This window comes from Meriones unguiculatus, chromosome 20, assembly GCF_030254825.1.
Source record: "Meriones unguiculatus strain TT.TT164.6M chromosome 20, Bangor_MerUng_6.1, whole genome shotgun sequence".
NCBI classification, from domain to species: Eukaryota; Metazoa; Chordata; class Mammalia; order Rodentia; family Muridae; genus Meriones; species Meriones unguiculatus.
Window position 1 is genome coordinate 30,599,065 of NC_083367.1, and position 144,179 is coordinate 30,743,243.

The window sequence follows — 144,179 nt, forward strand, 5'->3', positions numbered from 1 at the left end:
CACCTATTTCCCGTAGCTAGGATATACCTTTAAGGTATATCCACTTACAAGCTGTCCCATCGGATTACAAATCCATCAAGGAATTAAGACACTGGTAGGCAACCCCACCACACCCCAGTCTAATTGCCTCTCAGTGATTAGATTAGCCATCTATTGGACCAAGTTTCAACACCTGAACTTTGGGACTATTTTATGAACAAGCCCCACGTTTCTCTTCTAGATGAGCCGTTCTTTATGATCTGATGTACACTGAACATTTCAGGCAAGAGCATCTTGTAGATGAAGGGAATACCTCTCAGCACCCTCCACCAGGGTGTGTATAGTTCTAACCTATTCAGTTATTGGCAAATATAAAATTGACTGGTTTGGGGGGCCAGGAAATACCTACATTTTAAAGGCACATTTTGCTACTAGTGAATAAAAGGGATATTTCTCGCTATAGAAGTACCTTTAAGCTCTACTAAGTATAAAGAGTTATTGCAGAGATTTCAACTGTATGAAAAAAAAATTTGTTCTAAGGCATTCACGGTGGTTAAATCAAAATTGTGTGAGTATAGGTGGTTTTATTGTTCTCTATTTCATTTGTTTTCTCTAGTATTTTGTGACAATAACCGTGTAGACTGCATACCTGGAAAAGTTAATAAAATGGATTGGATGTAGCTGATATTTTACAGCCGGAATTTCACACACTCTTTTTTTTTTCCTCCCTTCTTTCCTCTTTCCTTTGTTTGTTTGTTTTTAAATTTACTTTTGAGATAGGCCATCCACGTGTGGCTCAGGCTGGCCGAGAACTTTGATCCGGCTGCTTCAGTCAGCTTCCTGAGTGCTGTGATTACCAGTGAACGCCCACTGACTGTGCCTGGCTCAATCTGACAATTGTAAGGACGTGAAGAGGTACAATTGTTTTATGGTTGCAGCCTCCCTCCTTGCTCTGATGACACTGGTCTAAGACAGTGTCTGCTCATTTGAAACCACTTAAAAGAATAATACCAGCTTGTACTTTTTATATATCCCTAAAGGGGAACAGATAAATTAATTCAAAAGTGGAATTCCCTGGTCTTTCCCCAGAATTTAAAAACATCTATTTTAATAAGCAGTGCACCAGTAATATAATTCAAAATAAAGCCATCGCAGAGTTTAAAACATTTGCTTGATTCTTGCTTCAGAGTTGTATTTTTAAAAAATGTCGTAATTTAGTTCGTTGTTTATGTATCACTCCCAGCAAATGCTATAGTATGCTATGGTTGGAGAGGCTTTGATCCTTTTGCAGATACTTCTTAACTATAGCAGTAAAGTAGGCTTTATTTGCATAGTCACCAGGGCCCTGTTAAGTGAAGGAGTGAACAACCTAGGCTCATGTTATCTGTTGACAGCAAATGCCAGGTGGCACACCCCCTGAAAACCAACAGCTCTGGGTCTAGGGTAAGGCTTGGAAAAGCATGTTGGCTACATGACAGACTTGAATAAAGCCAAATCGCAGGCTCATGCTGCCTCTGTTATGGATACCAAACCTGTTGTTGCTGGAAGCAGAGGCTGCCACAGGCGTTCCATGGAAGCTGACCAGGCGGGAGGCTACGGTGTTGGGCTCTCTCCTTGGGGAAGGCTTCATTTCAGCCCTGGGAAGGCAGACAAGCTGGTGCAAAAGGAAACCCACACCTAGTAACTGATACACAGCAGTGACGTCCTGCTGGGAGATCTGAAGAACAAGGCCAGCAGAATATTGCATTCCAGTAACTATAAGCAGGATATGAGGGATTAGTAGGGAATTGGAGTGGGCAGCGCAAGGCTGAGAAGCATTGACCAGCTTGTGAAACCCGGAGTTTTTGTGTTTGTGTGTGTATATAAAAAAATAAATAATAATTTAAATCACAGTTAATTGTATTAATAAATGTATTATTATTAATTATTGTGAGATGAGTCTCAAGTATCCCTAGTCTGCTTAGTTTCCAAGTGAGTTCCCTAGTAAGGGGTACAGGGGCTGTCCCTGATGTGAACTCAGTGGCCTGCTCTTGATTACCTCTCCCTGGGGCGGGGTGCAGCCTTGCCAGGCCACAGAGGAAGATGATGCAGCCCATCCTGATGAGACCTGATAGGCTAGGGGCAGATAGCAGGGGAGAAGGTCCTCCCCTATCAGGAGACTAGGGAAAGGGCATAGGGGGAGGGGAGGGAGGATAGGTGGGAGTAGGAAGAGACAAGGGAGGGGGCTGCAGAGGGGATACAATGTGATTAAATTGTAATAAATAAATATATAAATAAAATAAAATAAAACAAATTCATGACCTCTTTTTTCATTATTTGTTATTGCATGCCTATGTGCGTGTGTATGCAAATATGCTCATAAATATAACCTGAATATAAAATGTTACTTGTATGCTTGTTTTCAGGGCTGACCATTCTGGCACTGAACAGCCAACAGTTAGTATGCTCTTCGCTGGAGCACGTCACCTCTTCCACTCCCAGATTTCATTTTTTATTAATAGAATATGAGCTAAGTAATTTTTAGGAAATGGTTATAAGAAGCCTTGCAGCTTCCCATTTGTGTGACACATACACACACACACACACACACACACACACACACACAGTCCATGTAAGAAGTTCATCTCTTTTCGTCATCAAATTTATTCTATTATTAATTATTTTGTGTATATGGATGTTTTGCTTGTGTGTGTGTGTCAGTCCATTATATGTGTTCAGTGCTGTTGGAGGCTAGAAGAGGGCATGAGATACTCTGAAGTTTGAGTTACAAATGGTCGCCACAATGTGAGTGCTGAAAACTGATCAGCACTTGATCCTCTTGATGAGCAGCCAGTGGTCTTAATCGCTGAGCCATTGTTCCAGTCCCAAGAAGCTGATCTTCAGTTCAGCACTGTTGAAAGTTCCTCACCATGTAGATAATTCCTGGAGAGTGCGATATGTTATAAAGGAAGATAGAGACCAAAGCACAATAAGTCACCAAATATCTAAATGGAGAATCATCTGCATGGAGACTTGCATTTCCCACCTGTCCCATGGTGATGCCCTGGGGAGCACAACCAAACACGTCAAGGATCTGCCAATGCTCACCCACCCCAGCACTGGCATTGCAAGAATGAGCTACCATGCTCTGCATTTTATGTGGTCCTGGAGACTGAATTCAGGTGCTCATACTTGCACAGTAGGCACTTTACCTATGGAGCCATCTCCCATCCGCAGAAAAACTCTTTTTAAGCCCTGAGACCAGTTTTACTTGTTCAGGATAAATGCTTCTTTACTTTGTAGGCAACCTAGATTAATGGGAGTGCTCCTTATAGGTTAAAGCATAAAGGCCATGCAGAAATGGTTGAACAGGAAGAAAGACCTCAGACCCTTTTGGCCAAGAACTTTATCCCTTTGTAAAATATCTGTGACATGACCTCCTACAAGCCATGGCCAGAGTCCTACACACAGACATGCAAGGCCTTTGCTTCCTTGTCCCATGCATTAGAGTTTTTCACTCTGGCAGTGGTGTGGTCTTTGCAGTTTGGGAGAGAAACTTGACAAACCCTTTTCCCTTTCAAAGCTTGAAAGACACACAACGTGGTTAATTCACTTTCACTCTTGGTGAATAGAAGTGAGTCAAAGGACAGAGGAGAGCCATGCAGGTATGTTTGCAGATGGATACTTTTATTCTGAGAACCGTCAGGGTTTTGATAACTCTGCCCTATTGCAGTTGATGTAGTCGTTTTTCAAGACAGCCACTTCCTGCCGGCTGGGTCAGTTGCGGAGACTGTGAGCTCTGAAGCTGGAGTTTGGGTGGTCAGTTCATACGGGAGGATGCTCATCTCAGAGTGGCAGTTCTTGCATCTGATCGTAGAAATCACTTTATTCTTATCACCCCGGGAACCAGTCCCTGCTTGTTTGATTTTTTTCTGTGATTTTTACTTTTTTTTTTTTTAGATTTATTTGTTTTATTTTAGGTGTACGAGAGTTTTCCCTGCACTTACGTACATGCCTGGTACCTAAGGGTGTCACAAGAGAATGGATCCCCTAGAACCCGAGACAGAGGGTTGTGAAGCACCATGTGGGTGCTAGGGATCAAACTCAGATCTCCTGCAAGAGCAACAAGTGTTCATAGCTGCTGAGCCTCTCTTTAGCTCCTTCGATTTTAATTAGAAACAAAACAAAACAAAACAAACCTTTTGTACTAACAGGAAAGCAATGTGTTCGCAGGTTTTAGATTGTCTGAGAGGGCACCGTTGGGTCAGGCTCCTCAGCTTCTCGCAGGACTCCTTGCTAACCTACACTGTGGTACCTCCTGTACACCAGGTGCCAGTTGGAGGTAACAATATAGCAGGCTTTTGTCTGTAATGAAGGGGCAGGAAATCCCAGGTAACAACTACCTCCTGACAAGTCCAGGTTTCTCTCTTCTCACTAAGATATTTCTTTGAAACTTCAGCATAAGAGGGGAAAACAAGTTTCAACCTCCGTGCACAGGCATGAATTAGGGTGCTATCTGAACCCTTGTGGGGACACTAGGATGGCATGGTTTTTCCCTAGGAAAAAATCTTCTGTAGGAAATTAGTTAGTAATTAAATATAATCATCCTCTGAATATGGAAGACTGCTGTCAATCGCCATAGAAAACTGAAGAGCAGTTAAAGCAGAATTTATTTTATTTTATTGCCTAATGGCTAACGTTTTGGAGACTGGCAGTTAGATCCATGACCAAGCGGATTACATTCCTTGTGTCAGACACTGACTGGAGCTTAGGCCTCTTTGGCTTACACAGAAAGGGGATGTACATATGCAGATATGAAAATAAAATGTAGCATGCATTCTATCCTTATAATTGGGAAATTTGAGTCCAGAAAAGCAGATGGTAAAATCCACATTGTGACATGGTGAAATTGAGGCTTAGCAGAGACACTGACCATTCCATGTGTGTTTCAGGGTTGTTGCGCTGGGGCAGAAGAAAGATACAGAAAGCGAAATACCTAATCTTTGCATACACTCTGCAATGATGCTCAAATAACTGGATCTTGGATACTACTGTTTGGTATATACATGGAATGTTGCTCTTACTTCTAGTTTCTTTCTTCAAATGTTCGAGTAAAGAAAACAAGAAACCAGCCACTCAGGAAAGAATTGATGAGAACACTCAAGGGGTATGACACAATGGACTCGGCATCGGGAGAAGCTCCTGTAACTGAGATCCTTCATTTGAGCATGCTCAATGCAGACTTATGGCAGGATGCCCACTATGACTTTGAAGGAAAGGGTGAGAGGGACATTAGAGACAGGGACAGAGGAAGTGTGGGGAAAAAAAAGCTGTTAAAACTCTGCTATTTATGACTTAGTACCTGAGGGTGTGTAGACGTATCTAGATACAATTGTCCAAATATCTATATATTTTTATATTAATGAAAGAGAACAAGTGAGACTAAGGCTTTTTTTTTTTTAAATCAACCTTAGAAAGCAGCTTGCTTTATTTAATGCTTCTTAGATGGAGATTTAGAATGTTCTATCCTGTTGGAAGGATTGGATGACCAATTCAGCCCGAGGGCAGATCTTTATATCTGACGTCTCCTCTTATATCATGAAGTTATGAAGAGAAACAGGAAATGAAGGCATGAAAGGATGCAGCCTTCCTTCTATTTCAATGCCTGGACCAGGCTCCGTTTGGCTACACCAGTAGAGGAGCATATCCCTGTCTGTGTTGTATTTGCCGGAGGGATGAACAGAAAGCTTTTGTCTCCCAGGATGTCAGGGTAGCACCTTCCGTCAGAATTAAGTTCCCTCAAAAACTTAAAGCAAAGCGCCTCCTGCAACACTTCCTACATCCCCAAAGGGATTAGATTTCTGAAATCAAAGTGAGTCCAGAGAGAAAGGCCCTTCGGGTTATCCAGTTCATCCTTTCGGGTGCTGGCTTTCTTTCTGCAGCAGAGTGGCTGCTGTCTCGCTCTGTCTCGTTCTGAGTGTTCTGAATGAGGGAGCTTCCCACCTTTCCCCCAGAGAAGCCAGTCTCTAATTCCACAGTTCTCCCTGCCAGGAAGTCTTCTCTGATACCCATCTTGTGTTTTTCCCTTCTGCTGTCTCTCATTTCAGGCATGCAGTCCTTGTTCCAAGGCCTCTGCTCCCTTCCCCTCTTGGCTGAATGCTGTTTCCCACCTTGTCTTCCTGAACCCTTTGTAGTGAAACTCCTTTCAGGTGGTATCTGATCCTTGGTTCTGGAGATGGCAAAGGGTGCCTTGATAGTTCCCACTGCCACACTTTGCTTGCATCTTTCAGCATGTGTGGATGTAGAACAGAGGCTTAACTTCAAAGGAAAACTGGCTACAATACAGCTTATTTTCACAGCTTTTATGTGCCCTCTTCTTCCAATGGCCTTAAATATAGTTCTCTTCAATGCTTCTCCAATAGGTTTATTCTTAAAGGGTCAACTTTGCAACACACATAAGCACAGAGCTCAGCTCTTTTATCCTTAGAGAACAAATCATGGGTATGCCATAAGATTGGGCCGATAGTGCTGGTAAAATGTATTGTAGAGTTTGACGCATAGTAAATGAATGTAATAAAACCTAAGTGTGCTGTGGATATATTCTTGGATTTTGAACATTTATTTCATTAAATTTATGAACAATAGTGCTCATTGCAGCATTGATTATAAAGACAAACAACTGAAATAGCCAATATATCTAGCAATAGGGGATTGGAGCTTGGAATTTTAATTAATGACTTTATATTACTTCATCAAAATAGAATACAAAGGTTTCCAATCATCCCAATTTCATATTTATGTATGTGATAGGAAAATGTATAGTATACGTATATTAAAAGCAATGGGTGTAAAAATGGTAACATTTTGCTGGCACATGACTTGTCTTCGTTTTTTTCTGATAGTTTTGATAAAACATTCTGACAAAACCAACTTAGGAGGGGGAAAAGGCTTTATTTTTGCTCACGATCTGAGATTACAGTTCATCACAGCAGGCGAGTCACAGTGGCAAAAGCCTGAGACAGCTGGTCACATGAGATCCACAGTCAAAGCAGGGGGAGAATGCATGCGTGCCCACTTGCTTGTTTGCTTGTGCTCAGCTCAATTTCTTTACACTTACACCGTTCATGATCCTCTGCCTAGAGAATGGTGCCACCACAGTGGGCTGGACCTTCCGTCTTCAATTAACTTAATTAAAACAGACCTTGTGGACATGCTCACAAGCCAACCCAGTATAGACAATACCTCACTGACACTCTTTCAGGGAGACTAGAATTTATCAAGACGATAAGTAGACAAGTAAAACTTACCACCATTTGGTCCTTTACATCATCAGAAGATGTTACTTTTAGCTTGTTATTTCCAGACATGATATGTTTTATAATCCAAGTCTCTATAAAGTAGACTATATAATTTATGCTAAAGAATATTTATTACTTGAATTAAAAAACTTCCTCAGGCTAAGCTCTTGTGAAGCCCTGCTGCTTTACACCCAACACCTGGGGAAACTTTTATGTGTGGTGAAGAAAGATATGAAAAAAAAAAAAAAAAAGAGTGGTGTTTGGAAGACTGTCAGAACCTGAGCGTGGCCTTAGACAGGAGGACCCAGAGCAGGTCTTATGGCCTCTTGCTGGCTTTCTGCCTCTGTGCTCTCTCCACATTTATTCTTGGTATACACGCAGTGTCATGTTTTTGCTCAGGGAAGATTCTTTCACCTCTTTTTATATAAGTAGGTGAGATTATTTATGGATTTTTAAATCAATGCATCTACATTTGAACTATAGCTTTGGTGGTCAAGAATTTTATATCTCTGAGCATGGGAAAAGTCAGAGTCACAGTCCCTGTAGAAGTGAAGCTCACAGTTAGCTGGAATGCTGGGTAAACTCACAGGGGCTAAGCTAGAGACCACACAGCTGGTACGTGGTAGAGAAAAGCCAGGCCATAGACCTCTTGCTTCATACCGCCGACTCCTGCTATACCTCTAACAGGTAACCTCTTGTGGATCAGTCTGCAATGTGGTCGTAATATTAAGGATTTGGAGGACAGAAGTATATGGAATGTACTTCCCCTTCCAATGATGGTGCCCTTGAGTGATGAAGCTGAAGGGGCTGACTTGGAACTTGAAACAAAACTTCAGGTGCCTGATTTCTAGAATGGCAGTCTCTCTAGTCTCACTGGTATGTACTATGATTTTTCTCTTTTTTCTTTCTCTCTCTTTGTTTTTACTTTTGTTTTTCAAGACAGGGTTTCCCTGTGTGGCTCTGGCTGTCCTGGAACTTGCTCTGTAGAGGCTGGCCTTGAACTCAGAGATCTGCTTACCTCTGCCTCCCAAGTGCTGGGATTAAAAGTGTGCTACTACCTCCCGGTTACTGTGGTTATTTCAATGAAAGAAAAGATTCAGCAGAAAACAGTAAATGCCCTGCCCCAGACTTTATTATTATTATTATTATTATTATTATTATTATTTCAGGTTCAATTCCAAAGGACTTTCTGTTCTTAGTAATCTCTTACCCTCTCTCTTCCAAGTTACCCAACTTTGTGTTCACTGTCATATTGTGAAAGATGTTCCTAGGTGAAAGAACTGACTGGTATGACAGCTTTAAAAGCGAAACCATGTGCCAAATTGTTTCTGAAGTGCTGAGATTTGAGTTCCCTGTGGTAATTTTCCAGCCTCTGTCTTGTGTGAAATATGTACATCACACGAGCAGCATGGTCAGAGGCTGTGACCTTTCCACATTCACCAAGCCCAGTGAGGGACTCACTAATGCGTCAAGGTGGGTTACTGCCAGTTTGAGGGTCTCTCTCCCTCAGCCTACTGTCAGCAGAGGAGGTATCTCTCTCATCTCAGAGCAGGAGGCATCTGACAAGGTGTGTGTTCCCGCTGAGCTATTGTAAATAGCTGGGGTGCCCTGGTTAGCTGAGCCATGGTAGTGATATTTATGTATGGCCAACATGACTTTCTTCATTCTTTCCAAATCCCCTTTTCCTGCCAAGCCCAAGACGGCTTGAGGGGTTCTTGTGGCTCCCACGATGACTCCACAGTGCTATGAGCTCTGTGTCTGCTCTGCTGACATCTGACCACTGGAACACAAAGTTGGCTTTTAAAGATTTCACTGTTTGCTTCAAGCTTCACGCTGGGTGCCTGCTGTGGACCACATTTTCAATGTTTTTCTAATGATTCTTTTCAACCACTTCCTTGAAAAAAAAAATGTTTCTGAAATTGTCTGTTGATCAGCTACTTGTCTTCTATCATAAAGCCTACATCAGGATTTCATGTGCAGTGTTGTCAAAACTTTGTATTATGAATGGGCACAGGTTCACCGGAAGGGGTTTGGAATGGGATTCCATGGTCCAGACATTCTTGGTCAAGTTGCCAATGATGATAACAATTAAAGAAGTTATTTCTAGATAAAAAATGAGATCACAGGGCTGGAGAGATGGTTTTGCGTGTAAAGCACATGCTGTGCAAGCACAAAGACATGAGTTTGGATGCCCAGATAAACATAAACTTGGATGCAGTTTCACTTCTGGGGTGAGATGGAAGACAGACAGACAGACAGATCCCTGGAAACTTGCGGGCCAGGTAGTTTAATGTATAGGACAGTGAGTGTGAGAGTAGGGGCAGGAGACATGTATTGGTGGGTAAGAGCAGTGGCTGCCCCACCACCACCAGGGGACCTGGGTTCCGAGCACCCACGTGAGGGCTCCGGGAGATCATGCCCTCCTCAGGACTCCCAGGCATTGAACTCCTATGGTGCACAGATTCACGTGCAGGCAAGACACACATACACACAGCAGAGAGCAGACAGAGGCAGAGGCGAGGATAGAGGGACAGGAGTACAGCACCTGAAACAAGGCCGGAGGTGAGGACTGACAGGTGAGGTTGTCCTCTGCACGCACACCTGACACATCATTTAACCTGCTAACACAAATAATAAGACACAGACACCTGTTAGATTTTATGATTGCCTTAGTTACCTTGGGCTGGGCAGATATTTCACCTACGCTGTCTCAAAAGCTCCACCACCTACCACCCAGCCCTCATCCAATGCCATCTTCCTTAACCATCTTTTTCTGGGCGACCTTTCATTCATCATCTTATAAATACTTGCTTATACATATTTTTTTTTTCTTGGTGTTTTCTCCATCCACACCGTCTTCAGAGTTCTTCCTCCCAGCTCATGTGGTTCCTTCTCTAAGCTAACTAACCCATTGTGGCATCCTCCTTCCTCCTCTCTTCCAGTCTGTCTCTCTGTTTCCCATGATTCTCCTGTTCCCAAAGCCCAGGACCTTAGTTATACCTAACCCGCTCTGCCCTGCCCAGGTTTTAGGCCTTTTTTAATTTTATTTTTTAAATTATTTTTATTAATTACAGTTTATTCACTTTGTATCCCCCCTGTACCTCTCTCCCTCCTCCCCTCCCAATCCCACCTTCCCTCTTCCCCACCCATGTCCCTCTCCCAGTCCACTGATAAGGGAGGTCCTCCTCCCCTTCCCTCTGACTCTACTCTATCAGGTCTCATCAGGAGTGGCTGCATTGTCTTCTCCTGTGGCCTGCTTCCCCCTCAGGGGGAGGTGATGAAAGAGTAGGCCAATCAGTTCATGTAAGAGACAGTCCCTGTCCCCATTACTATGGAGCCCACTTAGATACTGAACTGCCATAGGCCACCTCTGTGCAGGGGCTCCAGGCCATCTCCATGAATGGTCCTTGGCTGGAGTATCAGTTTCAGAAAAGACCCCTGTGCCCAGACTTTTTGGATCTGTTACTGTCTTTGTGGAGCTCCTGTCCTCTCCAGGTCTTACTATCTCCCACCTCTTTCATAAGATTTCCTGCACTCTTCCCAAAGTTTAGCTATGAGTCTCAGCATCTGTCTCAATACCCTGCAGGGTAGAGCCTTTCAGAGGCCCTCTGTGGTAGGTTCCTGTCCTGTTCCCTGTTTTCTCCCTCCTCTGATGTCCATCTTCTTTGCCTTTCTGAATGGGGATTGAACATCTTATCCAGAGTCCTCCTTCCTGATTAGCTTCCTTAGGTGTACAGATTTTAGTATGTTTATCCTATATTATATGTCTAATATCCACTTATGAGTGAGTATATACCCTGTGTGTCTTTCTGCTTCTGGGATGGTTTTAGGCTTTTTAATCAACCAATCAGGTATAATGTCTTGGTCAGGTTTACACAAGGATTGGTGTATCCAGGCAGTAACCGGGTCTTGAAGGCCAGTAATTAACATCAAAATACAAGCATCAGGCCAACCCCCAACAAGAGATGTTCGTGATTATGTTTTGACTTCTAACAGGATCCACGTGGGATGAGCAGATTGGTGATGATGCTGGCTTGTACCACGACTCAGTGGGTGGAAATGACAGCCGCTCTTGATGAAGGGAACTGAAATCATCACTCAGTCAGTCACCAACAAAAGCCTTGGTTGAATACCCTTAAAACCCAAGTATCCATTTAAAAGCTAATTACTTTTGACATTGGAAACACACACCACGAATTTCATGTGGACAAGTTCCCTTTGAGGTCTACGGCACTTACTTCTGGGCTGCACATGTGCTCAGCTACAGAATATAACTGGGAAGATCCAGCTTGTTATAGCTGGACAATGAAAACCAATCACAAGGAGTCAGGAAACGAGATGAATCTAACAGTTCCACTCTGGGGGGAGACTCAGTTTCCCCACACATGTATCATGACACCCAGTCATCCCCCAACACACTCTTGTTTTGGTGGCATTCACCTCAATCATCTACAGGAAAATGAAGAATTATTGGGGGGGGTTAATATTTAACTTGTAAGCTTATTCTGTTGCTTTCACTTTTCATTCATGTAATTTTACATGTTTATGGAGTCAGTGCTTACACATCACAAGCTCAATCCTGGGAGTGGTGTTGAAATTCTGAACTTTAAATAAACTTTCTGGAGTTCTTGGGCTCATCATTTTTGCAACAAGGAATAGCTTATTTTCATTTGGTCAAGAAAGTTCAGAAGATCAATGTACTCAAACATTTCTCTATTTTGTTGAGTAGAAAAAGAAAATAAGATATGTACAGGGAAAAAAAGAAGTTAGAATTTAAGGGTATCCTAAGAGGGTGGCTGCAATCCAAGTGTTCACTGAATTTTGAAAAGTTTTGTAAAAATAAATTGAAGTATCATTTCTTTCTGGTGGGATGATGATGCTGTTTCTTTCTTTTTTTTTTTTTTTTAAAGATTTATTTATTATTTATACAACATTATGCCTGTACACCAGATCTCACTATAGATGGTTATGAGCCACCATGTGGTTGCTGGGAATCGAACTCGGGACCTTTTGGAAGAACAGCGAGTGCTCTTAACCTCTGAGCCATCTCTCCAGCCCGATGCTGTTTCTTTCAAGAATAATATCTTAGTACAATTATTGGTGATTTGTTTATGAATTCTAGTTTTTTTTTAAGTAATTGCTGTGCCTAATATTTGTACATTGGTTTTTTTTTTTTTTTTTTAAATAACTCACTCAATCTTGGGCCAAAATGTTTGCAAAATGAGAAGAGAAAGACAGGAAGGAGAGACAAAGATAAAGAGAGAGAGACATAGAAAAAGACACACAGAGAGAAAATACAAGGGAAGGAAAGAAGGCCTTCTGTTTGCCAGCCCTCCATTCTCCACACCACCACTCAAAGCTTCCGTGTCTTAAATTTGCTTTCCATTAAGACAGTGGTTAGACAGCAGCTGTTGAACCTCTTAAGAGAATACACGATATGGTAATAAACATCATCTCAGAAATAGGCTCTCTGTTGGCTTTACTGGGAAGCACAAAAATGAGCTCTGCATGCTCGCTACACTTTTTGCCCCATCCCCTGGTTTTAAGCAGGGGGCCCGGGAGTGGGACTCACTGCAGTTGGTTCACTTCCTACCTAGCAAATGGAAATGTTTGTTTTGTCTTTTCAATCCCAGCCACCCCTGACCATGCAGTGTGTTGTAAAGCATTCTTTGAAGTTCATGTGCCATCCATTTGCTGTGAGCACCGAGGCTGGCGTGTTGCACTCTTCTCTTCCACTGCGCTCGGTGCTCCGGTTTCTTTGGGGAAGAAAGTCTGAGGATCCCGGTCCCCTGTGGTATACGATGTATGATGTTGGGTTTACCAGATGGAGTCTGAATCTTTATGGCTGCCAGTTCACTGTTTGTGTAGGAAAGCCAATTTATAGGGAAGCCAAAGGGTGATGATTTTAATGCAAACAAATGTCTTAAGGAGGACTTCCTGGATGCCTCATGCGATGGGCTCAGCTGGCGGTGTGAGCTATTGATGTGGCTTCTAGTTCTCCACAGCAGCAGGCAGCCCTGGGGAAAGTTGGGAGAAGGCACATGTGGCCCAGGACAGTTGTTTATAGATACAGATGTGTGCAGGGAAGGAGAAGGAATTAGAATTTAAGGGTATCCTAATGCATTCCTCATTCTATTTCAGGACGCACAGGGGCAACCAGTGCTGCCCACACACACGGAATCTTAGATGTCACAAGCTAAATCACTCATTTGAGTGTGTTCTCTCTTTTATGTGGGCACAGCACTTTAAATTTTACAAGACATTTAAGAACATCAATTTCTCTCTTATTCATTGAATTATTATAACTCTGCTTGATATTGATACTCTTACTCTTAGCTTCTCAATAAGGGTAGAGTTTGGGTTTTGAAAAAGATAATGTTGACCTCAGATTGCTTTGTTGTCTCCCGACTAGCTTTCTTAGGGAAGTAATCTATAGAGCACCTAAGCTTAGTGTCTGGTACATGATAGAACCTCAATAAATATTTTTTCCTGTCCTGTTCTTTCTGCTCCCTTTTTGCCAGCCAGGAAGCTGTAGCTTAACATCAGAGAACAAGATTAATTATAAAGATAAAGATAAGCTGGGTTGTTTTTTTTTTTGTATATTCAGTTAAGTCATAGGTTTTATTGACTTGACTCTTTGTGTGTGTGCATGCAAAGGGTGGAAGACAACTCAAGGGTTGGTTCTTGGGAATAATGTCAGATGAATAGTGCACATTTTATTAGTGGACAAGGTCTCTTTTGGTATGGAACTCAGCTATTAAATTGTGCTGAGTGACCAGTGATCCCCAAAGATCTGCCTAGTTTTTCTGGGCCATCATGCTCACAGTTTGGAGAGGGAACTCAGATATTCATGCTTGGAAAACAAGCACCTTACCTGCTAATCCATTTTTCTGATCCCAGGCTTGGTTCTGATAGTTATCAGAAGGGTACGTACTGGAGCCTAAAAAAGAAAAGAGCAAGATTAGTCTTTGAAGGAAAACAGCCCACAGGGATCCAAGTAATTTTTGAAGGATAGCACCTGAAAATTCTGTAGATAATATTCATGAGTCATTTGATGATTATCTTCCCCTATTTTCCCTTCTTCCTTTTGAGACTGCTGCTCACCAGTTTCTAATCTTGAGCCTTTACCTATAGTGGACTTGTTAATCAATCATTATTGAAGGAAACTAAAAAATTGTTTTGTCAACCCCATTTTTAGAATAAAGAAATGGACTTGTTCAACATTGAAAGTAGAGCTGAATTAGACCTGCCCATTGCCACATGTCTCTTTATTCTTGTATCTTCTTTATTCTTTTACTTGTTGACTGATGCTCTCTAATTATGTATTACTATGTCCACTACTTCAAGGGTTAAGAGAACTTGTTATAAATCACAGATTTCGCCTGGATGTCAAATGATGAAGTTCAAGGCTTGGCTATAAATCAAAGCACTGAGCAGGAGTTAAAAATTATCATTAGACATCATGAACTTGTGGTTATATTAAGAAAAAGTTAGTTTATTCTTCAGAAACTCACAGCGACATGCTATGCATAAAATCATGTAATGTGCAGAAATCATGTGTACCTGGAGTTGTAAATGGCTGAGTTGATAGATGGGCACATGAGGCCTCTTATGCTGTTTTATTTGGATATTTTAAATTCTCCACAGTTATAGAAGTACATGTGACTTTGTTAATATTTCCACTCTTAAGCTTTCATTATGTCTTCTGATCACTGTAGAGGACTGGATAGTATTTGTTAGTGCTTTGTTTTATGCTGAGAGACATCAAGTGTGCAGAAGCGAAGTTGTCTTCTTTCTTCTGATGTTAAATATATGGATAACTTCATTTATTCATTCATCCAATAGATTTAAGATGATGTCAAAACCTCTCTGTTCCCTACCAAGTTATATAAGAGTAAGGAATTTACAGCCTTTTGGAGAATTTTACTGAGGGTAAAGTTGACTCCTAAGAAAACTGAGCGGAGTGGTGTATGCTTGTCAACTCAGTCCTGGGAGACAGAGACAGGCAGATCTGGGGGGCTTGCTTTCAAGATAGCTCATCATACTGGGTGCCTTCCAGGTCACTGAGAGACCTGCTCTCACAAAGTGCGAGTGTCCAAAGAAATGACATCTGAGTTTGTTCTGTAGCCTCCACAAGCACAGCCACACATATATCTATGCATCTCCACACACACACATCATGAGGTAGTGCATTGCAGCTTATACTCCATGGTTGACATTACTGAAAAGTTTTAACGTTTGAACTTCTGCATATGCGTTTGTGAGAGGGTGATAATAGTACAATTGGCCTCAGAGGTCAACATGAGAAACTATGTTTAAACATGATTTTGATTTCTCCCCGTAGAACCAGGATCTAGAACATTTAAACTACAGAGGAGGCTGTGAGTGAGCCTTTGCAGGTCTTCTTACTTCATCAGGGTTTATATTTTTTTATTTTATTATATTTTTTCTAATTCAAATAATTCAAAAAATTCCTTCTCGTGTTCTATTTTACGTATTTATATAAACATTCATAAACTCCTTTTTGGAGTAAGGTATCGGATAAATAAAAATGTTGCCTCTGAGAAAGCACTTATGACTAATTCTAAGCACAATTTTTAAGGAATAATTGGAAAGATAGGCTGTTTTATAATCCAGCCACACTGTGTAACCTTCACTTGAAATATAAAGTTGCTTTGGGAAGACAACCCAAGCCTTCAGTCAGTGAATACTGAAGCCGGGTGACTTGAAGAACGTCTACACTGAGGTCTCTTTGTTGCTTCATTTCATTCCCTGCTGTCAGTCAACACTTTTCACTCCTGTCACATTTAGTATTTAATTGTTATCCTTATTTAATGGAACCTACTCAAAAAGGTGAATACGGAAATCCAGTGTGTTGCCATGCCAACAGTTCTCCAAGGACTCAACCAGGTCCAACTCACGTATAATTGTTCTCACTACTATGGGCTCTTTTAACGAATGTAGTTTGGCCCTGAGTCAGTAACACTTCCTCAGGGTACAGAGCCCACATATCTGCCCATGCCCTGCTTCTTCATCTAATGTAGATGATGGATGGCTAGGCATGATGTTTATGAAAGTATTAATTCACATTAAGGACTAGTCAATTAAAATCACATTTATAAATAGTGTTGTATTAAAATAAGTAGATTTAAAGAAAATACAGAAAACCAGCATTAAAGACTATGGTTAATATATAGTATCAAAACCACATACCATGACTTCGACATTTTTACCGTGACTTGTAACACAGTCTACATGGATGTTCGTCTTCCATGAAGAGATGCACACTAGAGTTTGAATCAAGGGACATGCTATTCCAGGCCAACTTATACCTTGATGGTGACATCATGATTACCATGAAGCAGTTACAGGGACAGTCCATCTCACAAATCAAAGGATCAGAAAGCGGACATGAATCCTTCTTGTTTTCTTGCTCACGCAGTACAGTATTGTGGAGACAAAGCAGTAACAAACCACATCCATCACTCAAGGCTAATGGCGATGTTTATGCTAGAGAGAGGCAAAGGGGTGTCTTCACCGCCTACAAAGTTCAAACAGCAAAGTTCCTTGTGTAACTTCCAAACCATTTGAGACTACAAGCTGAGAGCTTTTCTCAAGATTGCCCAAGTGTCTTTTTTTTTTTTTCATTGTTAGGATGATACTCTGTGAGCATCAGTTTCCACTGAACACATACGCTGCCAATTGGTTTTCCTTTTAGCATCAGTGTGCGTAGGGACAGGCAGTGAGTGGGTGGTCTTTGTCAAGGTTAGGATTCTTTGAAAAGACATAAAACTAACTGCAAAAAATTAGAGCAAATATTTAGATAATAGAGGTAAGAATTTCTTAAAAAATGAACTAGTGGTGATCTCAACTATTTCTTGGAAAGTTGAATGTGTCATAAAAAAGAAGTAGGAATCTACTGTATACAGTATATTGTAGGATATGAAATGGGTCAATATATGTTTTTATTTATATTTTTGAATTTTTTTGTTTTTAATTAATTTTATTATTTTATGAGTATTTTTATTTTTATTAATTACAGTTTATTCACTTTGCATCTTCCCTGTAGCTCCCTCCCTCCCTCTCCCAATCCCACTCTCCCTCCCCCTTCTCCACCCATATCCCTCCCCAAGCCACTGATAGGAGAGGTCCCCCTCTCCTTCCTTCTGATCTCATCAGGTCTCATCAGGAGTGGCTGCATTGTCTTCCTCTGTGGCCTGGTAAGGCTGCTCCCTCTCAGGGGGAGGTGATCAAAGAGCAGGCCAATCAGTTTATATCAGAGACAGTCCCTGTTCCATTACTATGGAACCCACTTGGACACTGAACTGCCATGGGCTACATCTGTGCAGGGGTTCTAGGTTATCTCCATGAATGGTCCTTGGTTGGAGTATCAGTCTTGGAAAAGACCCCAGGGCCCAGATTTTTTGGTTCTGTTGCTCTCCTTGTGGAGCTCTTGTTCTCTCCAGGTCTTTCTATCTCCCCTTTCTCCCTTCTTTCATAAGATTCCCTGCACTCTGCCCAAAGTTTGGCTATAAGTCCCAGCATCTGCTTTGATACCCTGTAGGGCAGAACCATTATTTTTGAATCTTATGTTTACTTAAATTTTGGATTCAAATCAGAGATGAAATAAGAACATAAATGTTTCTCCCTCACCCGAGGTTGCTGCCTGTTCTACTGAGTCCACTCTTCGGTGCCTGGTTTACAGCTGAGTGGCGGCACACTTTCATCTCAGCCTGTAATCCCAGCACTTGGGAGGCAGAGGCAGGCGGATCTCTGTGACTTCAGGGCCAGTCTGGTCTACAAAGCCAGTTCTGGGACAGCCAGGGCTACTCACAGAAACCCTGTCTCAAAAAACCAAAAATAATTAATATGTACATACATACATATATATGTATGTACATATATATGTATATATATGCATATTATAATTAATTAATAATTAATATGTACAAAATAATTAATATGTACATATATATATATATATATATATATATGTACACACAGTCATCTTTACCTGTATTAAACTCCCAGGTAATAGATATGCTTTCATAAATCTTATTTCATTAATACGCTTGTCTTCTTGGGAATCAGTAGCACATCATCTTATACATTTCCATTTCTGTGTGTGTTGTGGTTTCTAGTGCTATTTTTTCTTTGTTGCCTTTGGTGCTTCTTTTTCAATGTTTCTAGATCGTGGCTGTTTACTTCCATTCTACTTTATTTGGCTGGCTTACATGGTACTAGAGTTCTTAGGGGGCATTACATCTCCCCCCCCCAAAAAAAAAAACCCAGTAAAAACCAGATGAGAAAGTCTACAAAGCCAAAGGAAGCTACAGAAACTCAGGTCAAGGTGTTGATTTAAAGGGCCACTGTTAGCCTGAGACTTTCCATGTCTGTTGTCTGCATCAATTAGTCATCTAGGTGTTCAGGATCTGAATGTAGATATGTATAATAAGATCATATCTTATTTTTCTCCCCCACTCTTAACATAAGGTTAAAGATACTAAACTATTTTGATTCTACTTAAATCAAGCTCATGGCTTGAAGCATGTGTGTGTGTTGCATGTGTGTGTGTGTTGCATGTGTGTGTGTGTTGCATGTGCGCATGCTCATATACATAACAGCCAAGGGTTGACATTGAGTGTCTCCTTCAATTGCTCTCTACCTTATTTTCCTTAGAGAAGGCCTCTTATTGAGTCTGGAATTCACTGATTCAGCGAGACTGGCTGGTCACGAGCTTTAGGGATACACCTGCCTCTGCCCACCCAGTAATGGAATTACCGGTTCAGAGTGTCATGTTCATCTTTTAATGTGGGTACTGGGGCTTTGAAGTGAGGTCTTCACACTTGCACGAAAGCACTTTACTGATGAAGCTATCTTCCCTGCTCCTTGAAAGTGTTCTTTTAATTCATAATTCAAAGAGGTCTCTGAATAATGAAAACAACAATAGGGAAAGAAATACATATAAGAATTTTCTAAACAAGTGATTAACTAGATTACAGGAATGATGACTGAGTAATATTATTGAAACTGCTTCATAAATATGTGTTGATTTCTAGGTGGGATTTTCTCCTGAGAACCAACGCTGAGTGATTACCAGTTCCTCCACAGACCGAGGCTCAATAGAAGTATTTTATATTGCAAGGAATGTCTAGCATTTTCTGTATTGAATTTTCATACATTATAAATAGGTTGGGAAAAGAATCTGGACTCATGAAGGTGGTCAAGATATGTGAAGGGAGTTAATTGCTTCATAGCCTGGTGGTGGTGGGAAAAGCAGATTTGGATAATGACAGAAAATTCAAAGGTGAATTCAACTATTGTTCCATCAAAAACTAGTCTGTGTACCTATCAAGGGCCAGAATCACTGTTTATTTCTTTGTGCTTTCTGGAACCTGATGGTGGCATTTGGCATACAGTGTTTGGATGATTCTGCTAAATGGCAGAATTACCTGAAGGAAAATAGAGTATGAGACAGAAGAAAGCAACACAGTACAGGAATATCCAGGAATAATAGTGAGGGACCCATGTTTGTATCTGATGACAAAAGTAGGAATAATCAAAGGAAACCCCTTCTGTGTAGTAGATCCTTCTAGAATGGACCACCTCGTCATTTAATCAAATCTGGTCTATGTCCCAGGGAGTTTCTTCTTTAGGCTACAGCCATGTTCAGGACACACGGACATGGGCCTCCTTCAGTTTTCATTAACACACACACACATACACACACACACACACACACACACACACACACACACACACACATATCAGAATTAGCAGAAAAGGACTGATCAAATGAGGAAAAACTGTACCAAGCGAAGGGGTTTGTTTATATTCTTCAGTTTCTCAGCATCTGCAGCTGTCATCTGTTTTCAGTTTGGTGATTTTTATTAAGGCAAAGTGGCACATGCTGTCACAGGAACTGCTCCAGCTCACGCTCCCCAGCAGGCCACCGGGTATCCCCTGGTGTGCTGAGACATAATATGTTTCCTGCCAGTGGATCGGGAGGAAAGAAAGCTCTGCTCAGCATCAGGTTTTAGTCCATCAAGGAAAGAGCGAAGCCATGGGCAGACATGAGAAATGCAAAGGGCAACTATTGCACTTTTGGAGTTCATCTACTCATTTCGTAACTAGCAAGCAGTCATTATTCTTGGCAGTGACATCATGTAGTTTCCTTGTGGAAGTTAAGAGAGCCTGATACCAAAAGGGTGGCTTGATGATTTTTTTTTTTCCATTGGTGGCACTTCCATGTGCTTGGCCTATTCTACCTAACCTAACCTCCTTCTGGGAACAAGCTGCCTGGCTTGGGGAAGACAGCTCATAGTCAGAGAAGAAAAGATGACTATTTAGTTTAGGCTGCAACTAAAGCAGAGAATCAGAAGAAAGTTTCTTGAATATATTAGGGGATACCAAAACCTTGGGCAACCCTGGCTGAATTGGGGCAAATGTCTAACCCTTTCTAGGTTAGAATTTGAGTAAAGATGTGTGATAGGAATTCACCCTTTGACCCAGTTCATTTACAGTGAGTCTAAAGATACAGTTGGTTATAAGTTTGCTGTTTACTGAGTGTATAATGTCTATGGATGAGAGCTATCAGCACAAAAGATAAAAGCTGGTAGAAACCTCTGAAACACCCTTTTGACTTTCTCCTTTCATCAACAATAATTAATTAGAAAGTCTGTAAGACACCCCAGGAAAGTAGTGTGGATTGATAGGTAGAAAGAATGCATAGGAAGGTTAGAAAGAAATGCATGGACTGACCAAGTTGTAGATTCTTCCTAAAGCAGGGTCTTACAAGAGCCACGGGCAACACTTTTGCCAGAGAAAATTACTATAGTATACAACTGTTGAGTTTGCATACATACTTTTCTAGTTATGAGGAAGAAGTGTTATATGCAGTATATATAACTCCACTCGTGTTGAGTATATAGTGCTAGGCACTGAGAATCTTGCCTTGTAGCTGTGTTAATTCTCACTCCCTGAAGGGCCCTGGATGATCTGGACATTCTTCAGTTCATCATATAGATTTTCTATACTGACAGCATCCCACTAATTGAAACCAATTAAGACAAAGTGGGAAATTTGTCAGGGCCATTGATGGAACACAGCTCTAACAGAGTGTCAGAGATAAACTGCATGAAGATCCAGAGGCTTACTAGGTCAGTGGTATTTTCAGGGAGTTAAGTGTTTCGGGGGCATGTTTTGTCCCTCCTTCTAAATTAAGTGGAAAGAATTGTATCATTTCACCCCACTGGTGAGGGAAAGTCCAGTATTTGTGAGGCTGCTTGGGGTTCTAGGAACAGTATGTTCCAGACATGGAAAGCTCCTTAGATGCATTTACTAACTGTTGATATGGAAGGTTGCCAAATGCAAATAGGGCATAAAGTAGGAAAGAGCTGTGCTGCACTGGGCACATGATTTAACAGACTGTTTGGTGCCAGAGGTGTCTGTGATGGCAATGGGTGCTGTGTGGTATTTGTGGGGAAACCATTTGTTTTGTTGGATGCTGTATGGGTATTTGTTGGATTCCCTAGTTTTTGAAGGTATACAGCGTTCCAATAGCACTGATTGCTTTGCCGCCGTGTCCTGGAGGAGATAAAATAGTGGGGCAGGAACTGACCTTGTAGACACTGCCATTCATCATGAGCTGGTTCTGTTACCACTCTTGACATAAAGCCACAGGGAGGGCCAGCTGAGCATGGAGAAGCTTGTGACCAGTGGGCAGAGGAGAAAAAGGCTGGATTCAGTAACACATTAGCTTGTGCATGTTGGTACCAATAGAACGTGATGTTATAGTACAGGTAGGATCCTGAAGAACAGAGCTCAGGAAAAAAAATGCTCTCTGTGGGCAGAATGCTGAGGAGTACATCCTCTTCATGTGGAAAGAAAAGTTGCCTAAAGGAAGAATGTGCATGGACTCGTGGGCTGTGAGGTTGGAATATGTAGACAGTGTTCTAAGGAAGGAGAACTTAGATGGACTTACGAAAATGTGAACAAAAGGATAAGATCTCGCATTAATGAAACTTGGATGACTTTATATTAGGAAACAGATTAAACAACTGAACTACTAGAAATGCAACCAGTTGAACATTGGCTAGTGTCTAGGACAGAAGTGACACAGTAGTAGGATGAATACAACAGTCGTGGTGATGGGGAAATGACTACAACCCTTCTTCTTCTTCTCAAGAAGAAGTCACTGATCTAACTAGTGACTATTTTAACACCCAACCTAATGGCATTACCTTTGCAGGGCATATTTGGGGAAGAAAATGATGAAGCACTCAGCCGAAAGCTGGAAACTTTGGGCCTTTTTGTGCCCAGGAAAGGCAGTGATTCATCTTTGGTGTTACTTATACCTATTCCAAGTGTTAACTCTCACTTTCTGTGACAGAGCTTCTAGTTAGGGCCAGTCTCTGAGCACTGACAGTGATCGGCTTCATCAACATCAATACTGTGTTTCACCTGCTTAGACCCATGTACCAAATCTACAGCGGAGGATGCAAACGTTGGGACTATGAGTATGGGTCCACTGGTCCCACTGTATTTGACAGCTGCTCGTCTAATAGTTTCATGATGGAATTTTCCATATATCAGTCGGGTAACAGCTTAGAACGATGCAGTCCAATGATGCAGGAGCATCCTGCCAGCAGTAGGAGCTACTGGTCAAGAGGTTCAGGCTCCTAGAGGACAATGCTTTTATCAGAGAGCCGTGGGAGTCCTGTGCATTTGAAAACATTGCTATTACTTACTCACCTGAGAGCTCTGTGCTAAGACAGCAACAATAAATGAACCTTGGTAGAGAGATAGATTGCTTTTTTCAGAGGACTGGAGTTTTGTCCTCAGCATCCACATTGGGCATCCCACAACTGAATGTAACTCCAGCTCCTGGAGATCTGATGCCCTCTTCTGGACTCTAAGGATACCCACTTATATGTGGCATCCATTCATGTGATCACAAACACGTGTATAAAAATAAATAAACAAAGTAAAGAGAAATGAGTCTCTAAGGCGGCATGAGTAGTTGACCTGATTATTAGAAGGAAGCAGTGATGCTGCTCCTGAGCACAAGAGAGATTGTGTTGGGTGATTACATGTCTATCTTTAACAGGAAATAGACAAGCATATTGGTTCATGCAAGAACTGAGTGGGGTATAGAGAAGAGGGTCACTGTACCATGAAAGCAGCCCAGACCAGAAGAGGTACTGGCTGAAAATGGGGGAGCCTAGAAAAGAACATGAATGGAGAATGATGACTATCATTTGTGGCTTTGTAGTCAGATACAATAGAAGTGGTTAAATTTATCCCTGTCTTCTCTCAAAGGTCCCTGAGAAATATGGTCAGTGAAAGTCTAGAGAAGATATTTCCAAACTGAAAAAAAAAATGCATCAGAAGCAAATGGAGCTGAATGGTGGGAGTGGTAGGCTGTCATGGGTTCTGTGTTGGCATGACCATGTTTCTGTTTCATAAATTATGTCCAGTCTCTTCAAAACTCCCCCCTCCCAGTACTTACTCACTGGTAATATTGGCTATTGAGGGATCACACCTTTGTGAACCTGGGAGTTGCCCTTGGAACCATGGAATTGCACCACCTAAGATTGTATTGTCTCTTGTGAATAGAATTCAGCCAACAATTATCTTATGTGAACATATGAACCCATTGCTTCAAGTTGGGATAACCCTGAAGGATAGATACATCAGCTCCCAACCCTCCCATGTGAAAAGCTAGAGCCCCAGCTACGGGGAATATGGAGCCTGAAGTTGATACCTTCTGTAACCAGGTCGGACTTCCAGTCAAGGGAGGAAGGGGGACACCAGCCCACTCATAAAACCTTTGACCCAAAATTTGTCTTGCCTACAAGAACTGTAGGGATAAAGATGGAGCAGAGATTGAGGGAATGGTAAACCAATGACTGGTCCATCTTGAGACCCACACCATGGGAGAGGAACAACCTTGGTCACTATTAATGATACTCTTCTATGCTTGCAGACAGGAGCCTAGCATAACTGTCTTCTGAGAGGCTTCATCCAGCAGCTGATAGAAAAAGATGCAGAGACCCACAACCAGACATAGGCTGAGCTTGGGGAGTTTTGTGGAAGACTAGGAGGAAGGATTGAGAGAAGCTGGAGGGGTCAAGGAGACCACAAGAAGACTTACAGATTAAATTAACCTGGGCCCATGGGGGCTCACAGAGACTGAACCACCAAAGAGCATGCATGGGCTGGACCTAGATCCTCTACACATATGTAGCAGATGTGCTGCTTGGTCATCATGTGAGTTTCCTAACAATGGGAGTAGGGGGCTATCTCTGACTCTGTGGCCTGCCTTTGGATCCCTTTCCCCTAGCTGGACTGCCTTGTCTGGCCTCAATGGGAGAGGATGGGCTTAGTCTGGCTGAGACTTGAGGTGCCAGGTTCTATTAGTACCCCTTGGGGTCCTCCTATTCTCCAAAAACAAAGAGAGGGGAGGGCTCAGGAGGATGGACATGAGGATGGGACTGGGAGGAGAGGACAAAGGAGGCTGTGATCAGGCTATAAAGTGATTAAATAACTAACTAAATATATGGGGGAGGGATCCAGTGTCTTTCTGCTTTGTTCCTTGCTGGTCTGTCTACCAAGAGCATTCTTAAATACACATGCATACGAGTTTCTACCACCAATATGTTTCCAAAGAGCTCCTAAAAGGCATATAAATCTCCTAGAACTATGCCAGTGCCTGGAAGACAGTCAGGGCTGTCTTTTTTTCCTCTATTGATTTCTTACTCAAAACCACAGTTTTTACCTCAAAGTTCTTAAGCACTATTCAATACAGCCACAATGAAGCGATTCTACATAGGGAAGGGATGAGGGCATGGAAAGTTATCAGGAGGCACAAACCCTTCAACCTCACAGTCTAAAGGAAGACCAAATGAACAATAGCCCCAAGCAACCTTGTGGGAGGAATTTCAGGGCAAATGTTGCCCATATTATGGATTTAACATCTGACATGGGCTTGACACTTCCCACTAGACAAAGAAATGAATGTCCCAGGACAGAATGTCTATCCACCTTCTTGTATACCTCTCATAGCTTATTACTACTTCACACTCTTGTTTTCTTGGAAGCAAGCTATGCCCTAGTGGTTGTCCACTGGCTACGATGAGTGATTAGACATTTGTGTCCATTTCCTGTACTGATTTTTCAGTTAGTACACAGCACTATGTTTTAAGTTTTTGTTCATAATCATTTGATCAGAAAATCAAGAGTTTTGCTTTGAGAAAAGGAGGTAGTGAGTGACTGTTCATCAGGGTCCCTTGGTTGAACAGGAATGGTGAAATTACATCTTGTCATATTTATTAGCAAGGAAGGATACATGTCAAGAGCTTCAGTTTCTGATTTTCTTCTTAGAGAATCCATTACATTTGTATGTGTGTGTGTGTGTGTTTTCACCAATCGAAACTGAGTGGTTATTATCTCCCATAGTAATACATGCCTAGAGAGCTATTGGTGGAAGCAGAGAAATGTGTTTTGTTTTCTGATAACAACTTGTAAGAGAGAGACAGAGAATGAGACAGAGACAGAGAAACAAAGAAGGGAGTGAGAATAGAGAGAGTCAATAGAGAGAATAAGAGAGTCTTTACTAGCCTATCAGGTCTCATCAGGATTGTTTGCATTGTCTTCCTCCGTGGCCTGGTAAGGCTGCTCCCTCCTCAGGGGGAGGTGATCGAAAGAGCCAGACACTGAGTTCATGTCAGAGACAGCCCCTGTTCCCCTTACTAGGAAGCCCATTTGGAGACAGAGCTGCTATGGACTACATCTATGCAGGGGTTCTAGGTAATAAATTTTAAAAAAATTAAAAAAAAAGAGAGTCCTTACTTTACGTGCCAAGCAAGTGGAGCTGCTACTGGAGCATTCACCCACAGTGGCCCAGCCAGCAGTTGCAAGCACAGAGTTCAAGACTGGGAGGAGGCAGGGTGTCCAGAAGACAAGGATGAGCACCAATGAGGGGCTGGGGAAACTGGGAAGAAGGACGCGTAAACTGTTAGAGTCACCAGGGAACGTGGTGACTGAAGGTGTCTGTCCCACAAGCAGGAGGACAGGAGTTCACCCTCAGAACCCACAGGAAAGGCAGGCAGGCAAGATGGCCTCCTATAATCCCAGCACTAGCCAGGCAGAGGCAGGGAACCCAGGGAACGAGCTGGCTAGTTGGGCTAGGTGATCAGCAAGACCTATGTTTAACAGAGGGACTCTGCCTCAGGAAATGCCTCAGGGGAGAGCAACCGAGGAAGACTGATGTCAACCTTGGGCCTCCACACACATGTGTACTTATGTGCACAACTGGGATGCTTGGATCTAACACCTCCCAGCATGGCTAACCCTGGAGCCCAAAAGAAATTATTATAGATCTACACACACACACACACACACACACACACACACGAATTTATGGACTCTTAGATTCTAACAGAATGAAGCAAAACCGGGTTATATCCACCATACTCTGGGGCCAATCCCATAGCCAGGAGTAGTGATCCCGCACAAACTATTTTATGCAGCAGGAGGATGGGTGGGCATATGAACAAAATATATCATATGAGATTCTCAGAGAATAAGTAAAAATGGGATTTTAAAACCACCACAGAGGAATAATACAGGCAGATTGTGATTGTGCAGCAGCAAAGACGACTCAGTCACTGAAAAGCAGGCAGTCTGTAAGTTCACTTATGTGGTGTGAATTACTACAAACTGTAAAGTCGTTTATGAATCACAGGTAGAGAGTGATTCTAGGGGACTATTTCTCCTTCCTCTGCTCTTCCTCCTTTCTGTCCTCTTCTCTGCCTTCCTCCTCTTTGTTCTCTAATGTAGAGATGTTATCGTGTTCAAGATAGATTTAAAAAAAAATTAAAAATGAAAGCCCAAAAGGCTTTTGGGTGATGGTTTAATAAAGGCTTTGTAATTTTATTTGATGTGACTTAAGATTGGAAGATAAAGTTATACAATTAGGAATAACTCATTAATTTAAAAAATTTCAAATGTCAACAGAAATAACGCAACATGAAATCAAATGACAAAAGAATGAAGGTGTCAAACTAAATATTTCTCCCATAACAGTAACTTTCATAACTCTAGAATATATGTTTATAGGAGAGGAACAAAGAAGATTTTAAAAATATAAAAATGCCTAAAATAACTTCTGAAACATATTAAGGTATTTAAACATGTAATTCTTATAAGAAACTTTTATCATTTAGTATACTCTATAAATTTCTATATTCACCTTCATTTTTATATTTGAAGACATTCAAGCATATTAGTAAAATTAATTTTCTTATAGAAATTTGGTAAGTAGTCTAGGACACACTTATAAAAAGTAAGTAGTAAGATGACTTGTGTACCATCTAGCTATGCCTGTTTGTAATACGTAGCTATGTCCACTCAAATGACAAATTGACTACACAACATTTTTGTGTCCCAAAGTGTGGTGACGGTAGGATAAGAGACAACTCCTGATCCCTTTGACACAGCTTGACAAGCCATCCTGCTGTTACTACGGGTTGTGGCCTTAATCCTGGAGGCTCTGCAGTTTGGGGCTACCTGCCTGCACATCCATCTCTTCTCGGTTGCACCAGGAATACTGAGCTGAACAACGAGATAGAAGTGAGGAGTGATGGGGTGTTGGCCATTCAGGAATGTATCCATTTGTCAAGCCACCAACTGTCTTCATCAGATTGTCCAGCCACAGTGTGCCCTGCTGTGATTCATGTGAACAGACAGTGTGGAAACTCCCAGGGACACCCTCCCTGCCATGTGACCAGACTGCTGTCCAACCTCCAGTGTTCTAAAAGCTACTAAACTTGGCCCTTTAGGAAACTAAACTCGCCCTTTCAAACTAGGACAAGAGCCTCCTTATTCCACAGAGGCAGTAACTCAGTCATAGTTGTCCTGGTGGCCTAAAAAAGTCAACGCTGCCTCCAGGGGTGCCTGACTTACTGCTTGATATAATTTATGTTCTGGGAGGATCTGGTCAGTGTCTGTGTTCTATGAAGCTCAGAAGATTAAAAACCGAGGATACAGCGTGTAACCACAGAACACATGACAAAGATGCAACACCGCAAAAAGGGAAATACAAAAGTTTCCAAACTCTGTAAGAGGTCTCTCTGTGTGTGAATGTATGTGTATGTATGTGTGTGTATGTGTGTGTATGTGTAGGTATATATGTGTGTTTATGTGTATGTGTGTGTGTGTGTGTGTGTGTGTGTGTGTGTTTGCCTATTTTTTCTTGTTTGGTTTTGCAGCCCTCGATCTAGGAAACAGAGTTTCTTTAGCACGGGGTGGCTGCCAACATAGCAATTCCTTTCCATATTATCTAAGGTAACTCAATCCCCGTGTGACAGTGGCTGCAGGAAGAACTGACCCACAGGCCACAGCCCTTTCACTTGTAGAGAACAGTAAAGTAAAAGTGGCTTCATGCAGTATCCTATACTGCTTGTTTTCAGCCTGTGGGGGTGGGGGAGTGAGCATGTGGAGACCCCAAGCTGAAGGTGTCCCCCACTTAGGGAAGTGATTGCCAATAAGAAAGGCAGATTAGCTCTCCCCTGGGATGCTCTCTGTCAGGACCCTGCCTCCCCTGGCTTCTTTCCTCGCAGTGCCTGCCTTCACTCCTTTGGCCTTCAGAGAGCTTTCTAGTTAATAGATGGTGTTTTTTGAATTAGGTATTGCAAGGAAACATGAAAAAAAAAGAGAGAATGTGAGGCCTCTGCTCTCAGAATGACTGAAATCAAAAGCCTTTGCGTCCTATAATCTTTTCTTTCTCTTTTGAAGATCCTAAGCTCAGTCATTCGACTGTCTCCCCCTTCTTTGGGTCTGCCTTGGGGGGCAGTGAGATGATCCCATTTTATTTCTCATTAGGAACACATGGACGGGCTCAGAAACCTCTACAGTGTTAATTAGTAGCAGTCCGCCTTGAATCAGGTATAATCTCATTCTGCCTTGGGATCAAGAACATGGATACCAGAGAATTTTGAGCAGCAAAAGAGAGGCAGCAACTTCTTTATTATTATCATTTTTTTTTATGTTGAAAATCCCAAATTAAGACGTGCTTAGTTTTATCATCAGGCGATTTACTGACATTTTTGATTTCTAGGTCATACTAGAATTGGGGCAGTGCATGTTGTTTCTCGATCTTGACTTACATGCCTTGACTCTAGCCCACAAATCAATATGGTCCACTCAGGAGCTGGGACCTTGGGACTTATGATGTGTAGGACCAGCATGCAGCAGCAGGTCAATATATTAACAATGCATTTCCAGCTCTTGAACCCTGTCAGGAATATAGAGTGAGTGCGCCTGTTTCATGCTTTGTGAGCTGGAGAAGATACGGATTTGAACATCTTCTGAGGCCTCCCCTGGCTCTACACTCAGACATGCTTCTCCAAGTAGTTGTGATCCATTTAGGCTTGCAAAAGAAATTCATTACGTACTAGTAAGTCAAAATAAAAGGCATATCATTACTTGATTTCTTAATGGTGATTGGCATGCAGTAGACATTCAAAAAATGTATTTCTAGATTAAATTGGTAATTGTCCAAATAAAACTCCGAGAAGGGAAACTAACTTCTAAAGCTTATCTCCCCAGTAAATAAGCAGAAAAGCAGTCCTCATTCGCTCTGTATTCTCTGTGTACATGTTCCGTATTTTTGACACTTGCTTGTCTCTGTGCTTTGAATTAGTATAGCGGGTGCAGGGGTGTGGAAGCCTGCCACATTTGGGCTTGTTGAATATAGCAAACTGCTTTGAGTTCAGCATAACCCAGCATGTTTGGCAAAGCCTTTTCCCGTCAATGCTTTAAGAACATGTGGACTGAGATGGAAATTTAATCTGCATGTTCATTTACACGTAACTCATCAAAACATTTTAAAGAGCTCTTTGAAGTCTGCAGGGTTTTTCAATCTCTCTCATGGAAACTTTTCAAGCATTTTTGGGGTTTTCATGGAAAGCTGTGTTTGGCAAAGAGCAGGCATAGTAGATATTGGATGCTTACTGCACTCCTCCAGTTTTTCTTTTGCTTCATTTGTTTTTGAGAGACGCTCTCACTCTGAAACACAGATTGGCCTGAAACATACTATGGAACCCAGGATGAGTTTGAGCTCCCAGAAGTCCTCTGCCCTCAGTCTCACAAAAAACTGTGCTCATAGGCACGACATACTCACTATTCTGTATTGATTTAAATATCACATCCTCTGCTTGCACTGGTTTTGTTGCTGCTTCTTTCATTTCTAAATTGCAACTGCTTCTTTCATTTCTAAATTGATGCTGTTCATTAAACTTTATGGGAAAAGCACAAATTAAAAATTGAAAAGAACTAGAATACTGTTGCTTCTACTGGAAAAAAAAGATGCTTATGGTAAGTCTTTGACAGTGTTTTTTGAGGAGGATAATGGTGCCTTGGGCAATTAAAACTTGGAAAAGATTGTGTAATGGGGAGGTGGTCCATTTGACTTGAGAATAGTTAGTGGCTCTCTGTTAGCTGGCAAAGCTTAGTTTGTCAGAAACATTTGCTGAGTTCCAGTTCGATCCAGTGTTGGCAAGAAATGGCCTGGTACATCTGAATCTTTGGTGTGGATATTTTAGCAGTAGTGAAGGGATGATATGAGGAAAACAAATTTTGATGATGGTTAGAGATTCCGTCTGATGAGATTTACAGATTTATAGATCTGGAAATACTTCAAGCAGCTCAGCAAGGCAAGAGAAATGATTGGTTGTCTTATGTGAGGATGGTAGTGATAGCAAAAATGGAACAGAACAGCTTTGGAATGAGAGAGAAATGGTGAGCTTGGTTATAGACACACTGACCTGATGCATCAGTAGAGATATCATGAGAAGTGTTAGGCTTATGGTTATGGAGCTATAGAGAGCACTGCATGCTGAGTAAGCAGGTGACCGTTACCATATTTTAACCAGATGGTCTCAGGGGAGGAACAAGTAGGCTACTTGTGAAAGTTAGCAGATCAATTTGTAACTTCGGAGATGGCAATAAGCTAGAGAAAGGGTGTTAGGACCAAATTAAATAATGACAATGATGCACACAGCAGATTTTATGTGAAAGAGGTTTATTAGATGGAGATGGAGAGAGAGGAGATAGTGACACATGATAGGGGGAAGAGAGGGAGTGCCCCGACAGAGAAAGGGGAGAGGGCAAGAGCCAAGAGAGAGACAAAGTGATGGGTTGATCCTTTTAAGGAGCAACATAACCACACCTGCCAGGTGTGGCTACCTGGCAGGCGACACATGATACCATCATAGGTTGCTAGGCAACCCAGAAGCAGGCTGCCTAAATACTAACAAAGGGCACAGAACAGAAGGGGGTAAAGTCTTCTAGGTGGAAGAAATATAAACTTCCAGGTGGAGAAAAATGGGTGTTTTAGAGAATGGGACCTCTGAAGAGTGAAGATTGAGATGTGGTATTTCACAGGGTCAAATCGAAAGATGGGGTAGAAAACTAGGTGAAGACTAGACAGAATTTTGAAGATTAGAAAAGAGCTTTCTCTGAGATCATAAGGTTTCATTTCTGAAGACACTTGCAAGTATCTTCACCTGCAAATCCAAAACATGCTGGATTTAAACAGGAAATTTATTCTCTAATGGTTAGCTTTCATAACACTGGAAGGTGCAAGGCAAGCTGCTGGGGGAATAAAGCCATCAACTGTGCCATCTAGCTGACTACCTTATGAACTATCATAATATTGTATCTGGTATATTGGTTTGACTATTGTAGGGATAACCAATCACTTTCTGAATATATTTGAGGCCTATTCCACAAGTGTAGACTCTTGCCTGGTACTTTTAACCTGGCCAAGAATTTGTGCCTGAAGAAGCCTTAAGCCGGAAGAAAGAGGACCTACTACTGTTATTTTGTCAAAAGGACATGGTGTCAAATGACATGCGACATAAAAAATGTTGATCTTTATATTCATAAATTAGTGGTTTGATCAGTCTTCATCATATAAGCTTTTTGCAGCAGGCAACAGTTAGTACAGAGACTCATAACTCCTGAAAGTGTGCAGAATTAGTGAGAATAGAATACTTGGCCCTAAGTGGGACATCTAAATTATTCCCTCCCTTCCAAGGCTCAGTGATCATCAAGGATGTGGGTATAAAAAGAATGTAAGAGCCAGAGGCTGGTAAGTAGTGACACCGAACATTGTTGTCTGCATACGGCATGATTGTTGCACTCCTGAACTCAACTTCATCTGTGGTTACCTGTACAGGATTGGACCAGTTACCATTTTATTATCCATGAGAAGAAGATCATGGGGGCCAACCTTTCAATTCAGGTCTACAGGGAAAAAAATACAGTGAGATCAAAGCAGGTGTGGGATTATTCAGAAGTTTCAATGAGAAGAGTATGTATATGTATGTGTGTGCATGTGTGTGAAAACACTCCAAACTAAGAGTACATGCATGAAAGTTGTAAAATATTGAGTAAAAATTTTATAAGGGAAGAGAGCTTGTTCTGAGCACAGGCCAGGAGTAAATGAAGTAGGTAGTGTGTGGTGTAAATAGATGTGTATGTGTTAGCATGTATGTTTCAGGTTTCCCACAAAATGGTAGGTGATATGGTTGCTTGACAACTAGGAATAGGAGCCAGGCCTGGTGGAACACACCTTTAATCTCAGCACTCAGGAGGCAGAGGCAGGCAGCTCTCTGTGAGTTTGAGGTCAGCCTGGTCTTCAGAGTGAGTTCCAAGACAGCCAAGGCTGCTCAGAGAAACCCTGTCTCAAAACAAATAAACAACTAAACAACCCAAACGAAACAACAACCCAACTAGGAATACGTATGATTGATACATAGGGAAGACAAAGGAGAATATATATTATATATATATATATATATATATATATATGTGGTTAAACAACACATATATGAGACATTTATTCAGTGAAATAAATGGCAAACTGGCCTTGAATTAGTCATTTGCTACAACCCTTTCACACACACATACACATGCACACGCAAACACACACATGTCTATTTATATCTATCTATTCATCTACCTATCTATCTATCTATCTATCTATCTATCTATCATCCATGTCTGCTTATGTATGTATGTGTGTATGTGTGTATGTATGTATGTATGTATGTATGTATGTATGTATCTATCTATCTATCTATCTATCTATCTATCTATCTATCTATATTTTTCATGCATAGAGACAGGAATCCCCAAATTTTATCAAATTTGTAGAGGCTTCCCAGACTCCAAATTATTCAAAGCCATTGCTGCATCTCATCAAATGAATTAGCTTTTCTCTTGGTTCATTTTGCAGTTTGATATTCCTCACATCTTTCTGGCCAGTTAAGTTGCGTGCTCAGCTGGTAGAGATTTAGGACAGCTGAATACTTAGAGTTTATTCTTTTGTGTACACTTTGTTTTGGATATTATTAAATTATTTCTCATTGCTTCCTACTCAATAGCTTTATAAGAGTGGTAAGCTATTTGTGGGTGGTTGGGCAATGAGAAAACATTTTTTTTTTCAGTAGATAGCTGAATAAACCAGGTAATTTAATCATAGTCACCTGTTGTCCTGGTTAAATTACTTAAAGAAAAACTGTAAGACAAGAGTATGGGTGCATGGGCTTTATGGGGAAGCATTCACAGGAAACCTGAGAAGGAGCAAAGCAATGAGGAAGCGGAAGGGTTAAGCAAGGTTGTGATCACTGGCCTGGCTGTGGTGAGAGTGAGTGTGAGCTTGTAGTTTGACTATCAGTGTACAGTATCTGACCCCACCATGAGGTTAAAGAGCTAACATGTCAGTCAGCAACACAGCTTGAGTAGAGGGAAAGGCATGGATGTGATGGGGGTGATGGAGGTTGGGTAACCATCTAAGGCTTCCAAGCAAGCTGGCTCCAGTCAAACTAGGCCAAGTCTCCCGAGAATGTAACTGGTATAAGCTGTTCCCTCATCACTGGCAGCAGCTGGAGGAAAGGGCTTCTTGGCCAGAGAGGCACTCTAGAAGGGTCACCTACTGCCTTGTAATACTGAATCCATCGTAATTTCCCAGGTTAGTTTTAAAGGTGATCATATGCATTATATGTGCAAAGTTTTTAAAGTTCCGCACAGTAGCAAGGTGGCTCTCAGATAGGAGACCTGATGAAAGAAAGCTCATCTCATTTTAATGTCATCACTGGGTTTGCCTACCTGTCTGCTACCAAAAGCAAAGAGTTAGAAGAATCAAGTGTACCTCGGTGAAACCATGCATTTGGGTCCAGGGAATGCTAATCTCCTTGTGTCTGGCACGGCGAGTCAAACGTCAGCATGTACCAGGCTCACATAGAAGGCTTGTCAAATCACCGATTATCGCAAAAGTGAGTCCCAGCCCCTTCCTCCTCATCTAATGTGGCTGCTCGGCACCATGACTTTGTCCCCTTTTGGTGCTGCTGCTGAGATGTCACTAAAGCTGCACAGGACACCTAAGGCTGTCTTTTTCCCCCCTACAACCACATGTGACCATGCACACAAGCGTACACACGGCTGAACAAGGGTCCATCTCCCTATCGAGGTGTACCTACTTACGTTGGGTGAGGAGTGTGAATTCTAAGTGAGCATTGGAAGAAACAACTGCAAAACGATGCCTCCGGGTAAAATGAAGATCTAGGTTAGTCCTGGAAAATATAAATGCAATGAGATATAAATGCCACAGACAAAAATCACTAAAAAAATAAAATAAAATAAATGTGAGGCGTTGCTTTGGAGTGAGTTCCTGCGCTGGGCTCCAGCACAGGAGACCAAACAAGAATGGAGGCCCTAGTGTGGGGGGGCGGGGCAGGGCTGGGTGGTGGTGGCAGCAAGTATCAAAGTGAACTTAGAAATGAGCTGATTATCCAACGCTCAGAGGACTCACATCAACCAATCCAAAGGGCCTCAGTCAGCCCGAGCCTGGCTGCTAAAGAAGTCTTTGCTTTACCTTTAAAGGGAAAGACACTTGGTGGTCCCTAATCTGCTTTTTATAACACTGTTTCCTTGTCCATTCAGGCTGCCCGGCAGAATCAATTCTTCTGTGCCGTGAGGAGTCCTTCCTGTTTTCAGAGAGTGCTTGCTGCCTGGTTAATGCCTTTGTTGTGAAAGTCATTAGGTGCTTGAATTTCAGCTTGTTGAAATTTTTATTCCTTGATGCATTGCTTGCTAGCATGGAAATTTAAAAAAGAGAGAGTAGAGAGGAGATGGCAAAAACTCATTTTAATTTATTTTACTTAGTTCAATAGCCTAAAATAAATTCTCTTTTACATGTAACCAACATAAAGTTCTTGGGGATTTTTTTTTTTTTTGTCATTCATTGTTGTTAGAGATGGTGCTAGGAAGTGTGACAAACAGGACTGCCAGGGTGTTTGCACATTTGTGAGTAGTAGGTGTGATAATAGGCAGAGCAGGGGACTGACTGCATTTGACACTGTCCATTAGTTTTTCAGCAGGCTAATTTAGTCAGAAGTGTGATTATTATTATATATATATATTTTTTACTGCCTCAGTTCTTCAAGTTATATTTAGTAGGTGAAAGACCCCAAAGGCTTAACGCTACGCAAAGGAAATGAAAGAGCCTGCCAAGGCAGCACGTATCTGCCTGAGGAGGGCCAAGAAGTAGAGGTGCTTTTCAAAACATCTTAGGCTTTTGATCAATTTGAGTCTGGCGCACTCATCATGGAGGACATGATGTTTCCCGGTGATTGCCAATGTTGGTTCAATCCATTAGTTTCAGTGGGAGATAAGACCCTCTGCACTTCACAGTAGACCTTCAGCAGCTTGGGCCTGGGGAAGGAAGCCCCGGGGCCTCCGGAGCATGTACAGGTCAGCAGGAGGTTGCTTCCAGTTAACCTGAGGTTAACAGAGAGGTTTAGCATCCTTTGTGCTGGCAGGCAGGGTACTAAAACTCATGTAATACAAAGCAAAAAGTTAATGAAAACCATTTGAATGACAAGGTTGAGTCCATTTGTATTGTTTGTGTGTATATGGTTTCAAACTAACCACTCTTTCTTAAACAACCAACAAAGGGGCTCATCCCTGGAGTAGTCCAATTCTCCATCTTCCAAGAGTCAATGGCCACCTGTAGTTCATTGTCTAGGGTTGGGACCCTGCAAAAACCTCCCCCTTTTACATAAACATGCCCATTGATACTGCTGTTTGTTTAGGTCTTGTTTGTTATTTTGACTTGAATGGTGCGCAAAGTCTTTGCTAATTTTCTTCTTCTTCTTCTTCTTCTTCTTCTTCTTCTTCTCTCATCAACTGTAAATGCCAGAAAGTGCTACTGTTTGGACTGGCTTCTGGAGGCTTGAAAGAATTCTAGACAGTAGGTTTTCTGGAAATCACAAATGCATATTTCTCCTCCCTGACCTTTTACCAAAAGTGCCAGCATGAAAACAAAATGGAGAAAAGTTGTTACTTGACTTCTCCACGTTATGCCACGTGACCTCCACTTACTCCCCTGGAATCCTGCTACTGGTACCTGAGACCAGGAATGAGAGCTGGGTTCCACACCTCTGCTTTATTTTAGGTTGTATATAAGAACTCGACAGAGCCCACTGCCTCCTGGCTGAGCCACTGAGGCACAGAATGATGTACTAGTTTATGTTTGCAAAAACGAAGGCAAAGCCACCAAATGGTTTTTGAGCATCGTATGATTCGCAGAATGTAATTTTGTGGCCTAGAAGTTCAAAACTTTGTACTCAAACTTGGCTGCATTTTAAAGACTTCTGAGGGCAAAGGGCATGTTAATGTTCAGGAATCACCCTATAGAGACTGTGATCCCATCCATCTAGAGTGGGGCCCTGAGCATTGAACATTGAGAGGATTATGACATAAGGTCAAGGACTAATGCAAAGTCAATTTGGGGGGGGGGGAAAGGCGGGGAAGTAGGCTTTTAAATGTACATCAATCTTGATATTAATGCACATATGCAGACGTTAACCACAGACACAAATTAGGGTATGCCGATGCCGACAGACACTTATGTTGTATAACCTATACAACCTCATGCTTTTACTACTCCTCCCAGACTAGTTTCCATGGATTTTATCAAGAGCCTCTTTCCCAAAGAAGCTTCATCATCTTGCATTCCCATCAGTAGACCTGTGAGAATTCCGATTCTCCCATGTTCTTATCCTTGCTGTTTGTCTTTCTAGGGTTAGCTTGCACAATCAGGATGTCATGGAGCCTTGTTGCTTTAATTTTCATTTCCCTATCAACACGACAGTATCTTTTTCACCCAGAATTTCTAACCTTTTGCCCCTCCCTACCTCATACATTTTATTTATTCTCTTAAAAATTTTTATTATTGAAAAGTTCAGACACGTGTACAAAGAAATGTGATCATGTGTTCTAGTGTGCTTCTGATAAAACACTGACCAAAAGCAACTCTGGGAGGAAAGGGTATGTTCCATCTTGCACTGCTCTCATGGAAAGAAGCCGGGTCAGGAACTCAAGGCTGGAACCCGCAGGCAGGAACTAAAACAGAGACCACGGAGGAGTGTGTCTTACTGGCTCGTTTCCTTTGACGTGCTCAGCTAGCTTCCTTATCCAGCCCAGGCCCACTTGCCAGGGATAACATTGCCTATTATGGGCTGGGCTCTTCCACATCAGTGAACAATCAATAAATGCCCCCACAGATATGTGTACAGGCCGATCTGATGGGGAAAATGCCTCAATTGAGGTCAACCTCCTTCCAGATTGTATAGAGTTGGCAACTGAAGCTATGACATACATCCCCAATTCCCCCTTCCAATGGTATCCATAACTCTCAACATATCCCAAAACAACTCCATGGGTTGTTTTTTTTTTTCAATTATATAACCTGCTAAGTCCAGTTACTTGCCCACGTGAGGTCACCCACTGGCGCATGGGACCTCATCAGTGGCCATATCATAAGAAAGCATGCTTTCTTCCCTCACATGCAGGAACCACCAAAAGTCCCTTAGTGAGGGATGGGGCCTGGTGACCTTCTGCCCCAGCCCACCAGTGTCCCACTGCTGCTGTGACCTCATGTCTTTGATAGCCATGCCACGTCCAGAAGACAGAATTTCATAGTTCCCCTCTCCATTCTCTGCCTTTTACATCCTTTCTGAATTCTCCTTCACTGTCTTTCCTGAGTCTTGGTTGAAAGTGGTGGTGGTGGTGGGGGGTGCACAGCTGATATTAAGTGTTTCGCTTAGGGCTGAGCATTTACTCTCTTATTCTAAGCACTCTGACCAGCTGGGAATCTCTTCATTGATTTCTGTCCATTGGGGGATTGGAGATTTTCTCCAGCTAATGCTGAGAGCAGCCTAGTACTGTTTTAAGGACTGGTTCATTTGCCATTTTCTAACATTGGGTTGTTTGGTTTCTTAGTGTTGATTTACACACACATATATACCTCACCAAATATATATTACACAAGTATATGTGTATATCATATGCCATTTGTGTATTTCTTTGGTGATTTCCAAATCCCTTTCAAGAAGGGGCTTCCCTGGAAACAAAAGACATGTTGCAATATGCAAATTAACAGCATCCAGTTGAGCATTAAGTGCTTGAAGGACAGCAAAGCATTTCATGGTGGTAAGGACCATTCTGTCTTTCCTCCCCTTTGGGAAACTATGTTACTCAGAATCAAGTATTTTTTTTTCCTTAACTTTAAGGCTATGGATTAACATAACCCTATTTAAAGAGATCTGTATGGGTAACACATGCTATACAATTTTAACAAAGTTCTTTATTTACTTTTAGGTGTATGAGTATCTTGTGTATGTGAGTGTACCATGTGTGTTCAGTACCTGCAGAAGCCAGGAGAGGGTGATAGAGCCCCTGGACCTGAATTTACAGATGGTTCAAGTCATTGTGTGGATACTGGAGATACAAGCCAGGTCCTCTACAAGAGCAACAAGTGGTCTTAACCACTGAACCAGCTCTCCAGGCCTCAAAAGTACTTAATGTTATTTTAGAAAATGAAAATTTGCACTCTGCCCAAAGTTTGGCTATGAGTCTCAGCATCTCCTTTGATACCCTGATGGGTAGAATCTATCAGAGGCCCCCTGTGGAAGGCTCCTGTCCTGTTCCTTGTCTTCTCCTACTTCTGATGTCTACCGTGTTTGTCCTTTTGAGTGAGGTTTCAGCCTCTTCCCTAGGGTCCTCCTTCTTGTTTAGCTTCTTTAGGACTATAGATTGTAGTATGTTTATCCTATATTATATGGCTAATATCCACTTATAAGTAAGTACATACCATATGTGTCTTTCTGCTTCTGGGTTACCTCACTCAGAATGATCTATTCCAGTTCCCATCAGTTGCATGCAAATATCATGATTTCCTAGCTTTTCCCTAGGGTGCTTAGTTTCCAAGTGTTTTCCCTTGTAAGGGGAGCAGGGGCTGTCTATGACATAAACTCAGTGGCTGGCTCTTTAATCACCTCCTCCTGGAGGATGCAGCCTTGCCAGGCACAGAGGAAGATGATGCAGCCAGCCCTGATGAGACCTAATAGGCTTGGGTCAGATAGAAGGGGAGGAGGTCCTCCTCTATCAGTGGACTAGAGGAGGGGCATAGGTGGGTGGGACTGGGAGATGAGGGAGGGGGCTACAACCAGGATACAAAGTGAATAAATTGTAAAAAAAAAAAAAAAAAAAAAGTAATTTAAAAAAAAGTAAGACAATGAAAATTTGGTTGTTTCTCCCAAAATGTTAAAAATCAGAAAATGCTTGCTTCCAAGTTATTAGCAATCTGTTCAGAGTATAAAGTTAATCTTTCCACTAAACAATTTTTCTAGATAATTTTAAGTAACATACACACAATTTTAAATGATCTAGTGTCTATTTACTACATGAAGAATAAGAAAGTACATTGTCACAGGGTAGACTAATGATCTCTGAGAACAACTTAAAGAAATTAAAATCGATTAACCAGTTTGCTAAGTTGTCTTATGCATCACATAGTCTTTTGGTGTAAATGTCTTTGGTTAAGAATAGCATGCTGAGTTAATCAGTGTAGACCCATGGATGCTGATTTGGTAGCTGACTCAGCCACAGAGGCATTGGTCACAGTGACTCCTGTAAACTGTGAGGAAAGATCATTGCATGAGACAAGCTAATGTCCCCTGCACCATGTGGCCTGTGATGTCAGTACTTTGAGTTAAACTTCATTTTATTTTCAGATATTACAGACAATATCCAGCAGGTCACCGGGACCTTGGTAGATTGCCCAGACAGTCATCACTATGCTGTGGGCTGTCAGCTAACCAAATCCAGAACTTCCACCCAGTGAACCACAGAAGTTCCTCAGTTTTCGACCCACTCTCCTGTGCCCACCACAGATCATTCTGTTTCTTTTCCTTTCACCCTCCCCCCCATCCCAATTGTGCCATTATCCTTGAATATCAGAACCTCAAGTAGCAGCTTCTTGCCTTTGGCAGCCACGTGACTGAAGGCTCTCAAGATGGCAAAAGAGGAACTATTTTTTTTTAAATATAAGATTTACATGTTGGATATTGTTTGGATAATAAATTATTTGGATAATAAATTGAACTACCCAAATCTTAACCTTTCTCTGTAACTACAACCCTCCATGGAGGACTCACTAATTCCCAGGTACCTCACATCCTGTCTTTAATTTTTACAACAGTCTTTTCAACTAGGTCTTTTTCCACTCATTTTGTAGATGGTAAAATTAAAGTTGTTTGCCCAGATTATACAGTCAGAACTTGACTTTAGTTGTAGTATTAGTATTTTTTAGTAATTTTTTTTCTCTAAGATGTGTGCTAGAATGTGGGAAAATGGTGAAAACAACATTATCCTTAATAAAGTTTGAAATTAGTTTATGATACAGCAATGAAGAGAGTAATTATTTTCACTTCTGTATACAAGGATATGAGGAGATACACATTTTTTTTTTTTAGGCTGTAAGCTTCAGAACCTCATGAAAAATCAAGTATTTTGACTTCTATTATTTCTCCTTTGTTCATTTGCTAATAAGGTAAACTTTGTCACTTCTGTACAGGAGTTTCCCAAACTGACTGTTACTTTTATCTTTAATTTCCTAAATTAATTGAGTATCCTTTTTTCTAAAACTGGTGCTTTGTGAGTTTTGAAATTTCACAAGCAAAGAACATTTCATAATAGAGATAGAAAAATGGTCATTCTGACATATACAGACATCCTGTTCAGACACACAGAAAGAAAATTCCTAAAGATGAGCAAGAGCTTTCTGTGAAGTAGACTTCGGAACTTGGAAGAAAGCAACAAGCTAGTTATAATGTAGTTTAGTATTTTTTAGTAATTTTTGTTACAGTTGTTGTTTTTTTTTAATTAAAAGAGTCCCTCCAGTGTTCCCAACATGCTAGACCTCATAAATCAAATTGACATACCAGATATTTACAGAACATCTCACCCAAACAAAAAAGAACATACCTTCTTCTCAGAAATTCATGGAACCTTCTCCGACTGACCCCATGCTTGGATACAAAGCAAGTTTCAAATGATTCAAGACATTTGAAATAACACCCTGCATCCTATGTGACCACCATGGATCAAAGCTGGATATCAATGATAGAAACAACAGAAAGCTTACAGACTTGTAGAAACAACTCACTACTGAATGTAAAACGGGCCAAGAAAGAAATTAAACACTAGAGGCCTCAGGTGGCTCAGTTGGTAAAGAACTTTCAAGCTTTTAAGAACTGAATGAAACTGGAAACAATGTCCACGTATCTACATGGCCTGGTGAAAGTAGTTCTGAGAGGCAAGTTCATAGCACTGAATGTCTACATTAAGGAAAAAAAGGAGAGACCTACGAGTAACTTAAAAGCACACCTGAGAACTCTAGAACAAAAAGAAGAAAGAAGAAACACTCAGAAGGAGTAGATATACTAAAACTGAGGGCTGAAATCAACATAATACAATAACAATAAGTCAGTACAGAGACTTAGCAAAATAAAGAGCTGGTTCTTTGAAAAAAGCAATAAAGGTGATAAACCCTTAGCCAAATGAACAAAAAGATGAAGAGAGAAGTTCCAAATTAGCAAAAGGGGGACAATTACAACAGACACCAAGGAAATCAAGAGTCATAAGGACATTTTTCAAAAATCTGTACTCCACTAAATTGGAAACCTAAAATAAATGAATGTAATTCCTGACACATACCCAACCAAAGTAAAATCAAGATCATATAAATAGTTTAAACAGTTCTATAACCCCTATCAAAATGGAAGCAATAATTATGCTTACCAACCCGAAAAAGCCCAGGGCAGACAACTTTAGAGCAGAATTCTACCAGAATTTCAAAGAAGAGTTAATGCCAATACTCCTCATATTATTCCACAAAATAGAAACAGGTGAAACATTGCCCAATTCATTTTACTGGGTCACAGTTACTCTGATACCCAAACCACATAAAGACCCAACAAAGAAAGAGAATAACAGACCAATTTCCTTTATGAACATAGATGCAAAATTTCCCATAAAAATACTTGCAAACTGAATCCAAGAACATATAAAAAATATCATCCACCATTGTCAAGTAGGCTTCATCCCACAGATACAGGGATGGTTCAACATTTATAAATAAATAAATGCAACCCACCATATAAAAAAACTGAAAGGCAAAAAATCAAACAAACAAACAAACAAAAAACCCCACATGATCATCTTATTAGATGCAGAAAAGAAATGCCTTTGACAAAATCCAATAACCTTTCATGATAAAAGTTCTGGAGAAACTAGGCATACAAAACACATACCTCAACATAACAGAGGTGTTTTACAGCAGGCCCAGAGCCAACATCAACCTAAATGGAGAGAACCGAAAGCATTTTCAGTAAAACAGGAGCAAAAAGAATATATCCACTTTCTTCATACCTATTCACTTTTGTACTTGAAGTCTTGGAAAAATAAGACAACTGAAGGAGAACAAGGGGATTCAAATAGAAAGGAAGAAGTCTGTATTTGCAGATGATATGATCGTATATGTCTTAGTTGGATTTTCTATGGCTGCAACAAAACATCATGACCAAGAACCAAGTTGATGAGGACAGGAACTCAAACAAGGCAGGAACCTGGAAGCAGGAACTGATGCAGACGCCATGGAGGGGTGCTGCCTACTGACTTGCTGATCCTGCTTTCTTATAGAACCAAGGACTACCAGCCCAGGGGTGGTACCTCCCACAATGAGTTGGGCTTCCCTTCATCAATCACTAAGGAAAATGCCTCACAGCTGGACCTTATAGAGGCATTTTTTTTTCAATTAAGATTACCTTTTTTTAAGATAACTATCTTTTGTCTATTAAATTAACATAAGACTAGCCAGCCCAGTACACATAAGTGACCCTAAAAACTCCACCTGGAAACGTCTACATCTGATAAACACTTTCAACAATGTAGCAAGATAGAAAATTAACATGCAAAAATAAATGACAAACACTGAGAATAAAATCATGGAAAAATACCTTTTACAATAGCCTCCTCCACTAAAATATTTTAAACTAACACTAACCAACCAAATGAAAGACTTATATAATAAAAACTTGACGGTATTAAAGAAAAAACTGAAGAAGATAGAGGATGGAGAGATCTCCCACACTTATGGACTGGTAGTATTAATGTAGTGAAAATGGCCATCATATTAGAAGTAATCAATTGGTTCAAAGCAATACCCATCAAACTTTAAACACAATTCTTCCAGAACTTTAAAGTATAGCTTTCAGCTTCATATGGAAACACACACACACACACACATAAATGTCCACACACACAATAACTAAAAAAATTTTGAATAATAAAAGAAATGTTAGAAGTGTCATCATCCCCCATTTCAAACTGTACTACAGAGCTAAAGTAACACAAACAGCATGGTATTGCCATAAATACAGACACTTCAATCTCTTTTTCACATTGATCTTAATCTAACTGAGGACCCAGACATAAAGCCACATACCTTTGGACACCTTATTTTTGACAAAGAAATCAGAAATACACACTGGGGGTGGGGGTGGGGTGGGGGAGAAAGCATCTTTAACAAATGGTGCTGGTCAAACTTATGTCTGCTTGTAGAAAAATGCAAATAGACCCATACTTATCACTCCACACAAAACTGAACTCCAAAAGGATCAAGGCCTAGAACACGAGGCCAGATGCACTGAAGCTCATAGAAGAGAAGTAGGAAAAAGCCTCAACTCATCAGCACAGGAAAAGGATTTCTGAACAGAACACCTATATCATAGGAAGGAAAAACGAGTAATGAATGGGACCCCATGAAACTGAACGGCTTCATAGAGCAAAGAACAACATCACTCAGACAAAGCAGCACCCTAAAAAATTGGAAAAGATTTTTTTTTTTACCAACTACACATCTGATAGAGTGTTAGTACCTAAAATTTACAAATAATTTTATAAAACAAATAACCCAATAAAAAATTGAGGAACAGCTCTAAACAGGGTTCTCAAAAAACAAAACTCAAATGGCTGAGAAACATTTCAAGAGGTGTTCAAAATTCCATGGAAATGCGAATTAAAACCACTTTGATATTTTGTCATACACCAGTCAGAATGGTCAAAATGAATAAAACAAATGACAGCTCATGCTTTAGGAAATTTTAAGTAAGGGGACCACTCATCCATTGCTTGGTGGGATTGCAAACCTGTACAACCATTTAAAAAAAGCAATGTAGTGTTTCTTTAGGAAGCTGGGAATAAATCTAGCTATAAAACTCTGGGGCATATATCTTAAGGAGGCTTTATCCTCCTGCAGAGGCTGTTTCTCTACCATGTTAGTTGCTGTTCTATTCACAATAGCTAGAAATTGGAAATAATGTATACGTCCATCAACAGATGAATGGATAAAGAAAAATATGGTATACAAAGAAATATTACTCAGCTGTTGAAAAGAATAAAATCATTAAATTCACAGGTGAATATATAAAGCTAGGGAAAAATTCACCTTTTTTTCTGGACCCATACCCAAAATGCAAATATGGAGTATATTTACTTCTACTTGGATGATAGCTCTTAAATCGTTGAAAAGCAGGCTTCAATCCTCATAACCACAGAGGTTAGCTATAAAATAATAGACTATGGCAGAGGGAAGAATCTCCCTAGAGAGAGAAAATAGAATAGATAGTTACGGATGTAGGGAAAGGGGTTAGAATGGGAGGATCAAACAGGCAGGCACAGCTGAAACTAGTGGCCATTTAGGGGGTTTGTATGGAAACCTAACACAGCAGAAAATTCTTAAAATGTATACATATATGAAAGGAATAGAAACTGGAACTACCAAATAATGGGGGAAACACAGCTCTAACTAGACATCTCTGGCCACCAAATGAAACCTCCAGTGCTGGGAATGGGTTACATGTAATTGACTGGTTGATCAGAAGGCCCCATTGAAAGCCCCGCACAACCCAGGCTATGGCCAAGGCTAGTGGTTGCTCTCCACAATCTGATGGCGAGGCCTTATGCTGAAGAAAATACCTATGTTACTTGCTGAACAGGGAGAGGTCAAACTGGTCCCTCCCCGGAGTCTTTTTATCTACTGACTAATCTTGATAGTACCGGAGGGTTCTCTGTGCACAACCAAAGGAGAAAGGTCAAAACAAATCCAACTACAAACCCTCTGATCTACAATGGTGACCTGCCTGCACATTACGCTATCTCAATAAAGGCACAAAATTTATGGGAATAACTAACCCCTACCTCATTGGATTTAAGGCCCACTCCATGAAATGTTACCCAAGCCAGACACTGCCCAGATGGCTAGAAACCTGCAACTGAATAGGCTGTGGACCTAGGGAAAAACCAAATGCTACTGTTCTGCTTAAGGAATGTAGCAATAAATGAACTCTAAATGGCATACTGCTATAATTATAGTTTAGGGCCTTGCTCAGCTACCATCAAAGATGCTTCCTTGTGCAATAGATAGAATCACATAGACAGACCCACAGTGGGATGATGTGCAGAGAATGAGAGACCTTGGAGCACTCAGTCCTAAATGAGATGTCTCCATCAAATCTTCCTTTCAGGGTTCAGGGATCTCAGTGGAACAGGAGGTACAAAGATTGGAAGAGCCAATGGGTTGGAAGACAACAAGGAAACAAGGCCTTCTAGACACAACAGAACTGACAGGCGTGAATGCACAGAGACTGTGGCAGCATGCACTGGTCCTGCAACAGGTCTAAGGCAGACGGGCTCCCAACGCTGAGAAATGTAGATGTAGACAAACACACCCATATCTCTAACACAGAAACTATTTCCAGTTCATAATTACTTGCAAAGGAAAAATTGGTTTTCTCCAATAGAGAATATATTGTGTGAAAAAAGCTGTTTTCAATTAAAAATAGATAGTTTATGAGATTCTTTAAAAAATATGAACTTGACAGCATAAGGTAATAATGATGTCCTCCTGAAGAGCCATATAGTATTAAACAAAAATCCTAGTGCTAGGCATGGGAAACCTACCTTTGAGTTGTTGGCTGGGGGTGGATTCCAACATTATAGACTATTGCCATTGCTTCAGTATACCTCCTAGAGCTTGCAGGTCAGAATCGACTGATGAACATCCACACTTCCTTTGGACAGAACTAACCTAGACACCTTCTTCCTGAGGAATAACTCTCATAGAATCAGAAGAGGTCATGCAAGCTTCCAATGGAGAAGAGAAATCAGTCACCCTACCCACCAAGTATAAAGCCTGTGAACTGTAACAAAGACCAGTCTGAAAGATACTCCTAACAGTGTAATGGTGGCACGTTTATCTCGGAAGCAACCAATAACTATCTAATTGGACGTTTGGCTTGCTCAATAGGAGGGAACTCACACCTGGTACTGTGAACCTGACAACTGCCTGTAGATACAGAGGTCATAGACCTAGAGGAGAACCTACTGCTGTCACTTTCTTAAACCACTATGATTTCTAACAACATTCTAAATTATTATCCATTTATCCACAGACAAGTGTGCTTCTCACCCATAATCAAAGAAGCTTCTATTTGCAGCTGGTAGGACCTCTTAAAGAGAATAGTGACCACGTGAGTCCAATCCCAGCGGCTACAGTTACAACACATCCTCCATGACTGAGGCCCAGAGAAAATTATACAAGAGGAGTCATAAAGATTGCAGAGGACCCTAGGCCTTGCTGTGAGACAGGGTCTTCTAAACATTAAAGGAAGCAGCTTGCATAATATCTCAACAATACGGTTGCATAAGCAATATCTGCATAATGACAATGGAAGCTGATATGCTAACACGAGTGAGGGGAAATTCACAAGGCCACGCTCCTGGATGAAGAGTGATGGGCAAAAAATGGCTATGAGAGAGAGGGGGAGACTCTGTTCTCTCCAAGGAGAGTTCCCTGATGGGTTATCCAGTCCCAAGTGGTCAACTCTAAACTCCTGTGTATATGAGCAACATGAATAGACTCTGTGTGTGTGTGTGTGTCTGTGTGTGTGTGTGTGTTGAAGAAGTCACAAAATTGAGATAGAATAGGGAAAATATATGAGGAGTTGGAGGTGGGGAGTGAGGGATGGAAATGACATAAACATAGTATTCGTGTATGCAATTCACACAAAATAATAAATTAAAGAAAGGACAGAAAAGTTGCTTTACCTCCCAATAAATATTAGTGTATAACAGGGAAAGCTTTACTCTCAATAGTCTCTGTAGCGGGGGAAGTCCCTGTATTTCGGTGCAGCCATTCTTATGAGAAGGCAGGTCCTACTGGTGGAATTAAGATTTTAGAGTAGCTTGGAATGTGATGACACTCTTAGGCAACCTCAATTTAGAAAGTCGTTAGAAAGACATGACAGAAAAAGAAGACGTTTGTGACACATTCACGCTCACATCACTGCCTTTGAGCTGTGAGGTCTGTGCTTTGGGGAGAAAGCTGGCCCAAGCTGATTCTCCTTGCCAGGCAGCTGCAGAGGGAAGAGGGAACCTCAAAGGACGTAGTTCTGAGGAGGGACTCCAGAACGCTAACAGCTCCCTGGTGATACATTTGTTGTGCAGTTTCTCCCAGAATCTCTTGATCCAGGTTGTCATTTTCACTCTTCCTAGACCCGACTGATGATTTCAATGATTTCTCCGCAATAATCCTTGGGCCCTGGTTCTGATCAGCAGTCTAGATGTTTGTTTCATTCTTCAGATAGTCCCTTGATTGGTTCCTGGTTCCATATCCATATTTTGCATTTTTTCCTCTGAAAGAACAGCATTTGCCATATGCCGTATCAATCCCATAATTGAGCCGGTACTTTCACATCTGACTGTACTGCAGAAAGCAATCTTAGGGTCATTTGTGCTCTTTTAAAAAATCATGTGTTTTCTTTGGGTGGGTTTCTATACTTCAGTGCAAGCAAAAATCCTTGAATTTGTGTTGGCCACATGTGAGCAGACATGCTGGATGAATCAATAGTCATTTAGGCCTATGCATTATCCTCTTGAACATTAAATTTGGACACAAAGTCCAAATTAGCAAAATCTAGTGCCCTGAAATGGGCAATTTACAGACTGAGTTGTTGGCAATTTTACTTCCTTACAAACATTTTTAAAAGGTCATTTTTTTTGCTTGTTTGTTTGTTTGCAGATTTCACACATGGACTCACTACCCCATATGTCACCATCCCCACCACTTCACCTGACTCCTCTCATGATCCGCTACTATCTCAAATTCATGGGCTCGTCTGTTTGCTGCGCATGGAGAAAGCTTTATGCCAGTCTTAACATTCAAGGGCGTCTGTGGGCCTCGCACTTCCATTTAACAGTAGTGTTGACTTAAGAGAAAGCAGAAATGAATTCACACTAAAACTTTGATTAAGGGAACCACTTTCCTAACAAAGCATTATTTTTCTTAGCCAAAAACTAGTACTGTCTAGCGAGAGGAGAGCTGTCCAAAGACAACAAGACTTCGCTGATGCACACCGGGTCAGCTCCAGGTTTCCAGCAGCTTTAATCGTCCACCACTTGACATTTTGCAGGCACAAAATTGGGGCAATGAGTGACTCAGGTTCTTCTCATCTAGTACTGATTCTCAGACTTTCTCTTGCCTCCATTTTCAGGTCCAAACAATTGGAAACTTACCATTCTGAAAGTATCACACCTTTAACTTTGTTCACCTTCAAATGAGCCTCTAGTTACACAAACAAGTGTGGAAGCAAAAGGGTCGCAGACTCCATGAACAGGATTCTCAGATGGCTCCCTGTTTTGTTTTGTGTTTGTTCGGTTTTCTAAGTAAGTGTAAAACAACAACATCAGCTTTTAGGACATGGAGGAGATAAACTGGAAAACATTTTAAAACTGAAAATGACTGGACCTCAATTTGATAAAGTAGCTATTGTTTTAAGTCAAGTTCAAGTGGGAGCTGTATGCCTCTTGTATAATAGGATTTGATTTTAATTAATGACCTATAGCTCCAAGCAACACATTGGCCAATCCTTTCTCAGATTAAATTCACAAGCCCCTAGATAGAATCCAAAGAAAGAAAGAAAGAAAGAAAGAAAGAAAGAAAGAAAGAAAGAGAACAGAAAGAAAAAAACCCCAACATTGTCTGAGGTACATGAGCTCATTAAGTATGCCTGTATGTTTGCTTGTGAATGGTGAGGTATTATGTCTGAGCAGTGTGGAATACATTTAGGGATGGGGTCACAGGGACAGGGAAGGACTTTATGAAAGCCTGTGTTGTAGCGACAAGGATACGTTCATTATTCCCATCTGAAAATTTGATGTTTCAAATGAATTTCCAATGTTACATCTTAAAATGTTTCAGGATACATTTTGAAGAGCTGAGTTGATTTTAACATTTTCGTAATTAGACCTGCCAAATAAAGTGATGGAGCCTCTCTAGTTTTTAGATAAATTATTTTAAGTGTATGTTTATCATTTACTTATAGGTAAAATTGTATTGCCGTTTAGCTGAGTTTCAGGTCTGACTGGGTGACCTGAATTTTTACTTGCAAAATCTGGTGACCAAATAACTCTGAAAGTGTATGGAAGGCATTCTTCCCAAACCATTTGGTAGTGCGTGGGTTTGATTGTGCCACAAAAAGTCAAGAGGGCTAATTCCACAACACTGTGTGCGTTGACAGGATCTCACAAGCCTGAGTTTTGACTTCTAGTTTTGTTTTATGAGACATTCCCCCTCCCAAATCCTTCGAGTTACATACCCTCACTTGGAGACAGAATGCCACATTTCACTTACCCTCTTCTCCTCAGAGACAAAAAGCTTTCAAAAATTAGGACCATGTTTGAGTTCTAGATATATTCAAGTGTGCTCTCCGGCAAAACGCCGTGTATTGTCTCAAGCTGACTGCCCCCTCCCCTCTGGGAGAAAAGCACACCATCTTAAACCAAAGCACACTTTGCTCAGCTCCCTGTGCTTGCTTGGTGCCAGCAGCCAGAACACAAACCTTTCATCTCAGCTTCAAAGTGTGGCAGAAGGAGCTGGGGTGGGGGAGGGGGAGGGGAGTACGGAGGAGAGGGAGGGCAAGTTGAACGCAGAGAGAGAGAGAGAAAGGATAACTGGACGGAATGGGCAAAGGCAGAAACCTCTCGCCTCTCAAATATCACGTTCTTTCGGCTGCGCAAAGCCTGCCCAGTTTTCCCTGTTGTAAACGTACATCTATATTTTTGTTACCGCCACTTCCCATGCTGGGAAGATTCTTGTCATCCCTCACATATTTTATCCACAGAAAAAGCGGCCCTGCCCTGTGCTTGGTGATTGAGGCTGTGCCCTGGTGTGCCACTCTATCAGTGGTTCCCAAGGCTGTCTAGCCTGGGAAAAGCTGGATGGACGCGTTCCAAAATCAGCATTACATGCATTATTGTTCTTACTCTCCCTGATTAGAGCGCACACAATGAAAACAACAGCAACAGCCTCATTTTGTAACCCTCCTCCCAGCACCAGGCAGTTCTTAGTCTGTTTTTCTTTCTCTGGGTCTTCCTAAAGTTAACTGCTTCAGTGCTGGGGGTTGCAGGGAAGGGGCGGGGGAGGCTCCCAGACCTCAGGTTTCTTTGTGGCTGGGATCACTGGAGCACAGGGAGGCAGGCAGACTTGCCCTCTGGGAAATCTGGGCAGAGTTAACTAATGGTGTGAAAAATCAGAAGCTGTGTGTGGTGCTGCCGGGCCAGCTACGGGCACACATTCCAGGACAGTACTCCATAGCCCTGAGGTGGGTTAGGCTCTCTCAGTTTCTGTTTTGTAGTGGGGACAGATGTAAGAGGTGGCTTCTGGTTGGCTTACTCTGAAAGCCACAAAAGCCGGTCTGCATTACCCTTAGCTGGGTGTGATTGCTCAGGCCTCATTATCGTCACAAAGATATTCTCAAAGATCTTTACACAATATGAGACCTGTGTTTATTCGTCTTTACAAGTATGTGAGGAAATTAGGTGGGCAATAACTTTTTTTTTTACTTTTAAAGATTAATAAATTAGAATATGTATTACATTGAGAGAGAGAGAAACAGAGACACACACAGAGAATGAGAATCCAGAGAACAAGAGAGAAGGGAGTAGAGGATGATAAGGAGAGCAACAGAGAGACAGACAGATACACACACAGAGAGAGACAGAGATGGAGACTGAGAGCACAGCCAGAGAGCAGGAGGGAAGCCGGTAGAGGGTGATCACGTGAGGCTGTGAGGCTTACTGTGTCTTTATTGAAAATGCTCATGTTAAGTCCCAGGGCAGCTGAAGGTGCTGACTGTTCCCCTGCTTGGTGGTGTACTTATTGACCTGACTTTACCCAAAGCTGTGAGTAGCTGGAGAGTAGAGGTACCTAAGGACCTGTGCACTCAAGATGATTTCAAGTTAGCTCTGTTTACAGATCCAGATTTCTACCGAGGCTTTGGTGATGCCTGATTTTGTCAGGTCACGTAAAGAGTTTGACCACCTTAAAAATCCATTTGCATCCTTTCCTCATGATGCCTCCTTGCAAACACTGATCTTCTATTATTTCTTCAGTTTTGCCTTTTCCAAAATGTCACATAATTGGAATGAGGAAGCTTGCAGCTCTTCCAGACTTCTATCATTAAATAACGCGCACCTAAGGATTTCTCATGACTCTTCATGACTTCGTAGTTAATTTTTTTTTCAGTGCTGAAAAATATTCCCTATGTTTGGATGAAACTCTTATTATTGATTCAATTACTGGTAAACATCCTTGTTACTTCTAAGCATTGGCAATTAAGAGTACAGTTTGAATCATAGGAAAGAAGGGGAGTTAGTCTGATGGGGAAAGGATAGGAGCTCCACAAGAACCAAATATATCTGGGCACAGGGTCTTTTCTGAGACTGACATTCAACTAAGGACCATGTATAACCTAGAACCTCTGCTCAGATGTAGCCTGTGGTAGCTCAGTAACCAATTGGTTTCCCAAAGTGAGGGGAACAAGGACTATTTCTAACAGGAACTCAATGACTGGCTCTTTGACCTCCCCACCCCCCAAGGGAGGAGCAGTCCTGTTAGGCCACATAGGAGGGCTTTGCAGCCAGTCCTGAAGATACCTGATAAAACAGGATCAGATGAATGGGGAGGAGGTCCCCCCTATCAGTGGACTTGGAAAGGGGCACGGTGGAGATGAAGGAGGGAGGATGGGTTTGGGAGGGAATGAGGGAGCAGGATACGGCTGGGATACAGAGTTAATAAAATGTAACTGATAAGAAAAAAATAAAATTAAAAAAGTACAGTTTGCTGTAAATTTTGTGTGAATATAAGTTTCAGTTCCTTTGAGTAATTATCAAGAAGTATGACTGCTGGGCTATAGCATAAGAATGCACTTAACTTTGAAAGAAATTGCCAAATTGTCTTTTAAAGTATATCATTTTGCATTCTGACCAAGAGTGGATGATAATTTTTCTTTCTTTTTTTTGGTTGTTGTTTTGTTTTTCAAGATAGGGTTTCTCAGTATAGCCTTGGCTGTCCTGGAACTCACTCTGTAGACCAGGCTGGTCTCAAACTCACAGAGATCCACCAGACTCCACCTCCCTGAGCCCAGGGATTAAAGACATGTGCCACCACCACGTGACTGGATGATAATTCTTCTTAATGTACTTAATTCCTCTTAATTATTGCTTGCATTTGTGTTTAGGTGTTCTGAATTTTGCCAATCTTGCTAAATACCCAGTAATATTTCATTTTGGAGTAGATATAATAAAAATTATATTTAAATTTTTAATTTCAAGTTCCACTTGTTTCTTGCAGGTGTTAAAAGAGCCCTTGCCTTTTGTCTATTACCCATGAGTCCTACAATTTTGCTGTTATCACTCTTTAGCTTTTCAGGAGTTTTTGTTGTTGTTTTCCACATATACTAACAGGTATATGTGCAGACAACATATGCAAACAACAACAACAACAAGATGTTTTATATCTTCCTTTTGGATCAGTTTACCTTTTTTTTCTTGCCTTACTGAAGTAGACAAGTGAAAGCAGCAGCGAGGACGGACAGCCTTACCTTTTGCCAAACGTAAGTCAAAGTGCTCTAGACAACCTGAGCTTTCTGTAGATACTATAAGGATGTTTCCTTCCCTTCCTACTTTGCTGAGGCATTTTATTATGAGTAGCTATTGGGGATTGCCAGATGTTTCTGCATTTATTGATATGACCAGTGATATTACCTCATTAGCTTGTTCATGTAATGGCTTACAGAACTGACGTTCGGACATCCAGGTGACTTTGCCCAGCTCTGATAAATTAAATCCCTCTAGGCCAACATGTAACACAGGCCAGCACGTAACGAGGCATACACTGTTGACCGGGATTTGTTAATATTTTGCTGAGGACCTTTGCATCTATGCTCCTGGCTCAGACTGATAGGTGTTTTTCTTTCTTGTGCTCTTGTTTTTTGGGAGGGGGGAGGGGTTGTATTAACGTGGTGCCAGAGAATGAGCTAAGAAGCTCTTTCTTGGCTTCTGTCTTCTGAGAGTTTGTGAAGACTTGGGATCATTTTTCCCCCAGAACACTTGGTACACTTTACCAATGAACCTACCTTTCTGTTTTGAAATGTTGTTAACTATTGAATTCAACTTCATTCATAGGTGTGGGCCTACTAAGATTATTTTTGTGTGCGTGCAAGTTTTGGTGGATGGGATCTTTCATGCACTGTATCCATTTCATAGGCTGACAGTTACTCCTGGTGTTTCTTTGGAGTTCTTCTCTTTGTGTGTGTGTGTGAGGGTGGCATGTGAGTTTGTGTAGGGGTGTGTACACAGCTGTGTCTGTGTGTGCCTAGAGGCAGAGAACATTTGGCATCCTCTATCACTGTCTCCCTGCTATCCCTGAGACAGGGCCTCTCACAGAACCTGGGGATCTTGCATTTTCTGGCTGTGTTAGCCACCAGCAAACACGGTGTTCTATTTCTTTCAGTCTCCTCCCCACCACTGCTGGGGTCACAGATACACACAGCCACAACCTGATTTTACATGACTTCTAGCAATCCAAACTTTGGTCCTCACGTTTGCACACCAAGTAATCTTACTCGCTGAGGCATCTCCCCATACCCCAATATTCCTTCTTTAGTCTTCTAATGTCTGTGGGAGTTTGGTGATGACTTCTCTTTAATTTGCTTACAGGGTCTTAAGACAAGGTCTCAACGACACTGCTCCATCTGGCTTGGAACTAACTAGCTGTAGTGGACCAGGCTGTGATCCTTCTGTCTTTACCTCCCAGGTGAGAGGAATATATGCCTGCAACATCATACCTGGTTCCCTCCTTTATTTCTAATACTAGTGATGTGTGTTTTCGTTTCTTTTTTACTTAGTTAATTTAGCTACTGGCTTATTGATGTTATTTTCTATTTTAACAAGTAATTATTAATTAATGAATTAACTTTATATCATAGCTTACCCTCTCTCCTCTCTGCCCAGTCCTGCCCTCTCACCTTCCCTCTTCCTCATCTCAGAGAAGGAGAGACCTCCCATGGATAGCAACCCACCTTGGCATCTCAAGTTGCAATAGGACTAGGTGCATCTTTTATTGTGGCAATAAGATTTGTTTTCATTTATGTTTTTTCTTTTTATTTTCATTGCTGTCTGTAGTGATTTAATTATTAAGTTCTTTCTATTTGATTTGCACTTTTTTTCTAGTTTTTTTTCTTTTTGTTTGAGACAAGTTTTTTGTTTGTTTGTTTGCTTGCTTGCTTGTTTTTTGTAGCTCTGGATGTCCTGAAATTCACTCTGTAGACGGGGCTGGCTCAATAAAACTCACAGAGATCTGCCTGCATCCCTTCTGCGTGATGGGATTAAAGGCATGTGCCATTACCAACTGGTTCTTTTTCTAGTCTCTTTAATTGTGAACTTAAGAGTATTAGTTTTAGGTTTTTACTATATAAACTAGTGCTATACAGTTCTTAAGTACTAAGCTCATTTGCTTTCCACATACGTTGGAATTTTTTTTTAATCTTTCTGTTAATTGTTTTTAACTATTCATAGATTTTCTAAAAATAAATAAGACACTTAGTGTCTCAGACACCATCCTGAGTCTTACTAAGGTTGTAAATACCAACTTAAAAGCAAACTTGGTTGAATCTGAGGAGTTACTGATTTGAAAACTTTCTTTATGATATCACCTGGATTTTTGTATTTCATTTTTAATTTTTGCTTCCAAAATTTTAATAAACATGGGTATAAATGAAACAAACTAAGCTTTTGATTTTTAAAATTCTATGCCATCCTAAATATAATTTTACCAGCAATGGGTGAATCATGGGGATGTTATAGTAAGTGAAAGAACAAAGGGAAAAAAAAAACATTTGGCATAGCTGTTCTTGAACTTTTGTATATGACAGATTAGTATTCTAATCTTTTTGTTACTTAATATATATTCTACTATGAGAACAGAGATCAAAATTATGATTGCCAAGGACTATAAGACATTCTTTTTTTTTCCCCTCCAGTGTGCTATAGTGTGAATTTATGACTTATTTGAAATGTAACAGATAGATGAAGAAACTTGGACAAATTAGTATGACATGAGACTTAGCTATTTTATTTGAGGTTTCTTATAGCTCAAAGAGCTCACACTTCCCCGTGAATATTGCTAGTCTGTAGAGCTACTCCACATACTCAGACATATTACTTAAGTTGAAAATGACTTTTGCACAAATGGAGAGACGGCCATTATTTGATCAGTTAATGGTGGCTGCCCTAAGACCAAACATCGCCTGTGTTTTATGAGTTGGGCAGGAGACTGGCCATGAATTTACCTCTAGCCCAGTAAGGAAGATGAAAGGCTAATGTTTACCTTTGTGCCACTAGCCTTGACTTTTTAAGTACTTTTAGGGCACAACTCACATAGCTTTGTAAGCCCGTAGAAATGCAGCATTTTAGTGCTGCTCTGAAAGGTTTCCTCCTGGACGAGACCCAGTGTCACCCTTCTGCAACCCAAAGCAGTAAAGACCCACACAGTACCATCCTTCATTCATCTATGGAGGCGGTATGGTTTCCACCCTCCCATTCCTTTCTTTTCTGTGAAGCCAGATGTAAGACATGTCATTAATTAACATAATGATGCTAGCCAATGACATGTAGGGATTCATACACAAATTTTCAAGAGGAATTCCCTTTCTTCAGTTAAACTGGCTTGTCTTCCTTTAACTAGGTATGTATTTTCAACATCACAAAAGATAAACATTCAAAAATAGAGTAATCAAAACCTTGTAAATTGTGTCGCTTGCTCAAGATAATTTTCTTGCCCATTTACAGTTCCCAATGAGACATCAGATAGCAAATTGTAAGTTTATGTACAAGACAAGAATTGACTTAGATAGTCAGGATAGGGCTGGAAAAACATACAGTTTCATAGACTCTTTCCTACTGCCAGACTCTCTGAATGCAAATGCTTTTCAGGATAATTTTACACTTTTATACATACAGTGTCATTAGCATTCCTTTCCTAGAAATAGCATTTCTTATTGATGTTGACATTAATATTTATTTTAAAAAATATTTTATTAATTATCTGAATATTTCATACACTATATTTTCAACATATTCATCTCCACACCCTCTCTTTAACTCCTCTAACATGTATTCTCACCTCCGTCCTCCCTAAGAACTCCGTGTCCTCTGTTTGTTCATTTGTTTTTTTAACTTAATAATTCAATGACTAATTAGTGTTGTCTGTAAACTTCTGCTGTGCAGCCTTCCACAGTAGTGTTATGGGCCTACTAAGATCCACATTTTTAAAGGAAACTGACTCCCCATTCCCCGGAGACCATCAGCTGTCCATAGAGCCTCAGTTAGGGGTGGGAGCTCAGGGGTTTCCCTCCTGCTTCATGCTAGAATGCTCATCTCGAGCAGCCAACCACAGCACATGTGTGTTTAAGAGTGCCGTAGTCCTGCCATGCCCAGACTGTTTTTGCTCCAACCTTCCATGACCCCTGGATAGTATAATATTTCTGTTTCTTCTTCTTTCATGATAGTCCTTGATTCTTGGGGAGAGGGTGTGGCTGAGTGTGCCACAGTCACTTCTGTGTACTTTGACTGGTTGTGAGCTTCTTCATTAACAACATTCACTGCAGAAACAAACAGACTTCTCTGGTGAAATCTGAGAGCAGCTATGGGTATGACTATGGGTAGAAAGAAAACTTTAATACTATGTCCAGTAGGCAAAATAATAGCAATAGGTTCTCCCCTGGGTCCTGTGAACTCACCGACCATGGGACCTTGGCTAGATTTGCAGTGCTAGGCACATGTTTTCTTCTGTCCAAAGGATTTTAAGCTCAGTCACACAATGGTTGGTTACTCCGTAACACTCAAGTCACTGCCGCACGCATGGGGATATCACGCTACAGCAGTCATCCATCGCTTCAGCTTGCGTGGCCCCTTCCTGTACCATGAGATCTAGCCAGCAGAGAGGAAGCTTCCTGGTCAGCACTGACTTGATGTTTCTACATCCTGTGGCCAATGAGTATGGTGTCTTAAGCATTAGGGACTCAGCCATAAAGTTCTGGTGGGCAACACTCACTTTTTGTTATAAGGGTTTTTGTTTATCCTGCAACGACCAATTCAAACAGCATTGCCTTTGAGAAATCATCTCTCAGTGTTCTAATCATAAGCAACTTTCTCTTCTTTGTGCCACCATTTAGCTTATATGTATTTCTATTTTTGTACTCACAATTGAAGTGTGTGTCTGTGTGTGTGTTTCTACATAATAGCAAATTGCTTAAGAGTTGGGGTAATGTTCCTGTTCTTCAGTTGTGATCTCTATTCTCTTTATCCTGAGCTGTCAAACACATAGTAGGGTCATCAAAAACATTCCATTAAATTGAAGTAAACATCAAGTTCCTGACAGGGATCTGAATTCAGTCTCTAAGTCCATATGGCCTTTCCCTGTGGTTTGCTTTTGAATTAATGAACTAGAGAGACGTGCTTTGGCACAGCTGTCTGGCACACCTGGGCTACGTTCTAAGACAAACAGCTGCATTGCTGTAACATGCTGGAAAACACCCACTTCACACAGGGACATGTGCTGTGGGGCCTATGGAAAGCAGCCAGGCCCGGGGCTGGCAGTCACCTGAAAACACTTGGGTTAAGTTTCTATGGTCATGGCAGTTAGGCAGCCACTTATAATTATCCCCTTCAACCGGCAGCCCTGCTGTACAGGATGTATTCCAGCAGAACAGCACTCTCTTGCCTTCTCAAATACTTCGTGGCTGAGAGTTGCCCTCGGGTCGCCTGGGAGCTGCCTTGGAAAGAGCTTAAGGCCATGCTGCAGGACTGCAAGCTGTAAATTACTAGTCAGAGTAATGCCCAGGAAGCCATGGAGGAGAGCCACAGTTGGAGTCTACACTCCTATTGTCCTCGCAAAGCTACAGGATTCTGGGAAGCGAAAAATCAGATTCTTATAAAGAGCTAGGCCAGGGCATGGCAGCAAAAGAAAAGGGTAAGCCTTGGACACCGCAGAGAATGCCAGAAGAGAAAGCACACTAGCGTCAGGAGGGTGGTAGCTGTGCCAGAGCTGGAAGATGCCTGGGATCTTTTTGCTTTGAAAGGGTGGTGTGCTGAATGAAGACAGTCTACTCTCTCACAGCCTCGGTTGCCTGAAGGGCAGATGGAATCATGTTCTTCATCCTGCTCTTCTATACAAGGTCTCCTGTGACAGTGCTTTCTGGTGCCACATTGGTGATCGACAGAGGTGCTGTCAGTGCGATCATCTGCATTGCACACCCAGACAGAAGATCTCCTGTAGCACTGTCCATGCCCCACCTGCCTTGTACCTCACAGAGTGCCTTGGTCCTGTCATCAGAAAGTGATATTTTAAGTTCCCTACCTGGAGATCTGTACGCACAATCACTGAAGGCATAAATGCTCACAGCCCAGGGAAATGGCTCCCTTAAAAGAAGCCAGGTGACAGCCCTGGATTTGGAGGAGAACGCTAATCTGGTAGGTAAAAGGTACCTTGACCTTGTCCTATTTCTGCCCCTGACAATGAAAGTATGTTATACACACTCCGTAAGCAACACTATAAACGACCAGACATTGAAACAGAATACGGAAAATCACACTAGAGAAAAGTACTGTCAGAAGGCTCTAGTGAGTATAGTTTCTTATACGTTTGCCAAGTCGATAGTGGAATGGGTTACGTGGGAATCCTTTGTAATAGAATCACTGTGCTAAACATTATAAAGCGTTTTTTAAAAACTCAGCTCACAGCAGAGCACTCCCTGCCCATTTTTAAAAGTCTGTAAGGAAATGTAATACTACAGAAAGGGAGCAGGGACCAAGCCCAGCTCTCAGCTCTTGGCAAGCAGGGCATCTTAGGTGGGCAGCGTGGCTGTCTGCGTACTAAGGGGCATGTGTACACCCCATTGGCGTGTCTCAAGTAACAAAGCTGACAATATATAACAGGTTTAGGGGATGTAGCAGGTCTTTTTTCCCTGTTGCAATGATCATGACTGCTTCCTGCATGCAACGGATTGTCCCAACACTCCATCTTATTAGGAAACCCGTGAACCAAAAGAGCCCATGCCATCTTCTGAAATGTCAAAAATGTTGTAAATATTAGTGACAGGCCAACCTCCTCCAAAGTGTTGGAGGCCAACATTTCCTTAGCTTATATAAATACCTTTGATGTTGAAAAATTGGTCTGCAAGTCTTGCAAGAACAGGTTCTCACCTATAATTTGTGGTATTGCTTTGGTTTGGCTTATCTGAAATAGTTTTTTTTTTTTTTTTTAATTTTCTTGAGAGGGTAGTGGATTTTATCTCTTACTTTTTGTTTTTAACGTGCTGAATAAGATGCACCAGTATGTATGCGTGTGGGGATGGGTGGGGATGTAGCTCAGCAGGAGACTCCTTGTCTAACACATGCAAGCCCCTGCCTTCAGTCTGCAGCTTGAAGACACGCATGCAAGAGCACAAGCACACAAAGAAAAAATACTGATTTTTTCTTTTCTAGGAAAACAACTGATGAGTGAGATTGCTCTGTGAGTAAAGGCACTTATCAATAAGCTTTGGGGCCTGAGTTTAACCCCTCGGATGCAGATACACGGTGACAGGAGACAATGGGATCCTGCAAGTGGTACCCTAGCCTACACACACAAGCTAAAAGTACACCCACACATCTACACACACACACACACACACACACACACACACACACACCACCCACATGCCCATGAAAAAATAAATAATAAATTAAGAAAAACTGTCTTTTAAAATTCGGTCACAAAGTTGTTCACCAATCTTTGCTCTACCAGAATTACTTTAATACTTCTAATGAATTATAACCCTTGGATGGTTATTGAAAAGAATTGGATTGGAGAGGTGACTCAGTGGTTAAGAGCACTTGTTGCTTCTTCAGAGGATCGGAGTTTGGTTGCCAGCGTCTACATCTGATAGCTCTCAACCACTGTCACTCCAGCCTCTCCCTTAGGATTCTTACGAGCTTTCTCTGTTGGTGCTATGTCAATCTCTCCTCACTTTCCAGAGGCATTTGTCTTATTATTAGCAGGCTTTTGGTCAATATTGTAGACTATAGGATTTTGATTCTTAAGAAACATTAATTCAGCCAACATTTTCCTGACTGGTGTTGCCCTGAATAAATCATGTGTTTCCTCTGAAGCTGTTTCCTCATTTATAGTATCTGTGTATTTGATCGTTGGATTTTAAGTCCTCTAATTTATTAGTGATTATTAATCATATTCCTGGTACCAATGGATCTTTCTTCAAATGTAAAAAACAGAAATTCCGGTGTGTGAGGTGTATGGAAAGAGAACCTTCTCAGCTTAGCCAGAGTTAGTACCTGGCCCAAGCACAGAAGTCTTCAGCATCCTGTATGTCAACCTGCGGGGGGCTTTGCCCTGCCCTCTGAGGAACCCCTCAGGCAGCTCAGAGTATAATCAGAATGTCACTGCTGTAAGACATCCACAACATGTCATTTCTTTTCTATAATTTTTTTTTACAATATATTTTGATCATGGTTTTTTTCTCTTACAACCCCTCCCCAGATCTTCCCCTTTCATATATCCACCCAACCTATGTTCTTGCCCCCTCCTCTCAAAAAGATTCCTACAAGAACTAAAATCAGAACAAACAAAAAGCCAATAATATAAAAAATCCCCCCAAAAAGAAACAACCCCCCCAACAAAACAAAACAAACAATAACAAAAAACATGGGCTTCATTTTTCTCTTGACCAACTACTCCTGGGCATGTGGCCTGCTTTGAAGTGTGGTTGGAGAAAACTGATTTTCCCTTGGCCAGCAGTTATCAATTACAAATGACTTCCTGGCTAGGGCTGGAACCCTGCGTGTACTTCTCCGTTTCAGAGCTGGAATAAGTGTCTGGCTTGAACCTATACAGGTCTTGTGCGTGGTTCAATTTTGTTTCTAGTAACATGCTTGAAAATTTTTTAAGTTATTTTTTAAATTATGTTCAAGTAGTTTAAAAGTCTATAAGAACCTATCCTTAAAATAATGTCTCTTGTTTAGATGGAAATAATCAATGTGCTTTTAGCATGATGTAATAGTCTCTGATTACTATTTACATGTCCGTTTAATTGTCGGGACAGGCAATAAACTGAGCTAGGAATTTCAATAGTATCTGGTAAAATATGAGAATAAAAATGTGTGTGTGTGTGTGTGTGTGTGTGTGTGTGTGTTTCAGTGTGTAGGCGTGGATGTGAACATACCATGATGCATGGATGGAGGTCAGAGGACAACCTCAAGTGTTGGTCCTTGCCCTCCACCTTGTTTGAGTCAGGCTTTCTTGCTTGATGCTGCATAGGCAAACATCCAGGGATGTCTCTGCCTCCCATCTTGCCACATAATTGCTTGCTTCATAGACTTTTGATGCCTTGTACAAGGCCTGTGAACATCATCACTCAGGTCTTCACAGGACAAAAGCATTGTTTCCTGAGCCAGATCCCCAGCTCCGCTTCAGCTCCATTTAATACATCTGAGTATTAAAAATCGGACAAGATTAGCCGCCACCTGAATCAGCTTCTTGGAAGAAGTCTGGGCAACGCAGATGGCAGTGGGTGAAGCTGATGGTGCAGGAGACAGAGTCCTGCCCAAGGACGCGAGGACCTGTGCTTTTGCTCTCTGATCTACGGGAACTAAGCTGTGCATCCTGAGAGTGTTGTCTCTCCCATTCAAAGAGGAACTGAATCAGGGATGGTTGCAATGCTGAAGTAACCAACTTCATCCAGCTCAATTTTTTCACCCACAAATAAAATCAAGTTTATGTCAGAAGCTTGCTAATCTGAAGAGCAAGCGGTATGCGCTTTGCAGGTGATTTATTTTCGCAGGGAAGTCTGGGCAGCTACATTTGGAGACAGGGCCAGGAACTGAGAGAGCAGTACTGGTTCACTGGCATCTTATCAAAATGGCTCATCCTACAGGTTTCTGTTTCATGATTATTGTAAAAAGTTTGTGTCTGTTCTGTTTGGTGAGGCAAAGGAAGCCTTTAAATCAGAAAAAAAAAAAAAAGAGCAACACGAAGCAGGGAGATGCTTCTAAGATGGAGCAGCAGATCAAAGCACAGCCTACCCAAGGGCCTAGAGCCATGGCCCACCAGTTAAGCACACTCCCTGCTCTTCCAGAGGACCTGGGGTCTGTTCCCAGCACCAGCATTGCAAGAGCTGATGGATACAGCAAACTTATGTGGTATTGTATATTGTTATGATGTGGGAACATATTTAACACAATGCCCAGTTCATAGTGGCCCTCAAAAATACTGGTTCAATCCGATTCTATTAAAATAGACAAACTATTGGACTTTTCAACATAGCGATGGAAGAATTGAAAGAGAATATAGAATATATTCGGTATCCATACGATCTCAATAAGAATTCTTAGAAAATTTTCACAAAAGTCATCAAATCTGGGAACTACAGAAGATGACTGAGTGGTTCAAGTGCTCAGTGATCTTGTAGAAAACTTAAGATCAGTTCTCAGAACTTATCCTGGATAGCTCACAATTGTCAATTATTCAAGCTCCACCCTCCTATGATCTCCACATGAACCTATAGGCATATGCCACACAAGCACACACAAATCAATAGTAAGTAAACCAAAACATTTTTTTAAAGTCATAAAGTCCAATTGTACATTCAGCTTGAAAAGAGTTGATAAGAAGAATAAAAAATAAATTTGACACTCAGTCCATACCAAGATTGAAAACTTGTCAACCCAAGAAGTTAAAGGTATAGAGAGGCAAGGGGGCTCACTAAGTCATTTGCAAACAGCCGAAGTAAACATCCAGGGATCCAGACAGCATAACCGACAGCTGCTGGGAGCTGCAATTGCGGGGGTGCTGTTCCTTTCTGTTTTGATACTGGTATGTGTGGGAGTCTGGAGTGTGGAGTTCCTGCAGTATGGCCACTGCTGGTCACCTTGCCATTCTACTCGAGAACTAAAGGCACTCCACCTGTGTCACACAGCACAAGAACTCCTGACCAGTGACTAGCAGGTCGACGCTTCCCAAATACAAAAGGGCAGCTAACCTTCGGGTAGCCCTCCATTTTGTCCAGCTTCATAGAAACTAACCTTTTGAGTCTAAATGTTATTAATCAGACAAGTATCGAAACATTGGACATATAAAGAGCCATACCCCTCAAGAAAAAAAAAAAAAAAGGAACTTGAGCTTAAAGACGCTGACATGTGGCAAGCAGGAAATATAAGAGACAACTCCAACAAATCTCCCAGTACTCATAAATCTGAGCAGACACAGAAATCCTGCATCCGCATTATGCTGCCGATCAACACTTATCTCATTTGGGAGAAACACACAAAAGCCTGGGCGCGGAGAATACTCGGAAGGCTCCGTCACTGAGGAAACAGAGGCAGTGTTGACAACCTTTGAGGGATGGCAAGCAGATACCATCAGTCAGCAACGCAAGCAAGAGAAACGGCTCCCCTCATTTCATACGTACAATTAAAGATCATTAATATCTTAAGACCGCTTCCAGAGATGCAGGGCTGTTGCTCCAGAATGCCAGGGAGAGCAGAAACTAATGGGTGCTGGCACAATGCCAGCCAGTGGCATAGTTTTCTTTTTCCTCTGGCCACACCTTATGATAGCCTTCAACAATGTGGAAAGCCGGTCCTGCCGTGCGTTTTAAGCCGCTTATCCACACAATCGTAAGGAAAACAACTCTGCCGTAGTGTCAGGCAAACAGCAGATAGCCGAGAGCACTGCCATCAATCACAGACATTCTGATCAGCTCCCAGGTCTTGTCTAGGTCATGTTATGACTCCTTTATTAGTGTTTAAGGTCACCAAGAGACAGGCAAGTGCATCCTATGACAGGAAGTGTAGTGGGTCTCTGGAGTGAGATGTTTGCCTTTGGTAAGCACTGTGGCTGTGACTCGGAAATCCAGGGAAATGAGTTCAGCTCAGGCAGACTCCGGGCGCCGCGCTGCCTCGCAGCAGACAGAATGAGGCAGAATAATAGAGGCCTTCCTGCCATTCTCCACATTCAGCCGAATTCCGGTCAGCCCTTCCAGTCTGAATTCTAGATGGGCTCTCTTCTATTCAGTCCCCAGGCTGCAAGTTGTAATTCACGGGAAGGGGCTCCAGAGAAGGGCTGGCCCCAACTTCAAGCCAGGCGGGGCCAGCAGAGCCCTTTTGCAGGAAGACAGATTAAGGGGCATGCGTAGCACTCCGTGTGTAGAACAACATTTAGTGCCTAGCTTGGGCTCCCACAGAGTACTGCCTGGCTGCTTTAGACCTGGCTGCCACACGCGACCACAGACACAGTGCCGCACACTCAGTCCCTTGCTCAGTGCAGTAGAGAAGGAAAGGCAACAGGGCCCCCTCTCTCTCCCCCTGGGAATCCAGGCCTGGCAAGGTAACCTTTTGGTCTGTCTGTTGGGGGCTAGGCTCATTCCTTACCCAATATGATTCCTACTAGAGACCTGGAAAGATTCAGATGGATTGGAAAATGATTCTTGGAAACTTTTATTACTGGTATAAGGGTGAAACACGGTTTCCTTAAGTTGCTAGGAAAAGACAGTTCCAGGAAGGGGTGCTTCCTGAGGCCTCAAAAAAAAAAAAGCATAATTTGTTAATACACAGGCAGAGTCATGGGAATGGATAATTACTCTCCTGTCATGTCTAAGAACTTAATCTTCATATTAGGACATAAAAGCATGGTTGGCAAGATATCTCTTCAGGTAAAGGCATGTGCTGCCAAGCCGGACGACCTGAGTCCCATAGCCAGAACCCAAATGGTGGAAGAAGAGAGTCACATCCTGCAGGTTGTCCTCTGACCTTCACATGTGCAGTCCATACATTCACACACACAAACTTGGATTAATTTTAAAAGACCTGGACACACCAACAGATCCTTCCGTGTAATGAAGGTTTATATATAATGTTGTACTGTCATATTTAAGCACCAACATGCATATATGTGTGTGTGTATGTATATGTGTGTGTGTATACACGTGTGTGTGTTCATGTATTTGGCCATTGGTATTGGAAATGAAGCTTAGAATATTGTTGATCCTGTAAATGGTGAACATAGTCCCTTGACTCTGTCTACTTTGACTGCATGTACATAAACAAGACATTTCCAAAAGGGTCAGCATCTCTGTCAGCTGTTGTTAGGTGGGTAATGTGTAGGTAGTGGCATTTGCAAGACCAGGCATTTGCTCCAAAAGCCTCTGGCCCTACTGTAGAGCAATGTCTGACATGATATAGGTGGCCGGGAGATATTTATTGAGTGACTAATGAATGGGGAAGCCGCCTCAGACAGTGGTCATATGTCACCAAACGTTTAAAAAGAGAATGAACAGAAACATAAATTTCATATTCACAAATTAACATTTTAAAGATCACAGGATCTTAAGGAACGCTCCTGGTATGAAAACTCTGTTACTTCTTTGGAACAGCAGACTAAATTTTGTTGTTGTGACAGAGAGTGGGCATTTGGCAGAATTTGGTAGAATTTGGCACAGGCTAGCCACCTGGGTCTGTTGTCTGCCCGAGATGGCAGAACTCGACTGAGTCAAGAAGTTGTACTGAAGTCACCACAGACAACAAGCATGCCGAGAAAGCTTTGTCCCTGGACCCGTTTAATCCCCACGGGGTGGGGAAGGCTACAGTGCCACATATGTGGATGAAAGGCATTTCAGATCATGACATCTGGTGCCTAGGGACATCCATGGTGGGCACAGACCCCATGCAGGGTGACCTCTGTCAGGAGGAGCTGGTCCTCTGGGACACACACAGCCCCAACAATTAACCATACAGGGCCTCTCACTGACCACCCCTTGGAGCTGAGACCACACTTCGATGAAAGCATCGGTATTTAGTCAAGGACGCGTTTCAGGTCATTCATAACTATGCTGGAGAAATAAAATTCCTCATCTTGATTATGGCTGGAGCTTCCATGCAGATGAATGGCAGGCAGGGGAAGCTCTACGAAGCCTTAAAAACCCACCAGGCATTTTGGACATCAAACGTCAATTACAAAGGATCACTTTGATGAGTTAAGAGTCAGGGAATCAGAACCAGATGGATTAAATTTTCCTTGAAATACACACAGGATTAAAAATGAAGAGGAGAGCTCAACACAGTGTATTGTATCCAATGCTAGCCAAAGCATTTGAGGCAAAAAAAAAAAAAAAAAAAAAAAAAAAACCGACAGACTTTTGAAAATTAAGTGACCATTTACCCACTTCTACATTCTACATGGCTACATGAAGAGCTGGGGAGAGAGCTCCTTGGGTAAGGAAAAGAAAAGTGTTTCCTGGAAAACCAAGAGTGAACAAAGGGGAAAAGGATCCTCCAGGCATGTGTTTTATTCAGTTGTTTAGGTAAATAAGTTCACATGAAATCCCAGTGGGAAGATTTACACGTGGGAGCAAACAAAGGGTTGCATCTGGTTGCATTTGGGCTGGCCAGGCACCCTATTCAAAACTAATTGTGTCTGACAGGACTCAACAGGTGCTTAAGATACGCTGCTCACTTCGACCCATGCAAAGGCTTCACATCTCGAACCATGATCCTCACGTGGATCAGCCAGCCAGAGCTCTTTTTCTGGCGATTATTCAGTGACACTTGATTCCCAGGTTGTCCGTCCTTCTAGTGACAGCAGGCAGGACTTAGCTGTAGCCACCACGTCAAGGTCTCAGTGGCTTCTGGTTCTCATGAATAGGTTGTCGAATAAGCAAACAAGGTTCAATTTTGTGCCCAGTAGCTTTCCTACCTGGTGTCCTACAACAGGGCTGCCCATGCATATTGACTCACAGGCCTGCACAGCGCCCAAGGTCTGAGGCCATGGATCCCAGATGATCTCTAAACAGATAGTGATGAATTTAGGAAACCTGCCACCTTCTCTTGTTTCCTCTTTATGTTTCCATGGTGCTGCCCTCAGCCCTTTCCCTCAAGGGTGTGTGTGCGAAGACGATATTGCAAATATAAGCTGCAGGCATATAGGTTTGACCTATGTCACTGTGGTTCAGAAAAATGTTCCCAAATGGCCCATGAATTAAAAGTCTGGAAAGGAGACAGAGATGCTATTGGGAAATGTTGAAGCCTTTAAAGGCAAGAGTCTCACAGGAGGAAATGAGGTCACCGGGGATATGCTTTAATGGAAATAATAGGGGCCCACCTCTTTATGTCAGCTGTTCACTTGCTGGCTGCCTTGACGTGAGAAGCTTTCTTACTATGTGCTCCTTTGATATTATATCAAATCGCCAAGGGGCCGAAAAAAAAAAAAAGGGTAATTGACCATGGGCTGAAACCTCCAAAGATGTGAGCCAAAATAAACCTTTCTTCTATTCAAGCTTATTCATTTATGGTGTTTGTTAAGGCGATGGAAAGCTAACTAACGCACTATAACCTCATCACTATTTTTTTCACACCCTCATTTTATTAAAGAGGGTTACATAAGGCCATATTCATGCAAGCAGGACCTGTTCTTTAAACCCCAGTTTCCACAAATAGGAACTAAGCAGAGCAATATGTCCTGAGAACTTAATAGACAAGAGGACCCTAAGGTACAGAATCGTGTATGTGTCGTAAGTTTTTCAAGTTATAGGTTGCATATGTTTATTCTGTTAGTGTACATGCATTTACTTCATTAGGAACCTTAAAAAATAAAGCGTTCCATATGTGTAATAAGTGTCTAACAGTGGCCACAGAACAATGTCTGACACTTGTCTGGGTTTTGTTATGTGCTGGCAACCACTTCAGTGTGTGCACTGATTCTTTTAATCCTCAAGCCATATATAAGAAAGAAGCAGTTATTACTTGTATTCTATAGCTAAGCAATCAAGCTCAGCATGATAAGAAGCTCCCCTGACACTTAATTACAGATAAAGACGGAGAAAATGAGGCTGGGCAATCTGGCTCCAGAGCTCACATCCACAGCCCAGACTGATCAAACCCTGTAGATGGTAGCAGCAATAAAATTGTGATTGTGTGCAAAGCGTGAGTGTGCATGTTTGCATGTGTGTTTAAGCTGCATGTACCAATAAGCACATACCAAGAAAAGAACAAAAGTCTGGGGACCTATCAGTATCATCAAGATATTCCAATACTATTTCTTGCTCTTTAAATTCAATAATAATATTACTTATCTAATAGAACTAACAGTTATTAGACCCTACATTGGGTGTGTGTCTCAGGTTGTTAGGAGTTTGACGTGCCATGAATTTATTATGCTTTTTAGTACAATAACACTACAAGGCAGACTTAATTACTCTGATTTTCACTGAGAAAACTCAAGCTTGTGAGATGTAAAAGCTTAGTGACTTTTGGAGTCTGAGATTCACTGGGCAATGAACTCTTAAGCCATGTGTTCTGCTGGCTACTGTCATATTCCGACAACCACTGGCAGGAGCTTAAATGAGTTCAGAAAGCAGATCTATAATCACTGGGCAAATTTTCACAATAAAAAACTTGACCCTCTTAAGTTTGAAAGACAGTGAAAATCAGATGCTCCTGTATGCTTGCAGTCAGACAGAAGAACCACAGAAGTGGAAGGTTCTCCAGGATGTACAGGATTCAAACTCCATTACAAGAAACTCCAGTGAAGGTTGGTTAAACTCCTAAAAACCCGGCACAGGGAGCGCTCCATCTTAAGTACAGCCAAATCCAGTCTGTGCTGTCAGACCCTGGAGCTGTGAGCCTGCACTCCTCTACGTAAACCTGCTGTCATGTCCTCTTTTCACTTTTCCTAGCTGTGTTGGAGCCACAGTGATATGACCTACTCTTCTCACAATAACCTAAGTTTATCGCTTATACTTTGGTCTTCTCACATGAGTCAGAGGCAATCAATCCTAGCATAGTTAGAGGTAAGGCCGTGGAGAGAAGGGAATTCAGGTTTTACTGTTAGAACGGAGAGGACTGTGTCACTCATTTCTTTTGCATTCCTAGAGCTGTCGCTTCTATGTGCACATTGTCATAAAGCTCTTACAGTGCTGTTTTGGTGGAGATTAGAATGAGATTATGTCAAATGCTATCGTACAGTAGGTGCTCAATAAATTCTGGCTCTTGTTGTAAGAGAAATTCTTCTCTCTCTCACGTAGACACACAGAGATAACAACAAAGCTCATGAATTTTGCTATTCTAGGTTGTTTTCAGAATAGCCAAAAGTTCCATGACACAGGATACATAGATAAGTTTCCTTATGTTTCTGTCAGTCTTGGATTTCTATTCTTCATCTCTTTCTCTAGAGATTATGCAAATGATCGTGGCCATGGGGATGTCACAGAGCAGATGGCAAAACTACAGTCAACCTGAGTCCTTAAACAACATGGATAAGAGCTGTTCATTTGCCTGAAATACTGGCCTTGGGGTTATTACAAAAAGAGAGACATAAGCATTCTTCTCTGGGCCATAAGCGTATTGCAACTTCTTAAGAGCATATGCTCTCTCTACTAGAGCTCAGAGATTCTGTACAGACACTCAAATGAAGATACCTGATTGTTTCTTTTTATTCAACAAGAACTGTTTTATTATTTAAAAAAAATAAACATTGACCTACTGGCCTTGTCTCTAGTCTTTTGCTCTGGGGATAACACCCAGAGAGGATCATGGGATTTTCAGAGTTCACTCTCTGAACAGGGTCAGTGTGGACTTTGTTTCCAGATTTGGTTAAGATGAAGCCAATATAGTTAAGAAGCAGAATAGCCAGTTAATAATGTCTATGCTTCACTCTCCTTGTAGTCCACAAAAATCACTCACACCACAGTTTCTTGCTTGAGCTTCCAGACATGCTTGCATGTTAAACCATAGGCATAGCTACACAAGAAGCATACACAATGAGCTGTTTTGTTCAACTGTGAACCCTTTTGTTGCTGCTACTTCCAGCCCTGAAGAGCTTAAACTATTTTGACCTGGAAAGAATCTGTTGGGAAGAGAAGTGTCTGTTTCTTTGATCTGTGCTGTGAATCTGCCTGCTTCTGCAGGAGCTATGGCCAAGAACCTCAGCACTTTGTCGCCATCTCTGACATGCTCTGTCTACAGAAAGTCCTGTAAGACTGACAGGGTCCATGGCGGGGATGGAGAAATCACCACCAAAAGCAGATGGTTGATTTCCTCAAGGAACCTCCAATGGCAGTACTTTCCCTCCTTCACATACTGGTGCATTGGTGTGCATAATCGCTGCAGATCCCAGGCTGTCTTTAATCTTCCTAACTGACCCTTCAGCTGTCCTAGCCACGTACCCACTGTAAACCGCAGTGGCTACAATACGTGAAGTATCAAGACAAAGTATACATCCCACCATGAATAATCAGTATGAAATGATGGGAATCCATTGAGTGCGAGGCAATGCCAGAGCTAAATTGAGTTCCAGCTTCTCTACTGCTTGCTGTCTTCCTTATCCCAGGTGATGGCAAACCCAACTTTTATAATTGCTTAGGCTAAAGGCTGTCAATGTCATCCTCCCCCCCCCCCTTCTAACAACTCCCCCAGCAGGAAATACTCTTAGTTCCACCTCCCACATTTATCCGGTATCTGATTCCTTGGTACCACCTCCATAGTCATCACTGCGATGGGCTGCCCGGAGTCTTGCATGGTCTAGGCAAACACTGGTTCGCCTTCCTGCTTCTTCTTCATCCCTGTTCTACTGCACAGAACATCCTGTTCTACTGCTATCTCCTCAATGGAGATAGCCTTTTTTATATGGAAGCCAGGCTTTTCACCTCCTCTGTTCAAAAACATTCGTAAGTTGCCGTTACGGTTTAACTGTGAAATGTCTCTGAGAGACTTGTATGTTCTAACATCGAGTTCTTAGCCAGTGACACTGTTTAGAGACCTTAGAGCATGGGCTGGTCACTAGAATGGGTGGACCTTTGACCGTTGTATCTGGCAGCATTGCATTCTAGAATTCTCGATCTGTCAAGATGTGAGAAGCAGCTAACCACATCCTCAGATTCCTCAGACTGAATCTTGTAAGTGTACTTACTAAATTCCTTTTAGGCTATCCGTCCCCTCTAGAGATCCCTAGTTAGGATTCCTGCTGACCGTGCACATATCTGTTTCTAGAATCTAAGTCCCATGAAGATCAACATCACAGATACATTTCAAGTACCCACTATAATATGCATAATAGGAGGCACCTAATATATGCTTGCTGGAGGAATGAACAGATGAAACTATATGACAGAGCTAAATGCTTGATGACTATGCAAAGAAATGGGTTCCTGGGGCTTCAGAAAACACCTTTTCCTAAGAAAAAGACTGTTACACCGGAACGTGCTGAAACTTTCTAGAAAAAGAAGAGGAAGGAACGACAAACAGCAACCCTACTTAGTTCTCCTTAGGGTACATTTTCGGTTGCTAGACGTGGGTGAGTTAGGACTTGTCCTTGTTATTCTCAAGAATCTGAGAGACTGAGAAAAGCTGTGTGGATCGAGTTCCCTGCCTCCTGCACAGGCATTTCCTGGTGTGGTCTCAGGTGTCCTCTTCTTAGGTGAGTTTGACATGGAAGGATTAAAGGCTCTGGAATTCAGAGCCAGGCCAGGGTGCTGAAGCAGAGCAGTATCTCGGATCTCTATTCAGCTTCCCAGATTCATCCACTTCCTAGCTGAGATGGTGACCATGAACAGTAGATGACAAGGTGTGTTCTGAGCATGCTCTTTCCATCTCTGACCCTCAGGGAAGCCATGCCTCTTGTAGAATTAAAGCCAGGTGAGAAGGGCAGGCAGCTGGCAAAGAGAAGGGAAGGTGTGTGCACAGGAGGGTACTTCAAAGAAGACAGGTGACAACGGTCGGAAAGAATAAATGGGGAGAACATATGGGCGGAACCTTAGAGTGGGGACGACAAGCTGAGAAATGGGTGTGAACACAGGATTGTTAATTTGCTGCATGCCCCTTCCTGACTGGCATTTTCAATTATTATATCTCCTGAGGAGAACACATGAAAAAAGCTGTGTCCTTCAAACTGGAAATCATTGGCAATAAGAGAAGAAAGTAGTTTTCCCAATATCGGCGGACAGGAGTTACTTTAAAATGTCAAGAGTCAGCTGGCAAATGACCCTTAGCCTTCACTTCTCAAGACGGTTGGTATTGGCCTTCTGGCCTACGGGAGATGGATTTACACATTCCTCCAACCAAAGCACTTCACACCGCCTTTCTCAAGCTGTTCTCGGACAGGAAAATTCACAAGCAGCAAGCTACCTATGCACAGACACCCGATGAATGCCACTGCAGGGGCAGCAGGAAAGCAGAAGCAACACAGTGATAGAGTGAAAAGACTTCATTTTCTTCTCAGTTAGTTAACACTGTATACGACAGAGACTTTTCAGGTCTGGAGGTGTCCGTCCTAGAGTCTTCCTTCAGCTTGGAAAGGCCTGTGCTGTCTAAACAGCCTCCTGTGGGGTAATTGCCACAGCGGTTTAGAGAAAAGGCACAGTGGAAAGGTGCAAAAGCCATTAACAGCAGAGAAATAGGAAGTGATCGGCAGCACTTCAAGCAAATTATTACCACGAAATTACACTCTCAGCTTGAGGTAAGTGTCCCCAGCTCTGTTAAAGCTATATACACATCACTGCTTTAGCTGTGGGTGACGAAGCTTTTCCTCTTTGTTTTATTGATGAAGTGTTAAGCCATGATGGACAGGCTGTGAGGGTCGTGAAGGGGAACTGCCCACTTCTTCCAGGGCTCCCTTCAAAGACTTGCTCCCCTCACAGAGGACCTGTGAAGAGAGGCAGCAGGCTGCCTTGGCTTTGGGGATGGAATGAAAACCTAACTGGTAAGATTGTATTTTACGTTGAAGTTGTTTTGTGCAGAAAAGCCCACAGTCTTTCCTAGGGCTCTGAGAGAAATGAAGTATGGGAGTAGGCAGCTGGGGTCACATGACATTCTCATGGTTCCCTCCCTCAGCTGGCTAAGCTATCTGCCTGACAGGAAAGGTTGCAATCCCACTCCAAACAATCTTGGGCTTTCCCCACCTACTTCCTCCGAGCTGAAGGGTCCTCTCCAACCTCTCTGCCCCTGCCTTGGGAATCAACCCTTCGGTGTGCTCCATTGATTGTTTCTGTTTGCTTTCCCGGTCAGGTCACCACCCTCTAAGGCTCTAGATGCTGAGCCGTGGCTGAGGAGGACTGGTCGCTTAGCCTTCTCATGCCTCCACAGCAGCTGGAGCCACGGAACTTGGAAGGCACAACAGCCAACCCTTCAGGAAGCTTCCTCTCTGGCTTTGGGCCTTGCTTCTTTCTGTGGGTACCTGAAACCAGCCTGCCTCTCTAGTGCTCTGCTCTCGAAGGAATCTGGCTGGTATCTTGTGGCTCTAAATACGTTGCAGGGCGGTGGGCTTTTCTGGCCTCTCCCCACAGTGTCCTTGGGACGTGCCCAACACTCTCATCACATTAGTTCTCTGAATGCATCATTCTGGCGCCCAGCAGCCAGGTCAGGGGCAGCGCTGTTCTCTGCTGTGCTTTCTCTCTTTCCTTTCTTGTACTGATCACAAACGAACCCGTGAGGAAACAATGTGTGAGTTTAACCTCTTTCACCTTGATAATGAATTGAATTTTGGGTGCTCACTTCTGCTGAGGGACAGCGTGGCTTTGGGGTAGACACAACGCACACCGAAGGAACTTTATGGAAGAAAGAAGGGCAGTAAAAGCCTAAGAAACACAGTCAATGGACTTTGACACTGCCTTAGCTTTGAAGGCTCTGTTTCTTTCCTTTTGCTGTTGTTGTAATCAAACACCTCCCGAGAAGCAAGTTAAGGGAGGAAGAGCGTGTTGGGGGTAAGAGTTTAAGGGGTTGCATTCGGCATGATTGGGAGGTATGGGGTAGGAAAGCGAGGGAGCGTGCACATCACGTCCACAGCAAGGATACCGGAAACAGACCCGCCAGGGCTCAGTTTGCTTTCTTCTTTTTGTTTAGTTTAGCATCTCTGCCCACGGAATGGCGCTGCCCGCATTTGCAGTGGTTATGGCCATGCACAGAAGTCGACTCCAGATCCCGCCGAGCCACAGCAAGGACGGCAAAACTGGTGTCTAATCTAGCCCAGAAGACGATAACGCCGTCCCATTATCCAGACTCTGAAACTCCCAGAACCTTTTAGAACAGTTTCCACTAAAATAGCACTGGTCTTCTTCTCTGTTGTCGCCTCATACCTAAGTGCTTCTGAGTATTATCCGTGTACTTCTGTGCTTTCCTTCTGAAGCCACGTGAGAATTATGTGGGTGGTCTTCGAGCTGCAGGAGACATCCACAAAATGATGCTACATGGCACAACTTCCTCAAATCTTTCCCAAACATTGATCCCTTCCTTTCTGTACTTCATGACAGGACTTCACCTTATTTTCTATTTTGGACTTGATTGATTCTCTTAAAATTTATTTCTTACATAGCGTAAGAGTGATAGCCAAATAGTCCAGTTGTTGAGAGAGAGGTTGACCAACAACCTTTACACAGTCACAAAGACGGAGGAAGGTCACAACAGTAAACACCCAAAGGGGGCTGGAGAGTGCTGAGGAACTTCTAGTTAAGGGCAAGCCCCACTCTAGATCGTTCTCTCCTGGGTGTCTGTGCAGATAACACCTTGGGTCCAGGGAGGCCCCGATGAATCTGGGACCGAGGATCCCTCTGTCTTCTTGGCCATGTAGGCCTATTTCCTGTTAGGTAACCAGACTCGAAGACACAGCCCTGTGGGAACATCATCGAGTGCAGATGCAGATCGTCAATCTCACTGCTATCGACAAACAAGGCTGACAAGTTGGCAGCGCCACCCTCGAACTTCCCTCCAGTTTGTGGTCAGAAAGCCACACTGCGCTCAGCGCATTCCCTGTGCTGACCAGGGTCAGGGCCTCGGAGATGCGGCCTGTGCTTTTGTGTAACAGCTTGGGCCAGCTCCAGGCTGATTGGAATCAGCACTCAGATGTGGTCTCATTCGTTTGGCACGCAGTGGGGTAATGTCCTTCATGTTCTGGTCACTGCCACCTGCCACTCATTTGAAAATATTTTCCGTGCTTTTCCTCTTCATCAGCAATCACTGACCCCTCTTGAACTCAGACTACAGCTTCTACGTCTGAAAACGACCTTGTTGGGCAGTCTAAACATCCACATGGCTTTATGCCTACTTGTTTTCGCCGTGGCTTGGGCTCCTTCCCAATCCTGTATGGCCTGCTGACTCTTTTTGTTTGTCCTGGAGCTCTTCCGTAAGCCCCACTTGCCTAGGCAAGCTCTTAGCTGTAACATGCTTGCCAGCTCCATCCATAATATAAGGTCCTTCTGAGAAGACATTTTTTTTCTCCAAAATTGGTATCCTAACAGAGGACACCCCTCTTCTCCATCCTCTAGGCCAAATCTCTTCAAGTGGTCAAACTCTTCTGAAGTAATCCCGCTGGGCTCTGGGGTATGCAGCTATCCTGGTATGATATCTTTCTGGCTTTAACCGTCTTTGTCATTTTCTGTTGCTATAGGAGAACACCAGATGCTGGGTAGTTTGTGAAAAGCAGAGGTGTCTCATTACATTTTGGGAGGCTGAGGACATTAGCATGGTGCTAGTGTTGGCTCAGCTTTTAGGGAAGCCCTCTGCTCTATCATGACATGGAGAAAGGGTGGTGAGCAGAGCTGAAACGCGACGGACAGCATTGCTTTATCGCAGTTTGTCCTCATGGCAGCTTTATTACCGTTTTTCTCCGCCATGAGGGTGAAACTTGCACCTCTGAGAATTAACCTAGTCCCATAAGACCAATATTCATCTTTTCGTGGGAGCAGAGCCATTGTGACCAAAGCACCTTTAAAACTTCCCACATCCTCTCAACACCTATACAGTGGGTATTAAGTTTCAGCATGAGGGAACAACTCATTTTCAAACCAAAGCACTAACATAATTCTAGGTACTTCCTTCTCACCACTCGGTCTTATTAGTAAGGCTTCAGCCTGCCTCGTGTCTGAGCAAGCCTGGATTAAAATTTCAGACAGGAATACTTCTTAAAAGAAATGCTAAATTAAGCTTGCAAAACACCCAGAAAAACCTTAGAGTTTTAGAATGTGAATGAAACTGAGAGATTATCTAGCCAGTGATTTTTTTTTTTTTCTTTTGCAACTGAAACTTTTTTTTTTTTGAAATGAAATAATTCAGATGAGCATTCATATGAAACTAATCAAAACTGATATTAAGAAAGGAGATAGAGTCAGAATTAGGTTCAGTTGGGACTGGAGAACCTCTGCACCATAGTTTGGGAATTCTTGGTCTTCCCCCTTGGCTTTCTTTTAAAAATCCACTGAAAACATGGATGACAGTAATTTTCATAGAATCAAGCAGACGTTTTAGTTACATTTACCATTTGTACATTTCAGGGTTCAGAATTTCAAGTAATCAAACCCACAAGATGTGTTCTTTTTAGCTAAATTCACACACACTTGCATTTTTGAGTGCACAGCTCACACAAAATATTACACTGGCTCTTTAAGAGGCAAAGGCAAAATACTCTCTGTGAGCTTAAGCTGAATGGACACATCCATAAGTGGAAAGCCAGGGTCAAAAAGTAGTGTAATGAAAATAATAAACAAATAAGGTTTTAAAAATAGCATAGTAGAGTACTCCAGAGAAGCAGAACAAATATTTGTGTGTATATGTAGCGGGGAGAGGGAGGAGAAAGAAGGGAAGGAAGAGAGAGAAAGTTTGCTTTAAAGATTTGGCTCTTGTGATCGCAGCAGTAAGAACTCTGAATTCTGTAGGGCAGTCCAGAAAGCTGGAGACATGAACTGTTGCTGTTAGAGGAATCTCTTTGACTTTGGGGGATGTCAGTCTCTATTATGATGCTGATGCTGATGATAGTGATGATATGATGATGATGAATTTCAACTGATTAGATAAAGTCCGTCCACATTACGTAAGAATTTTGCTTTATTCAAAGCACACTGATTGAAATGTTAATTTCATCTAAAGTCATCTTCACAAAGATGTCAAGATTAACGTTTCTCCAAATATCTGGGTACCGTGGCCTTGCTAAGGTGATACATAACATTTAACTATTGAAGTACAGAGAGGTGTGTTTTGGGGAGATAATAAGGAAATCACCAGTCATAGTAAGGTATGTGAGAGTAAGGATCGATTCAGGGAGTGTGGTTATATCCTAAAACATGAAACTCCCTATCCTGTCTCCTTGTGTCAATACAGGAGCGAATTCTGGTGAGTTTAACCCCAAAATATGTATATTTTGTTCCTGCCTTGGAGTTTTTACACCACTTTTTTCCCTGACTGAAATAAATATGATTTTTGAATGCTGAGCAGAGTGTGGTCAAAAGAGATTTCAGTGTTTGGATAGTCAGAACAAAGCTTACATAAAATGGTCCTATTTACCACCTTAATATTAACTGTTTAAGTAGAGCTTGTAATTGACTAGTTGTGAGTCTAGATAGAGATAGACAGAGAACACAGTGTTTTCTCTTACTGCAATGTCAACTCTACTGCAATTGGAAATACCACATTTGAAAGTAACTTAATACAAATAGAACACTGAACTATTTTATAAACGTTGATCTGTTTCTTTTTAAACATTTTAAATCAATATACTGAAGCGACATACATGCCCCTAAGAATGTATCCTGCCGTTATTTTAATATATCCACATAAATGAGATAGGCAGCCATTTAAAGTGGTAGAGAGACAGCTTCTACAAACTTCACAAGTTACTCAGTCTCCGCAGAAATACAGTGTGCCTTTTCATTTCACCCAGCAGGGCTGTGTTATTGCTTAAGCGCTTTGTTCCGTTTATCTCTTGAGAGAGACTGAGTGTTTTAGTCTGTCCCCCATGGGAGACCATGTGTCTGTCTACCTGTCACTATCTACTACCTTCAAATGAGCATACACACCAGTCATTTGGTTATGATGTGCAATCCCACCCACCTCCGAACTCACAGGGATCCACCTGCCTCTGCCTCCCGAGTGCTGGGATTAAAGGCATATGGCACCATTCACCACACAGTCACATTTTTAAAAGTAGGGGCGGGGACCTTAAAGGCGAAGATTCCAGAATCAGCTATTTTATTATGTTAGATATTTTTTCAAAGTGTAGCCAGTGAAAAGCAAAAGAAAACATTAAAAGTCAAACACTGAGAGCGATAAGGCACATGTAAGACATGCTACTGACATGTCTTACATGTTAGCTTGTCAGGGCAGTCACCTGTGCCCACACTACCACTGTGGCACCCTTTGGCTCGGGATGGAGAAACCAGGCTACTCTAAGGGTAGGGTAAATATCCAAAATTTGTACAGAGCTCTCAACTGAGAATTTGAATGAAGCAGTAGAATAACTGAGCTCCAGGGTTTAGACCGGGTGTAAGTAAACGTGGTTCTGTCCCTGAATGTTTGAGGTGTCTCTCAAATGTGGTTTGGCCTTGCTATGTGTGAGGTGTAGAGGAGAAGCCACTGAAGACCCATCCCCGCACCCAGTAAGGCCCTTCTCTGTAGAAAGCATCTCTCCTTGCATAAGTAGGAGGTGATTCAAATGAGAGGATCTGAAGGCTTCTTTGAACCGATTTTAACTCCTCTCACAAGAACCATGACCGCCCCATTCCATCTTCCAGTTTCTGATTCCTCTTCTTACCTGTGATTCCAAAGCATGGTCATGAGATTTGCTTCAATCTGTACAATCGAAGCAGCCAGGATTAGAGACAAGGATTTAATGAGCCAGAATATAGAACAACCCTCATACTCTTGTTTTTGTGATACTGAAGAGGAACAAGATGGAGTGTGGTGTGTGTGTGTGTGTGTGTGTGTGTGTGTGTGTGTGTCTGTGGTGTAAGCTGGCAGCTGGAATGAGGGCAGGGAGTGGGTAGAGGAAGGGAGCAAGTAGAGGAATGAGACTTAGAGAGGAGAACAAGAGACTGGGAAATAAGCCCAGGGCTGGTATCTGGGGAAAGGAGAACCAATACCTCTTTTGTTGCAGGAAAACCCTGGGCACAAAGGGTGAGTTTGAGTTTCGCTTCAGGTCAGTTGAGGGCATTGTGCAAGGCAGTTTCAGACAGCAAAGGCAACCGACTGACTCTGAGGTAATTAAATCAGTACATTAGGCTGCTGACCATGAAAGCAGAAAAATGCCAGCACACAAAAGGAAGAAAACAAAACCTTACATTTGTATCTAATTATATAATTAAAATGTTTACTGTTCCATGTAATAATTACGTGGCTCACATTTGATCATGGTGGAGTTACCCTAATTGGTTAAAAGTTTTACCCATTCTTCTTGTGGAACAAAATTGGATTTTATTTAGTCATTTTTCATCCAGGCATGCAAGCCTTCATGCCATCTGACTTTGTTTTGTTCTGACGGGGATTTTGGCAACTCCTGTGGTAATTTTCAGTTTTATTTCCTTCCCTCATTGATGTCTGTAATTACGGGCAGCCAGTTACCTGAGAAAAGGATTGTATCCTCATCTTCCTCTTGCATTCGGAATACGAGTTTTCTTTTCCCTGAACTCACAGAGCACAGCAGGCTTGGTGGAGGGCAGCCCTCTGCACCATTCCCAAGAAAGTCTCCATGAGGGCCTGTTGCCCTGTCACCCAGACTGCCACCCTCTTCCTCCTTCAGTCACCGTCACTGGGGTTTCCTATTGCTGGGGTTTCCTCACGTTGACTTGCCAAGCACAGACTCATCCCATTGCAAGTTACACAGCACTTTCTTCCTCCTCCTTTCCTACCTCTTTTCAATTACATAAAAGATGGATTCGTGTTTTGCTCTTTTCACAGATTAATTCCAACATATCAGAGTAAGGCTTGTGAAAAAAAAAAAAACTGGTAAAGAGAAAAGCAGTCATAAGCTCTGTTGTTGTTTTTTGTTTGTTTGTTTGTTGTTTGTTCTTAGTACTTGGTGGAAGGACTTAACTATTAGGAATAAAATTAGGCTTTAATTTTACTTCTGGAATTTATTATCTGTTATCAGTTATTTGAAATAAACAAATTCTGATCTGAGAAGTAGGTTTCATGATGATATATTAAAAATTCATAAAAACCAGGGGCTACAGAGATGATCCAGCAGCTGCTCTGGTGGAAGGCTTGGATTTAAGTTCCAGCACCAACATGGAATCACACAGCCAGCAGTATCTCCGGATCCATGGATCCAACACTCTCTCCTGGTTTCTGCAGGCCAGGCAGATGCGTAATGCGCATGGCACATCTATATATGTTCAGGAAAAACACCCATGCACATAAAACAAAAATGAATTTATTTTTTAAAAAGGATTCATAAAAATCAAGAATGAGGTAAAGATTTCTTAGTTAATTCAAGATGGGTTCAAACATGGTGATTTGTCGTGTGGTTTCCAGAAAGAACAACGAACCAGCTTGACGTGGGAATGCAGTTTCTGTAGTGCTCGCTGGAGGCAGACATCTTTGTCTAAGCAGAGAAAGCCCAGGTGACCTGACCACTCACTCAAACCTTAGTGTGAGGATCTGGGTGGAGAAGAGGCTCTGGCTGAAGCTGGCTAAATGATTGACACAACTGCAGATTTTGGCCAAGCACACATCTTCCCTTGAGCCTGGTGCAACACGAACCTACGATTATGGGTAACTTTCAAAGTAACGGTAGGTTAAAAGCATTTTTCAAAGAATCTCGGTCACACTTACCAGAAAATACTAGAACAGGTATTGTGACTAGGGCTTTTACTGCCCAGAGGACTCATGGTAATAGGTGGGGACACTTTTGTGTGATCACTATTGATTGGCATCAGATAGGCCAAGCCCACTGATCTTGTCAACATCCGTGCAGAGGACAAAGAATTATCTAGTCCGAAATATCAGTGGAATTAGAATTTCCAAACTGAGGCATTTGCTTAGAGTCCTGAATTTGTTTCCAAGGTAACAGGTGCTTTTTTTGGGACACGCCTCTATCCACATGTCAGCATGAACAGAAAAAAACTACTCTAAATGGGAAGTAGCCATTGAAGCTAGGGGTGACACCATGACGCCTATGGAGCCTGATTAAATAGTGATTGCATTCATTAGTAAACTCTCTGGAGAGCACAACAGAGAAATCTGGGTTGAATATCCTTCATCTGAAACCCTTGCCACAGACTGCAGTTTTATTTTTATTTCCATAGATTATCAGTTGAAGTTGAGTATCCTTAGCCTAAAATCTTTGGTAGAACATTTAGAATTTTGAATCAGGGATCCCCTACACACACACACACACATACATACACACATGTGTATTTTTCTCAGAGCAAATTTATATTGTTAACCATTGTTCATGAAAACAAACTGATCTGTTAAACTCAGTGATGGTTCTGTGGATGTTCTTCAGCTTTCTCAGCCTAAATGACCTGATACTTTGTCATTCTACTTGCTAAATATTTAGTGTCCTCAAAAGAAAAAAAGAACCAAAACAAAACAAAACAATAAAAAAAAAAAAAAACAAAAACACCACCGCCACCACCAACAAAAATCTTACCTTTAGTATAACTTCCGGGAGACACACAAGCACCAAACTCTCTCTGTTAGGGTTCCTTGGTTGTCATGACAACTCACCAATGCACTAGATGGTTTAGAACAGCTGCGGTTTATCCCACCACACTCCTACAGACCAGAGACTGAATGCTGGGCTCATCAGCAGGATTTGCCTCCTCAAGAAGATTCCTGGGTTTTCTCGTGGGGAGGGCTGGCTTTGCTCATCCTGCCTCTGTCTTCACAACGCCTCCTCTGTGCCTGTGTGTGGTATCCTCTGCTCCTTGTAAGAACAGGTGTCGTCGATTTGAGGACCCTACATCCAGGATGAATGCAACTCCATAATTTAATTACAAACAGCAAACTCCTTTTTACCAAATGCAGTGATTTGAACACTGACTTTTTTTTCTTTCTCAGCCACCACCACTCATGGGAGAGTAATCAGTTTTCCACAGACAACGTGACTACTACCTGTCAGTCTTGCTGCTCCATAGCTGCAATGAAGGACAACATTGAGTTTCTGGGGGTGTGGAAGTTTCAACGAAAAGTTTCCTAGAACCCCGATGAGGGCTCCCTGCAAATCAGGATGGTTAGTGGGCCCAGAGCAGAACGCAGCCTCTGTGACCAGCATTCACATGCCAGGGGTTCACTGGCATCTCTCTCTCTGCTTTGTGTGTGTTGTTGAAGGTATGAGCTCTCTCTCAGCTTCTTGCTACCGTGTGTTGCCATCCCTCCATTTTGTTAGCATGAACTCTAACCCTAGGGAGCCGTAAACTGAAATAAACTCTTCTATAGCCATCGGGGACAGTGTTGAAATAAGAAAAAGCAAGAGCTTCAGCGAAGAAGTAGCCTGGCTTCATGTTGGCCTTTTCCTCTTGCCCCATGCTCGGACAGCTGTGACACAGTATCCTGATGCTATGCCTGAAGGAGAGCCCTGACGGATGAGGTTTTCTTTAACAGACTGGTAGTTTGAATGAGACTCTCCCCCAACATTGTTGACTCTCAGTTGGTGGTGTTGGTGGAGGCTTGGAAGGTGTGGCCTTTCTGAGGGAATCGTGTCATTTTGAGAGCTTATGGCCTTTAACCCTCTCCAGCCATACCCTGAGCTAAAGCTGTCTTGATCATGGAATTTCATCACAGCAACAGGAGAGTAACGAATATGACAGATTTATCTTGTTATCTGGTCTATCCTGAGCTCTCCCTCCATCTGCGTTATGGAGAACAGCTGAAACAGGGGCCACTGGCCGGTTGCATTTTAGCGTCGGGCCCAGGTGACACTCAGCAGAACCTGTGGACCTAGCAGTGTTAAAACATCCTTCCTCCTGCCTCTGCCCACCTCAGGTCACCCAGCTCCATCACCCTCCTCAGCTGGAGAGCAAAGAAAGGCTGCAAGGAAAGCGATGGCTTTGATCTTCTACAGAGGCGGGCCCTATTCTCCATCCACATGACTAGGGGTCACCAAGGAGCAGCCTGAGAGCTGACCTCCGTCGGGCCCCACAGGCCTGGTGACCTTCTTTGAAGCGCTGCTCAAAGCCAAGGACAATGCAAGGATCTGGCAGTTCTTCGCGGAGCAGCCGACTACGTGCTACGTGCGGCCGCCCTCGACCCTGTTCTAATGACTTCTGTCTTGGGAGGACAAGATAATCCTGCCTTCAAGCCAACTTTACGAGCCCCTCGCACCGTGCGCCGTCTCCTCTGACCCGAGCCTCTGTGAGGATGACGGCTGTATCTGCTTGCATTCTTAACCCTGTTTTATTCCCCGTGCAGAAAAAGATAAGCCTCCTTGTGGGAAAGCAGCTGCTACGGATCAGGTTAGAGGCAGTAAATCTGGAAACAAACATAACATGAATGAAACGGTATCAGGACGCGACATGATGATGAAAAGCCCAGGCTTTCTGCTCTCTCCACGGTCAGCTCGGTTTCATCTTTCATTCACACGGACTTCACACTGTTCTGTGATTAAAAATTTTCATCGCCTGATTCAGTGATTCACAAAAGATCCTTTCATCAATGCCACATACAATCTTGATCACCTCAAAATTTCCATGGGTAATTGTTCTGATTTACAACAGTTTAAATAATACTGAGTCGTTCTCCAGGGTTGTTTTTACTTATTCATTCCACCTTAATTTAAATATTACATGTTCACTTTAAGTACTTATTGACTGGAATATCAAACTTAAGCAGTGTTTTGAGCTCTCTCCCGTTTGACCTGCATCCTACGACACACATAGATAACCTATCATTGCCCACTTGAGTCAGCGATGTTTTGCTATCTTTCAAAGTTTAGAAAGCTGACTTTTTATTCGGGCTCCTTTACTGCCACATTTTAAAAACGTAATTATTTCTACTTCCTTTGCGCACACAGATCACAATATCTGGTAGTTTTATAAATATTATAAATATCCAATATAATTATCAACTTTTTTCTTTTACTTATTTTAACCTATTTTTTTCCTGATAGAATTTCAGGTGTTCTGCCGTATCATTTTTTTCCTGTAGAGAGAACAATCTTCAGCCATTCTTGGCTATCGACAAGATTCACATAGTATTCCTTCCCCCAAGGATGTCTTTATTGTCCGTTTGTTGACAAAGAGAATATCACCAAATGAAGAATCCAAAATTGACAATTATTTGTCCCCCAGTTTTTATAAAAAGTATTATTAGAAGTTGCTCTTTTCTGTCCGATGAGATGAGAAGGCTTATTTTCTCTGGACGCTCTCAAGATGTTTTTTTCTTCATTTCTATTCTTCACGTTTACGTGTGATATACTTTGGTCTGGCTTTCCTTTTCACTTAAACTCCTGAATGAATACAGTTTTTATGAACTCACACTTTTTTGAATAATTTTCTCTGATCTCGTCTCAGGACAACAGTGATTTGAACTCCTTTTCTGCTCTCTTAGGTGCTCCTGGGACTGCCTATTTTTGTTATTCTGTTTTCTTTCTTTCGTTCAGACAGATCTTCCCCACAGGTCGCTGTTTGTATGCTGACATCTGACTCCACCCTCAAACCCCACTCTGCTGGCATCTTCTCTTCTTTCCTACTGTTGTCACTTCTGTTTCTCTGCCACAATTTTCTATATTTTTACTTGTTTCGGGAGAATTGATAATTGTTCATTAATTTTATCATGGCACCTTAAAAATCCTTGCTAAACATTTCTAATATCTGGTTCATGTCAATGTGTACATCTGTTGATTACCTTTTCTAGTTCAAGTGATTTTCTTAGTGCTTGAGATGATTGCAGGTTTATTTTTTGTATCATAGAATTTCTGACTATTATGAAACTATTGATCCTATTTAATCTTTTTAGTTTAACAGCGATAGCATGAACACGGAGTATATGTGCACGCTGAGCTTCATGATGGAACCTGCTGACAGCATGCTAGCCAGGTTAGACACTTACTCATGCTGCTTTTTTTCAGTTAAGTGTATAGACCTTCAGGTTCTGCCTCAATCCAATGAAACTTCCCAGAGAAGGCAGAGCGTGGCTGACTTGTCTCTCTGCTAGGTTGTAAATTCAGTTCTTTTAGGCTTTGTTGGTACCAAAGAAAAGGCAGGGAAGTATCAAGAATCCTGCCTCCCACTACCAATTGGATGCAGCAGGAAGCGGGAGGTTGGGCTGTGCATTAGACCTCCCTGAAGAAAGAATTACGGAGCCAGGTAATACCTCAGCCTGAGTCAGACTACACCTGCCTCACTGGTAATCTGCTGTGGAATGGAAAATAAGTGTGTTATTCAACCCCATTATCATTGCCAGGGCTAGCGTGCTCCGAGGGTAGAGAGTGCCTGACAAAACAGAAGATGCTCTGGGGCGCTGAGGCATGTTGTCCAGAGGCTGTTTCCTTTGGACCATCACTCTGTGACATCTACTCAAGTATTTCCATTGATTGTAAGAAAGGAGAGAGAGAGAGAAAAAATTCACAGTTCTCTAGGAGATGGAAGGAGGCAGAATGAGGCAGTGTGGCCCCAAGAGTAGAGGACTCTCACCTTGCAGGGACAACCTTAACCCTCTGACTTTGATACGTCATTGAACGAACCTTAGGCCCAGTTGCAAATAATCCTGGCAAAGTAGGGTGATGGTGGGATTAAATGAGATAATATTCAGAAACAACCTACACACCACTGTTGCTTGTCTTCCGCCCTTAGCTGTCTGTCTTGTTTCCTCTCTGTTGCCGACTCTCATGTATTACACTGCCAGATCTTTGATGATCATTTCTTTTTGGAGTTTTTAGTTTGAATGCACAACGTCCTGTCTAGCCAGAAGCCTCTGTCTTAGTGTCACAAATGTCCATTTACTGTTGGAATGGCTTGTGATAGCACTTTAACCCCAGGATTTTAAGGCCTAAACCTTGGATCCATCTACACACCCAACATCAACTAATACTGTGATATTATTCCCAAAATCTATTCCGAGCCTGAGCACTTTCCCATTGGCCTGTCGCATAGCCACTGCCATCTATTTCTTGGAATATTACTCCTGAATGCTTGTTTTGCCTTCCTCCATGTTCTCCTTCAGTCTATCCAGGCTCAACACCCTTATTCTAGATGTGTTTTTTACCCTATGTCTTTATGATTTCCATTGTGTTCAAAATCTGTCTGCAGCTTGCCATTCCACCCATGAAGTAGTCTCCTCATCAAGACTACTATAATCCAAGTCAAGGCCACTATAAATCCAACCTTCTCTGGAGACTCCCTGAGATTCATTCACCCAGAGGTGTGTGTTAGCAATCTTGTAGGCCCTTGTCAATCTCAGTCAAACTGAAAAGAGAAACTATCATACATATTAATTTGCACATGTTGAAATGTGAACTTATGGGCTAATAGTTAGTGAAACACTGTATCAGATTTACTGGATGTTTTGGTTAAATGTGTGATTTATCAGCAGAAGCAGAAGCTTCAAGAGGGCAAGGATTTCGGCTTGTTGGCTGCCTAGAACAGGGTCTAGAACTTAGCGGGACCGTACTGCTTGTAACTGAATGGATGTTTCCCAAAGCGGGGGCATTGCTCCAAGAGGTCTGGCTCTGTGGAAGAGCCTCAGGCCTGTGCTATGCAGATCCAGAAGGGAAAAGAACAAAACGTGCGTGTTTACACTTTTAATTGCAAACATATTGCGTATCTAAACCTGATAGGTATTAATAAGACACAAGACTAACTTTTATTCTTCCCTTCAGTTGGTGAAAGGATGATTGGAAGAGGATTCCAGAGCGAGCATACGTTCGCACAGTCTGGACTACATAGCATATGCTTTTGCTTGTCTTTTTTTTTTTTTTCTCTCTCTCCCATGTGCACACACTTGACCTTCTCCTCCCCACTTTCACCTGGAGCTCTGCAGCAGCTCCGTGACAAGGGCATCTAATCGTTACTAGCATGCAAGAGCATTTGGTTCAGATTTCCTTATCAGCACTGCCTTCTCTCTGCAACCCCTTGCCCCCTGCCCCACCTTAACAAAGACAGGGAACCCAGCGCAGAGATCACTGTCACCTCCGCCACTTCTTCAAACACTTCATGCAGAAAATCTTTTAGAGTTGTGATTGTGGGACCCTAGACCTGGAAAATACCTGTCATCGGGACCTGTGCATTGCCAAAGGAGTTCATTCCAATGACATTACTTGGTGCCTGGCACTTAGTTTGTAGTCAGAAGGAGTGTGGGGGGGGAACAATGTATAGTCATGGGTTTTACAAAAAGAAAAAGAAAAAATAGCTTAAAATAAATACAGCTACTCTTAATTTACTTCCATTTGGTATTTATAAATCAGTTTATTTAAATAATTTGAGAACTCCAATTTGATTTCTTTTGATGGTATGTGTAAAGGAGGTTTCAGTTAAATTTGGAAAACCCATTTTTTTTACGTTGAAAAAATGCATGGATAGCATTATTTTAAACATGCCTCATTCTCAGTAAATTTTCTTTATGTATGAGTTACTATGAGGCTGTTGTTTCTACTATATATTTTAAAACATATATATATATATATATTTCCTCATTTCATCACCTTATTAGTGTTTAAGGCAACAGCTTCAGCTACAGAGAAGCATTTAACACAGCATTTAATTGACACTTAGGAAATGAAAGCTGTCGAAAGTGTTGCCTGCTAAAATCAGAATTAACTCCAGATTTCTACAGCATTCTACACTATGTAAATGCTTTAAAAACTGAAATTTCTCTCCCCATTGACCTTTGAATTTTTTTTTTTATGATTCATTTATTTAAAAAAAAATGTATCACGTCTTTGAAATTCAAGCTGTTTTCTAACGCCCTGTGCAGACCCACACTGATTCAGTGAGAGGCATGGAACCCAACAGACTGTGAGAAAAGTTCCCCTCAAGTGAACACGGGATAGCCTCACACTCAGACAGAGCAGACTCTGAGCCCGCTGAGCATTCGAGTCATTTAGTTCTTAGGTGATCTTTAAGAATTTAATCTTCTTTTTACGGAACTATATAAAATGACTCAGGAGCTTCTTAAGCAGTAATGGGGATTCCTTGTAAGAATGACTTATTTCCTCCTTTGTTTTCTAGACTTCTGTGAGGTAAGCACTAGATGGATTGGAGGAATAATCTAAAATAGCCTGAAGAAAATTGGTTTATGCTCATTCAAGCCGGCACTGCATCTCAGCAAGATTTGAAAATTACTCTGGATCTTTTCCTATTTTCTTTTCCTTTCTTCTCCGTTATCTTTTGTTTTTGTTTTTGTTTTTGTTTTGTTTTGTTTTTTCACGCAGCCATTTGGGCTTAGAATGTACTGTGTAGACTGGGCTGGTCGGAAGCTCACAGAGGTCTACCTGCCTCTGTCTCCTGGGAGCTGAAATGAAAAGCATCTCCACCACGCCCAGCTCTTAAAATTTGTTTTTACTGTAAATCTACCTTTGAATTTAATTGCTTTTAAATGCAGTTCCAACTTCTGCTAGGTATTTTATAGTCTCTCTCTCTCTCTCTCTCTAATTCCTAAAAATCAGATGGATACCAAATGTGAAAGTCAATATGTCACATTTTCAGATTCCATTGGGCTAAATACAAACAAGACAGTTAAACAAGGTGGCACATGGAAATAAAGTATCTTGGTGATATTTGAGCTTGAGTTAAATAACGGATTTATCTTGAGAAAGACTTACAGATAGATGTATTTCTCTAAGTTATGCTTTTCTTCTTATGACATTAAAACGGAATGGGATTATTTTCCATTCTAAATGCATTTTCTAAAATTTGAATGTTACAAATTTTAGATTCTTTTTACATAGTAGATACATTTCCTGACTGGAGATGCTGTTTGTTTGTTTGTTGTTGTTGTTTGGTTTTGACACAGTCTTTCTAGTTTGCAATGGCAGGCCTTGAACTCATGAAGGTGCCCTTGCCTCTACCTCCCAAGTGCTGGGATTAAAGATGTGTGCCACCACAACTGCATAAGCAATGATTTTTGTTGTTTTATGAGTAAAAAAAAATAATATGTTTCAGGTCATTGAAAATAGATTTTATATTCTTACATAGTATATGCTGATTATGGTTTCCCCTGCCTCTGCTCCACTCAGCTCTTCCCACCTTTCCCATCTGGATCCCATCCACTTTCTATCTTTCATTAGAGAAAAAATAAAGTTTCTAGAGGATAATAATTAAATATAATATAAGAAGATAAAACAAGAGCAAATACATTGGAATTGGACAAAACAAACAAACAGAAGGAAAAGAGCCTATGAGACCCATTTGTTAAAGCACACTCAGAAATCCCATAAAATCACTAAACTGGGAGACATGATATATATACAGAGGATCTGTAGGGTAGAAGAGAGAAGAAAAATATAAGAAAAAAAAATATTTTAAAAGAAGAGGCCTGATGCGACACTATGAAAGAACCTCTAAAGGTGCCTTTGAGTTCATATTCTGTTGGCCATCTCTTGCTAGACATGCAGCCACACTTAAGGACTTGTTTGTCCCCCAGTGAGACTCCCTTGGAGGAAACTAAATTTTCATTTGTGAGCGCTTATCAGTTGGAGAACGCTTCTGGGTATGGCTGGGGTCATGTGTCCACTTCTCCTTTCAAGTCTAGAACCTCAGCTGGTGCAGACCCATGCAGCTCCTGGGCATGCTGCCTGAATTATTGTAAGTTCACACACAAACACATGTATGTGTGTGTGTGTTGGTACTGTTGATTCTGAGGGCCTGTTTTCTTGTTGTCCTCCATCCCCTCTGCTCTACTTCTTACACTCTTTCTACCTTCTCTTCCACAGGGTTGCCTGAGCTCTGAGGGAGAGGGATTTGATGGAAACATCCCACGTAAAGCTGATTGCTCCAAGGTCTCTCTTCACATAATGTCTGGCTGTGGGTCTCTGTATTTGTTCCCATCTGCTACAGGAGGAAGCTTCTCTGATGATGGCTGAGCAAGCCACTGAAGGATGTCACTAGGAATTATTCTGTTGCTGTACTTTGTTGTTTTTTTTGCTTGCTTGTTTTACAGAAGAGTAGTGTGTGGTTTTACCCTAGGTCCCTGGGCTACCTAGTCTCAGGTTTTCAGTCCTTGAAGAAGTGCTTGTTTGGGGTTTTATCTTGCTGAGTGTGCCAGCCTTTAGTCAGAGCAGATATTGGTTGGTTAGGTTTGCGCCACTATGGCGCTGGCGTATCTTGAAGGTAGACACCATCGTAGATCAAAGGGTTTGTGGCTGGTTGGTGGTTACATTTTTCCTTCAGCAGCTTGCAGAGTACAACTCCATACTAAAGACGCTAGCACACAGGTGTTCTGAAGGCTCTATATAGGCACCAGCTGGACTTCCCCGTGTTCAAGGAGTTGTATAGATGTTGTCTTCAGCAATGGGGCCTCGCTGTCAGTTTATGGAGAACGACCTAAAGTCTTGTCAACCGCCTGGGTTGTTTGGGGGTTCCTAAGGGAATCCTTTGGCCAACAACTCGATTAGATAGATGTTACCTAATCCCAGGACTAGAAACTTCATTTGTTGGCAAGAGGCTTCCATTGGGGTTTTATCTCCCCTGTTATTTGGAGATTGCATTTAGATTTCTTGATACATGTATATTATTGAACAAAGCTTCTACTGTCTTAGATTTTCATAATAGCTCTCATAACCCTTAATTTTAGCTGTCTCTCCCTTATTTCCTTGTCTCCCTCTTCCCTCCCTATCCATACTTGATCCTCCCATTCTATTCCCTCCCACCCTCCCTAACTGTCTACTTCCCTCTCCTAGGGAGATCTACTTGTCCCAGCCTAGTTCCTTACTCTTTACCTGACCTCTGTGGTTCTATGGAGTGTAGCTTGGTTATAATTGACTGAACAGCTAATATCTACAGACAATTAAACACATACCATATTTATCTTTCTGGGTCTGGGCTATCTTACTCAGGATGAATTTTTTTTTTCTATCCGTTTACCTACGAATTTCATGATTTCAATTTTTAATGGATGAATAATATTTTATTGTGTATCCATTCATTTGTTGAGTGTCAAGTGTCATCATCTAGGTTGCTTCCAGTTTCTAGCTGGTATTACTACAGCAGCAGTGAACATGGTTGAGCAAAGGTCCCTGCAGTAGGAATAAGCATCCTTTGGCTAAGGTACAAGAGTGGGATTGAGGTAAAGCTATTTCCATCTTCCTGAGGAACTGCCACACTGATTTCTACAGTAGCTGTACAAGTTTGCACGCCCATCTTCAATGAATTGAGTCTTCCCCTTTCTCCACATCTTCACCATCATAAGCTGACACTTGTTTGTTTTTGTTTTTTTTGTTTTTGTTTTTGTTTTTTTACCTTAGCCATTCTTACTGGTGTAAGATGAAACCTCAAAGTTGTTTTGGTTTGCATTTCTCTGATAACTAAGAATGTTGAACATTTCTTTAAGTGTTTCTCAGCCATTTGAATTTCCTAATTTGAGAATTATCTGTTTAGATCTATACCTCATTTTTTGATTTTTTTTGATAATCCAGATTTTTACATTCTTTACATATTTTAGATACTAACTCTCTATTAAATGTGGAGTTGGTTAAATTCTATCCCCTAGCTAATGTGGTGGCAAATGCCTGTAATCCCAGCACTTGGGGAGGTTGGGACAGGTGGATCACTGTGAGTTCAAGGCCAGCCTGGTTTACAAAGTGAGTCCAGACAGCTAAGGCTACACAGAGAAACCTTGTCTCGGGAAAAAAATTCTTTCCCCACTCTGTAGGCTGCCAGTTTGTCTGAATGATGGTCTCTTTTGCCATAGAGAAAATTTTTAGTCTCATGGTGTCTCATTTATTAATTTTTGATCATAATGCCTATGCTAATGGTATTCTGTTCAGTAAGTCATTTTTTTTTTCTGTGCAAATAAGTTCAAGGCTATTCCTCACCTTTATTCTATCATGTTCAAAGTATCTTGATGTTAAAGTCTTTGATCCATTTGGAGTTGAATTTTGTACAGGGTGATAGGTAACATCTGTTTGGATTCTCCTACATGAAGCCTCTATTGATATCCTGTGTTTATATATGATTGTGATGAAAATATTTTCCGAACCTTTGGCCTGGGTTTCTTCTCCTTTTATTCCTATTATTGGTAGAGTTGGTCTCTTCATGGTGTCCCAGAGTCCTTGGGTGTTTTGTTCCTCTGTTTTTTGTTTGTTTGTTTGGTTGTTTGTTTGTTTGGTTGGTTTTTTAAGGATTTAACTTATTTTTTAATCAAGGTATCCATTTCTTTTATCTTGTCTTCAATGCCTGAGATTATCTCTTCCATCTCTTGTCTTCTGTTGGTGAAGCTTGTCTTTGAGGGCCTGCTCAAACTCCCACATTTGTCTCAGTTTGGATTGTATGTGTGTGTGTGTGTGTGTGTGTGTGTGATTCCATTTTCACTTTCATGTCTTAAACTGTTTTCTTTCATTCCAGTGTTTGTTTCTGTTTTCACAAATATCTTTAATGGATTTATTCACATCCTTGAGCACATTCATAATAGCTATGTTGAAGTCTTTGTCTTGCGCTTCAGTTATGTTGCATTTTTCAGGTCCTGCTGTAGTAGGGTTTCTAGGCTTCAGTAGAGACACATTGTCCTGGCTGTTAGTGATTGTATTTTTGCACTGACATCTGTGCATCTGGGTTTGGGATGATTGTAATTCTAGGTGTTGATATCTGATCTGGTTTTTGCTGAGTGGGTGTTTTGTTCCTTGTTTCCTCTTGTCCTCTCTGGGTCTTAGGATACTGTGGTTGCTGTAAGTTGCTTAGCTGAGAGTGCTTCAGAGACGCTGCCAGATATGGCCTGGGGTCCAGGGTAGAAAGTGTTTCTAGGTATTGGGAGCTGACAGGAAGGAATGGGGATGGGCGAGAATGAGGGAGGTGGTGCTGAAAGGGTCCACAGAAAGAAAGTAAGCTGGGTAGACTAAGAGCATGTCCATAGCCCCCTGGGGGTAAGGGCAGAGAGGAAGGAGAGCCCACAACAGGTGGTCTGGTCCAAAACTGAGGTAGGACTTGGGGACTAGACATAGAGTAAGACTAGGAAAGAGATTGAAAATTGACGATCTGATTCCCTGACCACTGCGGCTGCCAAGTGTCCAGGGAATTAGTACATCTATATTTTACATTTCTTCTAAACTGAGGAGCAGCAGAACCACAGCGGATGGTGTTCTCCAGAGATGAGGACTTAGAGATTCCCGATGGAGGAGAAGAGGAAGAGGGAAGCTCTGAATAGAGCTCGCCTGCTTCATTGGCGTACTTGCTTCTTTATCAGGCCAGTGGGTGAGTTCCCAGAAATCCTGCTGGAGTTGAGGGCTGGGATAACAGGATGAGTGCGGAAGAAGGTTGGAGCTGAAGACCTTTGTGATCTGCTGGGGACGGGTGAAGGGGGAGAAGAGAGGCTGCAGTGGGTGGTCTGCTACAGAGCTGGGGATGAGCCTGGGGAACGGGGTTTGTAGGCGGGGAGATCTGCAGTTAGCCTACCAGCATCCCTTACTAACCTACTTTGTGAAGTGCTGAGCTGTAACAGAATCATAACAGAAGTTTAAGGTGGAAAGCCCTTTAAAAGTTAGATGGTAAATATTGGTAGGATAAACCCTGATGAGAATTGCCAACACACAAATTAATTCAGGCAACTGTCTGATCACTGTGTTTGTAGATGATTGGGAAGCCGGGTTTGTATCCTGTAACTGTTACCAACTGTAAGAAATTACAATTGGCACATGTTTGTTATTTCAATCTCCTAACCAAGTATATCCAGAAGCACTTTGGTCCCCATGAATTTTTTTTTCGAATATTTCTATTGATTATCAAATTCTATGGAAAACTATTTCAAGATTTTGATGATGTAGAGTAATATTTGGAAACAGAATGGAACTATTTTTTCTTAATAGTTTTCTTGCACACAATCATAAACCAGCTGTGTAGCTTACTTAAGCCAAGAACTGCTAGGAAATCTGGTGTTTGCAACTGAATTTTTGACTGTGTGTTGTGACACATTCGAAAACTAAGCTGTCAAGTACAGCTATCTTTAATTTGCTTAAAAACTTCTCCGAATTGTTCTTAATGGCTTCCTAAGTCGAATCGTTGGTGGTTAGATAGATGTCTATTTAATAAGAAGTTAATTCTTTCTCATTTTATGCTACAAATTTAGATTTTTTAAAAAAAATAGTTTTCTTGAAATATGATTCAGATATCAATCAAGGGCCATTTAAATGTATAATTCAATAAGCTTCCATGAATCTATAGAGCAGTCAGACAACTGTCACTGCAGTAAATTCTAAACTGTTTCACCACCTCCCCCTCCCCCAAAGAACACTGAATTAAGCACCCACACCTGCCTCCTGTCCTTACACTACCACTAATTTACCTTATTTCTCCGAAGTTTCCAGTTTCTGCATTTTATGCAAATAAAATTATAAAAATATGTGCCCTTTTGTGACCAAATTCTTTCCTGTGACATGATGGTCCCATAATGTTTATCTACGTATTTTTTTAATCAATACTCCATTCTTTTCCATTATTAAATATTATTTTCATTTTATAGCACAATTTATTTTCATTTGGTAAACCATCGCACGTGAGATCCAGATATGCTCCAGAATAACTTTGTGGTCTGGTTGTGGGCAGGACCGTCCTTTATCATCTTTGTAGCCCTCGTTCATTTGCTCAGGTCCATCTCTAACGTTATTTGCTTAACTTCATCTGGTTGTTACAGCAGCCAAGGGAAATAAGCCGACCTACAAGTGTTCTCTCAGTTTTCCAGATGGGAACTCGCAGTTCCAGGAGACCAGCAGTTTCTGCTGTTGTTTTTTCCTGGTCTCAGGGTCCCTCCTGAGCCTGCCACTGTTCTTCCTGTGGAGAAAATCCGAGTCTGCTGTACATCCTGGTGCGCTTGGTGCATCATAGAGGCTAAGTCTAGAAAAGTCAGGTTTGTGGCCATCCTGAGCTAAAGAGCACGCTCTGGAGGAAGCAAAGTCTAAAATGGAAATAAACAATAAACGAAAAGATTCCTGAAATTGTAGTAGCTCACAACTGCTGCCTGCTGCGGGAGTCGTAATTTCCTTATTAGTGCAGAGACTTTTTTTCTCCTCTAGAAATAAATAGAACATAAAGATTCTCTGTTTTATGGATGTGGAAGTGGGTCAGAGGATGGGAACCCAGGGAAGAAAGAGAGCTCACTAATAGCAACCCTTGAGTCACTAGCTTCGTAGGGTATACTCGGCTGTCCCTTTTGGGCCCCTTCTGTTCGGGCTTTCCTTTCCTGAATTCAGTTAAGTAAGAGTTCAGTCAACTCTGGTTTCTCTCTACGTCTCTACCAGAGCCTGGACCTGGTAAGGGAATCTCAAGTAGGACCAGGGCTAAGAAGGGAGGCCGTCACTCCTGAGGAGGCCGACCTTTCTCCAGAGCAGGGCCCAAGGATTTTTTTTTTAACATTTCTCTATTTTGAGTTATCTTTTAGATTTATCTTCATCGTTTGCCTTCTTTGTATGATTAAAGTATAGTTATCATTTTTTTGTGTAAATCCGCCATTTTATTTTTAATTCACAGTAACCATGCATATTTACTGATTTGTTCTATGTGCACATTCTGAAAAGATTCAACCAAGTAAGTTACATGTCCATCTTGAGCCAAAATTCATTATTCAAGATGATATATTTCAAAATTGCTAGGTGATTTGTTTGATTAATTCAACTTACACATTATATTTCCTAAGATCTGCCCATGCCCGAAGCGAGAAACGTTTAGCATAAGATCCCTGGTAGTTGGGACCTGACGACATTCCTAAGCCTGTCTCCCTGTCGCAAAGTAATAGAGAGGCTGGGGCCCACCTGACATCTTTATGTTTCTCTCCAGACATGTATCTGTTTGTGGCTTATTCCCGTTGTTGCGGACTGAAGGGAAGGTGGGTGTGAGAGTACCTGAGTTCTCTGACTTCGCTGTGTAATAGGAAGCTGCAGGTGCCACCACTGAGCGGTTGAAGCAGAATTACATGGGGTGGTAACAGACAGCAGGGCACTCGGAAAGGCCAAGAGGGAAAAGGGTAAGAACCTCTCTTGCTCTTTGAAAGAGGAAAGGGGCCTAAAACCAGAGTAAGATAAAAGCACCTCTGCCAACTTTCTGGCATCAAATGCATGCCCAATGCTGCACGATCATCATCATCTCTGGAACTCTGTCTTCATTGCTTTTGAAATCAATCGTGGTTCATTTGAGGAGTGTGGAAATTGAGAAAGGAAGCAAAACAGGTAGATAAACTAATTGGCCATGTCCTCTTCACTTCAAATGTTCATGTTCTTTCCTTAAGATGGCTATTCACAGAGAAAGGGGAAACATAGAAGCCGCTTTTTGTTTGTTTTTTTTCCTTGAGCATTCCATGTCAATTTTGTCTTAAAATACTTGAATAGACTCTAAAAAGGAACGGAAATTTTCAGATACTTTTGCATATATATCCTTTCTGTGGAAAATACTGAGGCATGGCAATTGCTGATTGTTGTGTTTTACAGTGAGTGAGGAGGACTGGAAAGGCGTCTCAGCAACTAAGAGTGAACACTGACCTTGGGGAGGATCTGAGTTTAGTTCCTAGCACCCACCTCTAACTGTGGTTTTTATGGGACGTGGCACCCTCTTCTGGACTCTGCGGGCAACTGCAATCAACTGGTGCATTTCTACAATATACACACATTTCTACGACACACACACACTTAAAAATGAATGAATGAATGAATGAATGAATAAGTAAGTAAGTAAGTAAATAAATAAATAAAATACAGGGCTGCAAGACGCTCTTTCAGAGGAGCTGAGTTTAATCCCTGAGTTTACATGGTGGCTCACAACCACCTGTAAAAGTTACAGGGGAACCGATGCCCTGTTTAAACCACTGCAGGCTCCCGGCATGCATGTGGCACACATACTTACATACACATAAAATAAAAATAAATAAATCTTAAAATTTTGTAACTAAATAAATCTTTAGCTTTAGAGAGAGTTGAGTGTTGTGGGATTCCTTATGTCCTTTTCCTTCAAATCATGTAGAATCAGAGGAGCAACCTGTTTTATTACAGAAAGAAGCTGTAGCCTCAGAGAAAGTGTTCAGACTATTTATTTATTTATTTATTTATTTGGCAGTGTTTTTATTTAGAATAATTTACAAGGCAACCAATCACAGAGGTTGATGAAATACATAATCCGTGAGGAGAAATGTGTAAGAAGAATGACTAGAAGTCAAAATTTAAAAATATCAAGTTAAATGACCCTTCAACAGTGTTAATGGTGATAAAAATCAACATTAAAAATGGTGAACAGATTTGGAAAACATATGCACATACAGAAACATGGAAGTATGTAGAAGCTATCTTAAAGACACTGATTATAATTCACTTCTTAGGCATTTCTTTAGGAGAATGATCAGAGAAAAGTTCTCACGCTAAATAATTATCTCAAGAATACAGCTAAATGATAGAAATAATTGAAATCATTCAGTTCAGATTGGGACGTAGTCACAGTATGGCACAGCTGATTTACCTGGGGCAACATTACATAGTAATTATAAAATGCTGACAAAAAGAGTTCAAGGACAGGTAAAACGCACCAATATCGGCAGTTAAATAAAAATAGAAATAAAGCAGTTATTTTTCCGTGTTAGTGTCGTTTCAACGATGTAAAAATAATCACAGATAAAAAGCTGATTGTATCTGCTTGGAAGACTGGCAGTTCCCACACTCAGGCTCCCACGTTCGAACCAACTGGATTGTTTTTGTGCACTGGGTTCTATTTTATGAGAAAGAGATAAATCACAAGTTACCGAGTTAATGTGGAGAATTTGTTTAGAAGCACATCCCACGGCTAGTCTGTGGGGAGTGAGTTTATTCTCCCAAAGCTCTTAAAAAACGACATGTTTAATGTCGGCCCAGAGGCTTGTTACCCTCAAAGGCGCCTTCTGCTCAACATGGTTTTAATACTAGGTGTGCACGCTGTCTTCTGCCTTTTTGAAAATTAGTCATTTCTGCATAGGACGTGTGTGAACCTTACGCAAGCAAAGGAGCCAAACGAAGCAGACAGCACGCTCTCACACTTTATGGTTAATCTGAGAATTGCAGTCTTATGGAAGCAAGTTTTGTTCGCTTAAGAAATTAAATTTTTTTATTAATATTTACTTAATTAGTGGATCTTACTTGGCTCCCAGCAGACTCCCACATAAGAAGGTCTATGTGTAAATAATGAGAATAAACCAGTGTCTTTGGGCAACTTCAAATATCAGCCCCTGCCAACTCTGAAGGGACAATTCCCACTGTTAACAAACGGGACAGCGAGACTAGAGGCAGACCACCAATGTGCCGCACGCAGGCCACTGTGTCTTCCCGTGGATCTGCTCAGGGTGACCAGTGGAAGCCTGGAGTTCTGCAGGAAGTGAAAGGCTCCTTTTTATAGTTTAAGCTACCACATGTTTTGAGTTGATGCCGATGCTTTCAAGGTTTAGCAGAGTGGCCACAGGGCTCTGCTTGTTGATGAGCCTTTGGACGGGCTTCTGAAGACTGTGTCCCATGGCCATTTGGGGCATTTTAACAGCTTTGTTTGCAATTAGGCATCCATATGGCCTAGCATCAAATATGAATACTGAGTTGGAGACAAAAAGGTTTAAGTGGGCTGCCAAAGATGTTTTCCTTCAAAGTGTGTCCAAAGCAGCAGCTTGATTTTGTGTGGCACATTTTTGGATTACACAGGCGTGGCTCTTAAGATTTCAAGTTCCAGGGATTTGTTGATCCCCTCTTTTTAGTGACCCAACACCTGATGGCTGAGCACCCCACTTTCTCACTCACTCCTAGACCTTCTCTAGCTTTGTTTTGTTTTTGTTTTTCAAGACAGGGTTTCTCTGCATAGCCTCAGCTGTCCTGGACTCACTTTGTATGCCATGCTGGTCTCTACCTCACAGAGTTCCACCCGCCTCTGCCTCACCAACTGCTGGGATTACAGGTGTGTGCCACCACTCCCGGTAACCTTCTCTAGTTTTTACTCCATCAGTGCTCTGTATAACTGAATCTAGTGGCTCAGTCACAGGGGATCTACACTAGATTTCAAGCAATAAAACTCGTCTTTATAACTGAGTTTTTCCAGAAGAGGAATGACTTTTGGCTTAGTGTGTCAGGTGGCACAAGGAACCGATGGGCAATGTGCTGGTTAAAGGAAGGAAGAAACAAGGTGCTCTGATGGAGGCCCCTTTATGTTTGCGTTACAGGGATACAGATCCCAGAATTACAGGGACAAATGAAGGAGTATACATTCCTTGATAAAAACTGTAGAGCAGTGCCTGGGTGGGAGTATGCCTGGCTTGAGCAGGGAAGTCTGTAGGAATGGACAGAGTTCAGCTAGAGCTAAATAAAACAGTTGAAGGAGATTTGACTTTGGAGATAGATTAGTTATACTTTTGCTCGTTGGAATGGCACTATCTGATACAAGAAAACAATGTGCTGTAGACCAGGAGTAATTCAGGGTTTGGACATGCACAAACTTGGGGCATCCCAGGCACACAACTGTGGGAAATGTATAGACTTATAGCCCTAGGGGACCCCTCATTCTTGGTCAAAGAAACTTCTGTGAAGTTAACGATGGTTAGTGCAGAGAGTTCTGGCAGGCCAAGGTACTAACAACAAGTAACCATTGAGGGGTCAGCCTTGTCTCATCTCTTCCCTCTGAAACCCAGGGAGCATCACAGAGGAAGGGACCAGATGATGGAGAGGAGGGCTGTTAAATGATGTCGTATTTTGGATGAAAAGGCTGTGACACTCATGAACTCACAGCATCTACAACTGCCTCTTGTAAAAGTTTCTTAAAAACTGTAAATATTCAGTTGTAGGGGGTAGAGAGGATCATGAGGCCTAACTGAGTCCAGGGGAGCTAAAGCAAGGTAAGGGCTGCTGGGAGAGAGGAAGTCATTGTTCTCAGGGGTATAGCCACTGGTGAATTACTTATGCTCTAGAGGATACTTCTACTCCCATGTCCAAGCAGGTGGTCCTGAACACACCACATTTATCACAAACAAACAAATCAATAAAGATTAGAAAGGGGGAGGGGTGTGGTGTGAGGAAAGGGGATTGGAGTGAAAGAGGGAGAGGGGAGGGTAGAGAGAGTCTGGCCAGTACGTATTATACACATATGAAACTGTTGGAGACCAAATTAGTAACAATAAAAATTATGTGAAAGGATGGAGAGTCCTCTGTCTGCAACAATATGAGCTCTACTCTTCAGGAACAGGAGGAGGACCACAGCTTTGCACATGCAGTGAGGATGTGCCTAGCTCTTAAAGGGATGGCTGAAAATCTTATCTCTCCATTTGCCAAACTGTAGCTTGTCTTAACACACACACACACACACACACACACTCACACACACACAAATAATCCCTTCTTCAACGGAATCTCTATGATTTTTTTTATTTATTCTATAAACATTTATTAAGAATCTGCTCTGTCCCAGACACTCTGATTAGTGATGGGAATACGAAAAGGACAGGATCCCTGACCCAAAGAGGCTTGGAGTCTAAGATGTATAAATAAATAGGCAATTAAAGCACAATGTCCCCAAAGCATCGCTATTGCATTTATTTACTTAGATGTCTGCTTCTATTTATTTAGATGGCTTAATTTGAACTATATGAGCACAGAGTCTGGGTCTCAGAGATTCATTTTATTCCCAAGCATCTGCGACATATCCTTCACACTTAAACGCATTGAAACTACTTTAATTAATTTAATCAAGTAAGTGGTGTGCATGCAGTATCTATATTTTGCCCGTTTTATTATAAAACTTTTGGGAAGAGGACTGTGTGCATTTATTCTCAGTTGATGCAGACCGAAGTCTAAAGGGCACTTGGCAAGGGGTCAGGCAATGAGAACAATACAAAGGCCAACCTGTGATGCCAACCTGAATGTAGTGGTAGCCGATGCTCCTGGGGGCTGACTCTCAATTCTACCATGGGATCTGGGTTGCCCTGAACACATTTAGAATCTCTCAGAGCCTGTAAACCCTCAACTTGAAACAAGATAATAAGAAATACCCAGTTATTTGCTGTTTATTGTTGTTTGTTTGTTTGCTTGCTTGCTTGTTTTGAGGTGTGTGTGTTATATGTGTGTATGTTGGTGTATCTTCCTCTAGAGCTCTTTACCTCAGAGGAGACAGGGTTCTTTCACGGAACCTGGAGCTTATGGTTTCAGCTACACCGATTAGACAGAAAGCCCTCTGAATCTGCCTGTCTTTATGCCCCAGAGCTAGGGCTACAGGCACACACCACCATGCCCAGCTTTTACATGAGATATGGGATACGGATTCAGATCCTCCTGCTGGCAGAGTGGGCGTGTTACCCATTCAACAGTCTGCTCAGCCCATTCTTTATTATTTTTATAATACCAGCCGACCAATCTCATTTGCCGCAGATTTACAACTGGAACAAGCTTGGTAGAGACAATGTTGGCATTTCTTTCCCCAATCCATAAAGACTCTCAGTTTTAATATGAAAAGCACAAGGAGGGTAAAAGGAGAGCCTGTGAAGCCTCTTGTGTGTGTGTGTATGTGTGTGTGAAGTCAGATCTTAAGGTCAGAGAGAGTAGTCTCTGGAGTGAAAGTGGATTACAGAGTCATTCAAGCATAGTTTCCCTTTCTTGTTATTTAAAAAGCCAGTAGATACTTTTTCTAAGGTGTGTGCTTTGCTAGGCTAAATCCTCCTGCACATTTTTAGGTTCCTTTAGAAGTGTTTAAAGGGAGGTAAATCTTTGTTACTTCAGAAGACTTCTTTATTAGGACCTAATTTTATTGTGACCATTCTTCAGGGATTGGTAGAAAGCACAAAGTGTGTAGTAGTTAAAGGTAGGTTAGGCTTTGAATGCATAGTGTATATGTGGGTACAGAGGCAGTTCTTGTTCTCAACAGAAAGAGTATTACCCTGGTGGTTAATCTTTACTGTCAGCTTGACTGGATTTAGAGTCATAGGTAATATACTTCTGAGTGTGACTGTAAGAAAGCGTATAGAAAAGATTGATGAAAGAGGCAAGAATAATTTACATGTGGATGGTACCATCCCATGTGACAGGAAGCCAGACTGAATAAAAGAAGGAAAAGGTAAAAAGTGAGATGGGCACTCACACTCAGGTGATTCCTGATCCACTGAGATGTGAGCTGCTACCAGAGGTGTGACCCATCCTTGCTCTCTCGCCTTCCCTGACACAAAGATGTGCCTTCAAACTGTGAGCCATGCTGTCCCTGACATGAAGACCAGCACCTTTAAACTGTGAGCCAGAATTAAACTCTACTGGCATTCCTTAAGTTGCACTTTGTCAGGAATCTAGTCATAGTAATGGCAAAAATAACTGTTAAAATTATTAAGATATCCTCTCTCTCTCTCCATTTTCTATTTGTTTTCAAGTTCAGGATACAAAGTAAATTCAGAATAAACCAAAAATTGAATTGTAAGAGATCTTTGACAGTTGCCCAAGCGTTCTAGTTCATAAAGCTATGATTTGCTCTTCTGCAGTGTTGATGAAGCAATCATAACTGAAAACTGAGAAGCCCCGTTAAAAACATGTTAATCATGTTTACTGCAGTTGTCACACTAGGTTTATGCTTAAAAAGTAAAAACAATCGAGGTTCAGAGAACTGTTAGCTTTACCATCAGTTGCTTCACAAAGCAGCTACATGTATTATTCAGTCTGTTCAGTAATTTGAAGGCTGTAAATGTCCATGCTACAGAAGAAATGGAGGGCTCAAACTTCCAAAGTCACTAGGACAATACAAGGCAGACTTGGACCTAGAACACAGCTCTGTCTAGTTCAAAAGCTTGGATTGTTTCCATTGTCTCCTACTGGCACTTTTTTTTTTTTTTTTTTTTTGAGACAGTGTCTCGCTATGGAGCTCTGGATATCCTGGAACTCATTTATAAACTAAATCAGGCTGGCTTTGAACTCACAGAGATCCAACTGCCTCCCAAGTGCTGGGATTAAAGGCATATATTTTGGTGAGCAGTCGTCTTGAATCACAGTTGTCTTCACTGGAAAAAGTGTGTTCTATCTGAGATGAAGACAACCCCCAGATGGCCCTGGACAAAGCAGATGTGACATCAATCCAGGTCAAGGAAAAAAAAAAAAAAAAGAAGCAAAAGGGAACTCTTTGCCCCTAAACAAAATTTTCTTGGGCCAGTCATTTTTCTAAATTGTTATTGAAAACATTTGTTCATGGAACTAGACAGAATGTCCAGCAGCTAAGAGTGTGTATTGCTCTTGTAGAGGACCAATGCTTGAATCCCAGAACCCACAATGGGCAGCTAACAATTACCCAGAACCCCAGCTCCAGGGGACCAGGGATCAGGTGACATCTTCCAGCTTTTGAGGGCACTTGCACTCATGTGCTTATACCCACACATACACATAATTAAAAAATAAAAAAGCTTTAAAGTTGCTCAACTCGCTTTTAGTAGCTGGATATAATTGTACATGCTTGTTATCCCAGGACTTGGGATACAGAATCAGGAGGATCAAGAAGAGCTCAAGGCCAGTCTTGGCCATGTTGAGTTAAAGGCCATTTAGCCTGAGTGAAATGAGACAGTGGTTCAAAAAAAAAAAATGGTATCACTGTTAATGAGCTTTTAAGAGACAGCACACACTTAGCCCTGTTTATCTATCTATTGGCAAAGATTTGCTAATTGGTATTTGGCGATTGGTTTTGTCTGGGACAGCTAGTTAAGGGCAAAAGAGAGCAGGAGGAAGTGCCAGACAGAAGAATAAAATTTTATACTCTGGTGGGTAAATAGAAAGTTTTGTTTTGTTTTTAAACAGAAACTTTTGAGATAGAAACTATGCAAGGTTGGCAAGATGAGGGTGGGCAATCCGTTGAGGGACATCTATTGTTGAAGGAATCAGTGGAAGGGGAGGGGAATTGATGTTTGAATAAGGGGCTCCTCCTGTAATTTTTAGCTTAATACTTAACAATGAATTAGGGTTTAAGACAGATGTGATGGGAAATCAGATTCAGAGCAGAGAACACTCATTAATCTCGTAATGTCTGGCTTAACTTGGAAAAGGATGGAAGGCCAGGGAGCTATTGCTTTTCCAAAATACAGAGCTGGGCAGACAATAAGTCTGGAGGTTGATAATAGAAAATCCAGGCTGACTGGAAGATTAGAAAAGGCTAGAGACTTGTCTCACAGGCGGGACCCTTCTCCTGCAGTGAACCGGGAAGTCAGAGACAGTAGGACAAGACCACCCTGAAAAGACGTACACCCCTGAAGGGAAGCTATCGCGTGGCGCTGGGCCGTAAGGAAGGACCTTTCTGTTAACACGTCTGGGGAGACCGGTAGCTGCTGGAGGCCTGGCGTGTCCGGCTTGACCTCCCACTTGACTGCTGGCACCTCTTCTGTGATGGAGACCACGAGCTACGCCCAGGGCTCCACTTGTCGGGCGTTGAAGTGTTAGTCCCATAATCCAGCCTCCAAGTGGTTCCTTACGTGGGTGCATGGAGCACCGCGCAAATTCCAGCCCCTTCGATAAGTCATCCTTGGTCTGAGGCTTGGCCTGATCAAAAGGTGCAGGCTGGGATTAAGATTCCAGATAAGTAAAAACCAGTATCTGGGGAGAGGCCCCTTAAGCCCCTTTGCAGCCGACTGTTGGAACGTGTGGGCTTTATTTAACCCATGTACAGGCAGGATTCTTTTCTATTTCTGCTCAGTTTAGTGGACAGCCTGTCTCCCTAATGGTCTGAAATATAAATACTGGGCACACTAAAGTGAGGTATTTCCCCACACGAAGTCAGAGGCTAGTTTCTAAATCTCCTCTGGGGAGGGAAAGTCTAAATACCACGAATGTTTAGTTAAAACAAAGAAAAGGAAAGGGCAGCGTTATCTGCTCCTTGTCTGGACCGCCTAATGAAACTGACTGTCTCTGCGGTGGGATAATCCTCACTCGACCTTCTGCCCAGCCTGTTTGCTGTCGAGGGGAGTTTTGAAGATCATGCCTTTCAGACTAAGAAAATTCTCCCAATAATCCGTTATTTAATGCTTGCTTTGCCTGTGTGTGCATACATGTAATTTGAGTAAAAGAGGTATAATTAGGAAAACAAAATAGCCTGAGAAGGCTATATTGTGATAATTGATTGTGGAAAAGCTTGATTTATAAAACTCAGTCCTGAGCTGGACAGGGAAGGAACCCAGGAGAGGGTCCGAGATGTCCTGCCAGAAAATACAGATGTGCTTGGAGTAAAATGGTTCATGCATTTTCACATACTTAGGGAGTTTAATTCCCTTTTAGAAACTAAAGGGCTTCCTCCTGCTGAAGCAAATTCTGGGACAACCTCCACCAAGCTTATAATCCTTATTTGTCATAGAACCAGAGGTAGAAAAACACATTCCCCAGATTTCTTCATCAGTGATGCTGCTTCTCAGATTTCCCCCATAAATCTACCTAGAAATTGGCAAAGTGATGACAAGAACAGATTCCCCAAGTGCTGCCACCATGGTTCTCGAAGATCACCTTTGCAGGAAGAGGCTAATCTAGACTGAAAAGAAGCTAGCTGACAACAGAAAGAGAAGCCGTCTAGCCTGGACCACCAACCACTTCCGCGGTGTTAAGCCATTGCCTTGCAGTTCTGCGATTTGTATTATTTTTTCCCTTGGACATCTGGAAAAAAAAATGTTGTGTTTTCTCAGTTTTCCTTTTTTTTTTCCAACACTTTCAACACCTCTGATTTTCTTCAGAAGACAGACTCCAGGAAGGATTCTCAGAAAATGTTCCTTAGAGAAACTAAATGAAGATGATATACTAACCAATTATCTATAAAAGAAAACACATTTACTCCCTGCCATTAAGAATGTTTCAAGTCTTCTTTCAGCTAAACCCTTATCAAGCACTTATTTTTCATTTGAAGTAGAACTCAAAAATCATTTTATTTTATTACATATTTCATTAGGTTCTAGAACCTAGTTAAAGCCCAAGGAATGAGCAAGAATTAAAACCCACCAATAAAAGAATTATTGAAAAACACCACCTTTTGAAAAATAAATTTTTCTATTCTCTTTTTTTTTTCAGATCCCCTATTTCTAAGAAAATATTTCTTTTAAAAGTATTTTGGATCCAGTGGCAGAAGTAGGGAGGATGGGACATTGGCTAAGGATTCTGTGAATTTTAGTTTGCTCTTAAGCAAATGGCAGGCACATTATTATTATTATTTTTAATGATTGATCCATATTTAAAGCATGTCTATACATCAGGAGCTTTGGCACAGGGGGACCAGAGTAGGCATGCTTAAAAACTATTAATGATGGCACATTTCAGAATCGGATGTGTTTCTATCACATCTGTTTCTGTGGCTCAAAGACCCGGAAGCGTGCATGCTCCTGTCAGCACACCGCGCTTTAAAATCTGAAATAATCAAATTTTCACAGTGTTAAAAGTGGTGGGAAAAGTATAATGAAAAGAATGAGCTAGGTGACAGGCACAAATACATGGGCTTTTGTTACTTTTTTTTTTTTAAATGGAGACCAAGCTCAAATCACAAGCCTGATACTAGTTGCTCTGTTTACTTTGTTGGCTGTTGGTCCGAGTGTCACACACGCACACACTCTCGCACACGTAGGGCCCACGTTTTATTCAGTTCATCCTTCACAGTTCCTCTTGTTTGTATCTGGAAATCAATACTCAAATCTGGCAACAGTACATGACAGGACATCTCCGTCCTGTTTCCCTTTGCTCAGGAAAATGAACCAGGATCCGTGGGAGCTGCTGCAGCAAAAAAATCTAATTAAAGCATCGCCAAGAAAGCACACACTCTTTTACTGTACATCACGGTGGAGTGAGTGGACGGTGGGGTTGAGCTGAAAGGCTGGGGCATTGAATAAGATTACGGAGGACTTCGTTTCTAAACAGGAGGCTGCGCCTGGGTCGAGATTTCAGTAAGTACTGCCCGATCTCTTTCCCAGCTTAAGAAGCAGTAAACACGTGGCAAGAGCCGAGAAAGCCAACACTCATGGCTTCCGTTGGGACAGATGGTTATCAGCACTGTGAGACCTCTCCTGTCTTAACTCCTGGGAACGTGCCTCTGTTTAGATAGCGTCTGGGGGATTAACAGGCAAGAAGCTGTCTCCTGATACCGGTTTCTTCCGTCCAGGGCTGACAAGCGAACCCACGCCCAGCCCCTTGCCGTGATTCTCTGGAGCTGAGAGAGGCCAGCCAGCCGGCCCTCCTCGTCCTGCTGTCGCTCACCTACTCGCCCTTCCTGGGGACTAGAATTGCGGTTAGAAAGGAAAACAATGGCCCTCGGTGCCACACTGGAGAATGGTAATGGGAGGAAACGGCAGAGACACAGGAAACTGGGAGAGTGGGTTTCTTACACAAACAAGTCCAGGGAGACACAGACGAGAGAAACAAAGGTGACGCTGGAGGAAGCTGCCGGGGCAGCAGGAGAATGCGTGCCGTTGGGGAAGGGAGGCAGAGCCATGTTGTTCCTCTGTGCCGGTGGCAACTAGGGGTGGCCCAGTCTTCAGGGGGCTGAGGGAGTTAAAAAAAAAAAAAGACATCCTGACCCCTCCGCCATGATTTGTAATGTCCTGGGAAAAGCCCTCCTTTCCTGATCCTATGGGACACATGAGCGAGTGGCCTTGTCCTTTTGTCTTCCTTCACTACATCTCAGCGATTGCACCCATACCTCCTGCCCTGGAAATGCCTGACCAGTGGTTTCCTTCTTCCCCTAAATTTCTAACCCTTGGGGTCTGCTCACTGATGCTCTGCCCTTACAGGCTTAGGGATTGTCTGGGTTGCTCACCTCCAGTCCCATAACGCCTGGGAGACACCTCAGTTAGCAACCTGCACACTCTGTTAAAGCACGCTGGCTTCTTCTAGAAAGAACCCTCTGTCTGGCCTTTAGACTTCCGGGGACCCTGGTCTCAGTCTTTGGCCAGTTAATCATCGTGCTGGTGTTTGTTGGTGTATTGTGTTCGTTTTCCCAGAACGTGTAAATAACCAGTAGTTAAAGCGTGTTCTGGTAAAGTATCAGGAAACACTCTGTCTGCTCCACTGTCTGTGGAGTTAGACTTGAAAGCGATTTGGACAGGAGCATCTTCAGAGGTGTGGTGGGAGGGTGCATTAGCAGGATCTGCCTGATGGCAGCTATTACCCTGTCCTGTTATCACCATTGAAAACACAGCTGAGGATGTGGCGGCAGCACTGAGCCAGGACATACAATTCTCCTGGGTCCAGTCCCTATAATTTAGCTAGGCAAGGACACTTGTAATCCCAGCACGTTAGGAGCCGAGACAGGAGAATAATATATGTATTCTCTGTGCACGCGCACAGGTGTGTGTGTGTGTGTGTGTGTGTGTGTGTGTGTGTTATTGTTTTCTCAATGTGGTATTAGTAATTTGGCCTAGAGGGGAAACTTCCCTTATGCCCTGCCATTTCTTCTCTCATGCCTTATGCTCTCCCCTTAACACTGTCTGATTACTCAACAACCTCTTCATACATGTCCAGCTTTGTTTGGAGAAAGCAAGAGATAGAGAAATAAATGAAAACAAGGTGTAACTCATATTCCTGTGTCCCTATGCTGGCCTATTGTAAGAAAAACAGCAATTTATATAGATTCTCATTGTCCAACAGCCGGGACCACAGGACAACGCATGGTGAAGTAGGAGGAAGCCCTCTACTCAAGGAACAGGGCTCAAATATATGACTTGAAAATAAATGTGAGACAGAGGAAAGTGAATCTACAGAGATGGGGGATGCGGCTTGAAATTCATGTTATGACTTAATACATGTCCCTCTCATTTAAAAACAAGTCCACGGACACTCAGACTTTCTGCTCCTGTAACAAATACACAATAGAACAACTTAACCGGTGGGAAAATGTATCTGGGTTCACGGTTTCAGAGCTTTCATTCCACGGTCAGCTGGCTCCATTGTCTGAGCCTGTGGTAAAGAGAACACACAGTCAAAAAGCTATGGAAAATCCAAGCTACTCTCATTTCAGATCCTCCAGGACTTAGACAGAGAACAGGAATTGACCAGGGATAGGATACCATTTGCAGGGAAGCCTCTAGTGACTGACATCTGCCAACTGGATCCCATCTTCCCATCATGTTGCCAAATGATGAGTCCATCAGAGAATTAATCCGCTAACAGAGGACAAAGCTCTCATGATCCACTTACCTTTCACAACTGGATCCATAACTGGGGAATCAAAATTTTAACAAGTGAGCTTTTAGAGGACAATTGCTATGCAAAACATGTGTTCTTGTAGTTGATCCACCTTGTGGTAAAAAGGGATGATCCTTTTTGTATCCCAAATCAAGACAGACCAGTACCTGTTAAGAGATTTCTGCTCATGATCCCCACAACAGAGACTTTGAGGGCACAGGCTTCAATATGGACAAATGCCCTCATGCCTTAGTTTCTGAAGTAATGGGAACAACTGACTAAACTTCGAAGATGTTGGGCCACAAATGTTTGACTACTCTGATCACCAAGAGACACAACTGCCAAGATATACCTGTGGGTTTTTTTTCTCAAATTTTAATTCTTTGCCTACCCTGTATCGTGAAAGCTGTAGACCTTTCATTTACTTTCCTGGGTGTCTTTAACCTTGATGTTTACATTCTAATAATTACCTAACCCTAACATTTGTTTTCATTGTACACTCTTATAAATAATGCTTCTAATTTAGTGTTTGCCTTCAAACAGGTTTTAATTAAACCAGGTAAGAATCAAATGGGCTGCCCCATGGAGGAATGACTCCTTCACTGGGTGTTTAGGAGTTGTTGGATGTAGAGAACGCTAAGGGGAGATTTCTTTGAAAGTTAGGAATATGTGGTTAGTAAAACCCTTTCCTGTTCCTGATACTTTATGATAGTGATCTAAGGTGATGTAGGCACATGTATCCTTTATGGTCTAACTATCTTCTAGTATGGGCTATTTGATATTTTCTCGAATTTTGTGCTTTTGTTCATTTTCTACAAATGCAGGGCAGGGGTTGATCTTAAAGCCACTTGATACCTAGCAATGCCTGAAATCACATGGATGCATGGTGGCTGAGACTCTGCAGGAGAAAACTGGGCAAGTCAAGAGTGGTGATTGGAATGTGGATTCTAGAAACTGACTAGATAGCCTGATGGGAAGAGGGGAAAGGCCAGTAGAGAGACCAGAAGAATGATTTAGATGGCAATTTCAAAAGTTAAAATCTAAGTTACATTGGCAAAGATAGCCATGTGTTTTCTAAAGAACAATATAACTTGATATCTGAGTCTATTAATAGGAACTGCGCTTGTTCAACGCCGCCCTGTTTGTGAGAAGGAAGGACTCAGTTGCCTGGTAGGGTTATTCTTACATATTCTCCTTCCTAACAAGTTCTACATCTTTTTCTTTAAAAACACATTTTTTTTTCTTTTTTCTTTGTTTCTTTTTGCTACGAGACTATGTTTCACTGGGTAGCTCAGGCTGTCCTCAGAACTTCTTGTCCCAGCCTACGAATACTGGGATCACCAGTTATGCATCTTCATAACCAGTAAGTTTTCTAATTTTTTAAGAATATGGTTCTGTTTTCATTGTCCTTGAGTCCTCCAAAGTTACATGCTTTGTAAAGCTAAGTCTCTGGGTCTCCGAGCAAGTGCTTGACCACTGGCTTTTTTATTCCTGGGGCTTGTATGGAGCCCTGAATCAAAGTTCTAGGTGAATGGGAGACAGTGATTGATAAAGAAATCGGGGGCTAGGAAGATGGCTGAGTAGTTAAAGAACATGCAACCTTGAGAGCAGGAGTCTGGGTCCCCAGACTCACACAATTATTGAGTGAGCATGGAAACCCAACTGCTCAAGGAGCTGGATTTGATTCCCAGACCACAGTAGGAAACAAACAATACTCTATAGAACATTCTTAACAATGAAAACCAGAGAATATGTATTAAAATCATCTTGACTGAGTTTTAAGACACACCCCTAAATCTCCTTGAAGTGAACCTAGTAAATACTTTCTGATCACCAGAGATCTGGACTGCCAGCTCTGTTATGGGTACCAGATTCCGGAGCAATTGTTGGCAGTGTGAGGTTAACATCTATCTCAGAGCTTTGTTCTCAGCAAACATAACTTTATTTAATACTCATACATGCCTATCGGTATAAAATCCACCGCACATCATCTTCTCTTTAGTTCTTTCCTGAACTTTTTCCCACTTTTCCTTCCAAACTTTATGTGATTTCTTAATTTTTTTTTTTTTAATAATATCCACTAAAGACCATTTAGCGCTGCCCGTATGTGCATGAAGGTGGGACTGTCTTTTAGAGCATGGGTAGCTGCTTAGGGGAAAACTGACTCTCCTTTCCCAAGCAGTCATCAGTTGCCAACGAGCTTCAGATAGGTGTGGGACTTCGTGGGGAGGGGGACTGGGGCTGCAGGAACCACGCCCTCATCTATGCTGGGGTTTTGCCTGGCTTGATCTTGGGCAGATTTGAGTGAGGACTGCTGCCGTCCAAGCTGCTGTGAGTTCATGTGTACAGCGGTCTTTTCGTGTCTGGGTCTACTACCCCCGACTCCTACAACCTTTCTGACAGATCTTTCATGGTGAACTGCAAGCTCTAGGTAAAGACGGTGTGGTATAGATGTCCATGCGCAGCTGAACACCTCACAGTCTCTTGTTCTCTGAGTGCTGACCGGTTATGGTGACCCTATTAATCACCATCGATTGCAAATGAAAGCTTCTCTGATGAGGGCTGAGAGATGTACTACTTTACAGTATAAAGATAAGAACTTAAGCAGCAGTTTATGACTATGTCCATAGAGCAGAATAATAATCCTAGGCGCTTGCCTTGGGCCTATGGCGTAGACCGCCACAGGGTTTTGGCCCAGCTAACAGTACCACACATGGGCTCTATCTTCTGGAGCATCATTTAAACCCAAATAGGAAATGGTTGGTAACTCCCATACCATCTGTGGCACTATTGTACCAGGGGGATATCTTGCTAAGGCAGTGACTATTACAGCTCACAGAGTTCACAGCTGGCTATGATGGTTGGTGACTTTCCTACACTACTGGTCCTACAAATGTAGAACCTTCCAGCATTATGAAAGCTCATTGGTACTCAGGAAGCTTTCAGGTCAGCCACAGCTTGATTTCTTATTGTCCTCTCACTCAAGTGTGTCATGTTTTCAGTAATAGGATATTACTCTCAAGGAATGTAGGGTAACAGTCTTTTTTTTTTTTTTTAAGATTTATTTATTTTATATGCAATGGTGTTTTGCCCAAATGTATGAGTGCGTGAAGTTGCGAACTCCACGTGGGTGCTGGGAATTGAACTCAGGTCCTCTGGAAGAGCAGATAGCGCTCTTAACCACTGAGCCACCTCTCCAGCCCCGGAGGGTCATAGTCTTAGTTATTTTCTATTGCTGTGATAAAATACTACGACCAGGATAATTTATAAAAGGAATCATTTAACTTTCCTTATGGTTTCAGAGGATTAGTAGTGTCCATGATGGTAGAGTCAAGGAACAGCTGAGCACTCACATGTTGATCTACAATCATGAGGCAGAGACCAGGCACTGGGAATTATAGGAGTCTTTTGAAACCTCAAAGTCCATGCCCAGTGACCCCCCTCTAACAAGTTCATGTCTCCTAATCCTTCCCAAACAATTCCACCAAGAAAAGACCAATTATCCAAATACAGGAGCCCATAGGAGCATGAGTACAAGTCTCATTTAAACCACAGTAACCAAGAGCGATGACAATAATCTGTCAGTGCAGGACACCACTGACTAACAACTCAAAAGGAGACAACTCATAACAGGGCGCTGGGTTTTGTTTTTGTTTTGTTTTACGGTTTTGTTTTCTTTGGGGTTTTTTGACAGCATATGGAATCTAGGAGAGGCATTTTTTCCCTGTTATGGGATAACTTTATTTAAACCCCATGTACATATGTGTGTGCAAGTGTGTATGTTTGTATGCATGCATGCACGTATGTACATATAGGTATGTATGCATGTAGGAAGAAGCTTTTGTAGAAGTAAATTTCCACATGGCATTTTCAAAGGTCTTTAGCATTAACTATCCTTCTTCGGACTTTTTCTGTTTCCCCACTCCATTTAACCCTTCCTATCCCACTAACCCTCTCCTTTCAATCCACTTGTGTTGTACCTTCCCACCCATGCCCTTTCTTGAAATCCTCTCATGGCTTTTCACTAGTTTCCAAACTTACATTTGTATGCCAAATGAAATACACCACACACACACACACACACACACACACACACACACACACGCACACACACGCATACATGCAAGCACCATGCAAGCACACAAAGTCAGCATCCATGTATGAGAGGGAACATGTGGCTTTTGTCTTTTTGGGTCTGAGTCTACACCCTTAGGATGACAATTTCCTGTTCCATCCATGTACCTAAGAACCTCCCAATTTAATTTTTCTTTACAGCTGAGTAATATTCCATTGCAAAAGTGTACCATATTTTTATTATCCATCCATCATTTGATGGACATCTTGGCTGTTTTCATTTCCTGGCTATAGAGCAGCAATCAACTTGGATAAGCAAATACCCCTGTAATAGGATATAGAGTCCTTTGTGTATATACACAAAAGTGGTAAAACTGGATATGACACATCTTTTTCTAGATTTTTGAAGAATCTCCCTACTAATTTCCATAGTGGCTATACCAGTTTACCCCAAATAGCAGTGGATAAGAGTTTCCAATACCCACGGCAACATTTCTTATCATTTGTTTTATTGATCTTAGCCATTTGATTGAGGTAACATAAATTCTTAAAGAAGTTTCAATTTGTATTTTTCTGATGGCTAAGTCTTGAGAGAATTTATTTATTTATTTATTTATTTATTTTTTGGCCACTTGTGTTTCTTCTTTTGAGTAATTTCAGTTTAGTGTTGTGGTGGCTTAAATATGAATGCCCCCATAGGCTCATGTGTTTGAATGACTAGTCATCAGGGAAGGATTGACTTGAGAAGAATTAGGAGATGTGAGGGGTGACCTTGTTGGTGTAAATATGGTCTTGTTGGAGGCAATGTGTCACTAGAGGTGGCCTCTGAGGTTTCAAAAGCCCAAACCAGGCTCACTGTCTCTCTGTTCCTGCTGCCTGTGGATGCAGATGTAGAACTCTCAGCTCCTTCTCCAGCATCATGTCTGCCTGTGTGCTGCCACACTTCCTGCCATGCTAATAAACAAACCTCTGAAATTGTATGCAAACCCTGATTGAATTATTTCCTTTCTAAGAGATGCCATGGTCAAGGTGCCACTTCACAGCAATAGAACACTAAGACAAGTTTAATGCTCTAATTTTTAACTGAGTTGTTGGCTTTCTTAGTGTTCAGTTTCTTTTTAATTCTTTGTATAATCCACTCATCTTTGTAAGATGGACAGCTGATAAAAACAATTACCATTTTCTTAGGCTGCCTCTTCATTTACATAATAATGTCCTTTGCTGTTAAGCACTTTTTAGTTTCATGAGATCCCAGTTATCAATTTTAAGGCCTATGCTACTCAAGTTCTGTTTAGAAAGCCCCCCTTTTTGTACTTATGAGTTGAGGTATATTTCATACTTCCACCTCCATCAAACAGAAAAGTGAGAAACACCTCAAAATCCTTTTCACAAAGACAGCATAACCTGGACATTCAAACCAGACTAAGACCAATTTTTAAAAAAAGAGAAAATTATAGATCAATCTCTCTGATAAATATATGTGAAAAAATTCTCAATAAACACTTGTAAATCCAAATTGTAGAACACATGATGAAGATCAAGAAAGCTTCATTCTGAAGATGCAGGCATGATTCAACATGTATAAATCAATAAAGGTACCACATAAAATGACTAAAGGACAGAAATCATACAATCATATTATGGGATACATAAAAGACTCTGAAACAGTCTAGAATCCCTTTGTGATAAAAATTCTTGGGAGTCTGGGGATATAGGGTGTATATCTCAATACAGTAAAGGCAATGCACTACAAACCCACAGCCAGCATCATGCTAAGTGGAGGAAAACATGAAGCATTTTCACTAGAATCAGGAAAAAGACAAGGTATACACTCTCTCTCTACTCCTTTTCAACACAGTGCTTGAAGATCTAACTAGAACAATAAAACAAGAAAAGATAACGGGAATACAAATAGGAAAGGAAGAAGTCAAAGTATCTTTATTTGAAGCTCTGATTCTCTACATAAAAGTCCTAAAGACTACACCAGAAAATTTCTGCAGCTGATAAATGCATTCAGCAATGTAGCAAGATAGAAAATTAACACATAAAAAACAGTAACCTTTCTATATATCAGTGACAACCACAGAGAAAGAAATCAATAAAATACTCCCATTCACAACAGTCATAAAAATATTCATATAAATCCAACTAAGGAAGTGAAGGACTTGTATAATAAGAACTTTAGAACACAGAGAAAGTTGAAGAAGATACCAGAAGATGGAAAGACCTTACATGCTCTTGATTGGCAAGATGAACACTGTGAAAACAGCCAAGATTTTCAGAGATAGTTTTCTATTTTTCTACTCTCTTTTGCCCCCTGCCCCGCTCCAAATGTTAATGGTGACCCTTCATTTCTTCATGCCACCACTTTGTAATCTGTGTTTACTGGCTACCAACTACTCATTTGAAAGATTTCTTTTGCATAGTAACTCAGACACTGTATACTGTTGGTGGGTTTGTTTGTTTGTTTGAAGAGACCCTGATCGAGAGACTCTTAGACTAAATCAAAGGCATGTGGACGTTCATGAAGCTTCCTAGATTAATAAGCACGTATCTTGAGATGAAGCTGACCAGGGGGCTGGGTTCCAAACAGCCCTGGGATGACGGCACAGGAAGCCAATCTTTGGGGCTTTATTTTTAGTTTGGCAGCAGCATATTCTCAGATAGCCCGCTATACCCAGTTACTTGGTACCCTCCTTCCTTAGCTTCCGCAAGTGTTGGGATCACAGGTCTGAGAGAGATACCATGCCTAAGGCGAAGACTATCTGCCTCCCTCTCCTTTATTTCTGACTTACAAAGCTGTACTCTGAGTAAGTGGGTCCCATGAAAGGTTCTAGGTGGCCCAGACAACCTCAAGTAGTCTCTCCTTATGGAAAGGAGAAGAGCCTCTGAGACTGGAAAGGAGTGAGTGCTCGACCACTGCGAAAGCACAAAGCCTTTTGTCTTCCCTTCCCGTCTCTCCCCTCCCTCCCCCACCACATTTCTTTTCAGAAAGCAGTAAGTCTGCTTCTTATCACTGGGCTCCACCCCGTTCTACCAAGTTAGCTTTTGCCTAGAAAATAGAGAACTGTTTTCGTTGCCTTATCAGCGTCCCAGGAAAGGGGAAAGGAGCTCTGGCAGCTATCTGCTCCTTGCCTTTGGACAATGAAATGCTGAAAGCAGGCTCCAGGGCCAGGAACTGTCTCTTCAGGCCCACAGAGTGTCTGCAAGGACCCAGAGGGAGGGGTTGGAAGAGGGACTAGGGTTAGCCTGTGAAAACATAATAGTCCCTGGGGTGGGCTGCTGGTAGCAGGAAGGGTGTGGGTAGGATCTGAGAGCAGCTGCCGCTGCCTCCCATCCCCCACAGCCTTTGATCAGTGGGCAAGTGTCGTTCTGTGCCCTGAGATAAATGCCTGGTCAGAGGGTGTGGGTGGCTGCTAAGAAGGATAAGGATTAAGGATGAAGGTGTTTTATAGCCAGTCTTAAGGATGTATATTTCAGACCTGGGATCAGGGATGTTCAAGCTAAAAGAGAACAGAAAGTTTTCCCATGCTCTCATTCACTCAGTCATCAAACATTTACTGCTTTGAGCGGAGTAAATTCCAGGCACCAAGGTGCACATGGCAGCAGGTCCGACAGGGCAACACACAAGCTGCTCTGGGCCCGAGAGGGTGACTCTCCAAGGAGGGAAGGTTATTGAGATGTCAGAGACTACAGGAGTAGTAAGAAGTGGGACATGGTTTTTGGCTTTAACAGATTTCCTTTTCAGAATCTGGTGTTTGCTACCCCAACCCCCTCCTTGCCACTTGAGATGGGTACCCTGCAGCTGAGAGTCAACAGTAAACCCATTGGTAAAAGCCTAAGTTGGACTTGGGAACTAGGTGGAGGCGAGGTGAACAAAACGGAGGAAAACATCTGCTTGGTCTAAAAGCAAACCTAAGGCTCGTTTGCAAGCAATCCTGACTCCCAAAGAGACAATAGGGAGTGATGCTGCCCCAGGAAAGGAAGATGTGTTCAACAGAGCCAAGAGGTGCATTCCAGCCCGGATGACAGTGGGGATTAAGGAAAAATGTATGCCTCTTGTCGAAGGCCTTGACAACAGATGGGATGGACCTTCCATGAGCCATGATGCTCAAGGCTGCTGGGAAGTCTGGGAGGGCTAAAAAGAACATTTGGGGACAATATAAAGGATAGTGGCAGAGGTGATCACACTTAGTGAAAAACAGATCATTTTACTTCAGAAAATCAACTGGAGCCATTCTCTAACAGACTATTGAATGCAAACTTGGGCTTTTAAACCTTGGACTAAGCCACAGTTACTCCTTTACCAATTGATGATTTGGGGTTTGAATGTGAATTGGTCCCCAGAGACCATCCATTCAAATACTAGTCCCCAGCTGGTGGTACTGTCATAGGAAATTGTGGGATCTTGCTGTCAGAGGTAGATGAGTGGGCCCTGGACTTGAAGAAGTGTACCTATCTCTGCTTCCAGCCTGAGCTCTGTGTTTTCTATCTGTTGCAGTAGCACTAGTATCTCTGTATGCAGGTTTCTGTAAACATTGGTTCCCTGCTAGGATGGATCAGGGCCTCTGAATCTATAGGCCAGGATAAGTCTTTTGTCTCTTAAGTCATTTTTGTCAGCTATTACATCATAGCATCAGAAAAAATAGTGGATACATCCATAAATGTTGATTCTTCTCTAACCTGGGGAAAAATCCACTGTATGTGTTTTAGTGCCTTGCTCTGAATCACACACACAAGGTTTGAGGGCAATGCATTGTAAAATTTAATAACAGCATGAACACCTTTTGACAAAAAGGCAAGAGGCCTTATTGTAACAAGCAATACATTCATGAAGCACATATCTATCTGAAAGGGAACACTATTTTCCAAGCCTTAGTACGGGTATGAGTGGGTTAGCACATAGAACAAAAACTATAATATTACCTGACATGATAGAAAAAGAAGCAACCAACAAGCAGGAAGTCAGAGCCATAGGGAATGATGGAGGGTAAGAAAACAGCGGGAGATGGTGCCTGAGTGTTAAGTTCTGTATATAGGATGGTCCATGAAGGCCTTTCTCATAGCTAAGTGATATTTATGCAGCAACTGATTGAACTGAAAAGAATTCAAGACAGAGCAAGTTGTCTTAGGACAATTAAGGAGGAGTGATGTGATGGCCCAGCCCACACACCTGAAAAGAAGGAGGTATGGCCATAGCAGAGCCAGTGCTGTCTGCTTAACCCGAGACAATGTGCACCCTCTGGAGCTATGACTCTTTGTAGCCAGTTCTTAATGCTTCTTGATAGCCCCCTCCAAAGATGGAGACACGGTTCACAGGACTTTCTCCATAGGTTTTGGTTTTGATGACTGATGATTCACTAGGAATATGGTTCTAGAAGATTATCTAGAACGTTTGGAATAAGAAAGACCATTGCTGTATGTAAAACATGGGATGTATGTGTCATGGCAAGCAAATTGCTGATAACCATTTGCTAGTATCAGATTGTATCTGGCTCTCATTCTGGTGAATTCAGTTGGAGTGAAAACTGAGCCTTAAAAAAATGTGTATTATAGATGATGTGCAATGTTGGAGGAGGCTTTTTGCTTGCCTTTTGCTTTTGTGATGACTTGCGGGCTCAAGATAATGCTTACATAGTGCCAAAACACAATGAGCCATGAAGAAAGGAGAGGCTGGGGTACAGGTCGCTGATTAAGAGCTTGCCAGGAAGGTGTGAGGGCTAGATTTGGATCCCCAGAACCCATATAAATGCTGGAAGCCTACAAACTGGGTAAGTCTCAGAAGACGGAGAAAGGATAGCTCCGGAGTAAGATCACTACGGAGACTAGCAATAGCAAGGATTCTACATTTGACTAACCACATCGAATAAAGAAGGACCGTGATGGAGGACAAATCTCACCATCAACCTTGGACTCCACGTGTGCTCACACTCACAAGTACAAGTATTCGCAAAAAATGTTCCCCCACACATGCAAAATTCATACACTCAGGCACACAACACACATACGCACACATGAAAATGGAAAAATAAAAAGTGGAAAAATTAACTAGCTGATTAAGTTATCTACACACAGTGCAAATGATTTTTATTATTATTTTTTTGATTTTTATTATTTTTAACTTCACCAAAATTACTCATTCTGTATTTTGGTGAGTGGCAGCACAATTTGGTTAAGTTTTTTGTTTGGTGCATGTTATTTCTGCTATAACTTACAAACTGAAGTATTTGACAAGATGTAGCCAGTTTCTCTTCTTGCATAAAGCTTGGGACAGTCGTGTTACAGTATTCACTTTTATCAAGACTAAAAGCTGCCAGCACAGAGCGGCAGTTGGCAGTGGAGTGTATAGGTTGCTTTCAGTGTATCTACTTGTGACGATGCAGGTGGATGACTCCTGCAGCACCTTTGATATGTGGGGTTTTGCGTTATCAAAGTTTCTGGAAGCAGAATATATTTCATCGTTCCGAAAGGTGCATCTGGCTTCTGGTTTCTATTCTTCCAAGAGATCTGTGTCCTGTTTCTCTTTGAAGTTGACCGTGTGAGATGTAGATGGCTAAATGATTCCGTTCTTCATGGAGTCTCACACATCTTAAACAATTGGGAAGGGCTGTAGAGAATTCCAAACAATTAATACGAGCAGAAGGCCCTCCAGGCACAGCCCCAACTACTCAGACTGTCCTTGCTTCACTTACAATACAATGTCACTATTACCCCTTGTAATAGTGTATCTCTGGGCAGTTTGTCTTTTACTCTTCGTGAGCTCTGCGTGTGTGTATGTGTGTGTGTGTGTGTGTGTGTGTGTGAGCATTTGCCAGGGGTAAACTTTAAGCTCTCTCACACACACTTTATTCAGTCTGTCAAGCTGTATGAGGCCTTTTTGAAACTGGCCACTTATTTTTCATCTATGAAATTTTTGTCACTTAGTTGACTTCTCTTGTCTGTTTCAGGTGTTTTGATATTTCATCCAATACAGGAAATGGAAATAATCACTAATAAATGTAATGTTTGTAACTAAGATTCCGGGAGCCTTTCCTGACTAAGAAAAAAACAAAACAAAACAAAACAAAACACAATTCCCTCTCATGCTGTAAAGCCTTCTTATGGGACATCCTATTCCTATCTGGAGTTGAAAGTCAGGACTAATCCTGATGATTAAGAAAATCTTCCTAGAAGATACCTTGCATCCTCTTCAGACTCCAACTCTGCAGCGAAGTTTCCTTTCTTTTTCTTAGTGTCAGTGGCAATTCGTTTTTCGGTGTTTCTTACAAGTATTACTTTTTTCTCTTATTGAAAATAGAGTTGTTTTTTTTTTTTCATGGAATATTTTTAAAACATCAAGCCAGAAACCTTTTCCCCAATTCTTATGACACACAGTGTTAACAATACAACTTTAATCCAGCCAGCGATTATTAATAATAAATGATAAGCTGACAATATTGGTTAAGCCAACAAACCAAGGAAGGCACAGGTGCCTATGAGCCACAGCTCCAGTTCTTTCACCTAAATCAGTCATCCTGAAATGCCCCACTGCGGTGAATCCGCTGTGTCAATGTGCTGGAGCACGTAGATAATTCGCTTCGTAGACCCTGAAAGGGAGAAACCCTTTGGCAGGCAGCATTACCGAGGGCTTCTTCCTCTTTCCCTGGCTTTCTAAGGCTTGAAACAAAGTGCCTCTTTCCCAGACAGTCAGACACGCTATAAAAAGTAACATCAGCCATGGGAATTATAAAGGGAGAAGGGGCGGGCTATAAACAGAGGTAAACACCTTCCTTTACGTGAAGCTGTCAGATGCATTGAAGCAGGGACCTGCTCCTTGTCTCAGCTGCAGCCCCTCTTTCCTGTCCAGGGACCGGCAAAGCCCAGCTTTCCTGACTAAATGGCCTGTGGTGAGAGACTTAGATAAGGTACAAAGCTGCCCGCAATGGACTTAAAACCCCGGTCTCTGGCGCAAAGTGGGAAGGCTCTAATTTTGCTGCGACTCTATCAGGGAGGGGGAAAGACAACTGGGAAAACACGCACTGCACAAAGCCTCCGTTGTGTGCCGAGAAACGCCATCTTCAACCGTTGTCTCCATCTTATTCATGAAACAAAGATGTTTTTTCAGGAGTTTAGCAGGACCCCTTTCATACCCTGTGTTTATTTGGCGAGTACACTCTCCATCTTCCACCTGAGTGAGAGCAAACGCGTTCAAGCAACTTTGCGCAAACAAAAATTTACCGAGGGAAGACGAATAGTGTTTGTTTCTAGCAAAGAAAGCCCTCACTACAAAATGCTCTGAGATGACACAAAAAGACTATTACAAGCCTTCAAAATTTACCACGCACACACAGGATATACATCACATATTTATGTCAGGTATTATGTGGCACATGTATAGTGTATGTAGTAGAAATTCCTTCCTTCTTTTTATATGTAAGCAGGTACAGCTCTGGCCCACACTAGTTTTATCCAACGCTAAAATCCAACCATGTTTTCAGTTGTATATAGTGCTTGAAGCTTATGGGAAAGGAAGAAGTGAAGAAAACGATCACACACAATGAAAAACAGGAAAAGTTGTCATTGTGGCCTATGGCCCTGGTTTTGAAGCATAATTCTACACCATTAGTAGATCAACCTAAGGACTGATGTTAGAATCTTGGGGCGATATTAGTTCTCTTGCAGACCTCCCGTATGAAAATCTCCACTGTAAAGTAATCAAGAACAATAAGCACTTTTAGGATTGTCTTAGGATTTCATTGCTGCGAAGAGACACCATGTCCATAGCAACCTTTAGGAAGGAAAACAATTAATTGGGGCTGGCTTACAGTTTCAGAGGTGTAGTCCATTATCATTATGATGGAAAGCATGTCAGCATGAAGGCAGACATGGTGCTGGATGAGAATTCAACATCTTGATCCTCAGGCAGCAGAAGACTGAGTGCGACCCTGAGTGTATCTTGAACCTAGGAGGCCTTCAAGCCCACCCTCACAGTGACACACTTCCTACAACAAGGCCACACCTTCAATAGTGCCAGTCTCTATGGCCAAGCATCCAAACATGTGAATCTTTGGGAGGGCCATACTTATTCAAACTACCACAGATATATTTTTGTTTTTATTCTTCTGTATGGGCAAAAGTCAGCCACCTGGATAAAGACGCCTATGAGGGCAGGAAGAATGTGTCAGATCCTTTATGATAATGTTACAAGAGGTTACAGGAAGTTCTGGACCTACCAACGAGTGCTGAGAACTGAAGTCCGGTCCTCTGAAAGAGCAGCAGATGGTTAATGGCTAAGCCATAGCTCCAGTTGCAAAAAGTAAGTTTCAAGGTGGCTAAGTACCAACGCTAGATAGCAAGACCCAATTTGCTATCCTACTTTTCCTTGAGAGGCTGAAGGAGTCTCGAAACACCTTTGCTAGATAATGGTGGCAATATTTTAAACTAGACTCCACCGTCATCCCTTCAGCACATGTTACACTATGCTGAACTAGGCACCATGCCAGATACGAAAGAACGCTTCCAAGTGCGTTAGGGAGCCTTAAATGCTTGATTTGAATTTTATTCCAGGCATATACTTCAATTATTGCTTTAGAAGAATAGGCACGCAGAGGGTTCACTCGCTGCATACAATGCTTGCAATTTTTAACTCTTTAAATATGACTGATGCCTTAAATTCTACCAACCCTCTCTTTCTTCCCATTTTCCTCCCTTCCTTTCTTGTTTTTTAAAATAAACTGAACAAAGCAGGTTCTCCAGATGCCTCTGGAATTATTTTTTCTTCTCTTGAATATGATATTGATTAGGTAGGCATTGGTGCGTAAATGTTTATTTAAAATTTTGGAAACAGGCATGGTGATTTGTGCCTGTAATCCCAGCTCTTGGGAGTCTGAAGTATTTGCGACCCAGCATAGGCAGCACAGCCAGACCCTGTTTCAGTAAGCAAATAAAAAAATCCTGGACTGCTCAATCATCCCAGATTCAACTGTAAAAACGATGCACGAATGTTTCCTCAGTTGAATATCATCAAGTCCAGGGATCTAGCTGTCCAGCACATAGTCTCTTCCTGATGCTGTCGTGTGTTATGTAATAATAAATGGCAGGCTACCCTCAACGCATCCTATACACAGTTTGAGATGCTCAGTGCAGGTTTTGAATGTTTCTCTCTCAACCTTTATGAGGGAAAATGATCAATTCTTATATATTATTGGAATTCAATTTTTGTGTGAAATGTCACCACTTGCTTCTTGGAGGACAACACCTTAATTGAAGAGAATAATGGGGTTGTATGGGGAGTTGTTAAAAAAATAAAAATAAATAAAACCTCTACCGTTTATACGGACTTATGTGGTTGAGTTAGGATTTTTCTCAAAGGTACATCAAAATACAGAAAAAGTTGAAAAACCACAGAGGCTGTTTCCAATCATTTTCTAAATGAAATACTAGTTGCACTTAATGATTGATTTCCTTTTGTGTTTTCAAGTAATGACATAACACAAATGCAGTACCAACAGGGTATCTTGTCTGTTCCTACACTGGGGCAAAAACAAGTATTAAAACTGTGTTTGTACATTATCAATCTCTCCCAAAGCCAGGCTCTGCTGAACAGAGCAGCCAAGGACTGCTGAAGCTCTTCCTAGTGCAGTGCTGATTTCTGCATTCTGGTAAGACGGAATTTTCAACCCGAATATGAAGCGTGTACAGCAACGCAGAGAGCATCTCTGGCATGATAACACCATAGGATCCCAAGATTTTCTTCAGCTGTGAAGACACTAGCCGAGAATGTTCTCCTCTCTGCCCTCAGACAAGGGGCTCATAGACTTACCTGGCTCTGTGGGGTTTTTTGCTCCTTTAACCAACACACCAGTTCACCTTGAATTCTTTAGAGGACACACAGGAAAAATCCACTTGGATGGTCGAAAGGAAAAGCATCGTTTTTATAAATATTTCTGTGGGAATGTTTCTTCGCTGTGGTCAACCCTGAGTGAGGAGGACATCCTCAGTATCTATCATCCTTCTGTTCGCACCAAAGAGTAAATACCACATCCTGTTCCCAGACTGTACAGCCCTAAAGAGAAGGAAATAACGGGTAGGGGATGAACGGCCAGCCCAGGCTGATAGCAGCATTTGGGTGGAGGCTGTGTGTCAAAGTGTGTCAAAGTGGTTCTAGTGATAGGACCTTTATTAACGCAGGGGTCTGTGTGAGTAAAAAGTTGTTACTCCAACATATTTATCACTGGTAGTTTACATGGAGACTTTTATATTAAGAATTGATAATGATATACTACTTTTAGTCGTCTGTGCCTGATAATCAAATAGATACAGATTCCTATTTGGAAACTAACAGTGCCTTGTTTGGTTTTGCTCCTTAGGACATTAGTGTGCTGTATTTGCGTGTTTCTTTCCTTCCATTGAAGCTTTTCTGCAACTCTGCTTGTGAGGCCCCGATTCTGACTTTCTACTGCCCATTCTGCATCAGGGGTGCCTTTCGAAAAGGAACATCCGCTTCAGAGAATAATATGCTCGCCCGTACTTTGTACCAGACTGCAGCGGTAAGGCATGAGGCCCTCTTGTGTAGATCACAAATGACTTGATTTGAATTCTGCTTTCACTCTGGAGCCAGTTCTGAACCCTGAAACTAGGTCAGCTGATGAACTTTCTCACTTCCTGTAGGTCCCCTATGGGTCACCACCCAAGTCGGGCTCTGAGTAGAAGACTAGGCACCGATAAGAGCCTTGATTTTCCCATCTCTCTCCCACCCTCCTACACAACACACTTAAACACTCAGAGTTAATCATCTCAAGATCCCACCTGTGTAAAAGCAAGCAAGCAAGACTTGGAGAACGTGTTACTGCAAGGGAAAGGACTATATCCTGGTGCTTACCTGAGTTGACGGTTGAAGTCAGTGCTTCAATTTTACAAAGTCAATGTGTAGGGCAGGTGTAGCCTAGCGGGTGGATTTGGCTTGAGTTCCTGGAGTATTAGCTTGGCCGGAAGTTAGTCCCTGTTTTAGAGTAACTCTCTCCTTGCATCTATTTCCCTAACTCTACCCAGAGGTCCCGGGTATGTCAATGAAGTATGTTGAAATCCACCGCTGAAAAGCACTCAGCAGGTTCAAAGGGCTGGTATTAAGGGTGGTTTATCATCTTTATAAAGCTGTAAGTCCTTCCCGTGGGTGTAACATGATTCTTCCTAGTTGGTGCTCCCTACACACAACGAGGAACTTCAGATTCCCCCACAGTGTCAGCCGAACGCAGTGCCAGCTGTTTACACCCACAGACCTCTGGCCATCCTCTTTTGATTTGCAGCATGTGCCAAGCCCGAGACAAAAGGACAGACTATTCACAAGTGTGACTCATGTGAAAATTGAAACTTCATGCTTGATTTTATAAAGGGCCTTGCTTTCTTTCTGTGGGTTAGAATAATTGGGAATAAAGATAAACATTATAAAATCAACATGAGCACAGAGTCAATAAAGTAAATTCGAATCAACTGTTGACTGGTGAATCTAGTGGACGAATGTGGAAACTACAGGGATCTGTCGTTACACTTTTCTCAGCTGCATTGTTTTAAATTAATTTTAAAAACTGTTATATTTTTATTTATTTTTTAACAAATGAGGATCATAGCAATTTGAGTTTTATCCAGGAAATGGGGGTTCTGAGAAGAGGTGGAGAGGGCGTTGGCTAGCATCATGAATGAGACAGGAAAAGGGTTGGAAAAAAAATGCAGGAGAAGGGATGACAGTGCACAGTAAAGGGAAGAAAGAAAGGCAGCATTCATCCTATGCCAGACATGATGCTAAGCTCCTTACACATCATATCTCATTTAATCATAGCAGTGACTTTGCAAGATAGGCATTAAGATTGCTTTCATTCTGTTGAAGCCAAGAGCTTCTGACATTTTTCTCAGGTAATGGAACCAGTAAATGACAGAACCAGAATTCCTACCCAGTTTCACATAACTCCAGGTCAATGGCTTTAAACCACACCCTGGCGCCTTTTAACAAAACCAGAAACTGTTATTGGCTTCCTTACCGTGTCTCGTTAATAAATACATGAACACAGTGCTATTGGTTTTCATCTTTGCCCGGTGCTTTTTCTTCACTTTGACATGGCTTTATCCCTGTCCTAAATCATATTTTGATTGAATAGGAGTCCTTTAAACTCTCTATATTCTGTTTCAAATAAGATAGTGTTTGTAAAAATATATGAGCATTGAATATAACCCACGGGAACTTGACAACATCAGTGTGAAATCTGAGAACTTTAGAAAAACTTTGGTATAAGAAATAAAGTATAAGCAACATTAACGAACTCGTTAGAATTGGCTGTATTTCTGTGCACATATAAATATGTGTATACATAATGACAATAATTAAAGAGAAAGACATTATGATTTTGAAAGGGAGTAAGAGACATGAGAGGAATTGGAGGGGAAAGGGTTGGATGGAAATGATGTGACTAGATTACCATGTAGAAAACTACAAAGAAGAAGAGAAACTACTCCTTTGGTTTTGTTTGTTTGTTTGTTTTTCTGAGTTACACCCACGGAAAGAATAGCTCCCTGGAAATTTCTGTGAGGAGAAACTGTTTGGATTGCTGTGATAAAGTTGACTTTTGTCCCAATCATGTCTATCTTTCAGTTTTGACTTCTCATACGTCTCCAGCAAGAGCCTTTGAAAGGTTCCAGCATTCCCTTGGCCTCCCAGACTTTCATTAACTCCCTAAGTGCAGTGTGCATGCTGCTCCCTGGATCATGCCTCTCTATGTGTCTCAGAACACTGTCTCAGTTTCCTGCCAGAGGTTTGTCCTCATCAAGCCTGCTCTGAACCCCCACATTTCCACCTGCTATCAGAACTGCACCCGAGGTTCTTCTCTTTTTTTCATAAGATGGTGTAAGACAAGTATCCTAAAGAGGGGTGCGTAGAAAGATTTAAATGGTGACGAATTTTCTGCCTTTTACACAGATGGTAACGGACTGTGACAACTTAACCATGTGTAGTAGACACTATATGGAGAAGGCAGTAAAAGCAGTATAAGATGAAACAGAATTTAAAAGCTTACCCAACACACAGGCATGAGACACAATACAGAGAAACAAGAAAGATTTAGAGGGAACAAATAACAAAACAGCATCCTAACACAATGTTTATGGCCTTTTAATATTCTAAACATGTCACTTCATCGGTAATGTGTACATCACATAGATGACCCAAATCCATCTAAAAGAGTCATCCAACTACCAGTTGTCAACCAGAAGCTCAACTTTAAGTAAGCTGTTGACAACACAGTCCTGTGATGAGGCTCAGCAGAGGACATCTCATGCAGCTATGGAACACAGACGCCCTCTCAGGACAGAGTGGAAACCAAAATGGGGACTGAAAAGGGTGAGGTTCTCAGTAGACTACCAAGGACAAGTTTCTTGTTACCTATATCCTCCAACGAGGCCTCACCTCCTATGGTTTTCCCAGAGTCAGGCTGTTGACAAAGCCATTAACAGGTGGCTTTTAAGGGACATTTCAGGTCCCAACAATGCTCTGCAAATAGCTACATAATAAAACTGGTATAGAAAAATCCAAGTGTTCACATATAAGTATCATATAAGAGTCTATAGGATGCTATTATCAGGGCAGGCTGGGTAATGTCACATAACGACTATACTACTTCTGCAGTTACTTTCTGAGCTGTGAGTTGTTTTATAGTAAAAATCAGTTGGCCGGGCATGGTAGCACACACTTGGAAGGAACTTCAACACCTGAGATACAGATGAAGGGGGAGCTCAGGCTTCAGACCATAAGAAAACAAGCAAACAAACAAACAAAAAAAGCACCAAATTTCCAGTTTGATTGACTTTTTACTGATTTATACATTCACAAGTGTTCATGGCTATAGATCAGATGGTGCAGATGTAAACTGAGGTCTGCCAAACAACTTTCCATACCTTTGTTTCTACTCCTAGGTACCTGGAGAGCCATTTCATGTATGGAACTTTTATTCAGCATATAGTATGGGCTGCATGTTTTTTAAGTGCCTCAAAGTTAGGTACAGTACTGCATCACTTTGTGGCACTAAGAAATCTAAGGTTGGGAAAGTGACACGTTTGGTTACTCAAATGGGTGCTGAGAAATAATACAAATGGCAAGCTAACCTCACAGGTTATGTTGTAAAGGTTTAAAAACTCATCGCCTTGTTTTGTAAGCTCACCGCGTAGGAAGATGTCTGAAGTTGCTGAGAACCATAATTATCTATTTTTACTGACAAAATATAAGCAATGCACTACCTCTAAATCCCCAGGAATGAGCAGGTTGGTCTACGGCTTTAAATCTTTTGCCAGCACAGGTTAAGAGATCAACACAGTTGAGCCCACACAGGATCTTCTCCACCTTGTAGAAAGTGTGATTTTTACCATTTTTCCATTCATTCTTTTCTTCTTTACCCAGAGCACCTTCTTGCTACATAAAATGCACATAATTAAAATTATGGAAATTAAAATGATGGTTTGATATCGGCAACCTCACATCACAAAAAAAGAAGGAAAGAGGAAGGAAGGAAGGAAGGAAGGAAGGAAGGAAGGAAGGAAGGAAGGAAGGAAAAGAAGCTATTTATAATTAACTTCCCAAGCTTTCCTAGGCTGGTGAGGAGGTAGAGACTATTCAGGTCATGCTGGACTAAGTGACTCTTAACACCCCTGCCTCCAGCCATTTCAAAATGCTAGTGGAAGCAGCTGTGACCTCCAACCTTGGGTAAGAGCCAACACTGTCTGTCCAAGACTCCCTAGAGCTAAGACTGAGGCTCCCTTTAGTAGCATTTTATTGCAATTTATATCTGAAATACCCCTCCCCCACAGTTTTTTGTTTTGAATGTGTTGTCCCAAGTTTATGGTGCCATTTTGAAGATTTGAGGCCTTTAGGATATAGGATCTGGTTGGCAGAAGTGTGTAGAGGCAGGTCTTTGAAGGGTCTACTCTCTCGTGTTTCTGGCTTCTGTTTCCTAGTCCACAGCCAAGTGAAAGACCTGAGGCCACAGAAGCCACTCTGTCATGCCTTCCCACAAAGACAGACTGAAATCTTTGGAAACCATTTAACCATTTGGGTAAAATGAATCCTTCCATCCCTACAGGCATTTGTACTGTAATTGGTGATAGGAAAAGAAAGGAAGAGAACAGGATCACTGGAATTATCACCAGCCCCATAACTTTCAGGTTGGTGGCATTATCTATCTATCTATCTATCTATTTATCTATCTATCCATCCATCTATCATTTATCTATCATATATATATATAATTTCTATCTATCCATCCATCATCTATATATATCATATCTATCTATCTATCTATCTATCATCTAACTAGCAATCATTTATCTATAATCTATTATCTATATATCATGTCTATCTATCTATCTATATCATCTATCTATCTATCATTTATCTATCATCTATACATATAGCATTTCTATCATCTAGCTATCTATATCCATCTGTCTATCATCCATCTATCTATCTGTCTGTCTATCTCATCTATGCTTTAAATTCTCTATAGACAATATGTTCACTTATTACTTTTACTTGGACCACTCATATCACTCCCCCCTCAAAAAAAAGCCACCAGTTTTCCCCTGTGATCAGTCTGCCCTGCTCTTTCCTTTGCAGATGAACCGAGGGAAGCTCTGTAAGAACCTCAGCTCTGAAAAGATAGGAAGAGCCTGGGTTTCTCTGCTCCCTACAGGTGACAAGATCTATGGCTCTAGGAGAGTTTATATACACAATACCCAAAGACCCACGTGTCAATGGCAAGTTCTCAGCTTGGTGCTATTGCAAGTTGGTGGGACAGGGGCCTGTCAAAGGCCAGATTCCTTAGTGAGAGAGTCATGTAGGAATGGGCTCATGTCCTTGCGGGGGACTGTGGAACTTCAACCCCTTCCTCTTGCTGTCTTTTGGCTCCACTGCATTGTCACTGTTCCAGCCAACTGAAAGGAGTTTATCTTCCCTATCATGAATGAGCCTCTGATAACATAATCCAAAATGAAACTTTCCTCCTGACAAGTTCCTTATCTCCAGAATGTGCTGTAGTGACGGGGACTTGCAAAACACTAGTTCTGAGAGAATGTCTTCAGAGAACGGTGGTTAAATAAATAATTTATATTTCATATGAAAAAAAAAAAAACCCAACCATTTCATACCAAGTGATAACTCAAAATTTGATTATTACTTCAGTGACCTGAAAAAGTAATACCAGAGAACCATGAAGATTGTTGACTCTTTGTCACCTTTGAAAAAAACAAAACAAAACAAAACAAACTCTCAATAAAAGAGCCCCAAACCCAAAGATACTAAAACCAAAATATCAACTGATGTTCATACCTGATTTCTACTCTATTTGTTGATAGAGTCTACATACTACATCAAACTTCTGGCCATCAGAAGTAGCTAAGTATGTTCTATCTCAGGTCCTATTCTCTAGAGGCAGAGCCTGAGACAAGCAAGGGTTTTGGTGTGTATGCTTTATTGGAAAGTGCTTCCAGGAGAATGGAGTGAGGAAAGCACGTGGAGCAGGGTGGAGTAGAGTCTCAGAATACAGTCTCAGTCGGAGTCCTCTGCACCTGGATGCCTCAGAGCCCTGAAGCATGGATTATGTCACAGATGGTGTCTGATTTTACTGCTCTGTGCCCCTGAGTCACTGACTTCAGACTGCCTCTGATCGTGAGGATGGACAGTTGCATTGTCTCTCAGGAAAAGTAGTCCGTATTTGGTCTGGCTCAAGTTTGCAGAGGAGGGAGCAGTTGTGAGCTATTAGCAGACAAGTTCACGGCAGCTGCAGGATGAGTGAGTGGGCCTGCATTGGAAAGGGGGCTTGGCTAGGTGCCAGGGGAATCTACAGCAGTTTATCCTTCTATCCAGTGTTTCCAACTGGAAACTCACTTCATCTAGAGACAGGATTTCCAGCATCTTGTTATCTAGGGGATAGAGTTTACAGGTTGACTGACGTCAGTGGTTGACTCTCTTGGTGGTCATTTCATGCCTGATGAATTAAGTCAGTAATAACATCATGACCTGTTCAAGCTTGGAGATGGTTATAACAATTTTTTGTGGTTTTCCCCATATTTTAAAAATTATGTTATCTAAAAGTTTAAAAACCTTTCTCTAGGCTTTCCTTACTATAATAGTTCCTTCCTCATTTATTTTCTTGCTTGTTTGCTTTCTCCCTTACTTCCTTGCTTGCTTCCCTTCCTTTCTTCTTTCTTTGTTTCCTTGCTTGCTTCCTTGCTTTCTTTTTTCTTTTTAATATTTTATTATTTAATTATTACAATATATTCACTTTGATTTTTTCTTGTTTTTTAAAATTTATTTATTATTTTATTAATTACAGTTATTCACTTTGTATCCCAGCTGTAGCCCCCTCTCTCATCCCCTCCCAATCCTACCTTCCCTCCCTTATCTCCTCCCATGCCCCTCTCCAAGTCCACTGATAGAGGAGGTCCTCCTCCCCTTCCCTCTGACCCTAGCCTATCAGGTCTCATCAGGATTGGCTGCATTGTCTTCCTCTGTGGCCTGGTAAGGCTGCTCCCCAATCAAGGGAGATGATCAAAGAGCCAGCCACTGAGTTCATGTCAGAGACAGTCTTTGTTTCCATTACTAGGGAACCCACTTGGAAACTGAGCTGCCATGGGCTACATCTGTGGTTATCTCCATACATGGTCCTTGGTTGAAGTGTCAGTTTCAGAAAAGACCCCTTTGCCCAGATTTTTTGGTTCTCTTGCTCTCCTTGTGGAGCTCCTGTCCCCTCCAGGTCTTTCTATCTCACCCTTCTTTCATAAGATTCCCTGTACTCTGACCAAAGTTTGTCTATGAGTCTCAGTATCTGCTTTGATACCTTGCTAGGTAGAGTCTTTCAGAAGCCCTCTGTGGTAGGCTCCTGTCCTGTTCCCTGTTTTCTCCCTCTTCCAATGTCCATCCTGTTTGCCTTTCTGAGTGAGGATTGATCATCTTACCCAGGGTCCTCCTTCTTGCTTAGCTTCTTTGGGGTACAGAGCTAAACAGAGAATTATCAATAGAGGAATATTGAACGGCAGGAAAACACTTAAAGAAATATTCAACCTCCTTAGTCATCAGGGAAATGCAAATCAAAACAACCTTGAGATTTCACCTTACACTCATCAGAATGGCTAAGATCAAAAACGCAAGTGACAACACATGCTGGAGAGGACATGAAGAAAGGGGAACTCTACTCCATTGCTGGTGGGAATGTCAACTTGTATAACCACTTTGGAAATTAATCTGGCACTATCTCAGAAAATTAGGAATAGTGCTACCTCAAGATCCAGCTATACCACTCCCAGGCATATATCCAAAACATGCTCAAGTATTCAACAAGGACATTTGTCCAACCATGTTTGTAGCAGCTTTATTTGTAATAGCCAGAACCTGGAAACAACCCAGATGTCCATCAATGGAGGAATGGATACAGAAATTGTGGTACATTCACACAATGGAATACTACTTGGCAATTAAAATAAGGAAATCATGAAATTTTCAGGCAAATGGTAGGAACTAGAAAAGATCATCCTGAATGAGGTATCCCTGAAGCAAAAGGACACACATGGGCTTTCCCTTCTCAAGAACTATGACTAACATAAATGAATTTGTTCTTTTTAATTATTTATTTTGTTTTTAAGGTTATAGTGTAATTACATCATTTCTTCCTTCCCTTTACTCTCCAAACTTTCCCATTTACCCTTCCATGCTCTCTTTCAAATTCATGGACTCTTCTTTTATTAAGTATAGTTACATACACATGGTGTATACTCACTTATATGTGGATATTAGACATATAATATAGAATAAACATACTTCCTAGCTTTCTTGTTTCCTCCCTTCCTTCCCTGCTTCCTTCCTTCCTTCCTTCCTTCCTTCCTTCCTTCCTTCCTTCCTTCCTTCCTTCCTTCCATTCTTTCTTTCTTATGGAGACTGTGTGGGTTGTTGATGGAGACTCATGCAAAGGAGCTGACCTTAAATTCACTAAGGTAATCAAGGCTGAGTTTGAGCTTCTGATCCTCCTGCCTCTGCCCCCCAAGTGCTGGGATTAGATGTGTGTGCCACCATGCCTACTCAGCCTTTTCTCTACTCTTCATGCTGAGAGTTCCTTCAGGTGTTAAACATGCACATCTGATCTTAAATTCAGTGAGCCAGGAGCCAGGAAGTCACCAGTAGGGATCCATTGGATCTACTTAGAGATGGAACAAAGCTAGGATGCCTGACCCACATAGAGACCTGTTCTAACCAGAGGATCCTCAACATGCTTTTGCCCAAGCAAATGCCTATGTTACGTTATTGTTTTCAAAACTGAAACAAAACACGCACGGCCAGAAAAATGTAGTCAGTGCTAGTTCTGGAGGTTCAAAGGCTCGCATCTGGAGATGATTCTCCGACTGACAGACTGAAGGCGGTATGGAGTGTCAAATGGCAAGAGACAAGCACCATGCAGGTGAGCGTTGTCTCACACCTTATGTCCTGGCCTCACGTAAAGCCACCGGTTTTTAATCATTGGGAAAGGCTCCCTTGATGACCTTATTTAATCCTAACCAGCCCTCAAAGATAATTAAAAACATTGTGGAGTGAATTCCTACTTTCTTGCCGCCTCTCATTGAGATGAAATTTTATGGCATGAAACATCACCTCCCCTTTGGGATGCATGCTCAAACCACGTACAGACCGAAGCATACTTCTTCATCCCTAAGGTTGGGATCCTTCACTTAACAAAAATGCTTTTGGAGGACAAGATCCTTCTGTAGCATAGCAACAGAACGATAATTAAGTGAATTGTGGAAGGCAGCAACAGCACCCACAGTATGGACTTTCCTCCCTTCACCAGAGACCCTCGAACACAGTGACATTATCTGTCTACAAGATGGCTTACATTCTGCTAAAGAAAGTGTCTTTTTTTAAAGCAAAAAGGCATTTCAGTTTATCTTTGCATCCTCAGAACCTAAAACGAAGCCTTAAATGTCATGAATATTTTGACAGACATTTGTTAATATTAACTTTCATCAATAGTAATGAGGCAGGAAAATGTGGGAAGTATGTAATAGATGAATAAAGCACTCAGTTCTTTGGAAACGAGAAACAGTACAGTGTCTATAAGTAACTCAGCTCAAAAATCAAATGAAGCACTTCCAAAATTAAGGCTTAGGTTATTTTTACGGCAGAATATATTTTTATGTTCATAAATCTTTACACCCCCGTAAACAGAAATAAACTTGTAAAGCATCTCTGAATGTGTCTTGTATGTAATATTTATGACATGATAAACAGTCCTGAAAGGCTCTAACTTCACTTAGGCTACTGTGACCGAATACCATAAACAAAGACAGCTCAGAACCAAACTACCAACAATCTCTCTCACAGTTTCAGAACCTGAATATCCAAGATCAAGGCATCGGCACGGGCTGGCCTCTAGTGAGGGCTCATTTCTCCATTTTGGAGATGGTACTTTCTAGCTGTGTCCTCATATACTGGAAGAAACTATCTTGGTCCACTTTCACAATGCTGCTTATCCCATTTACAAATCTGTCTTTGGACCATCCGGATGGCTTTCTTGATAAAGGTGCTTGCTGCCAAGACTGACACCACAGTTCAGTTCCTGGGACTCACGTGGCGGAAATAGAGAACTGACTCTTGCAAAAGAGGATCTGAGTCATATGTGTGCATATACATCCACGGAGGCCAGAATTTGACATTGAATGTCATCTATCTATCTATCTATCTATCTATCTATCTATCTATCTATCATCCATCCATTCATCAACATATGCATGTATGTATCATCTATCTATCTCCCTCCTTATCTCCCTCCTCCCACCTCTCCATCTATCTAGCTATCATCTATATTTCTATCCTTTGGGGTAAGAACAATCTCTCATTGAACCAGGAGCTTGTTGTCTGGCTAAACTGGCAGGTTATCAAGCTCTAGGGGTCCAACTATCCCCAACCTCTACCAGTGCTGGGGTTAGAGACACAAACTACCACGCTTGATTTTAATGCAAGTACTAGGCATTCAAGCTCCATTCAGGCTTATGTGAAAATCTCTTACCCACAGAACCAGCTTCTCAAACCCAACCACATGTAATCTTAACTACTGTCTTGTAGGCTTTCTTTCTTCAAATACTGGCACACTGACGGTGAGGATTTCTGAAGTGTATCTTGAAATTTTCTCAGCTTTACAAAGCAACAACATAGACGTGCCTCTTTATACTAAAATAAATTTTTAAATAGAGAAAGCTTTTTAAAAAAAAAGGAAGGAAGGAAGAGAGGAAGGAAGGAAGGAAGGAAGGAAGGAAGGAAGGAAGGAAGGAAGGAAGGAAGGGAAGAATCCTGATCCATTGGTAATTCTTCTCTGGGCTCTCATCTTAAGGTTTGAATGTAGATTTCTCTGACAAGCCAATACTCCTGGCAGCTCTCTCTCTCTCTCTCTCTCTCTCTCTCTCTCTCTCTCTCTCTCTGCGAATGCTCAGAACAGCGCGGCCAGGGTGTAGAGCTTTGGACGGACGTGTTGTGTGCACCCTCTCCACATTCGCTTGTTCATTGTCCCACAGCTGCCATTCACAGCCTTTTAGAGAAGGTTGGTTCTTATCACAAGAGTAGGATTTCAGCTGCTAGAATGCTTTGTGACTCTCAGTCACTTTCCCTGCCTCCAAGTCTTTAGAACTGTTCCTTGAGACGCCCTTGAGCAACAAAGGTGACACAATTTGCATTTGCCTCAATGCTCCCACAGAGACTCTCCAAGATTATTTTACACTCAGACATATTATACTATTTTCCCCCCACAGGATTACCAACTCGAAATGGGAGTTGAAATGTATCCTATATCCTACAATTGTACATACAAAGTACTAACGTCTGAAGAGAAACAATGTCGCCGTATCTATGGAATCTAGCTGCCTAGTGAAATATTCAGCAAATATTTATTACATGGAAGTATCTGATTTAAATGTCAGTGTTCTCTAAATTACTTTGCTGGTCTCCAAACTCCTTTTCAAGCTCCCAAAGATTGCCTTTCTTTCTCTTCTCACCTAAGTCCTTAAACACACACAGCATTGTCTAGCTTATCGTCTGTAGAGAAGCAAGCTCCATCTGAATGACCCAAGCTGGGTCAATGACCTGCCTCGTTGATGCTGAATTGCAAGCTGTTAGAAAAATGTGAACATAAAATTATGTTTTTCTCTTTCAGATAGGTTTTGATTTCATCAGGTTAGAGAATGGAACCTGTGAAGGAAGAACAATCTTGAGAAAGGTTGAGGGGAATGACTTAATTTTTCTGCCTAAAGATTGATACATGCTTCTTTTTATGCCTGAACCACAAATCTCAGCAGTGACAAGTGACAGTTGCTGCTATGCATACTGTTTCTGGCTGACACTGCTCTGCCTTACAGCCTAAGCATCCTATTCTTAGTGCCTGGTAAATGTCATAATCTTTTTATTATTGAATTATGAATCAATAAAATGTAACCATAGAACTGGCTAGATTTTACATAATCAGAGCATAATCTGAAACACAAACTTTGTGAAAAGGGATACCCCAAATTTACGCGAATTTCTTATCTACAGTTGAGGTGGGTGTTCATAACAAGGCTTTCTAATTGGTGTTTGAAGACTCTTTTACCGAATATCAGTGACTTTCATCATCCCACATTTATGCACATGAGACCTTGAAAGGGCACTTTTTGAAGTTAATTTAAGAGTCACTTCTGAGTTTTGGCTCAGAAAATGACACGCTGTTAATGGAAGATGTTTATAGACCTTCAGCTGAGAGTGAAGGAACTTGTCACTAACCCCAATGGAAGTTTGTCCTGGTAGTGGATCTGAGCTGCATTAAAACATTGAAGTTATTTCCTGAAGAAACATGGGAGTTGGTATCCAAGGTGTGGAATCCCAGTAGCTGGCACATTTGGGGAATTTGCAGATAGGGGGACCAGTACGGGAACTTGTAGATAGTGGGTGCGGCTTACATTTTATTCGAGATCAATTAAATTGAACTTTCTGGACCTTGCAAGTGACATTAATGTGTGGCTAGGGGTAAAACCACACTATACAAAGTAACATTTCTCAAATGTTAAATATGAAAATTAAGTAAAAAAGGGAGAACAAAGGAAAGGAGATTTTAAAAAGATAGAGCCTACTGCAGAGGCTGATCAGTAACTGTGTAAAAGGCACATGGACCTGTGGGTCCATGAAAGGAAACGTGAAAGTGTCCTGAGATCTTCTCCTTGGAAACACTTGGCTTTCCAGATAACATCTCTGTAGCCTAGTCCATAAATGATGGCAGAGTGAAGTCCAATTTAAGATGTCTCGGGATTAAATTCACCATAGTCAGCTACACACTCAAGTGCATCATTTCTTTCTCCATAACACTATTCAGGCCAAACTAGGCTGCTTTAACAAACTTCCTCTTCAGCCATAACACTCTAGTCCTAACCTTTCACTGACCACTAAAGTCATTGTGCTGCCAAGCAGCATGTAACCAGTATTCTTATAGTAGTTTCCCTCTGTAGCACGTCCCCAGTCCCCAAGCCTAGTCTCATGTCTGGTATACCTTCAAGCCTCCCCATGAGAAACGAGCCAGCAAGCATAGTTCCTGCCTTCAAGTTCCTGCCTTGAGTTCTTGTCTTGACATCCCTCCATGATGAAATAAGCTTTTCTTCCCCCAAGTTGCTTTTTGGTCAGTGTTTTATCATGGCAACATAAAGCAAGCTTGAGACTGAAAAATAATTCTCAGGAATTGATGTAATTTTAACAAATTCCCTGTATCACCCTGACGACTCTGCAGGTAGGTACAAGCATCAGATTGCTGCTGAACGGATGCCTGTGAGATTGCAAAAACAAAATGAACATCAAAATGAGGCTGGGAGTTTTGAGAAATGTGGAAATTCTCTGATGTAACCACAAACTGGCTTCTGAAGCCAGAGGGAGGATTATTGATCAATTTCATATATTACTCTGAAGTTCTTTCCTGGTTTTCTTCATTTATCATCTTTCTTAGAAGCCTGGAGCCACAAAATGTCGGAATCAGCCCTGTGGCTAACGGAGGGAATGTAGTTGTTCCACAGCTAAGAGTCTGTGAGCAAGGAAAATCCTCGAACTGTTTCTAGCACTCCAGCAAATTCAATAAAGTCAGATTTCATTCCGCAGTAAACCTCTTCAGTCTTCACTGGAAGATCTTTTCTGATTTTGTAGAATTAATGAATCACTTGAAGAGAAAAATGTTTTTTATAAAATTATACTAAGCCATGACACCACAGGAATTTGTAAGAGATAACAAGATGAACTCCCGGCAATTAAGAAACCAGAGAATACTGCCTTGCAATATTTTCCAGTGCTCTTTTGTGCTTAGCTCTTTCACAAATTTTATATGTCAAAACCGTGTATTTCCAAAAAAAAATCTCTTGAAATATGCTCAGCAAACTTGCTTTTTAAAATATCTGCCTTGCTGATGTTTCAGGCTGGTTGTAAGCCGGCTCTTCCTTCCTCTGTCTCCCAAGTGCCGGATCCCAGCTGGATGCCACCTCACCCAGTTTGCCTTAATACATTTTACACTTATGATTACCCAACAAACGTTGGTACTTTAATAAGGATCCTGCTTCCTGCTTCTACTACTTTGCTTTTAGGGGTCATTATAGCTCATAGAGGTCACATATCAGATATTCACATTATGATTCATAACAGTACAAGAATTAAAGTTATGAGGTAGCATAAATAAGTGTATGAAGTAACACGAAATAATCTTATGGCTGGGGGTCACCACAGCAAGAGAAACTGTATTAAAGGGTTGCAGCATTAGGAAGGTTGAGAATCACTGTACAGAAATGAAATATAATTAAGTATCCATTTATTGGAGGAAAAACACTATATTACTAGAAATTAAATGTAATTATGCTTTACTTTTGCAATCCCAAAACATTCCAGCTGTGCCCAAATAATTACGCACTCTCTTGACTTAGCCTTGTGTTTTTTAATAGATTTGATTCCATAGTAATACCTAGGAATGAAAAACATTAATATTATTTCACCTTATGCAACATCCGATGTATAGGCATGATTAAAACCATAGTGAGAGCATAGATTATGAGGACAAGAGAGACTGGGGTACTCCCTGAAGAATGACGTAAGTCAGCTTTGCATTGCTGCAATAAAATATCTGAGGCAATCAACTTATAAAGGAGAAAGGTGTTTGGCTAGGGTTTTGCAGGTTCTAGTTTGCTTTGGGGCCTATACTGAGGCAGTATATGGTGGTGCAAGGTACTTACGCTGATCAAGGAAGAGGAGAAAAGGATGAGGATGAGAAAGGATTCAGTTGACGAGAAGGAGAAAGGAGAGAGGAAGACAAGGAAGAGGGAGAAGAGGAAGTGGGGGATCAGGTTCCCAACATCCCCTTCTTTGGTGTGTTCTCAATGACCTAGCTGCCTCCTCCAACCAGGTTCCACATCTTAAAGGTTACACTACTTCTCATTAGTATCATGCTCAAAATGAAACCTCTCACATGTCAGCTTTTGGGACCTTTGCAGACTTAAACTATAGAAGGGGGCCAGCTCATTTTACAGACAAGAAATACCAACCAATGCCCTGACTCACTTAGCTCAATATATATCCTATAGTTGTGGTTCCCAACACCAGCAACACCACCCTGACCTGGGAACTTGCTCAAGCCCTACCCAACCCTTAGCCACTGATGAGTGGGGGCTGGCGCTGGGAACCTTTAAATCATTGAGGAGATCAGAAAGCGTGCTAAAGTTCATAAAGCACTGGTTGAGCTATCCACTAAGAAGTACCGGCACCAGTGTCTACTCAAATAGGGGTCAATGGTCAATTCCTAATTTCCTTACACCTCAAAGCCTTCAGTAAGAATCATCATGATTTAGATGACTGGAGATCCTTAGAAACAAACGGCTTGATATCACCATCAACACAATTTTTAAACCAATTAGAGAGGCATTAATAATCCTTTTGTAAGCCTCAAAATACCACAATGACTTGCCACTTGGCTACTATAATTTAATATCAACCACTACATTAAGGTTCCCAATCCTCATACCTGCCTTTATTTGGTTCAGAAGCAAATGCCTGCCATTTTAGGGCAGGATGGTTATTTAACAGAGACCTTCCGGAGGCTCTGATTCATGGTGTAAGCACATCCTGTTCCTTAGTGCTTCCATGCAATGCTTGCAGGCTAGCAAGTATTCCTCCAGGGAAGTGGCTATGGGTGGGGTCTGACATAATTCTGAGGTTAAGAAGGATTAAGAATGTTATTAAGAATGTCACAGGAGAGGTGAGAGGAAAAGAGAAGCCTCAGCAGAAGCAATTTCCATATACTTTATGACTTGGGGTTTTTTTGGGGGGCCTTCTTTGTATAAAATTGAGACAGGATGCAGATGTACCATGGTCACAATTTATTTTTCAAACACGGGTAGCTTTTCTAGAATTTACGATTACTTTCGCTTTCGAATAATATATATATATATTTTAAGTAATTTGGACTGGTCAACCAGCTATCGTATCTCTGAGGGTTTTGAGGGTCATATGTTTGTATTATAATGAAAAAGAAATCTGCCTCAATGTAAGCTAAACATATATACTTACACACGCACATATATATACCATGCATAACATACATACATAACTGCTTTTCTATATTTGAGACAAAAACCTGTTCTGATTAACAAATTGAGGTAAGTGTGCCACAGGGAATCATTGCTAACAGCTTTAGATAACAGCCCTTAGGACCACTACTCTAGAGAGAGGTTCATTCTCCCTCTTTCTTACCACTTAGTTATTGCTCCTCCTCTTTCTATCAGCTGCCATAAACACACACTCACACACACACACATGCACAAACGCACACACACAAGCGAGCACATTGTCTAATGAGGCCACACCAATTCCACCACGGACAGTCTGAGGTAGAGTGGCCTTGAGGATCTTAAAAGCAGAGAAGAGGAGAAACAACCATCAATAGGTGTACTGGCTGGTTTTGTGTGTCAACTTGACACAAGCTAGAGTCATCAAAGAGGAAGGAGCCTCAGGTGAGGAAATGCCTCCATGAGATCCAGCTGTAGGACATTTTCTCATTTAGTGATCAATGGGGGAGGGCTCAGCCCATGGTGGGTGGTGCCATCCCTGGACTGGTGGCCCTGGGTTCCATAAGAAAGCAAGCTGAGCAAGCCAGTGGGAGCAAGCCAGTAAGCAGCACTCCTCCATGGCCTCTGCATCACCTCCTGCCTCCAGGTTCCTGCCCTGCATGAGTTCCTGCCCGCCTTCTTTTGGTGATGAATAGCAATGCAGAAGTGTAAGGAAAATAAACCCTTTCCTTCTCAATGTCCTTTTTGGTCATGGTGTTTTGTTGCATCGATAGAAACCTTGACTAGAACAAGGAGTTCTCTTTTCTACAATGATGTGGGGTATCTACTCCTACAGCTGAGAGAAATCAGTAAAGGAATCCTCTGTGCTCCCACCATTCTGTTTGCTTTGCTTGGAACTATTTTCTTGGAGCACTGGCTATTATGACAATGATACCTTCCCCTGCCTAACCTTAGTTCTATGTATACCTTGTCCCTGGGTTTACAGCTAGTAGTGGAATAAGTTAAAGGCAATTTTGACAGTGAGGCTTTCCCCACCCAGACCTCACCCTGACAACTACTACTTGTTCTTCAGCTCAGGGCTATCGATTCATCTTCCACAAACCAATCTTGGATCTTTCTTCCTTTCATCTACCTCCTTCATGTGACACTATTGGATTTTAACTTGTACAAGACATTTCTTCTTCTGATTTGGGTATGTGTTGAAGAGTAGAATGTACATGGATTTGGGGGAAGGGAGAGTCACACATTCTTTGTGTATTTTGCTTTGGTGGAACCTGTGCTTTGACGGCGTGGTTATATAGCAGTCCCCGCTTTTTTTTAACTTTTATTAATTACACTTTCTTCACTTTGTAGGCCCCCATAAGCCCCTCCCTCCTCCCCTCCCAGTCCCACCTTCCCTCCTCCTTCTTCATGCAGGCCCCTCCCCAAGTCCACTGATAGGGGAGGTCCTCCTCTCCATCCTTCTGATCTTAGTCTATCAGATCTCATCTTTTGATGCATTGCTGAAATGCCTTGAACTAAGTGCATTCTGAGAAAGCCATGAAGTTTTAGAGAGGAAGTAAGACATTCTAAAGGGACAGTGTTGTGGGGTAGGCATAGTTACATCACCTTGGGGTGCTGTAGAGTCCAGAGTGTGGGAACACTAATTTCCTTGTATTTGTGCTGCCTGAAGAGGCAGGAGTAGAACCCCAATTCTGATTCTTCTTACTGGCTGAGGGACATGGAATAATCATTTTAATTCTCTGAGCTTCATTTTCCTTTCAGAACAAGTTCTGGTCCTAAAACTAGAGAGTCATTTTCTTTCAAACACATAGCTAATAAGGCTTACTAACTATGGAAAGAAAAACTGAATAAAAAAAAAAAAAACAGGTAAATAAGGATAAACTCTTATAGAAAGTTTAAATCCCTTCACAGTAGAAAAACAAAAACGCTTCACTTGGAAGGCAAAGAATATGTGTTTACAACTGGTGCCCTTGCATTTGAAATTCCTGAGAACACAAGAGATCTTCACAGGCCTATTTCACAATGACTCCAAAGGGCTGAGTGTGCATACCTCATGAGGCCTGTGATTTTTATCAGCCATATGATCCCCGCTGACAATAGCTATTTAGCAAATACGGTATATTGCAGTAGTGTGGGCAGCACTCTGACTTCTGTCCTCCCATAGACTATCTGACCTCTTCCTTTTTGAATTTTATGCACAGTTTCTCTGTTAACATCAAGCCAAAAGACGAAAAGCCTAAGACACGGTTTGTGTAGAATGCTGAGTCTCATTCTTGGGCTAGATTTTATGAACCCCTCCATGCAAGACCACGGTTTGTTTGTTTTCCATGTATTTGATGATAGAGGAATGCTGAACCAAACCATTGTGGTGAGACTCAAAAATATTTAAGTATCCCAAATGGCCA

The 144,179-nt window shown here is 41.8% G+C and overlaps 1 long non-coding RNA gene across 1 annotated transcript; it reads right to left on the reverse strand.

The window, feature by feature from the left end:
• Positions 1-9,380: 9,380 nt before the first annotated feature.
• On the reverse strand, positions 9,381-79,813 carry LOC132649519 (uncharacterized). The gene is made up of 4 exons (XR_009587988.1): positions 79,684-79,813; positions 34,809-34,897; positions 14,131-14,196; positions 9,381-13,273 (listed from the first exon to the last, which is right to left on the reverse strand). It is a non-coding gene; the product is annotated as an uncharacterized LOC132649519 (long non-coding RNA).
• Between the last annotated feature and the right edge of the window lie 64,366 nt (positions 79,814-144,179).